Source organism: Bos taurus, chromosome 28 (genome assembly GCF_002263795.3).
Source record: "Bos taurus isolate L1 Dominette 01449 registration number 42190680 breed Hereford chromosome 28, ARS-UCD2.0, whole genome shotgun sequence".
In the NCBI taxonomy this organism is placed as follows: Eukaryota; Metazoa; Chordata; class Mammalia; order Artiodactyla; family Bovidae; genus Bos; species Bos taurus.
Genome location: NC_037355.1, coordinates 25460201 through 25582096, shown reverse-complemented (window position 1 = coordinate 25582096; position 121896 = coordinate 25460201). Strand labels below are relative to the sequence as shown.

General features: G+C 39.4%; 3 protein-coding genes, 2 long non-coding RNA genes and 2 other non-coding genes across 9 annotated transcripts; 2 read left to right on the top strand and 5 right to left on the bottom strand.

The window, feature by feature from the left end:
- Window positions 1-1016: 1016 nt before the first annotated feature.
- Window positions 1017-26435, bottom strand: SUPV3L1 (Suv3 like RNA helicase). Of its 3 annotated transcripts, none has more exons than NR_198914.1 (15): window positions 26101-26435; window positions 23289-23366; window positions 22778-22885; window positions 21568-21682; window positions 20224-20392; window positions 17874-17985; window positions 15437-15514; window positions 14092-14183; window positions 12892-13072; window positions 12244-12337; window positions 9413-9632; window positions 6249-6329; window positions 5623-5723; window positions 2490-2638; window positions 1017-1847 (listed from the first exon to the last, which is right to left on the bottom strand). NR_198914.1 is itself a non-coding variant. In NM_001435251.1 (15 exons), the coding sequence occupies exons 1-15, from the start codon at window positions 26372-26374 to the stop codon at window positions 1412-1414; spliced, it is 2364 nt and encodes a 787-aa protein (NP_001422180.1). In that variant the 5' UTR covers window positions 26375-26435; the 3' UTR covers window positions 1018-1411. The 3 variants fall into 3 exon arrangements, 2 of the variants coding, with proteins under 2 accessions (NP_001422180.1, XP_015316479.1); NM_001435251.1 differs by having other exon boundaries at window positions 1018-1847; window positions 5623-5799; XM_015460993.3 differs by lacking the exon at window positions 26101-26435 and adding an exon at window positions 25524-25722 and having other exon boundaries at window positions 1018-1847; window positions 5623-5799.
- An 81-nt stretch (window positions 26436-26516) lies between these two features.
- Window positions 26517-49403, top strand: LOC132344139 (uncharacterized). The gene is made up of 2 exons (XR_009493259.1): window positions 26517-26608; window positions 48623-49403. It is a non-coding gene; the product is annotated as an uncharacterized lncRNA (long non-coding RNA).
- On the bottom strand, window positions 30336-55621 carry VPS26A (VPS26, retromer complex component A). Its single transcript, NM_001075455.1, is given in 9 exon segments — window positions 30336-32052; window positions 34490-34632; window positions 37085-37153; window positions 39454-39560; window positions 41330-41494; window positions 42384-42540; window positions 43651-43726; window positions 49478-49627; window positions 55540-55621. Coding segments are annotated over 9 exon segments (984 nt in total). The 5' UTR covers window positions 55543-55621; the 3' UTR covers window positions 30336-31938.
- LOC132344138 (uncharacterized) lies at window positions 55418-81743 on the top strand. The gene is made up of 2 exons (XR_009493258.1): window positions 55418-55968; window positions 81531-81743. It is a non-coding gene; the product is annotated as an uncharacterized lncRNA (long non-coding RNA).
- A 9779-nt stretch (window positions 81744-91522) lies between these two features.
- Window positions 91523-107322, bottom strand: SRGN (serglycin). The gene is given in 3 exon segments (NM_001025326.2): window positions 91523-92411; window positions 97624-97771; window positions 107194-107322. Coding segments are annotated over 3 exon segments (453 nt in total). The 5' UTR covers window positions 107267-107322; the 3' UTR covers window positions 91523-92179.
- Window positions 95872-95941, bottom strand: LOC112444802 (small nucleolar RNA U2-30). The gene has a single exon (XR_003033170.1). It is a non-coding gene; the product is annotated as a small nucleolar RNA U2-30 (small nucleolar RNA).
- LOC112444803 (small nucleolar RNA U2-19) lies at window positions 96066-96145 on the bottom strand. The gene has a single exon (XR_003033171.1). It is a non-coding gene; the product is annotated as a small nucleolar RNA U2-19 (small nucleolar RNA).
- Window positions 107323-121896: the final 14574 nt, after the last annotated feature.

The window sequence follows — 121896 nt, the reverse complement described above, 5'->3', positions numbered from 1 at the left end:
ATCCATTATCCAATTCAGTTCATAGTTATCTTTTGACACCACTTAGGCAAGAAAGGGCTATGTCTGCTACGATGTAAGTCACAGTGGAAAGCAAGTTCCATAAGTTAAAGTTGCTCAAACACAAAATATTAAAAGAAACATGCCCTTCCAGGCATTTCACTACTGATTATACACAAGTAAGGGAGAAAGATAGTCAGTGCCACCTGTTCAGCTTTTATTTCTATAAAGGCAAAGGTTAGAAGAATAAAGATTGCTATCTCAATTAAATACCATCTGAACTCTGAACTATTGAAGAAAAAGTCAGAGAGAGATGACTAACTGCAAACTTGGCTATTCCTTGACCCAAATGGAACCAAATCACTTTAATCCCCAGGCTGTAATCAGCCTCAACTTAGCAGTTGCTCAAGAAATAAGTTCTTCCAATGACCTAAGAGCTCAATTCACAGCCCAGAATGAACTCAAACCTTCAGGTTCCTTTATAAAACACTTCCTATATACCAGGACTTTAATGTCATGAGATGCCATTTAACATCCCAAACAACTCTAAGTAGGCATTACTAGCCATCTTTTTTGAATGTAAGGACCAAGCCATAGAGAGGGCAAGGTCACTGAGCTGGTAGTGATGACAGAAGCTAAACCACGGTCTGTCCAACCCCAAAGCCTGTGTCTTTAAGCTCCTATTAGCTGTGTCTCCAACCAAAGCTTAAAACACTACTGGACAAGTGAAGGCCGCTATGCATCAGACTGGCCTTTGGACATGAGAAGACCCCTCATTCCACGTGATATAGCCCACCAACTACTCCCATTCGCTTTCCTTATTCTATGACTTTCTAGCATTTATCTCTGAAATCACATCTATTAATTTCACATTCATTTGTGCTTCTACTCTATTCTAGGCACCATACATATAGCTGTGAACTATACAGACAACAATATTTGCCCTCATAGAGCTGACGTTGTTTATTTGTTAACTTATTCTTATCTGTCACCATACCAAATATAATCTCCATGAGGGCATGGATATAATGTTTCATTTATTACATATTTCCAGCACAGAGAAGAGCCTCTGGTATGTGGGTACAACAGACAGCAATGTTTGCCAAAGAATTCCACCTGTGACATCCTCGCAAAGGTGTAGGGAAACTGGTCAAAACAATTCACCATGCTGATTTTATCCCCATGCAGAGTTCCTCAGAATGCATTGTCTTAGTGCTATACTACAAATGGCCATTAAACAAAGCTTTGAATAAACCTCTAAGACATGAAACAAATAGTTTAGTTATCTTTAAGAGTTCATTTTTCTTAGCCAAAAAACGCAGTAAAAGATAGCCACAATACCACAGCAGGCAGTAAATGCATGTAAAGATAAAAGGAGCTTAAAATATTTTTATTTGTAAAAATAGAAATAAAACTAATCTGAATCAGGTTCTTTCTTCTTTCTTCTTGTCCCTTTTAAGGAAGTCCCAGTTTCTAGTCTTCCTTTGCCCTGTTCGGTTTTTTGTGTCATCCACTCTCTTTCCAGCTGTTTCAGCATGTCTGCAGTGAGGAGTCCTTGCTGCACCAACCTGGAAGCAAGGGATTTCTCTTCTGCATCAGGGCCGAGGGGCTCAGCAGCTTTACTCCCCAAAGCTTTGGTGCCCCGATTCCTTCTGCTTTGGCTCTTTGCTGCACCTGACAGACGGGACTGGCTCTCTGCTGACAAGTTCTGCAAATTCAGCAGTTTGTGTGTCTCTGAAATTTTAATCAGTTTGGTGATGTTGTGTACACCATCTTGGATAATGCCATCTAGTTCTTTCTGGAGCTCTCGAACCAGGCTGGCATCTGGAAACATATCTAAAAACCGGTAGCTGGAAAGAAAAAAAACACATTACATGATAGGAAGAGTTCTTAGGGCAGTTGCTGGACTACTGTCAATGAAGTGACTAAATCTTGATACTGATTCATTCCAAATATTCTGTTCTTGCAAACTGTGTCCAGTGCCTTTGCTCAACCTTTATTTCTGCCCCCAGCTCATGTAAGGAATATGTTGTTATGAGAGTTGCTCACCACTCCTATCTTAAGTGATTCTGATCTGCTTCCCTAGTGTGACATGCCCCTCCTTTGGGAATGACTGATCTACAGCAGTCCCTCTTAAATCATGATACAGACATGAATCACCTTGAAATTTTATTAAAATGTAGAGTTTTATTAAAGCTGGAGTAGGCCCAATATTCTCTATTTTTAACAAGTTTCCAATCAATACCAATGCTTTTGGTCCAGGGACTACTATTTGCATAGGATTTAGTAGAGTTTCTCACCTACTTAACTAGAATCATAAGAACTCTTAAGTCCTTTTTGGAATGGGTATAAACCAGGCTCAGCTGCCTAAATGGACAATAAAACACCTTGCAAGTATGTGCCTAATTTGAAAGTGTAAAAGACCATCATAAAAACTTTTGATTTGTCCTATTACTTGGAAAAATGAGGCGCATAATGGAAAAATTTGGTACCTTAGCCATAGGTAAAGATCCAAGACATCGTGGACAGCTTCAAGATCCATGAGGTCTTTAATATTCTTAGGTGGAAGTAATGGCCATTTAATATATCGGCGTAACCATGAGAAGGTTAGGGGCTCATTCCTGCTATACTGTCTGGCAAACTGAGACAGAAGAAAGGAATTTGGCAAAAGAATCAGAATTCACTTTAGTCTGTGACCCCCCCCCCAAAAAAAAAGACAGCATAATAAAATGTTAACTGTGGCTGTTATCTCAATAGGCAGGCTGGTTTCTCTCCTTCTTTACACTTTTCTATATTTTAAAGAACATTTCATGCTCTTTAAAGTTTGCGTTTTGTTTTTGTCATTGAAAGGAATGATTTCCTTCTTTTTCCAAAACCAGGGCAATAAAACGCCTATGAACTAACTTTCCAGGGACTGCCTGTTAACATTTATGAACATTTTATGTTCTAAGTTCCAAGTTACAGGCAGACAGTACCCAGAGACTTCTGTCCCTTCATGTAATAGTCCTATAGCCTTAAATAGGAGCTTGTATTTTGTCAATATCATCCCTTACTATATTAAAAAGTCTTTGAGGGATTTCCCTGGCGGTCCAGAGGTTCAGACTCCATGGTTCCACTCCAAGGGTGTTGGTTTCGATCCCTGGTTGGGGAACTAAGTTCCCCTATGCCACATGGCATGGCCAAAAAAAGAAAAAGAAACTCTTTAAGCTGACTTGGTACAAGGTTGGCCATGAGTCAATCAAACTAGTAAAGAGACTCTGCCTCTTCACTAGCCGTACGGTTATAGAGTTCTGGCCAAGTCACCACTGTGATTCAACTTCTTCAATACCATATCACCACACCTTCTTGAACCCCAAGACATTCAAATCATGCTGCCTCCCAAACAACGCTAGATGCTATTATGCATCACAATATCTATAGGAGATAATAAAATTATGCAAAAACTAGCAAGCATAAGTTTACAATCTTTAGCTTCAAGGATAAGGTGATTTTTGAAAGGTTCATTTCTTAATTAGGGAAAATTATCTCTAAATATTTAACCTAAGCAAGATCAAAACTTTAGAAATGCAGGGTAGTTTTCGAATAACTGTGATTAAATGTTACAATTTTATTTGTTTCAGTCTGGTTCATTCTGCTGTTTAATACATGCCAGGTAAGAATGTCCATGAAGAATGGAAACGTGACCACGTTAACCTGCTAATAAGCTGCTGCTGCTGCTGCTAAGTCGCTTCAGTCGTGTCCGACTCTGTGCGACCCCATAGACAGCAGCCTACTAGGCTCCCCCGTCCCTGGGATTCTCCAGGCAAGAATACTGGAGTGGGTTGCCATTTCCTTCTCCAATGCATGAAAGTGAAAAGTGAAAGTGAAGTCGCTCAGTCGTGCCCGACTCTTAGCAACCCCATGGACTGGAGCCCACCAGGCTCCTCCGTCCATGGGATTTTCCAGGCAAGAGTACTGGAGTGGGGTGCCAACATGCCAAAACACAGTTCTCTTACAAAAGCAGTGGTTTACCATTTAGGCCACAAACAACTAGCGGAAGCCCAGTATGTGAGTATGGAGCTGCTGAGAGACAGAGAGGGAGAGAGACCCATCCAAGAGCCAGCCCTAAAGGAGCTCCAGGGAACAGTTCCTAAACTACTTCCTAAGGGGCATCAGAGACCATTAGCGGAATTGAGCTCTTTTATTCAGTAATAATGGAGATAAGGAAAATCTCCAGATTTCACATTTTAACCTGTAAACACAACACATAAGCAACTATTGGCGTCTAGACTCCTTACTCCTTAGTAACATGCTGCTATTTTATTAGAGAGCAGTTTGAAGGATGGTTTAAATGGGGTCAGGCCCATGGGCTCCAGTTCCATCCAGGTCAGTTCTTTGCTATGTTTTTAATATTTGGCAGCACTGCACAGCATGTGAGATCAGTTCCCCAACCAGGGATCAAATCCACACCCCTTGTACTGGCAGCACAGAGTCTTAACCACCGGACTACCAAGGAAGTCCTCGGGTCTTTTAAGTTTAAGCCTTTGTTCCATAAACTTCAATCTTATGCTAGTTAGCTCTCTCACAAACACCAGCTCTAAGAAACATATTTCTTAGGTAAATACCTGGACATGGAACACCTCTAAGACATATTCAAGGAAAAAGACAAGCTGCAGACTACTTCATTATGGCATTTATGGGAGAACACACCCACCCAACAAAAACTAGAATTTCTACTCCTATGGGTATGTAGGCAAATGTAACAGAAAAGGTCTGCAAGAATAGCTGATATCAGCTATTACAGCAAAGCTGATAACAGCACTTATGTCAGGGTGGCAGCCCAATTTAACCTTCTCTAATGTTTTAATTTTGTGCAAAAAAGTACTTGTGTATTATTTATAAAATTTTAAAATAATTTAAAACATAAACTTAGATTTGATCCAAACAAAGCTAATAAGCAGAATGTTAACAGCTATAAAAAAAGATGGCAGTGAAATGACATCAATGAATCAGGAAAAGATTTAAAGAGACGACCTCTGGGCGTAGTGGGGCAGGGAGAGCGTGCAGAGCCAACAGGGGGAGCAATGGCCCAGAGACAGCAGAGAACACGGCGAGACTGCAAGTTTAGCTTCTGCTGCCTTTGCCCACCCCTTGTTTGGGTGACTCTTGGGATCAGAAGTCAGAGATGTGTCTCTCTACCCAAATGAGTTAAAAGAAAAGGGGCTGGAACCTTGGCACCAAATTCACACAAAGAGCCATCCCTGACGGTTAACAGAACTGATACTGCTGCCGCCATTGACTCCTAAGCCCCGTCCCTTCCAGAATACATGCCCCAACACCAACAAGGAAAAAGTGTATCTACCATCAGGCAGACTCCTTTCGCTCAAAATATTATGTTTAATTATTTTTATTTTAGCTTCTGCAAAAAGGCTACCACATAAAACCAAATACAAAGCAAGAATTCTCTCCCCCCACCCCCAAAACTATCTGAAAGAACAAAAGAGTCATGTTTTATTTAAGTTCTTACACAGTGTTTCATATAAAAGGGTACACTGTCTTATTTCTTTATTCTGATTAACAAAATATTGTTTGGGGAAAATGCATCAACCCGAAACAACTCAAAATATCAAAAAGATAAAGGCTTACCTGCAACAATGAAGAACAGACGAAAGGCTGCTTCTTGTTGATAGGGGCTGTGCAGAAAACATACCTCACTCGGAGACTTAACGGAATATGCTGGATCAACTCTGCAGAAAATTTAAAATCATCCATATTGCAGACAAAATACTGCCCATCAACTTGTGAAAAGTCTACAAAAATATCCTGGGAGGGAAAAATACATTAATTACTGGACTACCTAGCTGGGCATGAATAAAGTACTCAAGTCTGTAAGAGACAATCACTTTAATACGTTAACAGACGTCTAGAAAGGCTTGCTTAATTCACTGCCTCCTCAAGCTAACAGACGTCCTTACCAGCCTTCTCAACCTGAAATACTCAGAAAATTCCTCAGGATAAAAGCCCTAAAACTTCTGAGAGAAAGTTTCCACTTTCAAGATAAACTTCATGAATAGCAACTTCACAAAAACAGACTATCCAGTCATGTTCACAAGGTTAACCAGTAATTGTCTGACACACCAACTTTTAAATGTTTTTATTTTTCCCAACAAACGACTGAACTCATGCCCCTGCATTGGGAGCACAGAGTCTTAACCATCAGGGAAATCATATACTGACTTTTTTAGAAAAGAGATTTAGGAGTTTCTACTTACAATGAGATTAGAAAGCGTTGTGTCAGGGAGATGGTAGGCAAACATTTCAATCTGTTCAGCAGTTGGATGAAGACCAGCTGCCTTGAGTAAAAGAAAAAACAACCATAAGCTTATTTTTTTTAAGCGTAAGTTTTCTTAAGTTATTTCAAGATAAAGTCCTATATTTGGGATAGGCCCTTGCCAAATGAGTTAAGGGACAAGAATTTGAGTAAAACAGAGACAAGCATCATATTTTGCCATTTATTACCAACTACCAATTAATTTTCTGCTTATATTTTACTTATATTCCTAAACTCTCTGGTGATCTGACAGCACACACAAGTATACATAGCGCTTTCCAGGGTCTCAATTCTCTCCATTGAACAAAACAAAAAAGGAAAACCCAATCACTTTAACCAGGGCAAAAAAACTGACATACATATATAGAAGAGAAAATGTCTAAACTGGAGGCCAGTTATCTCTTTACCTGAATATTCATAATGTCAAGAATTGCCCACAGTTAGAGCCAGACATCCTGGAATGTGAAGTCAGGTAGGCCTTAGAAAGCATCACTACAAACAAAGCTACTGGAGGTGATGGAATTCCAGTTGAGCTATTTCAAATCCTGAAGGATGATGCTGTGAAAATGCTGCACTCAATATGCCAGCAAATTTGAAAAACTCAGCAGTGGCCACAGGACTGGAAAACGTCAGTTTTCATTCCAATCCCAAAGAAAGGCAATGCCAAAGAATGCTCAAACTACCACACAATTGCACTCATCTCACATGCTAGTAAAGTAATGCTCAAAATTCTCCAAGCCAGGCTTCAGCAATACGTGAACTGTGAACTTCCAGATTTTCAAGCTGGTTTTAGAAAAGGCAGAGGAACCAGAGATCAAATTGCCAACATCTGCTGGATCATTGAAAAAGCAAGAGAGTTCCAGAAAGACATCTATTTCTGCTTTATTGACTATGCCAAGCCTTTGACTGTGTGGATCACAACGAACTGTGGAAAATTCTGAAAGAGATGGGAATACCAGACCACCTGACCTGCCTCTTCTGAAATCTGTGTGCAGGTCAGGAAGCAACAGTTAAAACTGGACATGGAACAACAGACTGGTTCCAAACAGGAAAAGGAGTATGTCAAGGCTGTATATTGTCACCCTGCTTATTTAACTTATATGCAGAGTACATCATGAGAAATGCTGGGCTGGAGGAAGCACAAGCTGGAATCAAGATTGCTGGGAGAAATATCAATAACCTCAGATATGCAGATGACACCACACTTATGGCAGAAAGTGAAGAGGAACTCAAAAGCCTCTTGATGAAAGTGAAAGAGGAGAGTGAAAAAGTTGGCTTAAAGCTCAACATGCAGAAAATGAAGATCATGGCATCCAGTCCCATCACTTCATGGGAAATAGACGGGGCAACAGTGGAAACAGTGTCAGACTTTATTTTTTTGGGCTCCAAAATCACTGCAAATGGTGATTGCAGCCATGAAATTAGAAGACGCTTACTCCTTGGAAGGAAAGTTATGACCAACCTAGATAGCATGTGCAAAAGCAGAGACATTACTTTGCCAACAAAGGTTCATCTAGTCAAGGCTATGGTTTTTCCAGTAGTCATGTATGGATGTGAGAGTTGGACTATAAAGAAAGCTGAGTGCCAAACAATTGGTGCTTTTGAACTGTGGTGTTGGAGAAGACTCTTGAGAGTCCCTTGGACTGCAAGGAGATTCAACCAGTCCATCCTAAAGGAGATCAGTCCTGAATATTCATTGGAAGGAATGATGCTGAAGCTGAAACTCCAATACTTTGGCCACCTGATGCAAAGAGCTGACTCATTGGAAAAGACTCTGATGCTGGGAGGGATTGGGGGCAGGAGGAGAAGGGGACGACAGAGGATGAGATGGCTGGATGGCATCACTGCCTCGATGGACATGAGTCTGAGTGAACTCCGGGTGTTGGTGATGGACAGGGAGGCCTGGCGTGCTGCAATTCATGGGGTCGCAAAGAGTCGGACACGACTGAGCGACTGAACTGAACTGAACTGAAGCATTAGAAAGAAAAAAAGAAAGAGAATGGGAAAAACAAAGAGGAAAAGAAGAGAGAGATGAATCATGGGAGGGAGGAAGAGAATAAACACAAGAAAGGAGGTACCCAGGAGGGAGATGGGGAGGTCCATTAGCAGCTGCACTCTTTTTTTTAAACATTTAAAAAAATATATTTATTTGGCCACATCAGGTCTTAATGGTAGCACATGGGATGTAGTTCCCTGACCTGGGATAGAATCTGGGCCCACTGCATTGAGTCTTAGCCATCAAACCACCAGGGAAGTCCCACAGTTATACTCTTAACAAAAGCTACAGAAATGATTCCAGCCACAGCTTTCCTCCAGGAACTTTCCCTCATGTTATCTCATTCATATACCCTTTTACCTGAGATCCCTAAAAGTAAGATAAGCCCTATTAAGTGAATTTTCCAGGCAAACTTTAAATTGTAATAGTTTGTTTAAAATACATACATGTCTGCCTCATTAACTGCACTAACCAAAATTTAACCTTGTCCTTAATGGTTCAAAGCTGTATAGCTTAATGCTGTTTTTACCCAACATGCAAAGGTTTCTTCTACTGTCAAGTTTCTGGCAATTTTCAGTCTGCTGACAAAGCTATGTGCCCACCTGAAGCAACCAGGCCCCAATCCCCACCTGTTAAATTACAGGAAGAATTAACGTAAAATCAGGTTTACTAAACTCGTTACATTATTGCTACGTTTATAAAATCTGGATCTTTCACTTGCATACCATTCTCTAACCAGGGGCTCTCTATTAGGCCTCTCAAAAGCAATAAAGCAGGGTTTTCTTTCATTTTAAATGTTTTTCTTTATTTCATTGCACCGGGTCTTAGTTAGCATGTGCGGGATCTCTTAGTTGTGGCATGTGGGATCTAGTTCCCTGACCAGGGATCGAACCCAGGCCCCCTGCACCGGGAGCATGGAGTCTTGGCCACTGGACCATCAGGGAAGTTCCGAAGCAGGGCTTTCTTGACATGATTTTCACGGCACAAAATTTTCTTTGGCTTATTTGTTTCCAGGTATCTGAGGTGAAAGTCTGGAAAGGGAGTGAAGGAAGGAAGGACTGTCCTTCACAGAGAAGAGGTAATTAATTACTATGTTAATTAAACATTACCTTTATAGGATCCACAGGCCTATTCAAAATTTCCTTTAATAAACTGAGGTCTTCTCGATTCATTGTTGTAACCTCTCCTTCTTTAAATTTTGAACTGAACCTACCAGCTCTGCCAGCAATCTGCAAGGCTTGAGAGGTGGTAATTGGTTCTATTTCTTTCTCTCCCTTTTCATTGATACTTGGCTTCATAAGGGAGTAAAAAATAATTCTTCTTATGCTCCTGAAATAGAAATAAAGATGATCTCATGAGCTGCTGTCTGAAAAGTCGTCCATCATTTGGTTCATTGTACAAAGGCTCACTCTAATTCTAGTTAGGCCTACTTGCAATATTGCCCACTGTTTACAAAGTAAGGTAAAGGGGTTTGTCAGTAATTATTTTTCTTTCCCTTAAACAGCATTTTTTACTAAAAATCATCAAATTATTCATTTAAGTGGGTGAAAAGTATAATACATAAATTATACTTCAGTAAGGCTCTAGAAAATAACTCTTTTTACAAATAAACCATACAAGGTCTTCTTAGGCTACTTTTAAATGCTGCTGCTGCTGCTAAGTCGCTTCAGTTGTGTCCGACTCTGTGCGACCCCATAGACGGCAGCCCACCAGGCTCCACTGTCCCTGGGATTCTCCAGGCAAGAACACTGGAGTGGGTTGCCATTTCCTTCTCCAATGCATGAAAGTGAAAAGTGAAAGTGAAGTCACTCAGTTGTGTCCGACTCTTAGCGACCCCATGGACTGTAGCCCACCAGCCTCCTCCGTCCATGGGATTTTCCAGGCAAGAGTACTGGAGTGGGGTGCCATTGCCTTCTCTGACTTTTAAATGCTAGCTTCTATTAATGGCTTTGAATAGCTCATCCATAAAGGTATAGCTGTTTTCATTTCCCACAGAGGAATATTTATGTTTAATATTGTTAACCCCTGAAGATAATGGCTAGCCCCACATGCCGACTGAGACACTGAAAATAAAGTGAGGTAACATAATAGGTATTAAGATATTAAGAAGAGGTGGCAAGAATACACAGAAGAACTGTACAAAAAAGATCTTCACAACCCAGATAATCATGATGGTGTGATCATCAACCTAGAGCCAGACATCCTGGAATGCGAAGTCAAGTGGGCCTTAGAAAGCATGACTATGAACAAAACTAGTGGAGGTGACAGAATTCCAGTTGAGCTATTCCAAATCCTAAAAGATGATGCTGTGAAAGTGCTGCACTCAATATGCCAGCAAATTTGGAAAACTCAGCAGTGGCCACAAGACTGGAAAACGTCAGTTTTCATTCCAATCCCAAAGAAAGGCACAGCCAAAGAATGCTCAAACTACCACACAATTGCACTCATCTCACACGCTAGTAATGCTCAAAATTCTCCAAGCCAGCCTTCAACAGTCCATGAACTGTGAACTTCCAGATGTTCAAGCTGGATTTAGAAAAGGCAGAGGAACCAGAGATCAAATTGCTGACATCCACTGGATCATTGAAAAAGCAAGAGAGTTCCAAAAACACATCTACTTCTGCTTTATTGACTATGCCAAAGCCTTGACTGTGTGGATCACAACAAACTGTGGAAAATTCTGAAAGAGATGGGAATACCAGACCACCTGACCTGCCTCCTGAAAAATGTGTATGTAGGTCAAGAAGTTAGAACTGCAGTTAGAACTGGACATGGAACACAGACTGGTTCCAAATCGGGAAAGGAGTATGTCAAGGCTGTATATTGTCACCCTGCTTATTTAACTTATATGCAGTGTACACCATGAGAAATGCCGGGCTGGAGGAAGTACAAGCTGGAATCAAGATTGCCGGAGAAATATCAATAACCTCAGATATGCAGATGACACCACACTTATGGAAGAAAGTGAAGAAGAAATAAAGAGCCTCTTGATGAAAGTGAAAGAGGAGAGTGAAAAAGTTGGCTTAAAACTGAACATTCAGAAAACTAAGATCATGGCATCTGGTCCCATCACTTCATGGCAAATAGATGGGGAAACAGTGGAAACAGTGACAGACTTTATTTTGGGGGGCTCCAAAATCACTGTAAATGGTGACTGCAGCCATGAAATTAAAAGACACTTTACTCCTTGGAAGAAAAGTTATGACCAAACTAGACAGCATATTAAAAGCAGAGACATTACTTTGCCAATAAAGGTCCATCTAGTCAAAGCAATGGATTTTCCAGTAGTCATGCATGGATGTGAGAGTTGGACTATTAGGAAAGCTGAGCACCAAAGAATTGATGCTTTTGAACTGTGGTGTTGGAGAAGACTCTTGGGAGTCCCTTGGACTGCAAGGAGATCTAACCAGCCCATCCTAAAGGAAATCAGTCCTGAATATTCATTGGAAGGACTGATGCTGAAGCTGCAACTTCAATACTTTGGCCACCTGATGCCAAGAACTGACTCATTGGAAAAGGCCCTGATGTTGTGAAAGACTGAGGGCAGGAGGAGAAGGGGATGACAGAGGATGAGATGGTTGGATGGCATCACCGACTCAATGGACATGAGTTTGAGTAAACTCTGGGAGTTGGTGATGGATAGGGAGGCCTAGCGTGCCACAGTCCATGGGGTCACAGAGTTGGACACGACTGAGCGACTGAACTGATTTGAACTGAACATAATAGGTTAGCAGTGGTAGGGAGCAGCACTTAAAAGTCCAAGTGTTATGTGATATTTTAATTTTATTCCTTTAGGTGTGAGCAAGATAAATCTAGGATCTATACTACAATACCCATTCACCTAAGCCAAAGAGTTTGGTCATTCTAATGCCATTGAGAAGTGTTTAAATTGCTATCTAACCCACTGAATATCCACGATTATTAAAAACAAATTACTTACAAATTAAGTCCCATCCCAATTGCATCTGTAGCAACCAGGATTTTGCATGGATCATCAGGATCATTAAACTTTTTTGCTTGAGCAAGTTTGGTCCCTAAAATAAGAACAGTTTATGTTAAATTAATGTTCTCTGTCTTTTAGTACATCACACTAAGTAGTATCTTGTAGTGTCTTGGAAACCCTCACCTCCAACTGTCCATTTTATGGATAAAACTCTCACTGTTTCAAACTTAAATATTATTCTCAAATAGTCACTTATCCTTTTATTTCTATTCCTCTAAATAACCTCACAAAGAGCAACACAGTCCCCTACCACACTAGCTATATCATTTCTGAGGACACTTTTAACAGATTTCTGGTAATATTTTAAGAATATTACCAGGATCATATTTTAGTGACATTTCTGTAAGAAAATCATCAGCTCAACATTTAAAATACAGTCTACTAATAACAACAATTAACAAGAGCTATAGATAATCAAAATACTTCTATCATCATAAAGATGACTAGAGAAGTATGTGCTTCATATCACAAATTATACACCAAGCAACTTAATTCAGTAGCTCACTGTGTTATCGATACGTATCTCAAAATACATGGCAAAAACAAGAGACTTCATATCCTACCATGAGGAAAGTCAATAATTACCAGGAGGGAGACTGCCATATATAACAGCTGATTCCAATCCCCGAATTTCAATCTGTCGACTCACAGAATAAATATCATTCTTGCTAAAACAGACAATGCAGTCCCCGGGCCGAAGGTTGTCTAAGGATTCTAGTGCGTGATCCAGCACAGAAATGGGGGTAAGCCTTTTATAGGTTCGAACCTATAATAAAGGACACGATAGTGTAAAATAGCATACCTAACGGAACTTCTTATGACTAAGCATTGTGAAAAACTCACAAAGCAGTCAAGTAGCTAAAAACTGCTAAAGTTAGACAAGTTCCAACATTTTCAAGAGAAAACACAGAAAAACATTTATTTTGGTATTATAAGTGTTACCATCAGTTCTCATTGGTATTTCTAAATTAGTAAAGTGTTACAGAGGATTTCATAAATTTTCAAAGCACTTTCATATATATTTGATTTGTACAGGAACTTGCTAAGTTCAGAAGGGTTATTAACTGTTACTTCCAGTTTATGAAAAAAGCAAAATAGAGTCTAATAAGTGATCAAGCCAAAAAAAAGAAAAGATCAGGTCTGACGAGGATTTTTCCAGCTGTAGCCTTTTGTGATTTGCCTAAAAACACAAAGTGAGTTAACAGCAAAACCAAGACTGAAACCCAGAATTTCTTCCACTATACTCCACTATCTCTCCTTGAAAACTGAGTACAAAACTAAAGTAATGGACCAGTTTTTAAATATTTCATTTTATTATAGAAGTCTGGTAAAGAAAGCAAAAAGTAGGAGTAAGCAGAAATGAGTTGCTTCCTATTCTAGGAATGTGAAAAAAGGATACAAACCATCTCTAGCAATTAGATATCTATCAGAGTACCCAGTATCTGACATTTGAGACTTTGAAAATTACAAACTTTTGCTGAGCCTCCAATTTCTAACATTCCAGATTTACTTAATTCTAAAGAGATCTGTTCAAATTCCAAAAGGTTCTGTCAAGAAAAGGTAAGGAATCTGCTTGGACTTTTGAAGACTTAGGGTGTGAGAACCACTCGGTCAGAACTTTAGATCATGAGGTTCAACCAACTATGCATGATCTAGTCAACTACAGGGCAATGAAGCTGATCTTTCAATTCTCACTTTGCCATCGTCTGGGGCCTATGAAGCCACTGCCTGGGTACTCTGGGTACTTGCTATGCCACCTTGAGAACAAGGCATATAATTGAGTACCTCCACATCCTCCCCAGTTGTGTACATAAGCTCGGTAACCATGTCAATTGCAGCAGATTCTCCACACAAATGGATTTCTTCAGCACAGAGTCCTGTTAAGTGCAAAATTGGGATTTTTTTTTAAATTTTAAAGATACAAAAGTAAATATGTAATACTTCACATACCCAAAATACTTTGCTTACCTACTGCTTTACAACTTTAAGAAGGGTTATCATAAATGTGATCTCTGTGATTCAACCCTGAAAACAAAAATCTTCTAGTGGGCAAAATTATCACCATTTTTACAAATCTTAGGGTTTTTAAGCTGCTGTGGCCAAGGTTTTGAGTCTACTAGATGGTGAAGCCAGTCTGAACTAGAATCTGGCATTTTGATGGTTAGCACTGAACATTAGTCCTATACTTTTCTTTTCAAATCAGGCTCCATGGAATCACTGAGGTGACTTGGGGGTGGGGGGTAGGGGCTGGTGGGTAGAAGAAACTCCAAGATCCTTACCACTTAGCATATACACTTTCATCCATTTTATATTACAGGTTTTCGTGTACACTCTTGGTTTAAAGAAAGAGTTCACCTATTTGTTTGTAAATTTGAAAACACCTGCCCTACAGCATGCTGATCAAAAATTCACTCCAAAGATCAAGCAGGAGAAATGTTCATTCATGTCCGTAGACTTTAAGAAGTCCACTTCCAGGAGCCTATCTTAAAGAAATAATAAATAAAAAGTTATGGCTACAGAGATTTTTTTATTGCATCACTAATAATAGGGAAAAATGTTCAACTCTTTAGGACAAATTACAACTGGGCTCCCACATCCACAGGCTTGACATTGCAGATTCAACCAGTGGTGGACCCCTGGTTGAATTCATGGACGCAGAACCCATCCACCTGGAAGGGATCTGAGCATCTGCAGAGGTCCAGGGACCAATATTCCACAGATACTGAAGGAAGACTATAGCACAGCTCTTCAATGGATAATATACAACATTCATATGTGGTATGAAAAAAAAGTCTATGAAAAAGCACTGAAAAAAAAAGCAAGATACAAAATTTATATATTCACAAAACACCATAAAAATGAGAAAAAAAGATTGTCAGGAAACACCAAAAGGTTACTAGTGGTTGCATAAATATGATAATATTTGAACACTTTTATTAAATGATTATGTTTTATAATATAAAAAATATAATTAAAATATTTAGAAAATTAAAACTCACACCTAGCTGACTTTTTTGTTTCATTTGTGTCAAGACAGGATCTAGCTGGCTCTATTTGGCAATGCCCAGCACATAAATGCCTCCCAGTGCAGATGTCACAAAGCACAGATTTTACAGTATTAACCACCAACCTAGCAGCGCCCTGGTCCACGCCCATCCTCTGGCTGGATCTTTAATCATCTGAATTTCATCAATCACGGCCACTTCATCTTAAAATAGAAAGTTATCGTGAGCAAGACAATCTACTTCAATAGTATTACTAACAAATCACAATATCAAAATTCAAGCTTTCAACACCACCATAATCATCATCATTACTTACTATGTGCTTCTTTGCTGGCAGGCTTGTTCTAAGCGCTTTAAAACTGCAACTCATTTAATCCTCACAATACACCCACTAAGTGTCATCATTACTTACATTTCCTTTTTTTAAAAATCTCATACTTGTATTTTTAATTAAAAAAAGAAAATTGTGGGGCGGGGGGTGGGCAACTTCCCTGGTGGTCCAGTGGCTAAAAGTCTGAGCTCCCAGAGCAGGGGCCTCAAGTTCAATCCTCGGTCAGGAAACTGGATCCCACATGCTGCACCTAACAGTTCACCTGCCACACTGAAGCTCAAAGACCCCATGTGCCACAATTAAGACCCAATGCAGCCAAATAAATGATTAAATTTTGGCAGCACCATCCGGCGTGCAGGATCTTAGTTCCTTGAACAAGGATTGAACCCATACCCTCGGCAGTGAAAGTGCGGTGTCCTAAAACACTGGACTGCCAGGGACTTCCCCTACATTTACATTTTAAAGAAGAATAAACTGAGACCCAGAGAAGTTAAATCACTCCAAAGATCAACCAGGAGAAACGTTCATTCATGTCTGTGGACTTCAAGAAGTCCACTTCCAGGAGCCCATCTTAAAGAAATAATAAAAAGTGATGGCTAAAAAGATTTTTTATTGCATCACTAATAAAAGGGAAAAATGACCAAAGTGTAATATTTTGAAACATAAAATTCAAACCCAGACCGTCTCTACTCCACTGTCTCCCAAACTGAGCATGTTCAATTGTCCTATTTTTTGCAATCTCAGAAGAAACCTGGAGAATCTGCCCAATAAGAATATATCCATACAGCAGTGAAAGCAGCTCCCAGGACCAAGGAATAGATAACCCTGCTGTAAATGAAGCACCTTAGGAACCCAGATGGGTGTTAGGAGAAGCGGAGTGGAAAGTGTAATTCCCTGAGCTATAGCTCTGCTCATTCTTTGGGGTTTTAAAGTTCATTACTATGATAAAAAAAAAAAAAGCCTCATTTTATTTTCTAATGCCAAAATGCTTCCAACCATATTATATTTTTCTTTCTAAGTCACATAAATTATATTTTAGTTCTCTTCCCAAAATACCAAAGATTTGAGAGGAACATGTTTTAAAGAAAAATTTAATATGCCCACAATGACACTGAGGAAACAAAAGAAAGCTAATTTTATACTGAAAAACCATTAGATTAAAAATTACTTAGCATATCTGAGTGTATACAAATAAGATTAGAAAAGAGGGGGGCAGAAGAGGGAATTTTGATTTATAAGTGCTATTTTAATATTTATAATGTATTACTTTTAGAATATCTTGATTTTTAAAAACTATCCATTTACTCAGAAAGTTAAGATTATTAAAATGAAAAAAGCAAGCTACTAAACAGTACATAATGTATAATCCCCATTTTAATATACACACCCCCAATGCACATGTAAGCATACGCATATGAACACAACCTAGAAAAACATACCACAGGATTAATACTTATTGATTCTGGATGGATGGAATTGGGAGATTAATATTTTTTTCTTCTCTTTGCATTTATTTTTACATTTTCTACAATGAAGGAACGATTGTCTATATAGTAAGGAAAAAGTTAATTTTCATTTTAAATGTTTTTAAAACTACCGGACTTATACAGAAGTTCATTGTGGTACTATATATAATAGTGAAAAACTTTAAAACAACCTAAATACTATTTAATAGAAGAATAAGGAATAAATACATTTAGTCATAATATGGAATATGTAACATTTTAAATGAATATATGCGATATATATATATTTGATACATATACATGTAAATAAGACTAGATCTAAATACATGTGTAGAAAAAAAAGCAAGTTGTGGAGCAATAATGCAATATGATTGTCATGTAAACATTTTAAAACACAAACTATAGTATTGATAGGTAATATATAATAGTGACGCCAAAAAAGACAGGAAAGGTATATAGCAAATATTTGACAGCAACTGGATCACAGAGGGGAGAGGAATTGAACTGTGGAGTGACACAAAGGAAAATTCATGTGTTAACATTTCAGTTCTTTTAAGAGAAAAAGGGAAAGAAAATTCAAGAGCAAACATGATGGAAAGTTTGGCATTTTTAAGTAGTAGCAGCAAATACTGGGTATTTGCTGTTACTAGTCTTTGCCTCAATTACAAATTTTTTTCACAATAAAAAACACATTCCACATGTTCATCTGTATTTTAAAATTAAAAGAAGACTGAACCATAAAGTTCTAAAATAGTAGATACATACAAGGAGTTGTAACGCTGCACATCTCGACAGTACAGGCAACATGGGCAGCCTGTTTACCATCTGGGTCTACTGAGACACGCTCTTCACCTGTTACCAAGTCACACGGCACCCCCTAGGATGACAAAAAGAAAACTGCCATTATCTCCACCTTGAAACCACAGCAAAAAGAAGATGTGGATGTTTAATAGAGTATTCCTTCTATTAAATATAGAGTATTTAATAGAGTAGGTCAGCAAGGTCCTCCAGAGAAGGGAATGGCTCCCCACTCCAGTATTCTTGCCTGGAGAATTCCAAGGATGGAGGAGCCTGGCAGGCTACATACAGTCCACGGGGTCGCAAAGGGTTGGACTCGACTGAGTGATTAATGCTTGCACTTGTTTTTCTTTTCACTTCCTTCCATTACATCAAATTTATTTGTCTAATACTTGAAACAAATATTCCCAAACCTCTAAAAAAATTTTTAGTAAAAAATAAAAGCCACTTTCATATAACCTATGTACACTTGGAACATCTCAAATCAGCTAAATTCTCAGGTAACAAAAGCAATTGAAGCACTTTTATTTTTTAAACTTTGTACTGAATTTTCTTGGTGGCACACTCGATGGGAGTCTGCCTGCCAATGCAGGGGACAAAGGTTCGATTCCTGGTCCAAGAAGATTCCACATGCCATGGAGCAACTGAGCCAGTGATCTAGGGCCCCTGAGCCCCAACTACTGAGTCTGAGCGCTGCAACTAAAGAAGCCCACATGCCTAGAGCTCATGCTCTGCAAAAAGAGCCTTCCGAACCAAGGCAATGGCACAGCTAACTAAATAAAGTCTGTATTATGTCAATAGTTCCTGTACTATTTTAGCTTATTAAAATGAAATTGTTTCTATGTTCAAGAAAAACATTATGAATAAAATTTAAGAATATAAAGCCCTCCTAATATATTTCTTTGAGAAGGACTCATATCAGTGCTATGGTACATATGTGAGTAGCCAACTACCCCAATCCACTCAGAACCGAGGGATAACTCAGGACAAAGACCATTTGGTAATAAATCTAGGAAAGTCCAGGCAAACTGGAACAGCTGGTCTCCCTAATGGCCTGAAACTAACGAGGAAACATCAGACATCCAAACTGAGGGACAGCTTACAACACGACTGACCTGTAATCTTTCCAGCTGTACCAGTTACGAAACACAAAGACTGAGGAACTGTCCCAGATTAATGGGGAAACTGGAGACATGACAATACATACAGCAGAAGTCCCTGAAGGGAATGCTGGAGGTGGCGGGGGCACAGCGGGGAGGGGAAGCGGAGTAGTGGTGGTGTTACTGAACAACTGGCAAAATTTGAGTATGGACAGTGGATTAAATAATGGCATTCTATCAATATTAAATGTCCTGCTTTACATGAATATCCTGAAGTTTTGTAAAAGAAAGTCTTCGTTTTGCAGAAATACTTCTAAGTATTTATAAACAAGAAGGTATTATATATGCAAATTATACAAATTATCCAGAACATGATGCAAACTATCTACAAAACTGGTTAATCTCACATTATAAAGTCATAATAAAACAATGAACCAAAATGTGGCCCCTTTTCTGAAATGATGCCTCAGACCACAGACCATTCAGTCCTTTTCAGGTTGGAAAGCTGGCTTCAGTCTTTGTCATTAGTTCTAGCAATTACATCAAAGGTTTAATCGTAAAAAAAAAAAGGTAAATTGAATACAACATAGCGGGTAACTCTGAGGGGGTAAAGGAGGGGTTCAGAGAGAGTTTCATCTGTATCAATAATATTTTATTTCCTGCTTTTTTTTTTTCTGGTTATGCCACACAGCTTGTGGGATCTTAGTTCTAACCAGGGGTTGAACCCAGGCCCACGGCAGTGAAAGCATGGAGTCCTAACCACAGGACCACCAGGAAATTCCCCAATATTTTATTTCTTAAAAAAATTAAAAAAATAAGTAAGTATGGCAAAATGTTAGACTCTGATGGGAGCTGGGTAGTGGACCCAAGTTATTTGAATGTTACTCCTTCATTTCTCTGTATATGTGAAATACTCTAATATTGTATTTCACTCATTCTAATACACATATTTTTTCACATTTTAGTATCTCTGAAACCAGGATATATCTTAACAATGGGTGGCATGTCAGAATTCACTTGGCAGCATCAGCTTCTTTCTCAGTTTTGCATAAAATAATAGTACATCTTACACTTGATGGCTTTAAGTTAAAGGCAATGAAATATGGCACTTTTTGTTAATAGTAAATTACTACTACACACACCCTCTCCCTTCACCCACTACACTCTACATTCCCCCAAATTAGCAAGAAAAAGAGAATATTTGGTAATATACTAACAGCAGCATTACTCTTTTCGAAGATCTCATGTGCCAGTAGTTTTAAAGGGCCACAATACACTCCAGATTTTGCTGACAAGTATTTCTGGATTGCATGATAAGTCTTTCCACTGTTTGTGGGACCTGAATGGAATATTATCTTCCGATGTATGGCTCTAGCTTCTGGGTACCTAAAACATGAGTAGAGAAACTGCTTAATTCCATTAACCTCCAAATCCTGGCAAAGGTATTAACTGAAAAAACTTCCAATGAAACATCCTCTTAACATTCACAAAATAGCAGCATCTTTGAAAACCTAAATTAAATGGTGAGTTTCATGTCCACACCAAAATGACTGCTTTCCAAGAATGGCATTTACTAACTAGAGGACAGAAAAACCCAAATGCAAATTAATTTCTTGGATATTCTTGCCATTGTACAAATTCCTTTTCCCTAAGAGTTACTTAAAATAAATTTAAACTGCTATCAGCTCCAGAGACATGTTCACATTATTTTCACATTCTCTACATATGCCCTAGAAGTAAATATTCCCAGGCTTCTGAATTTTAGCATACACAATAAAATGACTGAATCTGCTGCTTCTGGCCATGATGAATGGTACTGGACTTGACCTATCATGATAAACAACTACAAAACTGGACAAAATAGATATAGCAGCTCCCTGGGGATATGGACAAGAGGCAGTGCAGGACTATAAGCTCCAAAAGAAAGAAACACTTGAGATGAGCCCTACTGGACCCCAAGAGGCACAGGGAGGTGGAACCCAAGCAAGTTAAAATAGTCCCACTGAGCTGAGCAGTAGAGATCAAGATTAAAGCTGCTGAAGCAGCTGGAATCTGAAGGCCTGAGTGTGGAAGAGAAGAAAGGTGCAATAGAGAGGGAGCCTTGTAAGTCTGTGTGGGGGTTCCTTGGGTCCTTGGCCAATGGCTGGGCTGAACACATGCAGGGCTTAGCAGTGGAGAGCTTGCTAAGAGTTTAAGTAGAAAGTCTCAAAGAAATGGCAAAGTGCTAGGAGATGTTAGAGTTCCAGGCATGGTGGTGGTGGAGGGAACTGATTAACAGCATATTCAGTTGAGACACCAGAAAGGTCACACTTGAATTCTAAGGATAACCAAAAGACCTACTCTAGATCTGCCCTAATAAAACCTTAAACCAAGCTTGATTAGGATTTAGGAGGAGATACCAGCTAACTGCCTACCAAAACTCATCGTGTATTTTTCTAGAAAAAACAAAACAATCTAGACTATTTGATTTATCATCTAGTATACAATAAAAAATATATAGGGTTCACTAATCTCCCAAGATCAGAAACTGAAAATTTCAAATCCACAATAAAGAAACTAACCAGTTAGGTGGTATTCTTAGGTCACTGATTTTTCGTAGATCATCCTTACATTCCAACACAGGAAATATTTGTTTTGCATGTCTCAAGAAAAATGGAAATAAGTCATCCACATGAGCTGGAAAATAAAACACTGCATTAATCTGTGCAAGCTAAATGTTATTCACAACTGAACTTAATGAAAGCTTTATTCTTAGTGAGCTAAGTTAAGGGGACATTGTCAGGAAAAAAGGTAAACCCTAGAACAAGGAATGCTATCCTTTCCTGAGATCCTGCTTTGCCTTATGTTTTCTTCCTTATTTCACTTGTATTTTCTAGGAAAGCAGAAAACTTTGGCTGTCAACAACCATGTTCCACTTGTTCAATGCACCAGCGCTGATGATCAGCATTGATGAAAGTTAAATTGAAAACAAAGAACCTTGGGGTAACTCCCTGAAAGTCCAGTGCTTAGGGCCCAGTGCTCACACTGTCAGTGCCCTGGGATCTATTCCTGGTTGGGAAGGTAGGATCATGGACAGCAAAAAACAAAACAAAACAAAAAACCTGGGAATATACATTAGCAAGAAGGCTCCACGGTTACTGAAGCAAAATACAAGACCCAGATGCAAGTAGTTTTTAAACTACAGATACCACTGAGAAACAAAATGTGAAAGTGAACTGACTTCTCAGCCAGGAGTCACCACACCTTATGGCTTTGATGCGGGTGGGCTGAGTTCCATTCTGCTCTGTGTCCCGGTTCTACCTCAGTGCCTGGCCCAGGGCAATGTTCTAACAGTCAAATACATAAAAACATAACCAAAGTCAAACCGCCCTTAGGAATAAAATAATGATATTTCTACATTTTTTTCTTTTACAGCAAGAGGTCTGTCAAAGTTTGAGGGAGAAAGAAGTCAGTGGCAAAAACTGATGGAATCTGTATTGTATTAATTCTACCTTGTGTGAGAGTTCATTTCACCAAGGCCTATACTAGTGAAGAACAGATGGTGACAGATCGAGGTCCCAGTCCTCCTCCAGTCTAAGACACATAGGTGACTTAGTAACCAACCCAGGCCTGCTATAAAGCAAAAAGACCTAGAAGGCCTCCTATGAAAGCACTGAATTACTTACAGAGGATGCTAACAGGACTTATTCTAAAGCAAATAAGCTAATGAGAAAAAAACAAAAGAAATAGCAAGTATGTTCAGAGGATTTTAAAAAGTCTCTAAACACTTGCCTGCACTGAAGCAAATATCATTCAAAATAATGTGAATGTCCACATCCAGAGAATGAGACTGCATGATATAGTTTCGAAAGCTTATGAATGCTTGGTGGAAGAGACGAGCTGTGGGAAACACAAAATCAAAACAGGTAGGACTTAGTTTTCATTTTATTTTTCATTTCATTTTCATTTTCTCATTTTAAAAAGTACATACACACATCACACCTAACTCGTCGAAGTGTCTTTTTCCTTTCTTGTAGTACAGCTGGTTTGTTATGATCTGGGCTAAAACTGAAATTCTAGTACAACACGAAGGAAAGCTGAACACACAGCTGCTTTGCCATGTGTCTGGCTCACCAACTGCATACTGACGATCTCCTGCCCAGACAGAGGCAAAAGTCAGGGACGTTCTCCATATTATAACTATGAACTTATGTTCAGGCCACACAAGGTCCCACACAATAATGAAAAAGCTGTAATCTAAGCAGCAATAAGGTATCTCTAATGGAAATGGTATTAGCCTTACCATCGAGTCCGTAATCAGCACTCAGTTTCTGAATTTCTTTCCTCTTGTAAAACTTGTCTAAGACCTTCTTTACTTCATCTGGAAGAAAGATAACAAAATTGAACATACGTTTAACATTTGTCTTCTAGATAGAGAAATACCCCCAAAGTAAAAGAAATTTGGAAGTCCTAACACTCAAGGCAGTGGTCTACTGAGTGTTGCAAGAACTTGAAGGTGGGTTAGTTGATCACAAACTTTTTATGGTTTCATAGTGTCAAGAAAAAGTATAAAGTCCAACAATGCAATCAACATCCCCGTTATACTGCAGAAGTCTAAGCAAGGTGCCACAGGACTGGCATCACCCTATCCTCCACCGGGCCACTGTTAGATACACATGTTCTGTTTGGTTTACTCACAACCATTCTGCACATCTAATAGTGAGCAGCGAAAGGCTATCTTTTAGCTGAAAGATAACCAATACTGCAAGGGGCAGATCCTCATGCTTTTATGTGAATGACTAAAGGAGCCACGGATAACCTTTAGCTTGAAGATGATTTGAGGGAGAACAAATTAGTGGCATAACTAAAGTCAGTGGGAAGTGAGGGAAACAGATTTCGGTGGAATTTATACAAGAACTTCCTAATAATTAGAATAAGAAAAGGGGTTGCCTGACAAAAGTACCAGCTGTACTCAAGGAAGGCTTAGATGACTGTATTTCAAGGGTGACAGCAGAGAAATTACTATGCTGCAAAGGAGATTGAATTAGATGCCTGCTGAAATGCCACTATCAATCACTGATTTTACAGGTGAAAATACTTTAATCAACCTTAGATTGCATTAACAACTTAAAAAAAGAGAGAGGTTTAGAACATTTATTTATACAGTAACCTAAAAATACTTATTTTGTTAAATCCTCACATCAACCTATGTTATACAGTTGGGCTAGACTATCTGGCCTCCTAGGGAAACAGTTTTCCCAGCTTCCACACATCAGATTCTACTGTAGGGTAATTCCATTTTTTAAATAGCAAATGTTTAGTACAAGTGATACTAATTTACACTTATTCATCCCTTCACACTTTTCAAAGTGCTTTGCCAAACATGTTATAATGATTTTCACAATCCAGAGATACAGGCAGAGAAAATATTATTTATATTTTAGCATTTGGGAAATGGACAAAAGGTAAGTCAACTGTAAATTGTTCCAGTCAGTTAAGTGATGTATGACTATCACAAATGTGCAACATTTTCTGCTTGTAGTCAGTATACCCTTACTTGCCTAATTGTATTATGATCAACCAGAAAAAAAATGATATATACATTTACCTATATATGTGTATATATATATTGGAGAAGGCAATGGCACCCCACTCCAGTACACTTGCCTGGAAAACCCCATGGACGGAGGAGCCTGGTAGGCTGCAGTCCATGGGGTCGCTAAGAGTCGGACCCGACTGAGCGACTTCACTTTCACTTTTCACTTTCATGCATTGGAGAAGGAAATGGCAACCCACTCCAGTGTTCTTGCCTGGAGAATCCCAGGGATGGGGGAGCCTGGTGGGCTGCCGTCTATGGGGTCGCACAGAGTCGGACACGACTGAAGTGACTTAGCAGCAGTGTATATATATGATATATACATATACTTATATATGTGTGTTACAATCAACCAGAAAAATGTGTATATTTTATACATATATATTATTATATGTAACTTTCATATATATATATATACACACACACACATACATAGGCACCTACTTGTGTGACTAGAAGAGTGCTTGGAAAGTAGCACATAGTAGGTATTCAATAAGATTTGTCGAGGATAAAAACTGTACTTCATAAGGGTTTTTAGGAAGATTAAATGGGCCACATGTTTAAAACAGTACCTGTCTCTAACACTCAGTGTTAGCCAATGTTATTTTTTAGAAAAAGAAGGAACCACAGAGATATTCTAGGCAGTGGGAGTAGCATTATGTAAAAAGCCCTGGAGCACAAGTGCCCGTTTCATCAATCTGGCTGAAAGGAGGAGAGTGGTGTGCAACAAAGCTTCTCCAAGAGTTACCCAGGCCAGATCAGGCAGGGAGTGAGGACCCTTTCAAACTGGGGACAATGGAAAAGCATTAAGCAATTTTTTGCAGGGGAGCCACAGGATTAGATCTTGCCATTTGCTGATGCTAAGCGAGAGCTTTCTCTCTGGAGCCCTGGATGATCAGGGTACCTTCCACCTTTGGTAAGCTCACCCTTATTGTGTTCTACCTTGTAGCATAGTTGGTCATCCATCGGTCCTTCCTCCCACAAGGCTGTAAGTTTCTGGAGCGGAAGAGATCTGGATCTGAGTCTGGTTCCTCTTTGCAATCACCATACAGCCTAACAGTGTCTGGTTTGCGTAGGTACCCAGTCAATGACAAAAAGTCCTGAAAGAAGTCTTCCTCTGGCTTTTCACCACCCCACTCCCTTGTCCCTTCCGGGAGCAATAGTAATAAGCAGCGGGGCGGGGGTGGGGGGTGGGGGGTGGGGAGACTATACTAGAAAGTCAGTCGTGCACCCAACGGCTCAAAAAAGATGAATCGTCCCGTCACAAGGGGACTTAGATCATTCCCAGGGGAACAGTGAAAGGGAGAATGCCAGTTCAAGGGCAGCACATCAAAGGATCAATCAGACACAATCCCAAGCCTTGAGGGGCTCAAAACCAGCAAGGGAGGCAGGCACTGAGGCACAATGGCAAAGTTCGAAGGGACCTGGGTCTCCAGGGGATGGAAAAGCAGCTTCCTCCGAGAAGCGTCTCAGCCCTGCACCAGCCACCCTCGCCGCCCTCTCCAGCTCCTGCACTCACTCTTGTCCAGAGGGCGGGTTAGCTCAGCCCCGACGTCGCCATCTGCGCTAGGACCCTGAGGTTTCACAGTCAGCGGCACGAACAAGGACGTGTTTGGAGCTTTGGAGCCTCCGGAGGCAGAGGAAGAGGCGCAGGCAATAGCAGGAACGCGTCCCAGAGCCCCAGGAAAGGGCCCGGTGTGGGCGCGAAGGGCAGAGCAGACGGCTGCCCGATGGCCAGCCTGGCGCCCCGCGGGGAGCCGAGCCCACAACAGGGCACACCGCGGTAAGGACATCGAGACTGCAGGCTCCAAAGGAGGCGGGCTGGAGCAGCCTGGGGACGCGGCGGCGGACAGTGACGCGCGGCCACCGACAGTGACGCAAACCGCCAGTGCCTGAAGCTCTCAAAGACCCAGAGCAGGGGAGCTGCCCAAGAAGAGGCCCGATCAATAAGGAAAAAGCAGAGCCGGAAAATTGCTCATAAAGGGGAGTAAAAACTTCGAAGTGAAAATCAGAAAAGATACGTTCCTGTAAGTCCTTGTTTTCTTTTATCGGAGATTGGCGACAGCTTTCTTTAAAGAAAATAATCAGGCACCTTTGGGGATGTCACAGATGAGAGACGGGGGCCGGTGAAGTGTGTCACGTGATGTTAGCAAGCTGGCCCTGAACGGGTAAGTGTTCAAACCACGTGGGCAGAGCTGTGAGCTGTGTGGGTGCCACTGGTGGAGATGCGGGTGCCTAGGATGTAGCGCCAGCGTTCCTTGCGGATTGGAAACTCTGAAGAGCATTTCCCTTAAGTTCTTTGGATAATTAACTTTAGTTTCCGGATAGAGTAGTGTTAGAGAACATATCTTGATCTACCCTCAGGACCGTAGAAGTTCTATGAATTGCTAAGGAATTCTATGAGTTCTTAGGTAAACCCTTTGTATGACATGCGTGTAAATTCTTGTACTTTAATAGAAGCAGTGTACATCATCTGCTGCTATGTTACAAGCGCGTAGCAAAAATATGTCCGTACCCAGGCCAAAGTTGTTTCTTTTGCATTAGTTGGATACTGTTTCATATGAAGTTGAAACATATTAAATTCAAGGTAGGCCGTTGCATTTTCCATATCTCTTTATTATACTTAAAACATCAATGCCTTGCAACTTGAAGGAATATGTCATGTGACCTTTAATAAGTGTGTGTCAAGCAGGATTTCAGTAACAACGTTATGTGCCTTTTATTCACTGGATACTTTTTAAACATCAGGGATTCAAGTAGACAGCCTCTTGCCCTCAAAGAGATTCTGATCTGGTTTTGGTCATATGAAGGGTTAACGTTAACTAATGGAAATATTTATTATATAATATATAAGCTATGATTATATAATATATAAGCTAATTATTATATAAGCTAATGAGAGGTCAAAGAACAATTCACGTCAAAACTACAGGCCAGTTGTTAGTTATGTCATCATTTCTCAAGTCCATACCTCATAGGGTGCCAGGTGCAACTGCTGTCACAGGGCTAAAATTGTATCGTAATTGTGTCTCGAGTAGTAGTTCTCAAGCTTTAGGGGCGTTTAAGAGTCATCTGGAAATTTTGTTAAAATTGTTAGGGCCCTACTTCTGGAGTTTCTGATTCAGAATGTTTGAGGTAGTGCCTAAGATTGGAATTTATGTTTTCAGGTGGTACTGATCCTGATGGTTTGGGGACCGCACTTTGAGAACCAGTGCTCTGGGTTATCGGAGAAGGCAATGGCAACCCACTCCAGTACTCTTGCCAGGAAAATCCCATGGATGGAGGAGCCTGGTGGGCTACAGTCCATGGGGTTGCTAAGAGTCGGAGACGACTGAGCGACTTCACTTTCACTTTTCACTTTCATGCATTGGAGAAGGAGATGGCAACCCACTGCAGTGTTCTTGCCTGGAGAATCCCAGGGATGGGGGAGCCTGGTGGGCTGCCGTCTATGGGGTCGCACAGACTCGGACACAACTGAAGCGACTTAGCAGCAGCTCTGGGTTATAGTTCCTTCAGGGTAGGGCCAGGGCCAATAAAATAGCACTCAAGAAGCACTCAGGAAAATGCTGAATGTGTGTGTGAAAACAAATTAATGTGGGACAGGGAAGGGAAGTGGGAGAAATGAAGATATCTCTTGTGGTGCGGAATAAAATAAGCAAGTTCTCTCTTCTTTGCCTTTGCTGTTAACAAAACCTGGTTTATGAAGTTTCACAAAATGCATTCTAGATTTCTCCCCCTCACATCTCCCTACAAATTCTGTACTTTGACATTTCTGGCGTTTTTCTAATGTAAGGTTATCATGATCTAGATACCAAATTGTTCATCATGGAAGGGGTCTCAGAGCTTATCTGGCCCAGTTTCCCTATCTTAGGAAGGGAGCCAACTATCAAATGCATTTGTAGAACTTGTAGTGTCCACATGGTCCTGCTCTGCTGTCTTGCTTTCTCTCCAGGACCTGTAAGACTCCTAGAATCTAGTCTATTTCCTTTATTCTAAGTTGCATTAACAGTTCTTACCATAATGTTACTACATGTAGGCAGTTTTTTCTTCTAAAGGAGGCCACTTTAATTTTATAATCACTCTCTGGGAAAATAAGTGTCATCCATTTTCTCAAATATTTTAATGTGCAGATAAGCACAAAGTATAGCAAAACAAAACAGGCTGAACCCCCATGAGCTATACTAAGTCCATACAATTAAAAAGTCTTCTACAAGTGGGGTTAACAGTCTTGGAGACGTGCCTGGCATGACTTGTCAACATAACAAAGGGACATGTAACACTTTGACTTAAGATACGGAGATGGTGCCAGACAAAAATGGCCTGGAGAGTCTTAACTGAAGGGCTGGCATAAGGGAATGAATTCTCCAAGGAGTCTGGCTAACTGGAGCTGAAGGTGTTGTGTAATAAAGAATTAGAACTTTTCCTGCAATTGAGTCACTAAAAGATTTTGATCAGCGGAGTGACTTAAGAATTACGCTCACAGAAGACCTCAAGCCTAAAAAACAATGTTGTTTAAGGGTGCATATTTTCCTCACTCTGCCTTTATCTGATTTGAAACTGTAAAATGTTACATTTCAATCCAGGTGCATATAAACCTGCTGGAGAGGGCCTTTATGTATGTCCAGATTCAGCTGAATATAAAAGGAATTAAAGACTTTGCTAACTCAGAGGGTAATTAGAATATTCCAGCTACTTGATCCACATTGAAGGGATCCAGAATACATCACTGTGGCATAAAATTTTTAATAGAATGCATTTGAGTTCCTGAAATCCTGTCTGCCTAAATGCAGAGCGTCCCAGAACTCCACTGCCATTAAATCCCCTCACAGGGAGCAAACTGGAAGGATTAACTCATCACCATGAGAAACTGGCGTTAACACCTAAACGGACTTTGGTTACAGAGTGCTCCTATCTACCACCTGTTCTCCTAAGGACCCTTTATCTTTCCTAAAAGTCACCCACTTTCCCATTAGTGCTCTTTTCTCCCCACAGCTTCCCCTACTAAGTCAGTTTAAGTGTCCTTCGCCCCCATTCCCCAGCAAGATGGTAAACAACCCCCAAATTCTAACCACTCCTGGAAGTCACATTTTTGTGAACATCCTCTAACTCAATTAGAATCCTTTTCTTTTGCTAATCTATCCGTTTAATAGTAGGCTCTCAAACACAAAAGAGAGCAGAGAGAAGTTTTTCCTCCCTAGCAATTCAGAACAATGAAAACTTCACCAGTGAGAGAAATAACTAATTACATGGTTCGAACAGTGGTTCTCGATCCTGGGTGGTTTTTAAACGCTGATGTCCGAGCCCCTGAAACTCTGATTTTATTGGCCTGAATAGGATCTGGCATGATTATTTTTAAACCTCCTAAAAGTGGTTTGACCACGCAGCCAGGGTTGGGAACCACTGCATTAGATACTGTATTCTAACAGACACAATTTTTTTTCAGTTCCTTTCTAATTAACTGGCTAACTTTTTTACAGTTCACCAAATACTGTTCAAATTTTTATTTTTCAAATTGGTTATGCACGAAGTCTCAAGCAAGCTGAATAAGCATCCTATTTATGACAGTGTTTTAAGCCACCTAGTTAAAAGTAATTATAATAGATATTTAAAAGTGAAATTATTTGTAAAAACTTCTAATTATCACAATTACAGCTTCTTAAACTAGTGAGCAATTTTGTCCTCAAAGATGAATATGACAATGAGAAGATATTTCAGAATATAAATATTTTAATCATTCAAATAGCAAGCTTAATATCTGTTTCAAATTCTTTATTATACATCATGGTTGCACAATTTGAGGCTGGTTAAATACAATTGGTTTCCAATTTTTCTTTGAATATTTTCCAGATTACTACATGCAAGTGACCATGAAAATATTTGGCATTTTAAAATTTTGAAACTCTGAACAGGCACTTACATGAAGGAAAACATTTTCATTCACAGATATCCACATTTATAACCGGTGCTCCAGCACATGGAACTTTTTGCCAGTTAAGAAGTTGGTTACTAACCATTTTTCAAAGAGCCACAGTAGTAAAATAGGCTTAAAGAAATGTAATTTGGGTTACTTAGTTTACTCATAAAGTAAGGTTAACTGACAAGACTTGCACTGAAGTGTATAAAAAAATATTTGTACAAAAACCAATGAACCATAAGTGAAAGCAGTTTCATACATCAGGTTTTAGTTCCTACGCCCCGTATTTAGTGTATCTGAGATCAGACCCCATGCATAGCATAAAAACAGATGACTGCAACCTTCTTTTTTAGAGGCTCTGAACAATGCTTGAATTTAATGTTAAAAGAATTTAAACATAATGGACAAAGAAGTTTAAATTTGGGTTTGAACTAGTCAAGGTTCTGATTTAACAATGTGAAATTGTCCAGATCTGGGTAACTACATGCTTCACCAGTTCTCCTGAGTGCCCTCATCCTCGAATTTTCTCCTGAAAAGAGAATATTTGCAAGACAGTTTATATTTGCATACATGTGCTAAAAAGATTCCTTAAATCAAAAGAATTGTTTTCAAAGTATTATGGAACAATCATATAATTTTAACAAATTCTAAACTGCCAACATAGAATCCACTCCACACTGCAGAAAACATACAGTGGTACCTGTTGGATAGCAGTAGCAAAATGGTTACTTAATATGGTCCCCCCCCTCAAAAAAAAGCTGCAATGACATGCTACATAATCCCTTAGGGGAAAAATTTAATATACCACAGAAGGTTTCAAAGAGAACAAAATTCAGGAAGCCATGGAATGGTAGACTCAGATGCACCTACAGTGAAACACTCGTATGCACGTCTCAAACACATATAGAAAAACATAAATGTAGTTTTCAAAAATATTGAGATGCCGTGTTTTAAATCTTTGCAGGCTGTAAGGGCCACTCAGGTTTTCTAATTTTATTTGAATACAAATTTTTTTGCATGTAGAAAGAGCAAGAGGTAATCATTAGCATGAAAAAGGAGAAGAAAAGAATTTATAATCAACATTATGCAGAAAAAAAGCACAAGTACAAATACCAACCTACTCACATGAAAATATAATGTTTATGCTGATGTATATCTGAGTGCTTATTATCAAATCAAAGTGTGCAGTTAAAAAAACAAATAAACAAAAAAACGGCAGTTTAAGAAAGTTCCAGTGTTTCAAAGAAAGCACTTTTTAAAATGTATATACACGAAGAACAGTTATGTTGTAAAATAAATTCAGCACTGTAAGATAAAGGAAGACTATCATAGATGGAGTTTTGGCCTTTTCCCTGCCCTACACGCTGCAACCATCTTTAACCTGCCAAACCTAAATCTCAACGGATATAGGAGGTTTTTTTTCTTTTTTTTCTCCCATTCAGTTCACATTTCAGGCTGCTCAGCAGATGCCTGTGATTCTGGTGATTCAAATCGCTGGTGAAAGTTTGTTCTCTGTTTCCTCAGTTTTTCAGGAGCTTTTCTCCACAAAATGATCTCCTAGAAAACAAATGCATGATAACAAATTAACATCCTCAAATTAATATTCTTGTATTATGCCTTAAATTTTCACCACAGAAATAATGCACTTCAATTTTAACCATAACAAAACTAACTTCTTCCCTACAAAAGCTCTCTTCCTGATGGACCTACTTTCTTCCAATTCTAATAATGGGTCTCCCCTTCTGCCAAGTCTGCACCCCCAACAACATCTATGTACACCACCACTATGAATCCAAACCGAAACAAAGGTCTAGCTGCTACTGCTTTAAAGAATTCCTAAAATCTGTCTTTTAGTTTGTTTCCCCTGTCCTTACCCAAATTCAAGCCCCTGTCACTAAATACTTCAGCTTTCTGATAGATGGCTCTCCCTCCCTTGCCTGAAACCCTTTTTTAACCTGTCCTACCCATCATTGCCAGACTAGTCTAAAACACTGCTTGGATGACTCTTCAGTAGCTCTCAGTTCCTCCAGGATAAATCTCCAACCCAGTGTTCAAGGTCCTCCGCAACTTTTATCCAATTTACTAATATCACTCTTCCCTACCAAGGTCCCAGTACCCAGCCAGCCGAACTGGGTTACTCTCTGCCCTTAGAGGCACTTCAAATTAAACTTTCCCTCCATCCTCCCCTTTATATTCTTCAAATTTCTATTCCTCTGCCTGTCTTACCCTAACCAATCCTTCCTGAGAGCTCTTCTCAACTCTTTTTGAAAAACAGTAATTTATTTTTGGCCATGCTTGGTCTTTGTTGCTGTGCAGCCTTTTTCTCAAGTTTCAGTGAGCAGGTGGTGGTGGTGTAGCCGCTCAGTCGTGTCCGACTCTTGTGACCCCATGGACTGTAGCCCGCCAGGCTCCTCTGTCCGTGGGATTTTCTCCAGGCAAGAATACTGGAGTGGGTTGCCATTTCCTTCTCCAGGGGATCTTCCTGACCCAGGGATCGAACCCCAGTCTCCCATGTTGCAGGCAGATTCTTTACCAACTAAGCTAGGAGGGAAGCCCTTTCTAGTTGCTATATACAGGCTTCTCATTGTGGTGACTTCTATTGTTGCGAAGCACAGGCTATAGGGCACATGGGCTCTAGAGCACAGGCTCAATAGTTGTGGCACACAGGCTTAGTTGCTCCTCGGCATTTGGGATTTTCCCAGACCAGGGACCAAACACTGCATCGGCAGGCAGATTCTTTATCACTGAGCCACCAGGGAGGTCCATCTTCTCAATTCTTTAAATTACTTGCTCCATGAAGTCATGGCAGGCTGTTTGTTTTTTAACCAACATAGCAGAATTTAAACATCTAAATGAATGACTATGGGAGGCATATACTATTCAATAGGGTCATAATATGTAATTGATTTGAAAATTGTAAATTTCACATAATCTAATTTGAAGTTATAAATCACTTATGTTTAACTATATAGCATTATGGCAACATTAGCAAAGTAAGTTTTCTCTCTTCCAAATTGCTGTCAAACCATTATTTAAATTTTCCATTAATTATATATTTTTTTTTCCCACAAATATGCAATGTGAGAATTGTGAGGAAAAACTATGTTTAAAAAGGTGGCTTTTATATTCTTCACAGTCCTCAGCACAGAAGGCTTTCTTTTTTCCCCCTAGAATAATTTCCAATTTAGCTTTGAACACTCAACTGACATTCAAATATTTATTACTCTGATACAGAACAGAGAAGACCATTCTAATCACAGGCTTTACTCAAAATTCACCGAAAGCTTTTAATTGATTTTCAAATAAGAACAAGTTTTATGATAAATATATTTAAAAAGTAATAGTAAACATAATCTCAAAGACATTTATAAAAGGATTGTTTAATTAGGGAAAAATGGAAAACTGAAATCCATCAAGTGGATGTAGTCATGAAAAATGAAAGGAAATCTTTATTTGTTGATAAAGGAAATCTATTCAAGACACTATTGAATGAAAAAGCAAATTAAAGATCAATATGATATGATCTAAAAACAAATATGATCTAAAACATAGATATGATCTAAATCATAATATGATCTAAAAACAAATATGATCTAATATGATCATATATGAGCATAATATGATCTAAAAACAAATATACAAATTTGTCTGGAAAACTATCACAATGGTGGTGGAATTTTTTTTGACCTTTATTTTACTGTTTTTTGCCTGGTTTTTTAAAAAAACAAATACCAGATATTGTTTTTATAAAAAACAAAAGTTTCAAGAGAAAAAAAATAGAAGCCCTGCCAAATTATAGCCCATCCTGGAGTCCTGCAGAATGACTGATCACAACAGAGATCCATTCATGCCTTACTTCTGTGTCACACTTTCAGTGTTTTCACTTACGTAGAAACCCCCGCTTGCTCAGTACAATAAAGCTTAGAAAAGTGAGTGCTTTCCAGGTGCTTTTAGAACCACCACAGAACAAAATACCATGTAGGTGGCACCATACCTGCTGCTTGAAGTACCTTCTGTCTTCTTCATCAACAAGGACTAGATTCAAAAAGTACCTTACTGAAAATTTTTTGTTCACATCTCTCATTGTTGGAGTTGGGTCATATCCTGCTAAAAATAGTCTTATTGGAATTGATTCACCTGAAAGAAAAGCAATTTCTATTTAGTTCTAAAGGATGACCAAATACAGTTACATAACACCTAAAACTAAGTATTATAAAGACACTAATGCTTCGGTTCCTCCTGAGACAGGAGCGTAACAAAAACTTTAAACCAGAGTTTCTTAGTCTTGACACTACTGGCATTTTAGGCCTAATAATTCTATGTTGTGGGTAAGGTCATATACACTGTAGGAAGTTCAGGGCATTCCTGGTCTCTGCCCATAAGATGCCAGTTAACAGTCCCCAAACATGACAACCAAATATGTCTCCAGACATTGCCAAATTTCCTGTGGGGAGGAGGGGGTAAAAGTGCACCTAGTTGAGAACCACCAGCTCTAAAGTCAAATGCCTGGATTCGAATTCTAACTCCAGTCAAGTATATCCATCCTATAAAGGGTCTGTAAGGACTATATGGACTGATATATGTAAAAGCTTAAAACAGTGCCAGCAGTTAAGTTCTACTCTAGCACTTTTGTTACTTTCAAGCTTTCATGAATTTTGCCATTTCTCATCATGTGTATAAATTCTTGAATACTTATTACTAACTAGATTGCTATTTTTGGTGACTTGATAGCTTCTCTTTTCCTAAGAGTAATTATTGGCATATTCTGTTTTGAATTCTTTTTATGTAATACTTTTCTTATGTGTATCTATTTCCTTAAAGATATACAACCGAGGGCATGGAAAGGGAACCAGGGAGAAACCTCAGGTGAAACAAACATGCCGTGCTCCAGACCAATCATGGGTGCTAGCCCTAATTTATATAGGGCAGGCTGGGGGGAGGAGACAGAAAGTACAAAAAGAGGGAGCCAGATGGGTTGGGGCCACTCCTTCAGGGGTCAGCCCACCCTCATGCCTTGAGGGGTGTACTATCCTTTGTTTACCAAGTAAAACTAAGCTGTAACCAGAGGCGGGGAAAAAGGATATACAACCGATTTCTTTACATAAAAACTTGTGGCTGCTGGAATTTTACCAAGTAATGCTGCGTAACACACAAGTACACAGGCATGAGTTTCGAAGTCAGAAAGGCCCAGGCTCAAACGCCAACTCTGCAATGATTAGCTCTCAAAGGAAACCAGAATATGTCACCAAAAAATGTGCCTCTTTGACATTACAATTATTCGTGAGCTGAAGGCAATGAAGCAGCAGTGAAAGCAAAAAAGAATTCCCCTATTCTGCCTAAAGGCAGGATATCAATTATTTTATTGGCGACACCCTCTCTTTAGCCCAGGGATGGCACCAGAGGAATCTGCAAACAAGCCGACTCTGCTAGCTTCCTCCCTCATATTTACCTTCCCATAGTCTGTGCCCTTGGAAGCCTAAGCTGCTTTCCTTTTGCCCAGTTGTTTCTCTCCAAATTTACTGTTCTTTTGAAGATGCTATATAAGCTGAAATGCTAAGTCACTGCTTTGAGTTACTTTTTTGTTTTTTTTTCTCCTTCATGAGGAGAAGGCAATGGCACCCCACTCCAGTACTCTTGCCTGGAAAATCCCATGGACGGAGGAGCCTGGTAGCCTGCTCCTGAGCGACTGAGCGACTTCACTTTCACGCTCCTGCGTGATATGCACTGCATGCATTAATAAACTGTTTTTCTCTTATTAATTCTGTTAAACAATTCTAGCTGAAAATCTAAGTGGGTAGAGGTAGTTCTGCCTACCTTAAGTTTTTAACCTCTACATCTCAGTTTCAGGGATAAAATAAGGGTTGCTGCTGCTGCTGCTGCTAAGTCGCTTCAGTCGTGTCTGACTCTGTGCGACCCCATAGACGGCAGCCCACCAGGCTCCCCCGTCCCTGGGATTCTCCAGGCAAGAACACTGGAGTGGGTACTACTACCTACCTCAAAGTGTATATGGAAGGGAACTTCAGAGCGCCTGAGAGTACAATGCCTCATCAGTAGCTGGCACTCAATAAATGGTTAACTGCTTTTTGAAGTAATTACTAACAGAGTAAGAAAAGCCAAAGACATAAATTTAAAATGATAAATACTGGCTTCATTATCTTAGATACTAAAAATTATTTAGTAAGGGAGCTGCTTATTTTCTTGGGGGCTGTACAGAACTCCAAAATCCCACAGAATGAATGCTCAGCTATACTGTACCTTATGTTCAGCATGAGTAAAAAAAGATTTACAGAGAAACTCTTTTAACAGAAGACAAAATATTATAAATTCAGAACTAGGGAACAGATATACATCAATGTCTTTCCTAAATTCTAAATTTAAGCTGCATAAGAAAATTAAACCTTATTTCAAACCAGAAAGTACTACTACAGTCTCCTCAGTATTTATACAAAGATGATCTTAAAAATCATTGTAAAAATCATTTTAAGAATTCACATATTCACACTGAATAAATACTTTCAAGCTAAACTGCCATGAACACTGCTATCTGCACTCCCTATAACACAAGAGAAGCAAAAGAAAAGCTCATTACCTTTAACTGGTGCGCCATCCATTATTTCATATTTAGCGATTGTTTCTGTTTCTGTTGTGGTACTGGGTCCTAGGCAATAATGTAAATGATATTAATTTAAATATTGCTAGAATATAATTTCCAGGCTTATACCTTCTTCCTATTTTCTGACTACAATATTTTAGTCCTAACTGACTTTCCCCCTTTTGTGAAAATGTTGATCATTCTTTTCTATTTCTTGATGTACACTTATTTACCACCCAACTGAGGTCTCAGTCCCTTCTTCTCAAAGGTAATTCAGTAGACGCCTGAAGAACTGCAGGGGCTGAAGTGCTTCACTGTACACACATGAAAACCTGCATGTAATTTACAGTCCCTACTCTGTATCCTCCACTCCTCCCTATGCACAGTTCCTTCCTATGCAGATTCAGCCAACTGCAGATCATAAAGCAGCGTAAAATCTACTACTAAACAAAATCCACTGTAAGTGGACTCACGCATTTCAAACCTCATGTTATTCACAGGTCAACTGTATACAGCTCAGAAATAATAAGGAAGTCTCCAAAGACTTCCTTCCATCATTTCTAATATCTGCTAAAATAGAAACCAGGAAGGCACAGCAGTGCACTGACATGCTAGTTTTCTCTGTAACACCCAAAATGTCTTTTCTTGTTAACTTTAACAGAGATAAAATATCAAAGTGAATGCTTGACAGTTGTTTTGAAGAGTCAATGATACAAGTTTTAAAAGTACACCAAAACACATGGTAATGATCCCAATGTTGTAAAGTATATAACATGCAAAGACTAAGCTCTGTTCTGGATTATGAGTACAAATATTTCTTATTTAAAATTTTCTAGAACACCCAAACATAATTTTTATAACTAGAAAAAATGTTTAAATAACTTTTTTAAACAACAAATGGGAAACTGAAGTTTGGTTTTAATATCTTTAAATCACTTTAGCAGATAAAAAATGGAGATTAAGAAATTACAGATGTTTATGACTATCAATTACAAATTCTTAAAAAGTGGTGCCTAAAATTCTTTTTAGCAGAAAACCAGGAAAATTAAAGGGAACAAATTAAATCTATATACTAATTAAAACTAGGGGGAAAAAACAGGCAATTCCTTGGCGATCCAGTGGTTAACACTTTTCACTTCCACTGCAGGGGGCATGGGTTTGATCCCTGGTCAAGGAACTGAGATCTCAGAAGCCCCATAGTGCAGCCAAAAAAAAAGGAAAAATTAAAAAGCAGTTATGAACCAATAAATGATTTAGGGTAACTCATTAGCTATCTGGAGAAAAGTAAAGCTGGATCCATAGCTGTTTCTTGCTTACATCAGGACAAATTCCAAATCAATTAAAACTTTAAACAAAATTCCTAAACTACAATATATTACTTTAGTAGAATCAAGCACAGAAGATTATTTTTATAACCTCAATGTAAAAAAGGCCTTTCTCACTGTGGTACAAAACTCAGAATCCGTAAAAGGAAAAACTGACACAGGTGACTTACACAAACATCAAGAACTTCTACATGGTAAAAACTACCACAAGCAAGACCAATGGGAAATTTTGCTGCTCTTAATACAGAGAATGGGGTTGATTTCTCTAACATATAAAGAGTTTCTACACTTCAAAAGGAAAAGACTAAATAATCCAATAGAGATGCGGCAAAGGATACGTACGGATAGGCAGTTTATAGGAAAGAAATACAAATGGCTTTTATACACATGAAAACATACTCACCCTCACTCGAATGAGAAAAATGAACCAAAAGTACAATGGGGAGCCTTTTCCCCATGAGACCAGGAAGCTTTATAACACTGTGCTTATGAGAACACACGGAAAAAAGGCACCTTCCTACATTCATTGCTGGCAGTAATGCAAATTGGTACGGTCTATAAAGAGGACAAACTGATAGTATTAATCAAAATTACAAATGAATAAACCCTTGGAAACAGCAACTCCACTTCTCAGATTTTATTCTGCATGTAAACCAACACACGTGAAATGATATTATTAACTGGAGTGTCTCTAAAGTACACACTGCACATAACCACTTGACTAAAAGGAAGGGTGTAATAAAGAGGCACCTGCATGTGTATGAATAAATGTTTAAACGATTTTAAAACTTGTATCACCTATGAGTAGCTGGAATGCATAAATAGGACACTTTTTACTGTATAATCATTCATATTTTATTTTTAAACCATGTGAATTATCTACTCAAAAACTAATTTTTAAAAACATAAATGAGTAACTCACTGCCAGCAATATTAAATATCAAAGTTAGTATCCAAGGTAGATATTTAAGTTTAAACAGTATTTTAAGATTTTAAAATTTCAACTAAAATGAACTTCAATTCAAGAACCCTTTAACTTACCAATTCCTGTGATCTCTTTTTTAATCAGTTGTAACTCCATATGTTGGATTTTTATTCTTACTAATAAGAAGTAAATTTTTCCAACAATCACATCCTTTAAATGATACCTTTAAGGGAAAGAATATTTGTCATTTACTAAATATCAGTTTACAAAACAAAGAGTGAAATATGTCCTGAAAAGGTTTATTAGATATCTGTAGGATAATTACTATTTAAGAATACCATTCTGACTATTCATGTATTTAATGTTCCTTTTTTTCAAGAGTATTCATCATTTTACTATAAAAATTAGGAAAAAAAGTTTTACTTATCATCAATAAACCTCAGAGGGTAAACTTAGCCAGAGTAATTGTTAGTCACCTATTTAGAGGTCAACTTCATTTCTGAAGAACTTAAGCGAGGAAAATTAAGATTTTTATGCCTGAAAATGTTTGGCATATGAAGATGTTCCGAACATTAAAAACTTTATACATGTGTTTAGTGTATTACTCCAAGTGCTAGAATAGCACAGTTAAAAAATCACCTGGTCACAAAGAGACCTTCTCTAGGTTTGAATCTCAAAATAATATCCCAAGAGTTGACTAATGCAATTATGTCTCTCTGAAGGGAGACTTCCAGTGACAAGTTTTAGGTCCTAAACTAATAATTTTATCAACAATATAATTTAAGACTCTGAACACATGTGTATCACAATTTCAGTGATATAAACTGGGACATGACAAGCAATAAATATCATGTAGTGCTTCCCAATGGTTAAGAATTCACCTTGCAATCCATAGGACACAGGTTTGATCCCTGGTCTGGGAACATCTCACATGCTATGGGGCAACTAAGCCTGTGAGTCCCAGCTACTGAGGCATGCTCACCATGAAGCCCGGGCTCCACAACAAGAGAATCCACTGCAATGAGAGGCCCACACACCTCAACTAGAGAGGAGGCCCCGCCCGCAGCGACAAAGAGCCAGCACAGTCAACAACAAATAGATATCTTTTTAAAAAATTCATATACCAGAAGAGTGCACAGGAAGAAGATAAAAGAATGAACATTCATTTCTTCAACAAACAAACTTTAATGAAAAAATAAATAAAAGGGAAAACATAAAACAGATTTAAGTATCAAAAAACCAAATGTTTTTTGATTAGTGTGTTTGTTAAGTGAGTTTGCATCCACTGGATTTGAACAAATCTTGTTTGGATACCGACAGGAACAAACTTTTATAAGTCATTTAAGGAAATGAATACTGACTAGATATGTGAACATGTTAAGAAATTATTAATATTTTTAGATATATACTTTGGTGAAAGTTTAAAAAGACAATAAATAAAATAAGAGCCCATTTCTGAAAAAACACAATATATACAAATACATATACCCCCTCCCATGGAAAGCTATACAAAAGGATATTAATAGTGGTTAAGTGGTAAAGCTGAAAATACGTGGTATTTTTATTTCCCTTGACTTTTCTACATTGTCAATTTTTTTAATAATAAAAATGTATTGTTCATGTAGTCAGAAAAAAGCATTTTTGCTTATTTTAAAGAGATGACCAGCCAAAATGATGCCAAGACAGTAAGATAAACTTTCACAGATTTACAGGATTAGCTGCCTTCTGAGATGGTGAGATCCTCTATTAAAAAATGGCCAAGCGGAGTCTTACCAGGAATAGAATATGAAAGACATCCGCACCAAGTCAAATTCCTACTAAAACAAAACCAAATTCCTTCTAAAGTTTCTTTCTTTCAGTTCAGAGATTCTGATGGTCTCTTAACATCAGATTAATGTTGACTCTATCCTTTCTTTGACCAATTTACAAAGACATAAAAGGTTTATTTCTTAATTTTCCCTGACCATTTATCTGTTTGTAAAAGGTACTTACTTTGATTTATTATATTCAAATTCAATGTGTAGACAATCTTCAATGCCCACTTCCATCTTAATCGAGTTGTTGACATCAGGATAGGTAGCAAGCTGGTGAACAATAAGATCATACTCTTTTACCAAATCTGTCAGTCTTCTTACTATGGTCACTTTAAGAAAATACCTACAAAAGTCAATGGAGAGGACAAGTTAAACCTCCTGTGAGATATCTCAGTGTTTTAAATAAGCAAACTTTAGCTTTCTCCTTCCTGAAATTCCTTAGGGATCAATTTACTCCATTTGCTTCATGAAGAAATTTTCATTTTTAAATAAATGCCTTCACCATGGAAAAAATACAAAGTTCAATTTTAAGAATAGTGGACATACATTTTAGATCAATTTGGAGTACTACCATCAAGCTTATTTGAGGACATCTCTCTGGATGGATTCTTTTTTTCTTTTTTTTCTACATCACTTTTTAACCATAAACTAAATGAGATTCATTGAGAAACTAATGGATTTAGAGGGTAATTCCACTTACAAGACAAATGAAGTATCTAAGAAACTGAGGTACATACAAGGGAAGTATGTGACTAAAACTTCTCATAATGGGATCCTCTGAATCCTATAGAGGGCTCCCCAGATGGCACAGTGGTAAAGAATCTGCCTGCCAATGCAGGAGACCCAAGAGATGCAGGTTCGATCCCTGGGTCAGGAGGATCCCCTAGAGTAGGAAATGGCAACCCACTCTGGTATTCCTCCCTAGAAATTTCCATGGACAGAGGAGCCAGCAGGCTATAGTCCATGGGGTCACAAAGAGTTGCACATGACTGAGCATGCGTGCGTGCACACGCACACACACACGAACACACACACAAATCTGATAGAAGGATCTTATTACATCAGATCTGCATTAGCCAGAAAAAAAAAAAATATATATATATATATTTGACAGAATTTTCAAAATCTTAAGTCTTCCAGTCCGAAATTATAATTAGAATTTCAAGACATTCAACAGTAGTCATTACTTTCTGGTTTGTGTATCATAAACTGTAGACAAAGTCAATTCATACCTTAAGCGGACATTGGCACCGATGTAAGATTCATATGGCTTTTCAACTTGCATAAATTCAAAATCATAACTTCTGCTCTGAGTCAGTTCTCCAGGTAAGGCTAGTTCTTTCACTAGGTTTACAAATTCGTGAGTATTACTCTTGTCATTGAAAAGCTCTAAGAAATTTAAAAAAGTGAAAGACCAATTATGTTTGATATCCGTCTCATCAAAACCCAAACTTCTACTTCCAGAGCAAGTAATTTTTATCAAAAGAATTTCTTGGATTTGCCTTCATTTTAAATACCAGAGCTATGATCTGAATTCCATTATCCTATTTCACTCCACATGGGCTTAAAAAAATTCAAGTGGCATAGCAAAATAAAAATTTCTGTTATGAAAGAATTCAATCCTTTAGTGTAGTTAGGTAGGCTTTGCCCAATAAGAAGCTGTTTAAATTGCTACATTTCCAGCAATTATTTGAACTTCATCCCTTTAAGACAAAAAATGCTTTGTTGTTTTGCTTTAGTTAGGCAAATATATTACCCTGATAAAACTATACTAAGTAAAAGACTAAAATCAACTATCAGTTAATTACCATAATTTGCCCCTTAAGTATAATCTCATCCAAAATAGATATCTAAACAAACATCTACCCATTCCAATTCTGATACTTTCAAAATAGACAGTAAAACTTAGAAAGCTAGGATCTATTTTCTTTTCTCGTTCTGCATCTGCAGTACCCAAAGATTTATATAGTTTAACTCCTGCTAAAGCAAGAAATATATGTATGGAAACATACACAAGTTGATCTAAGTCAAGAAGAAATTACAACTTTCCTTTTCACAGGGAATTTTCTGTTAACAGGTGAGTCTGGCTACAGGTATAAACTAAGTTAGGAAGACAAATGGCATGAGTAATTAGCAGGTGAAGGATGAAGGTGACACTGCTAATTGTGAATAAAGCTGGTGAAAAACCTAGGCAGACGGAAATTTCAGGGAGTCAACTAATTTACTTGAATTATTTTTCAAGGCTGGTAGCTTACATAACTCCTTTCACTTTTAATAATCAGATTTCATCACAAGTAAAGGCAGCATGAGTCAAATATCATTTAATATAATTAAAAGAAACATGATTATTTAATGTTTATAACATAAATCCTTTTATTATGCAAAATCAATTCCTTCTTTCCATAAAGCTAAACTCTAATTCAATTATTTAACTGCCATATCAAACTCTCTTCAAACTCAGTTAACAACAAAAAAAAGTAATACTATTTTAAAACTCACCAATTTGACCTACAAATTCAATTCTAATTCCTTGGTGCTCTAGCCTCTTTCCAGGTTGCTTAAAGGCTAGGTTCACCTGCCAAAACATGAAATTTTAAGAAATGTTAACAATCCTTTGTGGGCCTACTAGCAGATTCCTTCCAGATGAATGTAATATATAAATACTTCAGGTGTTCATTTCTGAAGTCTGAGAAACCACCACATACCTAGATTATGATGATCTTGTACCTCCAGAGAAGGTAAAACTTACTCCTCTACAATCGCTAATGAACTTATATGTACATTTAAAGCATCTGCTTTGTTAGGAAGCAATGTTTCTTTAGAGCTGGAGAACTACAAAGAATCAATAAAAGGGAAAACTTTCGACTATTCAAATACGTTTTCTGGTCAAATAAACAATTCTATAATAGCATTTTAATATAAAGGTTATTAATAATTCCAAAAACTGACCTAAAAGATCACTTTCAGCTTTTTATAACCAACCATATATTGCTATAATTTTTGATATTAAAAGCAACAGTTATTGCCCTGAGTCTGCTATTCATCCTAAAAATAGAATGTCTAAAGATTTAAATTTTAAGTATGATATATCTTACATACTTTTGAAATAAAGTATATAATCTAAAATCCCTAAATTTGTATCTGCTAAATGGAAACCTTATTACACATTTTAATTTGACAAAATATAAAGTACACAGATATTAAAAACAAAATTTCAACCATTTAAGGATAAGCTAAAAAACAAAAAAACACATACTTCCAGGTTTGTTCTTTACTGTAAAAAATATTGGTAATGTGACTCTTAAAAGCTGTTCTTTCAAACAATGCTTCTCAATAGAAATCAAGGACCAATAAAAAGAAGTTCAAATACTTGTTTATAAACTATGTAATTAAAATATTCATACTACTATATCTTCAACATCTATAACCAGGGTGGGTTTAGTTATTCACCTTCCAAATTAATATGTCAGAAAAAGAAGTAAATAATTAAATTGGAGTATATCACATGATGGAGTATAATTAAAATAATAAGGTCAAAGAATTTTTAATGATGTGAGAAGATGTGCATGATATGTTACATGTAGGAAGCATGGTCAAACTGTATACAAGTATAATGCCAATTATATCTTTTAAACTACAGAAAATAAAAATTCTATGGGTAATTTTGTTTCCTTCTTTACACCTGTTTTTTTTTTTTTTTTTTGACAAACAGCAATTAAGTTTAACTTTAAAAAGTATATGCTACAGGAGTCCCAAGACAATTCAATGGGGAAAGAATATTCTTTTCAACAAACGGTAGTAGAACAACTCAATCTCACCATACAAAACAAAGAAACTGGATCCCTACCTCACATCACACACAAACATTAATTCAAAATGTAGCAAAGACCTAAATGTAAGAGCTACAGTTATGAAATTCTTAGAAGAAAACACAGGTGTAAATCTTCATTGTCTTGGATGGGAAACTGTTTCTCAAATGACACCAAAAGCATGAGAAGTGAAATTTTAAAAAAAGATAAATTGGACATCATCAAACAAAAAACTAGTGCTTCAAGATACCATCAAGAAAGTGAAAAGACAACTCCAGAAAATGTCTGCAAAATATTACTGATAAAGGACTTGTATCTAGACTACATAAAGAACTCTTACAACTCAATGATCAAAAGACAGACAACCCAATTAAAAATGGTCAAATGATATGAACAGACTCTTCCCCAGAGACGATATACAAACAGCAATAAGCACATGAAAAGATGCTCAGTATTACTCATCATTAAAGGAAATGCAAATCAAAACCATATGACCACTTTTCACCCACAAAAAAATAATACAGACAATAATAAGTATTGCCAAGAATGTGAAGACACTGGAACTCTCATACATTGCTGGAGAGAATATAAAATGGCACAGCTGCTCTGGAAAAGTCTGGAAGTTCCCCTAAAAGCTAACACATGACCCAGCAATTCCATTCCTAAGTCTACACTCCAGAGAAATGAAAACAGTCACACAAAAATGTATACACAAATGTACAGAAATATTCTTAATAGTCAATAAATAGAAACCCAAGTATACTTAACTGGAATGTCCTCAACTGAAGGATGAAGAAATGTACATCCACATACTAGACAGATATATACTAAAACATCATTCAGCCATAAAAAAGAATCGTGCTTTGATAAATGCTACAACATGAAAGAACTTTGAAAACATTATGCTACATGAAATGAGGCAGACACAGACAGATCCTGTATAACCACTTATAGGAAATAGAAGAAGCCCAGAACAGGCAAATTTACAGGGAAAAACAGTAGACTAGAGGTATCCATGGACTGGGAGAAAAGGGAAAAGGACAGCTATTGCTTAATGAGTACAAAGTTTCTGTTCGAGATGATGAAAAAATTTCAAAACAGTGGTGATGATTGTACAACACTGAGAATGTGATTAAGGCTACTGAATTATAAACGTTAAAAATGGTTAAAATAGCAAACTGTATTATATTTTTGACCAAAAATTTTCTTAAAAGTAATAAACCTTGAAGACATCACGCTAAGTGAAAGGAGCCGAACACAGGCCACACGTTGTATGATTCTATTTATACGGAATGTCCAGAATAGGCCAAATCCACAGAGAAAGAAAGCACATCTGTAGATTAGTGGATGCTAGGTGTCTTAGTTCACTCACGCTGCTGTAACAAAAAACCACAGACTAGGTGGCTTAAAAACAACATAAATTTACTGCTAACAGTTCTGGAAGCTGTGAAGTTCAAGATTAAAGCACCAGCAGATTTGCTGTCTGGGAGAGTTTGCTTTCTGGTTCACAGATGGCTGCCTTTTCACTATGTCCTCATATGTCAGAAGGTGCACACAAGATATCTCTGAGGACACTAATCCCATTCATGAGGGCACAGCCCTCATGACCTAATCATTTCCCAAAGCCACTCCCCCTCCCCCTCCACTCGGCCCCACCCCACCTACAAGTACATCATACTAAGGATTAAGTTTTAACACACAAATCTTACATACAAACATTTAGTATATGGTGCCAAGTGAATGACTGCTAATGTTATGGTTTCTAGGTGATGAAAACATTATGGAATGAGCTAGTGATGACACTGCACAACTCTGCAAAAGTAGTAAAAATCTCTTAACTGTATATACTCAGTAGGGTAAACTTATGTGAATTATAACTCAATAAAGCTATTTTTTTAAATAGAAATGAAAGTATATATCACAAATAAAACAATGGAATAGAACAGAGAGGCTGAAACAGACTCACACAACCTCTGGTTACTGACAGAGGTGATGCTACAATGCAGTGGTGGAATGGATGGCTTTTTCAGTACATGTCCTGGGTCAATTAGATATCCATATGGGGAAAAAAATAATAAGTAGTCTTGACTCTTATGTCATAAAGACAAAATCAATTTCAAAAAACAGAGAATCTAAATGTGAAATATAAAACTACTTAAAATTATAGGAGGAACAGGAGAATATCTTCATGACCATAAGGTAGGCAAAGATGTCTTAAATAGGATACAAAAAGCACTACCAAAAAGGAAACACAACATTTGTAGAATATATTATTATTATTATATATTATACATTATACATTTGTCCAAACCCATAGAATATACATCACCACAAGTGAACCCGTAGGTAAACTACAAACTTTGGGTGACTATAATGTGTCAATGCATGTTCATCCTTGATCAAAACTGTACCATTCTAGGCGCTGATGTCGATAATGGGAAACCTCTATACCTCCCTCTCAATTTTACGTAAATCTAAAACTACTCTTAGAAAAAAACCTGGAAAAAAAAATAGGTATACATAAAAAAAAAAAAGTATACATAGACAGCTCACATGTCAGGAATATTCTTGCTCTAGGTAGGATGTCAGGTCTTCCAGTCTCTAAGATTTTTTTTTTCTAATACATGAAGTATTCTTCCTACAATGCATAACAAAGTTTGGAAACCAATGATTTAGTCCAACCTCAACTTACAGGTGAGATCCAGAAAGTTAAATGACTGCCCAGAGCTACCTATCAAGACCGTGGTAAAGTCCAAGGCTAGATCTTCCAACCCCAGCCCAATGATCTTTTAACTATATTCAGACATTTTACAAAGCCTAGACTAGTGTGGTAAGACTTGTTTTTGGTGGTGTTATGTCTATAAATTTTGAAAATCTGAGGTTCAGTCTCTCCCTAGAAAAACTAGATTGGTATCTCTACCCCTTCTACTCAAAGTGAAGTCGCTCAGTCGTGTCCAACTCTTTGGGACCCCATGGACTGTAGCCCACCAGGCTCCTCCATCCATGGAATTTTCTAGGCAAGCATACTGGAGTGGGTTGCCATTTCCCTCTCCATGGGATCTTCCCAACCCATGGATTGAACCCAGGTCTCCTGTATTGCAGGACCCTTCATATAAGGTCTTTATATTTATGTATAAAATGTCTTTATTACTAAAGATATGGGGATATATTACAAGCAATTTGAAAAACAGAAATGAGTTAAATATCCAACAGTAGGGAAAAGGTATGCTTAATATATTACCTATACATAAACATTAATTAATGCAGAGAGACTAGGAAGAAACACATTCAAATTTTAATAGTGAGTTATTTCCATATGATGGGACTATAGATAATTATAATTATAATTATTTTATAATTATTTTATTTCCCAAACTGTTTACCATGTGTATGTATTACCTTAACGAGCAGGAGAGAAAAACTCTTAATATTTTTTTAATCATTTATATTTAGAAAAATTATTTCAAACATTTTATGATTTGATTTTATCTAGGATATTACCATTCTTCAGTATCACAAATTAATGAGTAGTAATCATATTCTGTAAGGTATAAGAATAATTCTTGGTAAGGAAAAGGGGGGAAAAGTTAAACCACAGAAGGTATCACAAATGTATCTGACCATGCATGGACACATTCTAAATGTGCTTAAATCCTCTACAGAGTATCAAGAAATGAGATCAACAGACACAACGGCAGTAGTACAGACTGATAACCTACAAAGATGAGAAAAAACTTTTAGAAAGCTGTCCATCTAGTCAAGGCTATGGTTTTTCCTGTGGTCATGTATGGATGTGAGAGTTGGACTGTGAAGAAAGCTGAGCGCCGAAGAATTGATGCTTTTGAACTGTGGTGTTGGAGAAGACTCTTGAGAATCCCTTGGACTGCAAGATCCAACCAGTCCATCCTAAAGGAGATCAGTCCTGGGTGTTCAGTGGAAGGACTGATGCTGAAGCTGAAACTCCAGTGCTTTGGCCACCTCATGAGAAGAGTTGACTCATTGGAAAAGACTCTGAGGCTGGGAAGGATTGGGGGCAGGAGGAGAAGGGGACGACAGAGGATGAGATGGCTGGGTGGCATCACCGACTCAATGGACATGAGTTTGAGTGAACTCTGGGAGTTGGTGATGGACGGGGAGGCCTGGCGTGCTGTGATTCATGGGGTCGCAAAAAGTCGGACACGACTGAGCCACTGAACTGAACTGGAGAATTATCCCCAATCTCCATAACTCAATTAAAGGAGAAACAAACTTTGAGTGGATCACAGCCCCACTGTAGAAACTGTCTTATGTTAAACAGACTCACATGGTCACAAACACAAAATTCTGCACAGTTTAATTTAGACTCTGCCCAGTAACCATTCCTGCAAGTGTTCTGTTGAATCAAAGCTTCCAGCTGACCTTCTGAAAAACATTTTCCATCTCTAATAAAATCATTCAAATTTAGATACAGCACAAGCCACTTTCATGACTAATTCTAATATTCTACAACTAGATAATTCTCCAAACAAAATATTTACCTTTCCTGAAACAGATTCTCCATCATAGAAAAGATAGTGCTTTTCTACTTTGCCATCTTCAGTTTTCATTTCCGCCATTTTCCTGGTTTCCCCATCATTAAGGACAACGTCGATCTCACAAATGGGACCAAAAAATCCTCCAAGAAAACTCTAAAATAAAAGAAAAATTCTCACAATTGTTTTGTCAGCACTACAGTTTAAAATTCAAACTTGATTACCTATAACCTGAAGTTAACCTATGAATTCAGGATGAAGTAAGAATTCATACCAAATACTGCATCAAAACTAAATAAATTTCATACAATATACATAAAGCTAATGCTGCACTGTACCCTTAAAAATTTATTGCAGATAAATTTGTTCTCTACAATAAAATAGCCCCCCCAAAACTAAAGAAATTGAAACACACTATAATTTCAATCATTTCTACAAGTAAGCACTATAATCAAATTCTAACATATACCAAAAATCTAAAAAATTAATCTTAACATCTGGATTGAAAGTTACCTTTAGTTATACATCTTTGAGGTTCTTTCATTATACTGCTATAATGAAACTCATACAATCCCAATTACTCATGAATTATTACAATGTACTACTTATGGAAAGCCTACTGCTATATAAGTCTGAACAGGATATGTTACATTGTGTAAACCCTTGAAATAAAACTGGCTCTATTTCAAGGGTTTACACAATGTAACATATCCTGTTCAGACTTATATAGCAGTAGGCTTTCCATAAGCAGTACATTGTAATATAGAACAGTCTTATGGACTCTGTGGGAGAGGGAGAGGGTGGGAAGATTTGGGAGAATGGCATTGAAACATGTATAATATCATGTATGAAACGAGTTGCCAGTCCAGGTTTGATGCACGATACTGGATGCTTGGGGCTGGTGCACTGGGATGACCCAGAGGGAGGGTATGGGGAGGGAGGAGGGTTCAGGATGGGGAACACATGTATACTTGTGGCGGATCCACTTCGATATTTGGCAAAACTAATACAATATTGTATAGTTTAAAAATAAAATAAAATTAGATTGGGTACCTAAAAAAAAAAAAAAAAAAAAAAACTGGCTCTAATAGAGGAGACTAATTAAATTTGTTAATTTTTCTAAACAAAGTGTATAAGCCTTGTTCTGTAAATCCTGAATATGACAGAAGTAAAAGAGACAAAGATCAATTGCTTATGAATGGCAAAACACATTAGCTAGAAATAATACAGAATCCATTGGCTATTCCAATGTCAAATATAGTTGTGGATTATTTTTTGCCTGCTATAAAAGATAGTTTTCTAGTCTTTTTAAAAATTTACACAGAGTTATCTCTTAAAAACATAAATCTGGGGACTTCCCTGGAGGCCCAGCGGTTAGGATGTCATGATTCCATTGTACCGGCACAGGTTCAATCCTTGGTTGGGGAACTAAGATTTGGAATGCTGTGCAGTGCAACAGAAAAAAATAAATAAATAAACCCAATCATATCCTTCAATATGCTGGTGGCAGTATAAATTGGAACAACTACTTTAGAAAATAGTTGGCATTATCTGGTACAGCTAAAGATATATACATACATCAATGATCCAGCAATTATACCCCTAGGTATCTACCCTAAACAGAAACTTACACACATAAACCAGGAGACCAATATAAGAATGTTCATAATATCATTGTTCACAACTGGCCCAATTAGGAAATAATCCAAATATTTATCAATGAGAAAATGGATACATACATTTTTATCTATATTCATACAGTGGGCAATGGAATCAATTACAGGACAGAAAACAAAGATGAATCTCACATACACGTTGAGTGAAGAGACCAGACACAAAAATACACACTGTATTATTCCGTTTACTAAAAAATCAAAAACATGATGCACATTATAGTGGTATTAGAAGTCAGGAAGTAGCTGGAAGAAAGCACTGGGGTACTATTAATGTTCTGTTTGGTTTTATCTGAGTGCTTAATACACAGGTATATTGACTTTGTGAAAGTTCATCAGGCTGTACACTTACTTGTGTACTTTTCTATAGTTAACACTTACTTTAATGAAATGCTATTTTAAACATACACATATACAATGTATTCCATAACATGGCCTATACATATCTTGCTCTATTCATCCCTCCAGCCACACCAGCCTCAAATGATCCAAGTTCTCAAATACGCCCAGTCTCCTCCTTGTCCTAGACCAAGGAATCCTAACAAAGTCATCCTTTCACTGTGACTCACCTCCACAAAGAGGCCTTCCCTAACTTCCTAATCAAAACTGAATTCTCCAAATTTGGGAAGTGCAACACCATGTAGGTTTACTTCATCATTTATTATAAAAATGTTAGTCGCTCAGTCATGTCCAACTCTGCAACCCCATGGACTGTAGCCCACCAGGCTTCTCTGTCCATGAAATTTTCCAGGCAAGCATACTGGAATGGGTTGCCATCTCCCTCTCCATGGGATCTTCCCAACCCACGGATTGAACCCAGGTCTCCTGCCTTGCAGGCAAACTCTTTACCGTCTGAGCCACCAGGGAAGCCCATTTATTTTAATCTGTGTACTTACTGAGTACCTGACTCCCCAACTGAGCTATAAACTTCATGAGGACAGAGCCCTTATCCTTTGCTCAACACTGAAGACTCAGTGGCCAGGGGCAGCACGTGGCATTTAGTAGAAGGCATTCAAACACTTGTTGATTGTTAATTCTGAGTAAAACACATACTGTCCTGATAATAAAAAATAAATGGATACATAAAAGAAATGAGCTAAAACTTGGCATGTTTGGTAAGACCCGCCCTCCCCCAGGAAATTGGCATTGATGCAGTAGTAAAGTCTAGAGCAAGGAGCTTGAGTTAAGGCTCAGTTCTGTGCTCAGGAGGAAGGGTAACAGCAAACAAGCTAACAATCCTGCTAAGGCTATGTGCATCACAGGGTGATACAACTAATATGATGGACGGAGACTGTTTTCCTAAATTCTGAGCTTGCTTCTTTGTTTTTTGGGTTTTTTTTTTTTTGGCTACACCACACTGCTTGTGGCACGTTGGTTATCAAACCTGGGCCCTTGGCAGTGAAAACACAGAGTCCCAACCACTGGACCACAAGGAAAGGATTATAATTTCAAGAAAGCAACTCAATGAATTACCAGATTAGTACCTATACTCCAAATATATAAAAAGCAAATTTTCCTTTTGACAAGATGTTTTGTCCCTTCCTAGTTAGCTTTCATACCCCCAAGTTTTAAACTCACAACTTGCTCAAAATGGTATACATTCTCCTAAGAGCTACAAATATGAGAATGTACAGCAGGTCAAAATCAGTCAGCTGGTATTTACTAATCATCAACTACCTGCAAAGCACTGATCCAGCAAAGGGGGCAGGTAGTGGGGAGCTGCTGTGAGAGAAACAATTATCAAAGAATAGATGATGTCAGTCTCAAAATTTTAATTATAAAACCGAGGCAGGAAAATAAAATTTATTTTTTTTATTCCCCCTTAATACTTCCTAGAGTTAGTTCCAGGAAAAATGAGATTTGAAAACTGTAAGAACTGTTTTACAAATGAAACAAAATATTATGGTCACTTTTTCCCACATACATAATGCTTAACATATACAACTGAACTGGGATTTGAAAGTTTATATTAAAAGATCAATAATCAAAAATAAAATGTCAAAGTTGCCACTAATTAAAATGGTATAAAACAGACTTAAAAGTACATAAACTTCACAATTAACTAACGACAATTAGTAATTGTAAACAATAAGTCTTGTTTTGACCCCATATGTAAAACTTAAAAATTGTTAGGCACTAAAAATATATAAAAACTATCTGTTGTCCTCAATCATTTTCTGCATGCACGAAGTATTTCATAAATAGTGGTTAGGACTCAGCACTTTCACTGCCAAGGGCACAGGTTTGATCCATCCCTGGTCAGGGATCTAAGATCCCACAAGCCACCTCGTGTGGCCAAAAATTAAACAAATAAAGTTTTTATTTCAAGATGTGCATCTTCTTGCACATCCTATCATTTCAAACAAAATGTTACAAAATTTAAATCTTTTAAAAATTATTCACAGTCAAATGATAATACTTCTGATTTATATAAAGAGAGAAAAATACAGAATTGTCAGAATGGTGAGGACTACAAGGCAAAGGAATAAAAGCCGTAAAGAAGGTTAGGATATATTAACACACACTTCTGCTGAAATTACAAGAGGCACTTCTGAAATCTTGAGAGAAAGACTGCCAAGATCTTTTAGAAAAGATACCTTCAAGTATGTATTCAAAATATGGGATTTTCAGGAGCAATATTAGAAATTATACAAATTAAAACTCTTAGGTAGCCTTTAAATAAAAAGATTTTTCACGTAATTTGTAACCCAGCATTGAGCATTACTATCTAGCAAAATTACAAGTGGATGTTAAAAGATGAATTTTATAGCCCTCACTGAAGAAATTTCACTACATCCTTTGGGTGTAAAGAAACGCAACTCAAGGTGAGGCAGAAGAGAAGCTCTCAAAATTTATTCACTTAGTGCATACAGGAGCAATGAAACAGCAAATTTCCATACATATATTATTACACTTGTGCCTATTTCAGTGTTTCCGAGCTTTACAATTGTATTTGTTTCACGAGTAACTTGAAAATAAAAATTGTTCTTGAAAATAATGCGTTAAAAGTAGTCATTCTAAATGTAAGCAAAAAATAGGGCCTTTTACGTTTTCTTTGCAAATTATATTCAATTAAAGAAGCCATCTCTAACCCCTGACTAGTCAAGGTCCCCCAATACTTCCTTCTTACCGCAGCTGTTTTGTTTCCACGTTAAACAAGACAAATGTTTATCTCCTTCTGGACTACAAGCTACAAGAGAGAGCAAGGGCTGATTCGGTCTTGCTCAGAGCCCCGGGGAGCGCCTAAGTATATCTGACGAAAAAAAGAGAAAAGGGCTCGAAGTTTAAGAATGAACATTTTCTGTGCTCCTTTTTTTAAATTTAAAACAACTCGATTCCTGACTTTAAAATGTATTCATCGAATGTAACTTTTTCAAAAAATAAACCTAGCTTAGTCTTTAAGCCAAAAGTCTCAAGCAGCTTACGGAACTGGGTGAGCTCTGGGAAACCAGGTACTATTAAAGGAAAGTACACAGTAGGCGCTCAACATATGCATGCTAAGTGAACCAAGTAAATGAATACTACCATAAAACGAGTCAAATGAGATCCAATCTAGAGGAAATCGCCAACACACACAAAGCTAAATGCCATCGTGCTCACGCTTGTGCTTCCCACTAATTGTGGTTAAAGTACTGATTTCCCTCCCTCCTCTGCTCCCTAGGCCACTTTAACATCCCGAAGAGATAAGTTTCCAGAATGGCTTGGTGAAGGAAATGAGAGCCAACGTTTAAACCAGTGGGCACGAAACTACTGCCTTTGACTTAAAAACGTCCTCCCCTCCAACGTCCTTTTCTTTTTCTCTCTCATTCTACAAGTGTCAACGTTAAGGCTAACCTGGGGTCAGGAAATCGCAGGGTATCACCATATGCTAGTTTAAAAAGAAAAAAAAAAGACTCAAGGAGCTTGGTAAATTCAACGTTTACCAAGCTCCTGATCAACACTGGAAGAGAGTGACCAAGTCCACCGAGTCCCGAACTGGGGGACTCTTGGGTCACCCCATCTGAAAGGAAGTGAGGCTGCCCAGGAGGAGCAGAAGGTCTGGCTACCTTGGAAGGGGAGGCGGTGGCGGGCCCGCAGAGGCGGGATCCGAGTACCCAGCCACGGCCCCCCATAGCCGATCGAAGAACGCTGGCAGAGGCTCCGACATGGCCAGGAGAACGCCTCGTCACCCGCAGGTAGTCGGGCCTCGCCGAGACCGGGAAGAAGCGGCGCAGCCCGCTCTTCCCTAGCCCCGCGGCGGCCAGACAGGCCTAATCCGGCTCCCCGCCCTGCCCGCCTACCCTCTCCTGCCGCTCCCAAGAGCCGTTCCCGCGACATCGGGCCCGCCGTTGGCCGTTCCGCCGCACGCTCCGGGACAAAGGCTGCGGGCGAGCGCGCGGGCCGCCGTGCACTCACCATTGTCAGCGCTGCCGCCGCCGCCGCGTCCCCCCCACTTCACGCCTCTTCCTTTAGGAGAACTCCTAGCCCCAGTTCCCTCCTCCCAGGCGCCCGTCACGTGACCTCAGGCCGCCGGCCGCACGTGACCCGTCCTCTCCTTTCCTGCCCTCCCCTACAGCAGGCCCGCTCTGGGCCTCTCGCCCCGCCCTACTGGCCAGACTGGCCCTCCGAGGGGAGGCCGTTTGGAGGAGGGGCCTCGTGCTCCACCCCACGGCGGAGGGGGCGGGGTCACTGAGACGGCGTCAAGGGGGCGGGGCCAGGGCGGACCAAGGCTCCCCAGGTCCTCCGCGCCCTCCTGTCATGTGACAGGCGGTTCCCTGACTGACTTTTTTTTTTGCCACACCCAGTTCCTCTTCTTGGTGGAAATTTGAGCTGCTGGGAAAGAAGGTAGAAAGAAGGTTCTTGCGGGAGGCTGTCCCTGCGGATGGGTTATGGGGCCGCGGAGTTGAAGGGTAGCTGTTACCCGAGGCCTTGTTTCGTTAGACCTTGCAAGAGACTGGCTCCCTCAATTCCGGAAAGAGGCATTCTGCCACCATTCTCGAGCTTTGCCTAACTTATATCCTCTCCCTCAGACAGCTTCTGAGTTTTGAGAATTTATTAGCTTTGTCACCTCTGACAGTCCCCACCCCCGAAAGAGTACTACATCCGTTGCTTCGAGAGATACACAGATGGCTGGTGAAGTATCAGTCTCGAGCTGTGCCGGACTCAGAACAGTTGTACCGCCCTGCCATTCCATCACGGGTAAAAAGCGTTCCTAAACAGTCCGATGATGCTGCTCGAAAGTACTTTCAGTTCAGTCGCTTAGTCGTGTCCGACTTTGCGACCCCGTGGACTGCAGCAGGGTGACAATATACAGCCTTGAGGTACTCCTTTCTTGAAGCGCGTCCTAATCATTGTAGTGGAAGTTTAGAGGACATATCCCTGAGTGGAATACTGTTTTAAGATATCAGAATTTAGTGTTGCGCTACCACAGCGCACTCTATCTATACAAGACCAAAGCAGGAAAAAAAAGAGTCTGAACCCACCGGTTTTCCCATCATAACAAAACCACGTCAAGTTTGTTAAGCAGGGTCATTAAACAAGTCTCAAATTTAAGAGGCTAGAAATTAGAATATGGTCTCTAACCACAACAGAATTAAACTAGAAATAACAAAAAGCCAGAAAATCCACAAATATTTGGAAGGTAAGCAATGTAATTCTAAACCTCTAAGTCAAAGAACACTTCAATGGGAATTTTTAAATGGTTTGAACTGGAAGATAATGAAAATACGATCTAAGAGAATTTATGCGATGCAGTAAGAGTAGTGTTTAGAGGAAGATCTGTAGCTTTACATGCATATATTTGAAAAGAAAGTTTTATAATCTAAGTTTACATCAGGAAGCTAAAAGCACATGTGGGTTAACATGTGGGTTGGGGAGCAGCAAGGGATACATGAGAATTTTGTACTTGCTGTGGGTCTAAACCTGCTCTGAAAACTATATTTTAACAAAGCCCTCACCCACTCCAGCGTTCTTGCCTGGAGAATCCCAGGGACCGCGGAGCCTGGTGGGCTGCTGTCTCTGGGGTCGAACAGAGTCGAACACGACTGAAGCGACTTAGCAGCAGCAGCAGCAGGTATATAGTCAAATGATCTTTGACAAAGGTGCGATGATGACTCATTGGGAAAAGGACAGTCTGTTCAACAAATGGTGTCAGGAAAATTGGGTATCCACATTCAAAAGAATGAACTTTAACCATTATATCATATATAAAAATTAATTCAAAATGGATTAAGGACCTAAACCTAAGACCTAAAACTGTAAAACTTCTAGGAGAAAACATAAGGGAAAATCTTCAGGACCTTGGACTTGGCAATGATTGATTTCTTGTTTATGACACAAAAAGCATGGACAACAAAAGCAAATACAGACAAATGGGGCTACATCAAACTTAAGAACTTTTATGTGGGACATCCCTGGTGGTCCAGTGGTTAGGACACTGCCCTTCCACTACAGGGGGCATGGGTTTGATCCCTGGTAGGGGAACGAAGACCCTGCATGCCATACAGCATGGTCAAAAAACAAAACAAAACCATTTGTGTATCAAATGACATAGCAGAGTGAAAAAGCAGCCTATGGATGGAGAAAATATTTGCCAATCATATGTGTGATAAGACATCCAGAATATCTGAAGAACTCCTACAACTCAGTAGCCAAAAAATCAAATAAACTGATTTAACAATGGACAAAGGACCTGACAAAACATTTCCCAAAGATGATACACTAATGTTCAACAGGCATATAAAAAGATACTCAACATCACTAATCATCAAAGAAATGCACATCAGAACCACGAAATACCACCTCACACCCATTAGGATGGCTACTGTTAAAGAAAAGAACAAATATAGATGGGGATGTAAAGAAATGAGAATCCTTGTGCACTATTGGTGAGATTGCAAAATGGTTCAGCCCTTATGGAAAACAGTAGGGTGGTTCTTCGAAAAAGTGCGAATGGAACTACCATATGATTTAGCAATACCAGTTCTGGATGTATATCCAAAAGAATTGAGAGTAGGGTATTTGCATACAAGTTGCACAGCATATATTAACATTCCTGTTCATTCATAATAGCCAAGAGATAGAAGCAACCCAAAGGTTCATGGACAGATTAATGTTAATCAGTCTTTAAAAGAAAGAAAATTTTGTCATATGCTACAACATAGATGAAACTTGAAGTCATTATGCTAAGTGAAATAAGCCAGTCACAAAAAGACAAATACTGTATGATTCTACTTTTATAAGATACCTGAAGTAGTGAAAGTCATAGAAATAGAAAGTAGGATAGCAGTTACCAGAGACTGAAGGGAGGAGAAAGGGAAATTGCCATTAAATAGGTTTTGTTGTTGTTGTTCAGTTGCTCAGTCATGTCTGAATCTTTGTGACCCTATGGACTATAGGCTTCCCTGTTATTCACTATCTCCTGGAATTTGCTCAATCATGTCCATTGAGTCAGTGATGCCATCCAACCATCTCATACTCTGTCAACCCCTTCTCCTGCCCTCAATTTTTCCCAGCATCAGGATCTTTTCCAATAAGTCAGTTCTGTGCATCCAGTGGCCAAAGTATTGGAGCTTCAGCTTCAGCACCAGTCCTTCCAATGAATATTCAGGATTGATTTCCTTTAGAATTGACTGGTTTGATCTTGCTGTCCAAAGGACTCTCAGGAGTCCTCTCTAGTGCCACAGTTTGAAACAATCAATTCTTCAGTACTCAGCCTTCTTTATGGTCCAGCTCTCACATCCATACATGATTACTGGAAAAACCGTAACTTTTAATAACTTTTTAATATGCTGTCTAGTTTTGTCATAGCTTTTCTTGCAAGGAGCAAGCATCTTTTAATTTCATGGCTTTAGTCACCACTTTCAATGATTTGGGAACCCAAGAAAATAAAGTCTGTCACTGTTTCCATTTTTTCCCCTTCTATTTGCCATGAAGTGATGGGACCAGATGCCATGATCTTAGTTTTTTGAATGTTGAAGTTTAAAGCCAGCTCTTTCACTCTCCTCTTTCACTTTCATCAAGAGGCTCTCAGTTCCTCCTCATTTTCTGCCATTAGAACAGTATCATCTGCATATCTGAGATTGTTGATATTTCTTCAAGAAATCTTGATTCCAGCTTGTGCTTCATCCAGCCTGGCATTTTGCATGATGTACTCTGCATATAAGTTAAATAAGCAGGGTGATAATATACAGTCTTGACATACTCCTTTCCCAATTTGGAACCTGTCCATTGTTCCATGTCCAGTTCTAGCTGTTGCTTCTTGACCTGCATACAGGTTTCTCAGGAGACAGGTAAAGTGGTCTGGTATTCCCATCTCTTGAAGAATTGTCCAGTTTGTTGTGATCCACACAGTCAAAGACTTTAGTGTACTCAATGAAGCAGAAGTAGATGTTTTTCTGGAATTCTGTTGCTTTTTCTATGATTCAGAGGATGTTTGCAGTTTGTTCTCTGGTTCTTCTGCCTTTTCTAGAAATTCTTGGTTAACATACTGTTGAAGCCTAGCTTGAAGGATTTTGAGCATTACCTTCCTAGCATGTGAAATGAGTGCAATTGTCTGGTAATGTGAACATTCTTTGGCATTGACTTAAAAAGACATCAAGTTATAGGTTATTAAATATTTTGGATACAAGTCCTGTATTAGATATATCAATTGCAAATATTTTATCCCAGTCTATAGCTTTACTATTTATTTTCCTAATAATGTTTTTGGATGACATGAGAATTTTGGCTTTTACATTTAGCTATGTGATCCATTTTTAATTAAACTTTGCAGATAATGTGAGGTAAGATTTTAGAGCTTCTTTTTGTCCACATGGTTCCAACACCACCTGTTGAAAATAATTTCCTTTCCCCATAAACTGCTTTGGTGCCTTTGTTAAAAATCTGTTGACTACAGGGACTTCCTTGGCAATCCTTTGGCTAAGACTTGGTGCTTCCAATGCAAGGGGAACAGGTTCAATCCCTGGTCAGGGAACTAAGATCTCACCACATGCCTCCCAGCACCTGCCCCCCAGATTTTTGAGTATGTGATTATGGATTTATTTCTGGACTTTTATTTCTGTTTTGTTGATCTATTTGTCTTTCTGCAATACCACATTGCCATGATTACTATAGATTTATAGTAAGCCTGGAAAGGTAAGGAAGGGTAGTTACTCCAAATCAGTTCTTTTTCAAGAACATTTTGGTTGTCCTAAGTTCTTTGTGTGTGTGTTAGTTGCTCAGCTGAGTCTGACTTTTTGTGATCCTATGGACTGTAGCCCACCAGGCTCTTCTGTCCATGGAATTCTCCAGGCAAGAATGCTGAAGTGGTTAGACATTCCCTTCTCCAGGGGATCTTCCTGACCCTGGGTCTCCTGCATTGTAGGCAGATTCTTTGCTGTCTGAACCACTAGGAAATACCTTGTATATAACTTTTTGAATTGTTAATTCACTTTTATTTTTCTTAAGGCTGCTGTGATTTTTGTTGGGATTGACTAAACCTTTAGCTCTATTTGATCTTCCCTGGTGGCTCAGATGGTAAAGAATCCACCTGCAATGTGGGAGACCTGGATTCGATCCCTGGGTTGGGAAGATCCCCTAAAGAAGAGAATGGCTACCCACTCCAGTATTATGGCCTGAAGAATTCCATGGACAGAGGGCCCTAGCAGGTACAGTCCACGGGGTGGCAAAGAGTTGGACACTACTGAGAAACTTTCACACTTAGCTTTATTTGAGGGAAATTGACTTCTTAACAATATTGAGCTTTGCAACCCATGAACATGATATATTTCTCTATTTAGGAAGGTCTTTAATTTTTCTCAGCAGTGCTTTATAATTTTCAGTGTAGAGCTCTTGCACATGTTTTGTTAAATTTATCCCTGAGCATTAATATTTTTATATTACAAATGGAATTTTAAATTTTCATTTTCCAGTTTTTCCATGCTTGTGTGTGTGTGTGTGTGTGTAAGAGACAGAAAGATATTCCATGTTGACTTTATAACTTGCAATCTTGTTACATTTCTTTGTTAGTTTCCTCCCTTCTCTTTTCTCTCCTCTTTTCCTGAATCTTATATTCATCATATTGGGCTTCCTGGTTGATTTTGTCATTTTCTTTCTTTTTCTTTCCTATTTTCCAAAGCCAGAAAGACAATCTCACCAAGATGGTTAGATAGCATCACGGACTCAATGAAAATGAATTTGAGCAAACTCTAGGAGGTAGTGGAGGACAGAAGAGCCTTGTGTGTCACAGTCCGTGGGGTTGCAAAGAGTCAGACATGATTTAGTGACCGAACAACAACAATGGCAACTCTGTTTGAAATAATACATGTTTATTGTTGTTTTAAGCCACTGAGTTTTGAGGCAATTTATCATACAGCAATAGATAACTAATAGATGTTATATTTTTTATTTCCAAGAGCTCTTTTTATTCTCTGACAGTCCCATTTTAATAGCATGTTGTCCTTGTGAAGATAAAGAAACAAAACATCCAGTAATCAACACATAAACATCTAAAATTGCAGATTTTTTCATAAATCACTGATGTAATTTCCGTTATATCAGATGATATATCAAGTAGCTGAATGATCATGATAATAAAGTTCCTGATTCCTATGGACCACTGATAAATCATACTATTCCATTATAAGGTGAGAAGATAACTAATGAGACGTTAGTCCACAAATAATTATTGATTTAGTGCCGTGATTCTCAAGAAAGAAAGAAAGTGAAGTCACTCAGCAGCCCCATGGACTGTAGCCTGCCAGGATCCTCTGTCCATGGGATTTTCCAGGCAAGAATACTGGAGTGGGTTGCTATTTCCTTCTCCAGGAGAGCTTTCCAACCCAGGGATTGAACCCACGTCTCCCGCATTGTAGGCAGACGCTTTACCATCTGACCCACCAGCGGTCTCAAGAGGAAAGGATAATTCTCCTCAATGGATATTTGGCAATGTTTGGAGACATTTTTAATTGTCAAGTCTGGGAGAGTGCTACTAAGATCAGAAATGCTGCTAAACATCTTAACAATGCTCAGGACAAGCCCCTACAACAAAGAAATATCATGTCCAAAATGTCAATAATGCCAAGGCTGAGAAATCCTGGGTTAGTATAAATCTAAGAAGACAAACAGAATTACGGAAGATCAATTGTATAATATTTTAAGCAATGACTTGAGTGGTAAAACAGACTACATGCTGAGGGAATAGAGACACAAAGCTTCAGCAAAATCACTCACTCCCTTCTCTTTGCTACCTTAGCGTTTTGTTTATAACTGTTAAAAATTGGGGAAAAAAGCATAATGTAATGTATTACAGTTATTTGTTTCCCCCACTGCTGCTGCTGCCGCCAAGTCGCTTCAGTCGTGTTCGACTCTGTGGGACCCCATAGACGGCAGCCCACCAGGCTCCCCCGTCCCTGGGATTCTCCAGGCAAGAACACTGGAGTGGGTTGCCATTTCCTTCTCCAATGCATGAAAGTGAAAAGTGAAAGTGAAGTCGCTCAGTTGTGTCCGACCCTCAGTGACCCCATGGACTGCAGCCCACCAGGCTCCCCTGTCCCTGGGATTCTCCAGGCAAGAACACTACATTGTGAGTAATCTTAACTGTTTATTCCTAGTATCTTGGTCCTTAGTACATTTTTGTTGATTGCATAATATGAGAAAAAGTGACTGTGAATTAGAGGGGTACAGAAAGTTCAAACTGGGAAAAAGCCCAACTCTTCCCCTTCCCTCATACTCTATAATTATGGCAAATGATTGATTTTAAAAAAAGGTAAAAGAGTAAGAATGAGAAAGAACATGGGTTATATACTATTTCCCCTATGTGCTTGAGAATAGTTACTTTTATCTATCTATCTTCTTTTGTGCCAGGCAAGACTAACATATAAACACATGTATACCTGTGGCAGATTCATTTTGATATATGGCAAAACCAATACAATATTGTAAAGTTAAAAAAAAAAAAAAAAAAAAGACTCTAAGCTCAAGGTCAAAGTCTAGCTTGGAAATTCCCTGTTAGTCTACTGGTTAGGACTGTGAGCTCTCATTCCAGAGGGCTGGAGTTCAGGAGAACTAAAATCCCACAAGCCCTGAAGGTACAGCCAAAAAAAAAAAAAAGGACAAAAGCTGTCTGGTGTGTCTTTGTTTCCCTTTGTATCTTCAGTGCCTAGCACAATACCTGGCTATGCCAGGAATCTTTAAAATAATCTTAGGAGGTAGCTGTAACACATATTCATGATTATGATTTTTAGGGGCTTTGAGCTAATCAAATCTCATACATTGCCTCATTTAATCTTCACCACAACCCTATGGGCAAATGTTGTTAACCTGTAGTACAGATCATAATAACAGCTTGTACATTTATTGATCACTCAATGACCTTGTTCTAAGCATTTTAAATACATTACTTAATTTCAACAAACCTATAATGTAGTCACTATCATCACCTTAAATTTTTTTAATTTTTTTAAATTTTATTTTATTTTTAAACTTTACAATATTGTATTGGTTTTGCCAAATATCGAAATGAATCTACCACAGGTATACATGTAAACTGAGGTACACAGAGGTTGAGTTAACTCATCTGTTGTAACTTAGTGACAGCTTTGAGCCCAGGTGATCTGATTTCAGAGGCCACACAATTGCCCTCCCTAGACAAACTAGCAAAATTAACTAACTTGCCTTAAAAGAGTGAAATTGGTACTTAAGCCAGGACTTTGAAATTCTAAAGTTCATACTTCTTTTATTAATCTAATTACTTGCCTAAACATAGACATATTCTACATTTTCTTTGTGGCAAGTTTAAGAACTTTCTCCAAAAAAAGGTCATTTTTTAATTAAAAAAAATCAACCTAGATTATCCTTTCCAAAAGTGTAAAACCTTGTACTTAACTAGAAAATGCAAAAATAGTATGTGTACTTTCTAAAACATGCCTTATTTTTCCTGCTGCATTTTTGGGGAGCCCAAAAATAGGTCTCATGACAGTAACATCCTACTGGGCGTAAAACTCTAAATTCCTGTTAAATAAATCACAGATTTATTCATGGAAAATTCAAGGTATAACTTAACAACTGTCATCAGAAGTAAGATGCTATAAAGATAATTCCTATGAGTTGGATCCTATGAAAAGCAAACCCATAAAAGAAATTTATTAGGGATTGTCCTTAGGATCAATGCCTGTGGATGATTGGAAGGAAGCAGGGTTAGACAGGCATAAACTGAGCTGCAATGGAATCACAGCAAAGCTTCGTATGACACCATAAAAAGTTCTGAAGTAGCTGTCCCTTCAGAGTTGCCCCAAGGGGAGCATGAAGTCTGAAACTTTATACTGCCACATACAGTAGTCTTTGGCTGTGAGCTGTCCTAGGAAGGGAGTATGACTATCAGCTGGCCTTCTCTGTAGCTGGGGGAATAAGTCCTCTGATTCTCAAGGGGGAATCTGGGCAACACAGTACAGCACAGTCCATCCTTGTGCCTCTCAGATCTGTTTGCTCCATATCAATTCTGGAAGCAGCTTCTTAAGGACACTGGAGATTTCTTGGGGAAACTTATGAGGGGAGGTTCAATGGAATGAACTGCAGCTGCTTCTGCTGCAGCTGGTAGCAAGATATAATTGATACTCATCAAATTTCTCCTTTGTTAGCAGTGTAGGTTTTTCTTATCCTTAGCTACTTACGTCACTAGTGGTCTAGATGGCTTAGTTGGAGGATTGATGTATACATTTAATCATGAGGATATGAGCCTCTGGTTACCATACATTTCTCAGGCCTGACTGCTAAATTTGTCCATTTACCATCAAAACTAGGTAGTTCAATTCAGTTCAGTCGCTCAGTCATGTCCTACTCTTTGCAACCCCATGAATTGCAGCATGCCAGGCCTCCCTGTCCATCACCAACTCCCGGAGTTCACCCAGACTCACGTCCATTGAGTCACTGATGCCATCCAGCCATCTCATCCTCTGTCGTCCCCTTCTCCTCCTGCCCCCAATCCCTCCCAGCATCAGAGTCTTTTCCAATGAGTCAACTCTTTGCATGAGTGGCCAAAGTACTGGAGTTTCAGACTTAGCATCATTCCTTCCAAAGAAATCCCAGGGCTGATCTCCTTCAGAATGGACTGGTTGGATCTCCCTGCAGTCCAAGGGACTCTCAAGAGTCTTCTCCAACACCACAGTTCAAAGGCATCAATTCTTCGGTGCTCAGCCTTCTTCACAGTCCAACTCTCACATCCATACATGACCACAGGAAAAACCATAGCCTTGACTAGCCGGACCTTTGTTGGCAAAGTAATGTCTCTGCTTTTGAATATGCTATCTAGGTTGGTCATCACTTTCCTTCCAAGGAGTAAGCATCTTTTAATTTCATGGCTGCAGTCACCATCTGCAGTGATTTTGGAGCCCCAAAAAATAAAGTCTGACACTGTTTCCACTGTTTCCCCATCTATTTGCCATGAAGTGATGGGACCGGATGCCATGATCTTCGTTTCCTGAATGTTGAGCTTTAAGCCAACTTTTTCATTCTCCACTTTCACCTTCATCAAGAGGCTTTTGAGTTCCTCTTCACTTTTTGCCATAAGGGTGGTGTCATCTGTGTATCTGAGGTTATTGATATTTCTCCCGGCAATCTTGATTCCAGCTTGTGTTTCTTCCAGTCCAGTGTTTCTCATGATGTACTCCAGCGTTTCTCATGATGTACTCTGCATACAAGTTAAATAAGCAGGGTGACAATATACAGCCTTGACGTACTCCTTTTCCTATTTGGAACCAGTCTGTTGTTCCATGTCCAGTTCTAACTGTTGCTTCCTGACCTGCATACAGATTTCTCAAGAGGCAGATCAGGTGGTCTGGTATTCCCATCTCTTTCAGAATTTTCCACAGTTTATTGTGACCCACACAGTCAAAGGCTTTGGCATAGTCAATAAAGCAGAAATAGATGTTTTTCTGGAACTCTCTTGCTTTTTCCATGATCCAGCGGATGTTGGCAATTTGATCTCTGGTTCCTCTGCCTTTTCTAAAACCAGCTTGAACATCAGGAAGTTCACGGTTCGCATATTGCTGAAGCCTGGCTTGGAGAATTTTGAGCATTACTTTACTAGCATGTGAGATGAGTGCAATTGTGTGGTAGTTTGAACATTCTTTGGCATTGCCTTTCTTTGGGATTGGAATTGAAAACTGAGCTTTTCCAGTCCTGTGGCCACTGCTGAGTTTTCCAAATTTGCTGGCATATTGAGTGCAGCACTTTCACAGCATCATCTTTCAGGATTTGGAATAGCTCAACTGGAATTCCATCACCTCCACTAGCTTTGTTCATAGTGATGCTTTCTAAGGCCCACTTGACTTCACATTCCAGGATGTCTGGCTCTAGGTCAGTGATCACACCATCGTGATTATCTGGGTCGTGAAGATCTTTTTTGTATAGTTCTTCTGTGTATTCTTGCCACCTCTTCTTAATATCTTCTGCTTCTGTTAGGTCCATACCATTTCTGTCCTTTATCGAGCCCATCTTTGCATGAAATGTTCCCTTGGTATCTCTGATTTTCTTGAAGAGATCTCTAGTCTTTCCCCTTCTGTTGCTTTCCTCTATTTCTTTGCATTGATCGCTGAGGAAGGCTTTCGTATCTCTTCTTGCTATTCTTTGGAATTCTGCATTCAGATGCTTGTATCTTTCCTTTTCTTGTTTGCTTTTCGCTTCTCTTCTTTTCACAGCTATTTGTAAGGCCTCCCCCAGAGAGCCATTTTGCTTTTTTGCATTTCTTTTCTATGGGAATGGTCTTGATCCCTGTCTCCTGTACAATGTCACGAACCTCATTCCATAGTTCATCAGGTACTCTATCTATCAGATCTAGGCCCTTAAATCGATTTCTCACTTCCACTGTATAATCATAAGGGATTTGATTTAATTCATACCTGAATGGTCTAGTGGTTTTCCCTACTTTCTTCAATTTCAGTCTGAATTTGGCAATAAGGAGTTCATGATCTGAGCCACAGTCAGCTCCTGGTCTTGTTTTTGCTGACTGTATAGAGCTTCTCCATCTTTGGCTGCAAAGAATATAATCAATCTGATTTTGGTGTTGACCACCTGGTGATGTCCATGTGTAGAGTCTTCTCTTGTGTTGTTGGAAGAGGGTGTTTGTTATGACCAGTGCATTTTCTTGGCAAAACTCTATCAGTCTTTGCCCTGCTTCATTCCGTATTCCAAGGCCAAATTTGCCTGTTACTCCAGGTGTTTCTTGACTTCCTACTTTTGCATTCCAGTCCCCTATAATGAAAAGGACATCTTTTTTGGGTGGTAGTTCTAAAAGGTGTTGTAGGTCTTCATAGAACCGTTCAACTTCAGCTTCTTCAGCATTACTGGTTGGGGCATAGACTTGGATTACTGTGATACTGAATGGTTTTCCATGGAAACGAACAGAGATCATTCTGTCGTTTTTGAGATTGCATCCAAGTACTGCATTTCGGACTCTTTTGTTGACCATGATGGCTACTCCATTTCTTCTGAGGGATTCCTGCCCGCAGTAGTAAATATAATGGTCATCTAATTAAATTCACCCATTCCAGTCCATTTCAGTTCGCTGATTCCTAGAATGTCGACATTCGCTCTTGCCATCTCTTGTTTGACCACTTCCAATTTGCCTTGATTCATGGACCTGACATTCCAGGTTCCTATGCAATATTGCTCTTTACAGCATTGGACCTTGCTTCTATCACCAGTCACATCCACAGCTGGGTATTATTTTTTCTTTGGCTCCATCCCTTCATTCTTTCTGGAGTTATTTCTCCACTGATCTCCAGTAGCATATTGGGCACCTACTGTCCTGGGGAGTTCCTCTTTCAGTATCCTATCATTTTGCCTTTTCATACTGTTCCTGGGGTTCTGAAAACTGGGTAAGGAAGTACTAAGAGAAGCCTGAGTAGATTTCAGTGGCTTTCAAAGATAGTCCTCCGTGTCCCTGTTGTGTAGCAGCAGCCCTCTCTCCTCTTGATGATCAGGTCCATTGCCCCCACCTAGACGATTACTTCATATTGACTGTTGAACCCTTGGCAAAAAGAGCTTAAAGTGCCCAAGTGATGACAGTCATAGCTTAAAGTTCAATAGGATTCTTACTATGTCTGTCTACTGGTAGAAACATTTCCCCAAATATATTATAACATCTAAATCTGCAAAACATAGTTGCAGGAATCGGAAGCACAAATTCCCCAAATAGGCTTGATGTTAAGTTTGTCCTATCCTACTTCCACTCCTTGGTTCCTAGAGCTATATATTCTCTACATATTAAGGATAACATAAATGTTATTGATTTAGCATGTATATTGCATCCTGGCAGTTGGTGTGCAAAACTCAGTATGTCATATCCAAGGTGGTACCCCAGCTGTGCCTTCAGTAGGTCCTTCCATCATTCTATCATGTTGGTGGCATCTAGAACCAGTGGATCCTATTTTCATGTGCCACTGGTAAATCTCTTTGCTGTAGAGTAGGTCATTTGGTCTGACACAATGTTATACATGAAATCTGTTAGTGGATCAAACATTCTGTAAGCCCTTAGATATTGATGCTGGTGAAGGCCCCAAGAGTAGCAAAAACAAATATATACCTAGAATACATATCTATTCCTATTAAAACAAATCTCTGGCATATCTGAAATGGAAGGGGCCTAAGGAGTCAACCTGCCACCAGAGTCTCCTTGAAGAATAGCTCCATATCAGCAACACAGCAGTGAGCTCTGTTGCTAGCATATGGGACATTTGGCAACATCAGTAGCTAAATTTGCCCTGGTCAGTGGGAACCCATGCGTAGCCTGCCTCTCTGCCATTATGGCTACTCCTCCATCAATTCACTGTGCTATCATTAGGGTAGCCCATTACAGAGACTGACTGATAACCACCTAAGTCATTTTATTTACCTGATTGTTTAGTGCCTCTTCTGTACTGGATGTGTTCTGATTGACATTTGACCCAAAGATTTTCACACTTGGCATCTTCTCTCTTTGACCCATTCATGTGCTGTTGCAGGACTCCTAGTCCCCAGTCGTCCAATCTTTTCTATTTTAGGCCCCTTGTTGTTGTCATTGTTCAGTTGCTAACTTGATAGGCCCCTTACAAACTTACCAAAACATTTACCACTACTCGTGAACCTGTATGTACTGTTACCTTGGACTACTTCTCTTCCTATACAGGGTAAATAACCAGGTACACCACTTGAAGCTCTATTCATTGGGAATGTTTCCCCTCACAGCTGTTTTCATCACTACTCCTAATGTGAGCAGAGCAGCTCTCCTGATGGCAGAGCAGCTGCCATCCTTTTTATTATTATTATTATTTTATTTTTTTTAATTGGAGGATAATTGCTTTACAGAATTTTGTTGTTTTCTGTAAAACCTCAACATGAATCAGCCATAGGTATACATATATCCCAACCCTTTTGAACCTCCCTCACACCTCCTGCCCCATCCCATCCCTCTAGATTGATACAGAGCCCCTGTTTGAGTTTCCTGAGCCACACAGCAAATTCCTGTTGGCGCCCAAGGTAAGAGAAACCCAAGTAGGACGGTAGGTATTGCAAGAGGGCATCAGAGGGCAAACACACTGAAACCATACTCACAGAAAACTAGTCAATCTAATCACACTAGGACCACAGCCTTGTCTAACTCAATGAAACTAAGCCATGCCTGTGGGGCAACCCAAGATGGGCGGGTCATGGGGGAGAGATTTGACAGAATGTGGTCCACTGGAGAAGGGAATGGCAAACCACTTCAGTATTCTTGCCCTGAGAACCCCATGAACAGTATGAAAAGGCAAAATGATAGGATACTGAAAGAGGAACTCCCCAGGACAGTAGGTGCCCAAAATGCTACTGGAGATCAGTGGAGAAATAACTCCAAAAAGAATGAAGGGATGGAACCAAAGCAAAAACAATACCCAGCTGTGGATGTGACTGGTGATAGAAGAAAAGTCCGATGCTGTAAAGAGCAATATTGCATAGGAACCTGGAATGTCAGGTCCATGAATCAAGGCAAATTGGAAGTGGTCAAACAAGAGATGGCAAGAGTGAATGTCGACATTCTAGGAATCAGCGAACTGAAATGGACTGGAATGGGTAAATTTAACTCAGATGACCATTATATCTACTATGAGGGCAGGAATCCCTCAGAAGAAATGGAGTGGCCATCATGGTCAACAAAAGAGTCCGAAATGCAGTACTTGGATGCAATCTCAAAAACGACAGAATGATCTCTGTTCGTTTCCAAGGAAAACCATTCAGTATCACAGTAATCCAAGTCTATGCCCCAACCAGTAATGCTGAAGAAGCTGAAGTTGAACGGTTCTATGAAGACCTACAACACCTTTTAGAACTACCACCCAAAAAAGATGTCCTTTTCATTATAGGGGACTGGAATGCAAAAGTAGGAAGTCAAGAAACACCTGGAGTAACAGGCAAATTTGGCCTTGGAATACAGAATGAATCAGGGCAAAGACTGATAGAGTTTTGCCAAGAAAATGCACTGGTCATAACAAACACCCTCTTCCAACAACACAAGAGAAGACTCTACACATGGACATCACCAGGTGGTCAACACCAAAATCAGATTGATTATATTCTTTGCAGCCAAAGATGGAGAAGCTCTATACAGTCAGCAAAAACAAGACCAGGAGCTGACTGTGGCTCAGATCATGAACTCCTTATTGCCAAATTCAGACTGAAATTGAAGAAAGTAGGGAAAACCACTAGACCATTCAGGTATGAATTAAATCAAATCCCTTATGATTATACAGTGGAAGTGAGAAATCGATTTAAGGGCCTAGATCTGATAGATAGAGTACCTGATGAACTATGGAATGAGGTTCGTGACATTGTACAGGAGACAGGGATCAAGACCATTCCCATAGAAAAGAAATGCAAAAAAGCAAAATGGCTCTCTGGGGAGGCCTTACAAATAGCTGTGAAAAGAAGAGAAGCGAAAAGCAAACAAGAAAAGGAAAGATACAAGCATCTGAATGCAGAGTACCAAAGAATAGCAAGAAGAGATAAGAAAGCCTTCCTCAGCGATCAATGCAAAGAAATAGAGGAAAGCAACAGAAGGGGAAAGACTAGAGATCTCTTCAAGAAAATCAGAGATACCAAAGGAACATTTCATGCAAAGATGAGCTCGATAAAGGACAGAAATGGTATAAACTAATACAGAAGCAGAAGATATTAAGAAGAGGTGGCAAGAATACACAGAAGAACTATACAAAAAAGATCTTCACGACCCAGATAATCACGATGGTGTGATCACTGACCTAGAGCCAGACATCCTGGAATGTGAAGTCAAGTGGGCCTTAGAAAGCATCACTACGAACAAAGCTAGTGGAGGTGATGGAATTCCAGTTGAGCTATTCCAAATCCTAAAAGATGATGCTGTGAAAGTGCTGCACTCAATATGCCAGCAAATTTGGAAAACTCAGCAGTGGCCACAGGACTGGAAAAGCTCAGTTTTCATTTCAATCCCAAAGAAAGGCAATGCCAAAGAATGTTCAAACTACCACACAATTGCACTCATCTCACATGCTAGTAAAGTAATGCTCAAAATTCTCCAAGCCAGGCTTCAGCAATATGCAAACCGTGAACTTCCTGATGTTCAAGCTGGTTTTAGAAAAGGCAGAGGAACCAGAGATCAAATTGCCAACATCCGCTGGATCATGGAAAAAGCAAGAGAGTTCCAGAAAAACATCTATTTCTGCTTTATTGACTATGCCAAAGCCTTTGACTGTGTGGGTCACAATAAACTGTGGAAAATTCTGAAAGAGATGGGAATACCAGACCACCTGATCTGCCTCTTGAGAAATCTGTATGCAGGTCAGGAAGCAACAGTTAGAACTGGACATGGAACAACAGACTGGTTCCAAATAGGAAAAGGAGTACGTCAAGGCTGTATATTGTCACCTTGCTTATTTAACTTGTATGCAGAGTACATCATGAGAAACGCTGGACAGGAAGAAACACAAGCTGGAATCAAGATTGCTGGGAGAAATATCAATAACCTCAGATATGCAGATGACACCACCCTTATGGCAGAAAGTGAAGAGGAACTCAAAAGCCTCTTGATGAAGGTGAAAGTGGAGAGTGAAAAAGTTGGCTTAAAGCTCAACATTCAGGAAACGAAGATCATGGCATCCGGTCCCACCACTTCTTGGCAAATAGATGGGGAAACAGTGGAAACAGTGTCAGACTTTATTTTTTGGGGCTCCAAAATCACTGCAGATGGTGACTGCAGCCATGAAATTAAAAGACGCTTACTCCTTGGAAGGAAAGTGATGACCAACCTAGATAGCATATTCAAAAGCAGAGATATTACTTTGCCAACAAAGGTCCGGCAAGTCAAGGCTATGGTTTTTCCTGTGGTCATGTATGGATGTGAGAGTTGGACTGTGAAGAAGGCTGAGCACCGAAGAATTGATGCTTTTGAACTGTGGTGTTGGAGAAGACTCTTGAGAGTCCCTTGGACTGCAGGGAGATCCAACCAGTCCATTCTGAAGGAGATCAGCCCTGGGATTTCTTTGGATGGAATGATGCTAAAGCTGAAACTCCAGTACTTTGGCCACCTCATGCGAAGAGTTGACTCATTGGAAAAGACTCTGATGCTGGGAGGGATTGGGGGCAGGAGGAGAAGGGGACGACAGAGGATGAGATGGCTGGATGGCATCAGTGACTCAATGGACGTGAGTCTGGGTGAACTCCGGGAGTTGGTGATGGACAGGGAGGCCTGGCATGCTTCGATTCATGGGGTCTCAAAGAGTAGGACATGACTGAGTGACTGATCTGATCTGATCTGATCTATTTTACATATGGTAATTAAGTTTTCATGTTACTCTTTCCATGCATCTTACCCTCTCCTCCCCTCTCCCCATGTCCATAAGTCTATTCTTTATGTCTGTTTCTCCACTACTGCTGCTAAGTCGCTTCAGTCATGTCCGACTCTGTGCGACCCCATAGACAGCAGCCCTCCAGGCTCCCCCATCCCTGGGATTCTCCAGGCAAGAACACTGGAGTGGGTTGCCATTTCCTTCTCCAATGCATGAAAGTGAAAAGTGAAAGTGAAGTCGCCCAGTTGTGTCCGACTCTTATCGACCCCATAGACTACAGCCTACCAGGGTCCTCTGTCCATGGGATTTTCCAGGCAAGAGTACTGGAGTGGGGTGCCATTGCCTTCTCCTGTTTCTCCACTGCTGCCCTGTAAATAAATTCTTCAATACCATTTTTCTAGATTCTGTATATATGTGTTAGAATACAGTATTTATCTTTCTCTTTCTGACTCACTTCAGTCTGTATAATAGGTTCTAGGTTGAACCACCTCATCAGAACTGCCTCAAAGGCCTTCCTTTTCATGGCTGAGTAATATTCCATTGTGTATATGTACCACAACTTCTTTATCCATTCATCTGTCAGTGGACATCTAGGTTGCTTCCATGTTCCAGCTATTGTAAATAGTGCTGCAATGAACAATGGGATACATGTGTCTTTTTCAATTTTGGTTTGCTCAGGGTATATGCCTAGGAGTGGGATTAATGGGTCATATGCTGATTTTATTCCTAGTTTTTAAAGGAATCTCCATACTGTCTTCCATAGTGGCTGTATCAATTTACATTCTCACCAAGAGTGCAAGAGTGTTTCCTTTTCTAGACACCCTCTCCAGCATTTATTATTTGTAGACTTTTTGATGATGGTCATTCTGACTGCTGTGAGGTGATATCTCATTGTAGTTTTGATTTGCATTTCTCTAATAATAATGTTGAGCATCTTTTCACGTGTTAGCCATCTGTATGTCTTCTTTGGAGAAATCTCTGTTTAGGTCTTTTTCCCACTTTTTGATTGGATGGTTTTTCTGGCATTGAGTTGTATGAGCTGCTTGTATATTTTGGAAATTAATCCTTTGTCAGTTGTTTCATTTGCTATTGTTTTCTCCCATTCTGAGGGTTGTCTTTTCACCTTGCTTATAATTCCCTTTGCTGTGCAAAAGCTTTTAAGTTTAATCAGGTCCCACTTGTTTACTTTTTTTTTAAATTTCTGTTACTTTAGGACGTGGGTCATAGAGGATCTTGCTTTGATTTTTATCATCGAGTGTTCTGCCTATGTTTTCCTCTAAGAGTTTTATAGTTTCTGGTCTTACATTTATGTCTTTTTTTTTTTTTTTTTTTTTACATTTTTTTTTACATTTACGTCTTTAATCCATTTTGAGTTTATCTTTGTGTGTGGTGTTAGGAAGTGTTCTAATTTCATTCTTTTACATGTAACTGTCCAGTTTTCCCAGCACCATTTATTGAAGAGGCTGTCTTTGCTCCGTTGTATGTTCTTGCCTCCTTTGTCAAAAATAAGGTACCCATAGGTGCATGGGTTTATTTCTTGGCTTTCTATCTTGTTCCATTGGTCTCTATTTCTGATTTTGTGCCAGTACCATACTGTCTTGATGACTGTAGCTTTGTAGTATAATCTGAAGTCAGGAAGGTTGATTCCTCCAGTTCCATTCTTCTTTCTCAAGACTGCTTTGGCTATTTGGGGTCTTTTGTGTTTCCATATGAACTGTGAAATTTTTTGTTCTAGTTTTGTGAAAAATGCCATTGGTAATTTGATAGGGATCACACTGAATCTGTAGATTGCATTTGGTAGTATAGTCATTTTCACAGTATTGATACTTCCTACCCAGGAACATGGAAGATCTCTCCATTTGTTTATGTCATCTTTGATTTCTTTCATTAGTGTGTTAAAATTTTCTGTGTACAGTTCTTTTGTCTCCTTAGGTAAATTTATTCCTAGATATTGAATTCTTTTTGTTGCAATGCTGAATAGGATTGATTCCTTAATTTCTCTTTCTGATTTTTCATTGTTAGTATATAGAAATGCAAGTGATTTCTGTGTATTGATTTTGTATCCTGCAACTTTGCTAAATTCACTGATTAGCTCTAGTAATTTTTTGATACTACCTTTAGGGTTTTCTATGTACAGTATCATGTCATCTGCAAACAGTGAGAGCTTTACTTCTTTTCTGATCTGGATTCCTTTTATTTCTTTTTCTTTTCTGATTGCTGTAGCTAGGACTTCCAGAACTATGTTGAATGATCATGGTGAAAGTGGACACCCTTGTCTTGTTCCTGATCTTAGGGGAAATGCTTTCAGTTTTTCACCATTGAGAATAATGTTTACTGTAGACTTATCATATATGGCCTTTACTATGTTGAGGTAGGTTTCTTCTATGCCCATTTTTTGAAGAGTTTTAATCATAAATGGATGCTGAATTTTGCCAAAGGCTTTTTCTGCATCTATTGAAATTATCATATGGTTTTTATCTTTCAATTTGCTAATGTAGTGTATCACATTGATTGATTTGCATATATTGAAGAATCCTTGCATTCCTGGGATAAACCCAGCTTGATCATGGTGTATGAGTTTTTTCATATGTTGCTGAATTCTGTTTGCTGAAATTTTGTTGAGGATTTTTGCATCTATGTTCATCAGTGATACTGGCCTGTAGTTTTCTTTTTCTGTGTTGTCTTTGTCTGGGTTTTGGTATCAGGGTGATGGTGACCTCATAGAATGAGTTTGGAAGTGTTCCTTCCTCTGCAATTTTTTGAAAGAGTTTTAGAAGGATAGGCATTAGCTCTTCTCTAAATGTTTGATAGAATTCTCCTGTGAAGCCATCTGGTCCTGGGCTTTTGTTTTGGGGGGAGTTTTTTTTTTTTTTTTTTAATCACAGCTTCAATTTCAGTGCTTGTAATTAGGTTGTTCATAACTTTAATTTCTTCCTGGTTCAGTCTTGGAAGATTGAACTTTTCTAAGAGTCTGTCCATTTCTTCCAGGTTATCCATTTTATTGCCATATAGTTGTTCATAGTAGTCTCATATAATCCTTTGCATTTATGCATTGTCTGTTGTAACCTCTCCTTTTTCATTTCTAATTTTGCTGATTTGATTCTTCTCTCTTTTTTTCTTGATGAGTCTGGCTAAAGGCTTGTCAACTTTGTTTATCTTCTCAAAGAACCAGCTTTTAGTTTTATTAATATTTACTATTGTTTCTTTCATTTCTTTTTCATTTATTTCTGCTCAGATCTTTATGATTTCTTTCCTTCGACTAATTTTGTGGGGGTTTTTTTTTGTTGTTGTTGTTCTTTTTCCAGTTGTTTTAGGTGTAAAGTTAGGTTGTGTATTTGATGTTTTTCTTGTTTCTTGAGGTAGGATTGTATTGCTATAAACTTCCCTCTTAGAACTGCTTTTGCTGCATCCCATAGGTTTTGAGTTGTCGTGTTTTCATTGTCATTTGTTTCTAGAAATTTTTTAATTTCCCTTTTGGTTTCTCCAGTAACTTGTTGGTTATTTAGAAACGTGTTTAATCTTCGTGTGTTTGTGTTTCTTACAGTTTTTTTCTTGTAACTGATATCTAGTCTCTTAACATTGTAGTCAGAGAAGATGCTTCAATTACAGATGAAGATGCTTCAAATACAATTTCAATTTTCTTAAATTTATGTTTGATTTGTGATCCAAGATGTGGTCTATCCTGGAGAATATTTCATATGCACTTGGGAAGAAGGTGTATTCTTCTGCATTTATATGGAATGTCCTGAAGATATCAGTGAAATCCATATCATCTAATCTATCATTTAAGACTTGTGTTTCCTTATTAATTTTCTGTTTTGATGATCTGTCCATTGGTGTGCTGCTGCTGCTGTTGCTGCTTGGAGTGTTAAAGTCTCCTACTATTATTGTGTTACTGCCAATTCCTCTTTTTATGTCTATTAGTGTTTGTCTTATGTATCGAGGTGCTCCTATGTTGGGTGCATCAGTTCAGTTCAGTCGCTCAGTCGTGTCTGACTCTTTGTGACCCCATGAATCGCAGCACGCCAGGCCTCCCTGTCCATCACCATCTCCCAGAGTTCACTCAGACTCACGTCCATCGAGTCGGTGATGCCATCCAGCCATCTCATCCTCTGTCATCCCCTTTTCCTCCCACCCGAAATCCCTCCCAGAATCAGAGTCTTTTCCAATGAGTCAACTCTTCCCATGAGGTGGCCAAAGTACTGGAGTTTCAGACTTAGCATCATTCCTTCCAAAGAAATCCCAGGGCTGATCTCCTTCAGAATGGACTGGTTGGATCTCCTTGCAGTCCAAGGGACTCTCAAGAGTCTTCTCCAACACCACAGTTCAAAAGCATCAATTCTTTAGTGCTCAGCTTTCTTCACAGTCCAACTCTCACTTCCATACATGACCACAGGAAAAACCATAGCCTTGACTTGCCGGACCTTTGTTGGCAAAGTAATGTCTCTGCTTTTGAATATGCTATCTAGGTTGGTCATAACTTTTCTTCCAAGGAGTAAGCGTCTTTTAATTTCATGGCTGCAGTCACCATGTGCAGTGATTTTGGAGCCCAGAAAAATAAAGTCTGACACTGTTTCCACTGTTTCCCCATCTATTTCCATGAAGTGATGGGACCGGATACCATGATCTTCGTTTTCTGAATGTTGAGCTTTAAGCCAACTTTTTCACTCTCCACTTTCACCTTCATCAAGAGGCTTTTGAGTTCCTCTTCACTTTCTGCCATAAGGGTGGTGTCATCTGCATATCTGAGGTTATTGATATTTCTCCCGGCAATCTTGATTCCAGCTTGTGTTTCTTCCTGTCCAGCGTTTCTCATGATGTACTCTGCATACAAGTTAAATAAGCAGGGTGACAATATACAGCCTTGACGTACTCCTTTTCCTATTTGGAACCAGTCTGTTGTTCCATGTCCAGTTCTAACTGTTGCTTTCTGACCTGCATACAGATTTCTCAAGAGGCAGGTCAGGTGGTCTGGTATTCCCATCTCTTTCAGAATTTTCCACAGTTTATTGTGACCCACACAGTCAAAGGCTTTGGCATAGTCAATAAAGCAGAAATAGATGTTTTTCTGGAACTCTCTTGCTTTTTCCATGATCCAGCGGATGTTGGCAATTTGATCTCTGGTTCCTCTGCCTTTTCTAAAACCAGCTTGAACATCAGGAAGTTCACGGTTCGCATATTGCTGAAGCCTGGCTTGGAGAATTTTGAGCATTACTTTACTAGCATGTGAGATGAGTGCAATTGTGTGGTAGTTTGAACATTCTTTGGCATTGCCTTTCTTTGGGATTGAAATGAAAACTGAGCTTTTCCAGTCCTGTGGCCACTGCTGAGTTTTCCAAATTTGCTGGCATATTGAGTGCAGCACTTTCACAGCATCATCTTTCAGGATTTGGAATAGCTCAACTGGAATTCCATCACCTCCACTAGCTTTGTTCGTAGTGATGCTTTCTAAGGCCCACTTGACTTCACATTCCAGGATGTCTGGCTCTAGGTCAGTGATCACACCATCATGATTATCTGGGTCATGAAGATCTTTTTTGTACAGTTCTTCTGTGTATTCTTGCCACCTCTTCTTAATATCTTCTGCTTCTGTTAGGTCCATACCATTTCTGTCCTTTATCGAGCCCATCTTTGCATGAAATATTCCCTTGGTATCTCTAATTTTCTTGAAGAGATCTCTAGTCTTTCCCCTTCTGTTGTTTTCCTCTATTTCTTTGCATTGATCACTGAGGAATGGTTTCGTGTCTCCTCTTGCTATTCTTTGGTACTCTGCATTCACATGCTTATATCTTTCCTTTTCTCCTTTGCTTTTTGCTTCTCTTCTTTTCACAGCTATTTGTAAGGCCTCCCCAGACAGCCATTTTGCTTTTTTGCATTTCTTTTCCATTACCGTTTTCTTAATTGTTTGGGGTTGATTTTGTAGGTCTTTTTTCTTCTCTTGTATTTCTTGGCTATATAAGTCCCTTTAACATTTGTTGTAAAGCTGGTTTGGTGGTATTGAGTTCTCTTAACTTTTGCTTGTCTGAAAATCTTTTTATTTCTCCATCACTTTTGAACGAGATCCTTGCCAGGTACAGTAATCTTGGCTGTAGATTTTTCCCTTTCAGTACTTTAAATATATCCTGCCATTTCCTCTGGCCTGCAGAGTTTCTGCTGAAAGATCAGCTGTTAAGTGAATGGGGTTTCCCTTGTATATTACTCGTTGCTTCTCCCTTGCTGATTTTAATACTCTTTCTTTGTGTTTAGTCTTTGTTAGTTTGATTGATATGTGTCTTGGTGTGTTTCTCCTTGGGTTTATCCTGTATGGGACTATTTGTACCTCTTGGATTTTATTGACTGTTTCCTTTTCCATGTTGGGGAAGTTTTCAACTATAATCTCTTCAAAAATTTTCTCATATCCTTTCTTTTTCTCTTCTTCTTCTGGGACCCCTATAATTCAAATGTTGGTGCATTTGATATTGTCCCAGAGGTCTCTGAGACTCTCCTCAGTTCTTTTCTTTCTTTTTACTATATTCTGCTCTTCTGAAGTTATTTCCACCATTTTATCTTCCAACTCGTTGATTCATTCTTCTGCTTCAGATATTCTTTTTTTTTTTTTTTCAGATATTCTTAATGATATGTTTAATTTCAGTAATTGTGTGTTTGTCTCTGTATGTTTATTTTTTAATTCTTCTATGTCTTTGTTAACTGATTCTTGCATTTCCTCCATTTTGTTTTCAAGATTTTTGATCATCTTTATTATCATTTTTCTGAATTCTTTTTCAGGTAGTTTGCCTATTTCCTCTTCATTTATTTGGACTTCTGTATTTCTAGTTTGTTCCTTCATTTGTGTAGTACTTCTCTGCCTTTTCATTATTATTTTTTTTAAAACTTATTGTGTTTGAGATCTCCTTTTCCCAGGCTTCAAGGTTGAATTCTTTCTTGTTTTTGGTTTCTGCCCTCCTAAGGTTGGTCCAGTGGTTTGTGTAAGCTTTGTAGAGGGTGAGATTTGTGCTGAGTTTTTGTTTGTTTGCTTGTTTTTCCTCTGATGGGTAAGGCTGAGTGAGGTGGTAATCCTGTCTGTTGATGGTTGTGTTTGTGTTTTTGTTTTGTTTGTTGTTTAGATGAGGCGTTCTGCATAGGGTGCTACTGGTGGTTCAGTGGTCTTGTATTTAAGTGGTTTTCTTTGTGTGAATTCTCATTATCTGATACCCCCTAGGGTTAGTTCTCTGGTAGTCTAGGGTCTTGGAGTCAGTGCTCGCACTCCAGAGTCTCAGGGCTTGATCTCTGGTCAGGAACAAAGATTCTACAAGTGGTATGATATGGCATTAAGTGAGGTTAAAACAAATATCCAAAAATGAGAAGCCAAAGATAAACCCCAGACAAATGGCAGTTACAAAATCAGGCAAATAATAATTAAAATAATGGAATGTACACATATACATATACACTCATGAGCAAAGTCAAAACAATCAACAAAAATAGAGTAGATTGACCCAGCAAACAAAAGAAATCAAAAATTATATTAACCAGTTAAGATCAAAACTAACTAAAGCACAAACTGGAAAACAAGACTAGAGCAAGGTGCCAAGTGGGGAATAAAATAATGAAAACAAAACTAACAAATATGCTGAGAGGAAAGAAAAGAAAGAATAGATATGCAAAGTTAAATTGAGGTAGATGAAGAAGATTTATATACATTAAAGATTAACTGCAAGGGGGAAAGAACAGTAGGGAAGGCAAACAAAGAGATAAATGTAGAAAAAATATAATAGGGTTTAAAAAATTAAAATTATAAAAATGAGAAAAGAAAAAAAAAATGGAAGAAGAAAGAAAAAAGGAAAAAAAAGGAAAACTCCATCAAACTACAAAAGCCCAACATAGAGGCAAAGATTTATAACTACAATAAAAAGTGTGACTGAATATACACATATACATATACACCCATAAGCAAAATCAAATCAGTCCAACAAAAATAAAGTACAATAGACTGACCTGGTGAACAAAGGAAACAAAAAATCATATCTACAAGAACAAAACTAAAGCACAAACTGGAAAACAAAACTGAAGCAAGGTGCTAATTGAGGAATAAAGCAATGAAAATAAAACTAACAAAATTTTGAGAAGAAAGGAAAGAAAGAAAAGAAAGAAAGAATAGATATGCAAAGTTAAATAGAGGTAGATAAAGAAGATTTACATACATTAAAGATTAACTGCAAGGGGAAAAGAACAGTAGGAAAGGTAAAGGAATATCATCCTCTTTTGACGTGAACCTATATAACAGCCCACTCTACCTGTGAACCCAGATTGATCTTATTCCTACTTTGTCAATTAGTCATAAAGAACACTCCCTGCCCCCGTCATATGGCCATATATATGAACTGAAGGAGAGATGTCAGTGCATCAGTGCCACCATGATATGAAGGTCTGGATACAAGCTCTTGAACTATTAATGCACTGAACTACTGTGGAATTCTGTGAGATGTCCAACCAGTCCAAGTGTCTTCAGATTATATTATGTCAGAGGGTAGAAGATTTAATATAGCCTTGAAAACAGACTAAATGACTCTTACCTGTTTCAAAATAATATAACCTGTTTCTCATTCTCCTTTTTGATAGGGATGGTAAAGAAAGCATTTGCCAGCTCAGTGCCTGCCTACCATGTACCTGAAGCTGTGTAACTCTTCTCTAGCAAAAGTACTACATCTGGCAAAGCTGCTGCAATTTAGAACTACCACTTCATTGAATTTATGATAGTCTACTGTCACCCTCCAGGATCCATCCAGTTTTTGCAAAACCCTAACTGATGAATTAAATGGAGATAAAATTGGAGACCAGTATCCCTGCATTCTTCAGTTGCTTAAAGGTGTTACCAATCTCTGACATCCCTCCCAGGAAATGATGTTTTTGATTTTTTGGTAGTTAAGGGTGGGTAGATTTAGAAGTCTCCACTTGGTCTTCTCATTAAAATCGCTCATATCACAACAGGTCAAGAAATCAATGTGGAGTCATGCTACCAATTATGCCCATTCTAATTATATATTTGGGGACTCGAAAAATGATCACTATGAGCTGGGTCAAGATTCCGTTTATTACCTGATCACCTAATGCCCTACTAACAGGGAGGCCATGATGATGTTGTGGATCTCCATGTATCAAAGTTAACTAAACCCTTTAACTGACTGGCCTTGAAATATTGGAATAATCTCCTTTCCCCAGGATACTCTCCTTTCCCAACCTGAGGTAATGGCCATCAGTTCCTTTGGGTAAGCATTAGAGGAATCAGTGCTGTAAATACTTGTCATGGTGCCACAGGGTCTTATTCCAGAGCACTTAACCTCTGTTTTAGTCAGTGGGTTCCAGGTCTGAAAACCGGCTCAGGTAAGGAAAAAACTGGTCAAAGGGATGATGTATTTTTATTGAGGCAGCCACCATAAGCCTGCTGATCATTCATCCTCGATTTTCCTGATTGAATATACTCAGCAATACCTTTGTTGGCTATCCAGCTGTGATACTGTGATTTATAGAAAGGCACTGTCTTGCTGCTCACACACTTCACTGGACCCAGGGTAGATAAGGCATGACCAGGGAAGCTGGAAGAAGACTCGAGGAGCTGTGGAGACTGCAGACATGTTTATTCTCTCTGGGCAGCAGCAGCAGTAGCAGTTGCAGCAAGTCTTCAAAGACTACTGATATACTAAGACAGACGAAAGTGGCCCTTGACCAAGTGGGCATGCAGGCCCAGTGCTACCAAGGTCAGCAATATTGTTGTTTACAGAACATAAGATATGAGGCTATGAGAGAGTGGGCCAGGAGAGCCTGACTGACTCCATGTTGTCAATTAATTTCTCCACAGAAATTTAGAGATTTGGTCTTCTTTTCACCTTGCTTATAGTTTCTTTTGCTGTGCAAAAGCTTTTAAGTTTAATCAGGTCTCACTTGTTTTCTTTTGTTTCCTAGGAGGTGGGTCATAGAGGATCTTGCTTTGATTTATGTCATCGAGTGTTCTGCCTATGTTTTCCTCTAAGAATTTTATAGTTTCTGGTCTTACATTTACGTCTTTAATCCATTTTGAGTTTATCTTTGTGTGTGGTGTTAGGAAGTGTTCTAATTTCATTCTTTTACATGTAACTGTCCAGTTTTCCCAGCACCATTTATTGAAGAGGCTGTCTTTGCTCCATTGTATGTTCTTGCCTCCTTTGTCAAAAATAAGGTACCCATAGGTGCATGGGTTTATTTCTTGGCTTTCTATCTTGTTCCATTGGTCTCTATTTCTGATTTTGTGCTAGTACCATACTGTCTTGATGACTGTAGCTTTGTAGTATAATCTGAAGTCAGGAAGGTTGATTCCTCCAGTTTCATTCTTCTTTCTCAAGACTGCTTTGACTATTTGGGGTCTTTTGTGTTTCCATATGAACTGTGAAATTTTTTGTTCTAGTTTTGTGGAAAATGCTATTGGTAATTTGATGCTGCTGCTGCTGCTGCTGAGTTGCTTCAGTCGTGTCCAACTCTGTGCGACCCCATAGACGGCAGCTCACCAGGCTCCCCCGTCTCTGGGATTCTCCAGGCAAGAACACTGGAGTGGCTTGCCATTTCCTTCTCCAAGCATGAAAGTGAAAAGTGAAAGTGAAGTCGCTTAGGTTGTCTACTTGAAAGTTATACAGTCGTGTCCGACTCCTAGCGACCCCATGGACTGCAGTCTTCTAGGCTCCTCCGTCCATGGGATTTTCCAGGCAAGAGTACTGGAGTGGGGTGCCATTGCCTTCTCCGGGTAATTTGATAGGGATCACATTGAATCTGTAGATTGCATTTGGTAGTATAGTCATTTTCACAGTATTGATTCTTTCTACCCAGGAACAAGGAAGATCTCTCCATCTGTTTATGTCATCTTTGATTTCTTTCATTAGTGTGTTATAATTTTCTGTGTATAGTTCTTTTGTCTCCTTAGCTAAATTTATTCCTAGATATTGAATTCTTTTTGTTGCAATGGTGAATGGGATTGATTCCTTAATTTCTCTTTCTGATTTTTCATTGTTAATATATAGAAATGCAAGTGACTTCTGTGTGTTCTCCCTCCTGACCTCCAGGAAAGGGAGATGGGAGAGGGGCTGAAGATTAAGTTTAATTACCAGTCATCAAGCAGGAGATGGCAAGAATGAACACTAACATTTTAGGAATCAGTGAACTAAAGTGGACAAGAATGGGTGAATTTAATTCAGATGACCACTGTATCTACTACTATGGGCAAAAATCCCTTAGAAGAAATAGAGTAACCCTCATAGTCAACAAAAGAGTTGGAAATGCAGTACTTGGGTGCAATCTCAAAACCGAGAGTAATCTCAGTTCATTTCCAAGACAGACCATTCAACATCACAGTAATCCAAGTCTGTGCCCTAACCACTAATGCTAAAGAAACTGAAGTTGAATGATTCCATGAAGACCAACAAGACCTTCTAGAACTAACATCAAAGAATAAAGATTTCCTTTTCATCACAGGGGATTGGAATGCAAAAGTAGGAAGTCAAGAGATACCTGGAGTAACAGGCAAGTTTGGCCTTGGAGTACAAAATGAAGTAGGGCAAAGGCTAAGAGAGTTTTGCTAAGAGAACACACTGGTAATAGCAAACACCTTCTTTCAACAACACAAGAGATGATTCTACACCTGGACATCACCAGATGGTCAATGCTGAAATCAGATTGTTACATTCTTTGCAGCCGAAGATGGAGAAGCTCTATATAGTCAGCAAAAACAAGACCTGGAGTTGACTGTGGCTCAGATCATGAGCTCTTTATTGTAAAATTCAGGCTTAAATTGAATAAAGTAGGGGAAACCACATACCATTCAGGTATGACCTAAATCAAATCCTTTATGATTATACAGTGAAGAAGGAAAGTAAATCGCTTAGTCGTGTCCAACTCTTTGAGACCCCATGGACTGTAGCCGGCCAGGCTCCTCTGTCTATGGGATTCTCCAGGCAAGAATACTGGAGTGGGTTGCCATTTCCTTCTCCAGGGGATCTTCCCAACCCAGGGATCAAACCCTGGTCTCCCGCATGGCAGGCAGATGCTTTAAACTCTGAGCCACCAGGAAATTCCTGATTATACAGTGGAGGTGACCAATAGATTTGAAAGATTAGATCTGGTGGAGAGAGTGCCTAAAGAACTATGGATGGAGGTTCATAATATTGTACAGGAGGCAGTGACCAAAACCATCCCCCAAAAAAGAAATGCAAGAAGACAAATTGACTGTCTGAGGAGGCCTTAAAAGTAATTGAGAAAACAGAAGCTAAAGGCAAAGGAGAAAGAGAGAGATATAACCAACTGAATGCAGAATTCCAGAGAATAGCAAGGAGAGATAAGAAGGCATTCTTAAATGAACAATGCAAAGAAGTAGAGGAAAGCAATATGAAGGGAAATACAATTTTTTGCAAGAGAATTGGAGATACCAAGGGAGCATTTCATACAAAGATGGGCACAATAAAGGACAGAAATGGCAAAGACCTAACAGTAGCAGAAGAGATTAAGAAGAGGTGGCAGAAATACACAGATATAACAAAGGTCTTAATGACCCAGATAATTATGATGGTGTGGTCACTCACCTAGAGCCAGACATGGAGTGTGAAGTCAAGTGGACCTTAGGAAGCATTATCATGAACAAAGCTAGTGGAGGTGATGGAATTCCAGCTGAGCTATTCAAAATCCTAAAAGATGATCCTACTAAAGTGCTACACGCAATATGTCAGCAAATTTGGAAAACTCAGCAGTGGTCACAGGACTGGAAAAGGTAAGTTTTCATTCCAACCCCAAAGAAAGGCAATGCCAAGTATGTTCAAACTACTGCACAATTGAACTCATTTCACACGCTAGCAAGGTAATGCTCAAAATCCTTCAAGTTAGGCTTCAACAGTATGTGAACTGAGAACTTCCAGATGTACAAGATGGATTTAGAAAAGGCAGAGGAACCAGAGATCAAATTGCAAGAGAATTCCAGAAAAACATCTGCTTCTTTTATTATGCTAAAGCCTTTGACTGTGTATCACAGCAAACTGGAAAATTCTTAAAGAGATAGGAATACCAGGCCACCTTACCTGCCACCTGAGAAGCCTGAATGCAGGTCAAGAAGAAACAGTTAGAACCAGACAGGGAACAATAGATTGGTTCAAAACTGGGAAAGGAGTACATCGAGGCTATATATTGTCACCCTGCTTATTAACGTATACGCAGAGTACATTGTCAGAGAAGGCAATGGCACCCCACTCCAGTACTCTTGCCTGGAAAATCCCATGGGCGGAGGAGCCTGGTAGGCTGCAGTCCATGGGGTCGATAAGAGTCAGACACGACTGAGCGACTTCACTTTCACTTTTCACTTTCATGCATTGGAGAAGGAAATGGCAACCCACTCCAGTGTTCTTGCCTGGAGAATCCCAGGGAGTGGGGAGCCTGGTGGGCTGCGGTGGGCTGCCGTCTATGGGGTCACACAGAGTCGGACACGACTGAAGTGACTTAGCAGCAGTAGCAGTACCAGAGTACATCATGTGACATGCTGGGCTGGATGAATCACAAGCTGGAATCAAGATTGCTGGGAGAAATATCAACAACCTCGGATATGCACATGATACCACTCTAATGGCAGAAAGCGAAGAGGAACTAAAGAGCCTCTTGATGAAGGTGACAAAGGAGAGTGAAAGATCTGGCTTAAAATTCAACCTTCAGAAAACTAAGATCATGGCATCCATTCCCATCACTTCATGGCAAATAGATGAGAGAAAAGTGGAAACAGTGACAGATTTATTTTCTTGGGCTCCAAAATCACTGCAGATGGTGACTATTGCCATGAAATTAAAAGATGCTTCTTCTTGGAAGAAAAGCTATGACAAACCTAGACAGCATATTAAAAAGCAGAGATGTCACTTTGCCAACAAAAGTTGATATAGTCAAAGCTTTGGTTTTTCCATGTATGGATGTGAGAGCTGGACCATAAAGAAGGCTGAGCACTGAAGAACTGATGCTTTTGAATTGTGGTGCTGGCAAAGACTCTTGTGAGTCCTTTGGACTGCATGGAGATCAAACCAGTCAATCCCAGAGGAAATCAACCTTGGTTATTCATTGGAAGTACTGGTGCCGAAGCTGAAGTTCAATACTTTGGCCACTTGATGCGCAGAGCCAACTCATTGGAAAAGACCCTGATGCTGGGAAAGTTTGAGGGCAGAAGGAGAGGGGGTTGGCAGAGGCTGAGACAGCTGGAAGGCACCACTGACTCAATGGACATGAGTTTGAGCAAACTCCAAGAGTCTATGAAGGACAGAGAAGCCTGGCGTGCTGCAGTTCATAGGGTCACAAAGAGTTGGATATGACTTAGCAATCAAACAACAACAACATGATTTATTTAATTAATCATACCTCTATAATGAAGGCTTCAAAAAAACCTAAAGGACAGGGTTCAGAGAACTTCCAGATTGGGGAACCAGAACCTTCTGCTTGCCACTGTGCCAGGTGTTAGGGAAATTAAAAAGGAGGAAGTCTTGTTCAGACTTCAGAGACAAGAAAGCAGAGCAAGCCTCTCATCTTGCTTCTGGCCTGCCTAGACACTGCCTGACCATGTGCCTGCTTGTGAGTGCACCAGTTGTTACCAGTAAGCCAAGTGGCACCACAGATAAGATAGGGAAGCCCCTGAAGATCTGGCCAATCTCCCAGGGTCTCAAAAAATCTCATTACTCACCAGATAAACAGCATTGTAAAAAGATTAATGTGAAACCAGAGCTGCATATTTGCTCTCAAACTGATGATGATATCAGTTTGTGGCCCTGGATTATAAAGAGCCCCCAAACTCAATTTGTAGTCTTGCCCATGGCAGGGACACACTGCCCAGGACCTCTTCCCAACTGGGACTCCAGATTGCTGTTACTCAGGACTTCCCAGTGCTATTTCAACCTGGATGTTAGTCGGCCCAGTTTGGTGATGTATGTACTGTTACTCTCCTCTGCTGTTTCTATTTATCTTTGCTTTCATGATCATATGTTGAAAATAAGTTAGACAATTCACTATTAAATATTGAAATTATGCACCTGTGTCTGATTCATGTCAATGTATGGCAATAACCACCACAATGTTGTCATTATCCTCCAATTAAAATAAATTAATTAAAAAATTTAAAAAGATAATGCTAACTTTTTAAAAAAATATATTAAAATTGTTTATTTCTGTAAAATGAGTGGTTTCTTTTGTTAATGAATCCTTCAAACCTGAAAGTTAAAACTTTCAGCAAAACACCAGGCCCTAAACTCCACAAGGTTATTTGGAAACTCATCTTGGGTATCTCTTTATCTAGCTCAAGTTATAAGCTTTTATAATAAACTGGTGGTCGAGTAAGTAAAATGTTTCTCCAAGTTTTGTAAGTTGCTTTAGCAAATTAGCTGAACCTGAGGAGGGGACCATTGGAAGCTCCAATTTATACCCCATCAGTTAGAGGCATAGGAAACAACCTAGGCATCTGAGGTGAAGAGAAGTCTTATGGGGCCGAGCCTTTACCCTGTGGAATCTGATGCTGACTCCAGGGAGACAGTGTCAGAATTGAGCTGAATTGTAAGAAACCTAGCTAATGTCAGAAACTTGCTTGTTGGTGTGGGGAAATTCCTCCCTACTACCTCACTGCTGCTGCTGCTGCTGCTAAGTCGCTTCAGTCGTGTCCGATTCTGTGCGACCCCATAGACGGCAGCCCACCAGGCTCCCCCGTCCCTGGGATTCTCCAGGCAAGAATACTGGAGTGGGTTACCATTTCCTTCTCTCTACCCCTACTGCAATGGAATTGGGTGCAGACCGTTACCAACTATCTTACCTCTGAAGATGCCACTCCATAACTTTGCCCATCAGGTTTCCCTGCTTTCCATTCTGACCTTGCTCACATGATAATCATACCATCTGGCTTCTGATGGCTGAACAGCTTCACCTGGCCTCTATTATTTTGGGATGCCCATCATTCCCACTGCTATTAGTGAGCCCAATTCTCTAACAACCTTCTACCATCAACTCTGCTCTGTAAGGGGAGAGCTACCAATGATAGTTCAGAGATGTTGTCCCTCTTGGCAGCATATTCTTCATTGCTTTGACTTTCCTACAGAACCAAGCCATTTGGTAGGTTTTTAGAGCTTACACAATCTGTCCATTCTAGCATGCTCACTTCCTTAAAATTTTGACCACTTTTCCACTGTCTGCCATAGTAGTTTTAGCATTTCTACTTAAGGTGAGCTTTTACTTTCTCCAGGCTTCTAAAGGCCCTTCTAGAGTATCTCAACACTTTCTCCCAGGGTTCTTACCAGGATGATTAAACCTGTTTCCTGGATGAGTACTTCTGTTGCAAGAATGGGGACCCTTTCAGGGCCTGAGAGTAGGCTCTTGGCTAACACTCAGAAATGAATTGTCTGAGGAGAACACATGCTGACAAAGAGACTTTATTGGCAAGGGACACCTGGGCAGAGAACAGCAGGATAAGGGAAACTAGAACTGTTCTGCCATGTGGCTCACAGTCTCAGGTTTTATGGTAATGGAGTAAGTTTCCGAGTTGTCTCTGGCCAATCATTCTGACTCAGGGTCCTTTCTGGTGCTGCACACATTACTCAGCCAAGATGGATTCTAGTGAGAAAGATCCTGGGAGATTGGTAAGACATACTGACTTGTGTCTCCTCTCCCTTTTGACCTTTCCCAAATCCTTCCAGTTGGTGGTAGCTTGTCAGTTCCACATTCCTTGCTTGGACCGCCTGTTGTTAACCACTGGTAACTCATACAAGTTAACTGTTGTTAATCACCTGTAACTCATACGAGTGTTAATACTGAGTTGCTTGAACAGGGTAGGGCAGTTTTGGTCAGTAATTCCCCTAACACTTCTGTATTGGTGAACACTTCCTTATCCAACTTTATGATTTGTCTCCATCCCTTGATCTAGCACTCTTGGAATTAAGTTGGGCTTCCCTAGTTGCTCAGAGGTAAAGAATTTGCCTGCCAATGCAGTTCAATCCCTGGGCTGGGAAGATTTCCTGAGAAGGAAATGGCAACCTACTCCAGTATTCTTGCCTGGGAAATTCCATGGACAGAGGAGCCTGATGGGCTATAGTCTATGGGATCACAAAATAGTCAGACATGACTTAGTGACCAAACAACAATAGAGTTAAGTCTCATAGACACTCTCTTGGCTTCTGAGGTGCATAACAACTAAGTTCTGTAGAACCTTCACCTTTCCTCCTTGCCAGGCCCAACACTCTCCTGTTGGTTTATAATGTAACTTTAGTTATGGATCTGTTGGCTAGGCAGGGAGGTGGGGCAGACCTTGAGGGAGAGTGCATATGGCCTTAAAGGGCATAGGCCTCTTAACCATCTTCAAGCCAGAGGAAAGAATTAATTTTTAAGGAGTGAGCCTATTCTATAAAACCAAAGGGTTTGAAGAAGTTTAGGGGTTCAAATTCTGAATGTATCGACCCAGATACATTTATACCCAGATGCCCTCATTTCTGACGTCCAGTACTTTCCAAATCAGGGTCCTGATGTTGTATAACAGACTTGGTTAGATTGGCACCTTAACATTCTTGAACTCTTCTATTCTTCTGATTATATCCTGGACCTGGGCCTCAACTTTTCCAGCCCTCCCACTGCAGAAGAGAGTTTCTTAATATGCTGCTGAGGAGACCCATTGGTTTTCACAGTTAGTCTTTAATTAATCATCCTTGATCTTTCATTAATTATCTCCAGCAAGAGCTACCTAATGCCATCATCTTTATAATTACTGCTTCTCCATATTCTCAGATGTTTCATATACTGCACCCTGGTGCACTTCCTTCCACTGCTACACCATCTCAGTTCACCATCAGTGCAAGTCTGAATAATTGCAACGCTCTCTTGTGTGTTTTCTGAACTTACAGCCAGGGATAGGGTCCTTGTTACCAGCCAAGACGGTAGGTGATCCAGCTGCAAAATCTCATTTTAGCAACTGCTTTCTCCCCATCCTAGCACCAACTTTCTCAGGTTGGAATCTCCATGGAAGAAACATTGGTATGAAAACTAGTGTGCATAAAGTTTCTAAGGGAGCTCTCTCGGGGGGACACAAGGAAGCAAGACTAAGTAAAAGAAGAAACCGAGCTACAAAGCAGTCCCAACAAAGCCTTAGCCAAATCCTCAGGGAATTCTGAATCTGTGATTTCCCTGCCAAGTTGTTCCAAGTTCAGGGGAGGAATCTGGTATCCCACATGGACCAGGCATTGGGTGAAGGCTTCTGTGGGAAGTGGTGTGGCCTTAGACAAGGTGCATCTCTTCCACAGAGGTTAAGTTCAATAAGATATCAGTTCTGAAGAGGGGCTCCGGATAGTGCAGGATCCATGACAGGCTTTTCAAAACTAGGGGGAACAGGGATGGGTACAGTATAGCCTTCAAGAAGAGGAAGTGTTTGGACAAGAATAACCCTCTTTCTATATAATGATTGTTTTCTTCATCTGCTAGTTAATAGGATTTGATTCTAGTTATAAAATGTGGTCTCACTGTAAAGTAAATTTACACTTGATGAGAATCTAGAAACATTTAAACAAAAATAATCCTTTCATGAACAAAAGAGAGCCCAGACAGCATAACCCTTTGATAATACTTCTGCTTTAATAGACTGTTTGCACATATATAGATATCCAGGGGAAAAGGTAATGCAACATGAAGTATTGAGAACACAACTGTGCTTTAATTTAGGTGTTGAGTTTCTAAATGTGGCAGCAATCACACTTCTAAGCAAGCAATGTCCACTAGCTCGCAAACACATTTGATGGTGATATTAGAACAGTAAACTTCATACTGTAAAACATGTTAAATACCTCTTCTGTACATTCATGGTATGTTGTGTCTGTGTCTTTTCACAAAAAAGAGGCATCTCTAGATTTTGTAATCAGAGTCAGCTTCATGAAGACTTAGATATGAAATAGTGCTTCTCAATTAGTTTCTCCAACTAATTTTTTTAAAAACACTATAATTTATTCTTTAAAGCAAATTTATAGATATGGAGAGTCTAGCTAATTTCATAGTGATGTTGTTGAATATGATACATAAGAAATGCAGGTATTTTCCAGGACAACAGGATAGATAAGGGAGGCTTTAAGAATCCATGAGAAAAAAAAGATGATAAAACTTACTTCCCTTTCAGATGTTTTAAGTTTTCTAAAAAGCTTTTTGTCCTCAAATTAATCATTTAACCATGGTATACAAAATACATCGCCTGGTGTGAAGATGGGAAACCCTCTCTTTTATATAGTAAAATCCTCTTCTGGTCCATCCTGCCCCAAGTCCTGGTTGTATGAGGGCACATTTCTCTTCCTAGATCTAAAGGTGTAATAAAAAGCATCGTTTTCTTCTACTGGTTGGTATTCCTGTTCTATTTCATTTAGGAAGCCACTTCCAGATTCTGCTCCAGAACCTGATCCTGAGATGTCCTCAGAAAGAGGGAAGACTTCATTCAAATTCTTGGAATTCATCAGTCTGAAGTAAGACAGAAAAAAAGAGGGAAAAAAACCATTAAAGTTTGAGACATAAAAAGATAATCATGAAACATTTTTTAAGGTAAGAAAGTAAATGTAGTGACTCAGTTGCTGAAATTAGAAGTTAAAAGTTTCCAGTTATTTAATGATTTGAAACAAAAAAATAAGTCAGCCTTTCCACATGTTTGCATACACTTAGTGTAACTAACGGAGAAGGCGATGGCACCCCACTCCAGTACTCTTGCCTGGAGAATCCCATGGATGGAGGAGCCTGGTGGGCTGCAGTCCATGGGGTCGCTAAGAATCAGACATGACTGAGCGACCTCACTTTCACTCTTCACTTTCATGCATTGGAGAAGGAAATGGCAAGCCACTCCAGTGTTCTTGCCTGGAGAATCCCAGGGACGGGGGAGCCTGGTGGGCTGCCGTCTATGGGGTCACACAGAGTCAGACACGACTGAAGCGACTTAGCATAGCATAGTGTAACTAACTCATTGCCTTTATCAGTTCCACATCTGCTCATTGCAGATGGATACAAAATGCTATCACTAACATGGCAATCCTATATTTGGAATTTCTTTCTTTTGTTTTTTAACAGAAACGTTCCCATTTTTATACTTTCTCCCACTCAATAGATAGATGATATTTTTCCTAATTTAAAATTTCTACAAAACTTCTAATAACTTCACAGTACTTCAACAAAGCTCACTCTTAGGTAATTCTTTGTAACAAGTCAAGAATTATATATACCAACATGTTAACAATTCAGTTTGTGTGTGCTCAGTCGCTCAGTTACGTCCAACTCTTTGTGACCCTGTGGACTGTAGTCCTCCAGGCTTCTCTGTTCATGAGGATTCTCCAGGCAAGAATACTCCATCAGGGGATCTTCCCAACCCAGGGATCAAACCCAGGTCTCCTGCATTGCAGGTGGATTCTCTACAGACTGAGCCACCAGGGAATCCCAGTTTAAATGTTTACCAAGTTTTAAATTCCCTCAGAATTTTTGCCAGTGTGAAGGAAAATAAAAAAGAACTTAAATTGGGAATTCCCTAGTGGTTCAGTGGTTAGGACTCCAAGCTTTCACTGCTGAGAGCTCAGGTTTGATATCTGGTCAGGTAACTTGGATCCCACATGCCAAGCAGCCAAAAAATAAAAAGAGAAAAAGAAAAAAAGTAAGTGCTTCCACCAAGCACTCTGGGTAGAAGGTAGAACCAGAAGGGGTTGAGGAGAGGAGAGGGGTGACAGTAAGCAGAGAAAGGGACAACAGCTGGAGAGGAAGCAGAATCAAAGAGAAGATTTTACCTAAAAGTAGGTGATACTAGAGAGTGTCTGCAGATTAATGCTGGCTTCAGAGGGTGGACTGCAGAATTAAAGTCCTGGAGAAGGTGCATCAGATAAGATACCCAGCACAAGGAAGGTGGCCTTCAAAGCTGCCACAGTCAGAGTCCAATCAGGAAACTTAATCTAAATATTTAAGACAGGGAATTGCTTACACATGAGATGGAAAAGAAGGAAAGCCAAATAGGGAACAGTGAGGAACTCCAGAGATGAGCAACAGCAAGAAAACACTGCTCTCCCTGGGCTAGAAGGACAGTAGACGAAGTGGTACTACCTAAGCCCAGGGACCAAGAGCACTGGTGGAAGCTGAAGTCATGTATGAGATATTAGCCTTGCCAGAGGTGCCACCAAGGCAGGAATGAGAAGAAACAGACTTCTCTCTCCCTGCCACCCATGCTGAGCAGTCTCCCTTCTGGGCATCCCATTGGCCAAACTCAGCCACAGATCTGGGAGTATGAGAAATGCAGATCACAGGGATCAGCCCTCATCCCTCCACCCAATACAGAGCAGGGATGGGGAAGGAGAAGAAATGCATCTGAGAGCAAAAGAGTCCAAGACTGACACAGAAGGAGAGGCTGTGCATCCATAGTGACAGGAGTTTCAGAACAGGAAGGAAAGTTACTGGCCGAGAAAAGGGAAGATTATACAGATGTTTAAAAAACTATTTAAAGGTTATATTCTATTTATACCTATTATAAAATATTGACCATATTCCCTGTTGTATATAATACATCTTTGTAGATTGTTTTATTCATAGTATTTTGTACCTCTTAATCCCTTGCCCCTATCTTGCCCCTCCCCACTTTCCTGTCCCCATTGGTAACCACTGGTTTGTGCTCTATATCTGTGTACCTCTTTTTTGTTATATTCATGAATTTGTTTTATTTTTTTAGATTCCACATATAAGTAATATGCAGTATTTGTCTTTCTCTGGCTTATTTCACTAAGCATAATACCCTCCAAGTCCATCCATGTTGTTACAAATGGGAAAAATATCTTGGATTTTTATGGCTGAGTAGTATTCCAATGTGTGTGTCCGTGTGTGTGTGTGTGTGTGTGTGTGTGTGTGTGTATCACATCGTCTTCATCCATTCATCTTGTTGATGGGCACTTAGGTTGCTTCCACATCTTGGCTATCGTAAATAATGCTGCTGTGAACATTGGGATACATATATCTTTTCAAATTAGTATTTTCATTTCCTTTGGACAAATATCTAAGAATGCAATTGCAGGAGTATATGGCAACTCCATTTCTAGTTTTCGGAGTTTTCTACAATGATTGCATCAATTTACATTCCCACTAACAGTGTACAGGAGTTCTCTTTTCCTACATCATCACCAACATTTGTTAATTGTGGTCTTTTCGGTGGCAGCCTTTCTGACAGGTGTGAGGTGATATTTTGTGTGGGTTTTAGTTGCGTTTCTCTGGTGATTAGTGATGTTGAGCATCTTTTCATGTGCTTGTTGCCCATTCTTCTTTGGGAAAATGTCTGTTCAGATCTTCTGCCCACTTTTCAGGTTGTTTGTTGAGTCATGTGAGCTGTTTACATATTTTAGATATTAACCCCTTATCAGTCATATCATTTGTAAATATTTTCTCCCATTTCAGTAGGTCATCTCTTTGTTTTGTCAATGGTTCCTTTGCTGTGCTAAATCTTATATTTTTAGTTAGGTCCCATTTGCTTACTTTTGCTTCTGTTTCCTTTGCCATAAGACACAGATCCAAAAAAAATATTGCTACAATTTATGTCAAAGAGTGTGGAAGATTATGGAGATTTGAGGAGGGAAGAAATAGTATAAAATAGCTGTTTTGGAGGATTTAGGTTATTCCTCTAATATTTTAGATTAAATGAATTAGTATTGAAATCCATGACTTAAAATAATGGAGGAAGTTGTAACATCAGGTTCAAACTTTGTGCTGGAGAATTAAAACAGAAGCACAGGGTTGCAGAGTTGTATTGTGAGGATGGTGATGATATAATTTCAGTGATGAAGGGGGTTGCCAGCATCCCCAAAGTGGTTACCATCCCCAGCATCCCCAGGCTTACCTGGTTTGGGCACAATGACTTATGTGGCTTTAAGAAGGGTGATTTTCTTTTATTTATTATTTTTTTCTTTAATTTAGAGCTCAGATCAAGTGTAGAAATCTTTATAGTTATAAAGGTCTGTAGTAAAACCTTTTCGTCATTGCTCAGAAATGATCAGCCTTTTATACTCACACACCTGCAGCCAATTCTCACTCACTCACCTGTAAGTCCTCAGTTATCCATTGTTAGTTTTACACACATGTACACCTTATTTTAAATTATTCTTTGCTTCTCAGAACTACAGAGATCATATGTCAGGTAGACTAGGAGATCTTCAGATGCTCAGATTTGGGTATTTTCATCATTGATCCACTTCATTTTTTTAAAAAAGATTTATTTATTGGCCGTGCTGGGTCTTTGTTGCTGTGAGTGGGCTTTCTCTACTGGCAGTGAGCAGAAAACCACTCTCTTGGGCTATTCTCTAGTTGCCGTGTGCAGGCTTCTCACTTCAGTGGCCTCTCTTATTGCAAAGCACAGGCTCTAGAGCACATGGGCTCAGTAGTTGTCGCTGACAGGCTTAGTTGCTCTGCGGCATGTGGGATCTCAGTTCCTGGACTAGGGATTGAACCCGTGTCCCCTGCATTGGCAGGAGGATTCTTACTGGACCACCAGGGAAGTCCCAGGAGAGTGATTTTCTATTTAAGCCTGAATATTAAAACTTTTATGATAATTCTTTTCATAATATATCTTTGCCACATGTAATTTTGATATTCAGTGAAATAATGGGCTCTAATACAATTTTTTGTTACTTACGAATTCCTATTGGATCCTTTTTGCAAGTATAAGGCAGGTTTTATTTGATCAAGAAGAGGTATGGCTTTCTTTTTTATGAGTGACGGGGACTTATTCTTCCTTCCCCTAATTTCTTTTTTTTTTTTTATCACTGCTATCTAAACAGAACATTTTTATTACCCCTCAAAAATTCTGTACCTAATGGCAGTCACCAGAGAAGGCAATGGCACCCCACTCCAGTACTCTTGCCTGGAAAATCCCATGGGCGGAGGAGTCTCGTGGGCTGCAGTCCATGGGGTCGCTAAGAGTCGGACACACTGAGCGACTTCACTTTCACTTTTCCCTTTCGTGCATTGGAGAAGGAAATGGCAACCCACTCCAGTATTCTTGCCTGGAGAATCCCAGGGACGGGGGAGCCTGGTGGGCTGCCGTCTATGGGGTCGCACAGAGTCAGACATGACTGAAGTGACTTAGCAGCAGTAATGGCAGTCACTCTTTATTCCTCCCTCCCCCACAGTCCTTGACAAACACTCTATTTTCTGTGGGTTTTGCCTATTTCTGTACACCTCATATAAATGGAATCATATAATATGTGGCTTTTTATGTCTGGTTCCCTTTACTTTGCATAATGTTTTCCAGATTCAGCCATGTTGCAGCATTTATCAGTACTTCTTTCTTATGGTCAAATAATATTATACTTTATGTATATGTCACATTTTGTTTATCCATTCAGGTGATAGACTTGTACTGGATTTTAATATATAATATGCTCTATTTACATTAATAAAATAATGTTCAATTATTTTCAATACCTATTGGTGAAAAGTATTCAATTTTTGTTTCTGCCACCAGAAAAAGACCTTGCGAAAGTGTGAGTCATGTATTCTTGTGCATCTCATATACCAGTAAGTACACTACAGTTTTACCCTGTACTATGCAGTGAAAACTGAACCATGGAAGCAAGAGCCTAAAGAAAACACTCTGGGCAACCCTTCTACCTCCATGCCAAGATCTCAACAGAGGTTGACAAAAGTAAAATCAAGAAAGTCCACTTACGGGGAAATGTCAGTCCTTGGAGGCGGGATTCTGCTGGATTCACCTCGAAGTATATCAAACGCTGTTCCCTTTTCTTCAATGCAGTTTGCAGAATTACTATCAGGACTGTCAGGATTGCACTGGTACCCGGCTCTCTGCACGGGAGAACCTGCCCAAACAAGGAAACCGCATGGTCAATAAGTATCTCTTACACAGCTTCTAATCACTCTTTCCCTAAGAAATTTTTAATTAAATAGATTTTAAATTTGGTAGGTAAGGTGTGGACAGGTTTTATGACCTAATATAACAGGAGCACCCACTGTTTCCCAGCCCTTTATACATAGTTTATGCTTCTCACACTACATCTGTGCAAAGTGGCCTAGAGTTTCACATTAGAATAGGCTTTGGCAGTTAGCTGCCTTTGCTACTGGTGACCTGTGAAACCTTCACTTCCCCAAGTACCCACCAGAAAACTCAGGTACTAAGAGTATCTCTTTTTAATAAGCTGGTCACAAAAATTAACTGAGAAAATGCATGTAAAGATCTTAACATAGTGCCAGGCACACAGTAAATAAACACCTAATAATATTAACTATTATTGTCTCTGTACTATTATTTCCATTTTATACAAAGGAAAACTGAGGCTGCACAGGTACTAAGCACCCAGAATTCAACCTTCTATCTGACCCCGAAGTCTGCCTCTTCTGATAGAGAGGAGTCAAATTATGTTCAGAAAGGTTAAGAAATGTACCAAATAGTCCTGAGATATTACAGAACCCTAATTCTTTGGGGCCATGTGGTATTCTTGAGAATGAAAAGCAGATTAAAAACATAACCTCTTTCTTTGGCCTCACATCTAGTCAGAGATTTCAAAAGTCGAGGCTCTTCTGTTCACCAAAGCTGGGCTTTCACAGCCTCTTTTAATTTCTACATAAAGGCTCCATATCCTGTGTTAAGAGGTTATATAGGAGATCGCTTATTAATTTACAAAATAAATTTTATTCCTCAGTTTAGCAAGGATGGAGCCCTGGTGGTGAGAAATACTTCACTACCCTGCCGAAGGATCGTCTCCTCCCCAACCTCAAGTACATATTTGATTCACACAAGTACAGCTAATCATCACCTAACATGAAGGAGCACATCTAAAACTCCTGAAAAGCAGAAAAGGAGATTTTGTTAGGGGCACCACAGACTAAAGCTACCTTGTCCTGGCCAAGCACCATCGTAACCACTTGCTCAAGTTATCTATCATACAATAGGAGGTCCTGGTAAAGAATGCAGACTAACAAGCTACCACGTGGAAGCATTTAGGAAAGGTCAAAAAGAAAGAGGAGACGACAGTCCATATGTCCTACAAACCTCCCAGAATCCTCCTCACTAGAATCCATCTTAACTGAGTGATGTGCATGCTACCAGGAAAGACCCTGAGTCAGAATAACTAGCCAGAGACAACCTGAAAACTAACCACATTACCCAAAACCTGAGACTGCGAATTACATGGAAAAGCAGTTCTCCTGGGTGCCCTACCCTGCTGCTCTCTGCCCAGGTGTCCCTTCCCAATAAAGTCTCTTGCTTTCTCAGTACATGTGTCTTCTTGGACAATTTATTTCTGAGTGTTAGACAAGAATCCACTCTTAGGCCGTGGAAGGGGTCCCACTTCCTGCAAGAGTTTGAAAGCCCAGTACATTATTGCTCTGTACAGATTGAGATGCAATTGATAACACATATTTAAGAAAACAAAATAAAATGAAGAACAGTGTTGTGGATAATCACTGCAATATTTTTTGCAGTACCAAAGACTATAAAATTAAATGTTAATGAATTAAGGTGCAGCCTACAATACTATGCAGCTATTAAAATAATGTGGCAGTTCTCTGGGTACTGATATATAATAATCTCCAAGTGTGTGTGTATACATAGTACATATATGTATATGTATGTGTGTGTGTGTGTGTACATATATATATTTTTTTGGCCATGCTATGTGACTTGCAAGAATTTAGTTCCCCGAACAGAGATTTGAACATGTCCTCAGTAGTTAAAGCATGGAGTCTTAACCACTGGACTTCGAGGGAACTCCCTGCAAGGTTAAAAAAAGTAAAGAACACTATGCATTGTGTGTTACCATTTGTGTGTGTTGTGGTTTTTTGGAATTTATTTACATACAAGCTTACATGCACAGAACACCTCTTAAAAGATACCCAACAAACTGATCATGTTAGTGGAGGGAATTGGTGGCTAGAAGAGAGTGGAAGGAAGAACACTGACTTTTCACTGCATATCCTTTTGAACTTTTAGATTCTTGAGTTATACTTATGTATTATCTTTCAAAATTAATTATTTTTATTTTTAATAGCTTTATTAAGGTGGATTTGACATTCAACAGCTGTGCATATTTAAAGTGTACAATCTAATGTTTCGACAAGTGGATACAGCACACCACAATCAAGGGTATGAACATATCCAACATCCCCCAGAGTTTTCTTGTGCCCCTCTGTGATCCTGCCCTTCTCCCTCCCTTCTCCTGACTCCCCCCAAACCCCCTCAATCATCAGTCTGCTTTCTGTCATTATAAATTAGTTTGCATTTTCTAGATTTTATGTAAATGGACTCATACAGCTACTTGTCAAAAGTTTTCCGACTTTAACTCTGGGTCTAGAGGGCTGTCTACCTTTTATAGTACTCTCTCCTAAAAGTGGAGAGTTTATTTAGATATTCCTTAAAACTTTGAAAAATGTAGCAAACAAAGAAAAAAAAATTACTCCTAATCTCATTACCCAAACCCCTAGAGACTATAAATTTTAGAGTTTTCTTTCCTTCTGGGTGTCAGTATTTCTCAGAAAGTATGCACAAGTTGTTTCCCTTCTCAACTATCAGAGGTTGAAAAGGGGAGCCTCTACCAAGGTCAAATTCACTTTATATCTAAATGGGATGGCCAAGGACTTTGTTCCTAAAAGACTGCAGACCCACAGAATTTTGCAAAATGTTCTTTCCTTATGAACCTCTATTATGTCTATTTATACTCAACTTTGTCCTAGTTAATATTTCTGATTAATTTTATAAATATAGCTTTATTAGGTTTCATTAAGATATACATATATATGGAGGGGAACATATAAAGAATTCATGATGCTGTTCAATAAAATAGGAAAACTAACTAACTAAATAACTAATCAAAACAAGAGAAAACTCTGAGATTAATTATGAGGCATTAATATGAGAGAATATTAACCAAATGGAAAAAAAGTAGTAGCTATGGAAAAGACTACATAGCATCATAGGAAAATTTATATTAAAAAATGAGTTAAAAATAGCAGAATGCCATTCTATGCATAACAGTTGTTAATACAACTACATATATAGATATGGGGGATGGGAGGAAATACACAGAAATAGCTGTAGTGGTAGGCTCTGGTGATTTTTTTCTCACTTTGTTTTCTAAATCACTGTAATAAACAATATTCTTTTAAAATATAAACAAAGCAAAGACTCTAATGTAGAAATGTTCTCCCATTGTTTTTCTTCTTTCTTTCTGTCTTGCTTTCATTTTTTTCTTTCTTTTAGGACTACTACTCTGTTGTACTCTTTCCCATATTTCCTGATTATATAGCTTACAAATTTCTGGTCTGGGACACTAGTCATCCAGAATGGCTTAGCTTTGTCACCGCTTAGAGGCTGAAGGTAAGGTTGCCAGATGACATCACAATGGCCAACCCTTACTAGCTATATAACTGTAACCTCCCTGTACCTCAGTTTCCTCACCCATAAAATGTGGACAGTAATAGATGTCATAATAAGATACAAATATTAGGTTCTTAGAACAGTACCTGGCACCATGGTCAGAGCTCTTTAAATGCTAGTTTCTGTGATGAAGAGGATGACAACGACCTATTGACCTATCTCTGATAGAGATAAACCAAATTTAAATTCCTGTCCCACCATTGAGCACCTCTCTGATTCTCAATTTCTCATCTTTGAAATGGGAATGATAGTATCCCAAAGAGTTCCTGGTAGCTCAGCTGGTAAAGAATCCACCTGCAATGCAGGAGACTCAGGTTTGATTCCTGGGTTGGGAAGATCTACTGGAGAAGGGATAGGCTACCCACACCAGTATTCTTGGGCTTCCCTGGTGGCTCAGCTGGTAAAGAAATTGCCTGAAGTGCAAGAGACCTCGGTTTTATCCCTGGGTCGGGAAGATCCCCTGGAGAAGGGAAAGGCTACCCACTCCAGTATTCTGGCCTGGAGAATTCCATGGCCTGACTGTATAGTTTATGGGGTCGCAAAGAGTCAGACAGGACTGAGCAGCTTTCATTTTCAAAGAGTTCCAGTTTAAACAAGATAGAAGTAGGTGACACATCTAGCACAAGCCTTTGTGTATGGTAGGTATTTAATACATTTTAGCTCTTTCTCCCTCTCTGATTCTTTCTTGAAGAACTTTGCCATCTAATGAATTGCTGCTTAGAAGCTTCATCATGTGAAGTCGGGTGAAAATTCAACGTCTCCTCCAGCAGAGGGCAATGTCTTCACACCCTATGCCATCTAGACCACTGCAGTCCAGTAGAAACAAGAGGAACCATCTGTACATGTATGAAATTTTCAATATTAGGACAGTCATATTTTAAAAAGTAAAAAAGAAATAAGTGACCTTAATTTTAAAACATTTTGCTTAAACCAACATATCCAACAAACAATGTAAGTTGTTAATGGATATTTTACACTTTTTTTCATACTAGGATTTTAAATCGGGTGTGCGTTTTGCACTTATACCAGGTCTGTTTGGACTTGCCACATTTAACACATTTCAAGTGCTTAGTAGCCACACAAGGCTCCTGGCCAGCATTTTGGATAGAGCAGGTCTAGACATTCTCCTCTACTGCCAATGATGACTGAGTATCACACCAACAAAGTGCCTGCATAGACAGGAAGTTAAACACAAAAGTAAAACTAATAGTTTACGAAGAAGAATCCAAGTGAAAGAGTGTATCTTTTCACTAGCTAAAAAAACACAACTTTGATAAATTAGAAAACTAAAATACAAATTCTTTCTAGAGTTTGGCATCTTAGCTTTTAAAATTTATAACAAGCCTCTTTTTTTGAGAGATAGAATGTGAAAATTCTCTTTAAGGCGAGACATTTCTTTCCAACTTTTATTATTATTAGCTGCACGGCACAGCACGTAGGATCTTAATTCCCTGACCAGGGATCGAACCCATGCCCCCTGCACTGGAAGTGTGGAGTCTTAACCACTGGACTGCCAGGGAAGTCCCCAAGAGGGATTTCCTTTTTTGGGTAATGAAAATGTTCTAAAATTGACTATAGTGATGGCTGCACATATCTGTGAATATACTAAAAAACCATTGATGTACACTTTAAATGGGTGAATTGTATGGTATATGAACTCTGTCTCAATAAAGATGTTCCAAAATTTATAAGAAATCAAAAGGAGAAGTCCATCTTCTCCAAAAAAATGTTTATCTAATTTGAGATTGGGGCTTCCCTGGTGGTTCAGCAGTAAGGAATCCTACAATGCAGGAGACACAGGTTTGATCCCTGGGTCAGAAAGATCCTCTGGAGAAGGAAATGACTACCCACTCCAGTATTCTTGCCTGGGAAATCCTATGGACAGAGGAGCCTGGCAGACTACAGTCCATGGGGTCACAAAGGATCAGACACGACTTAGCGACTAAACAACTTGAGACTGATGATTTTACTTCATTTGTTTTAATTTTAAAAAGTTTTATTGGTATTTAACATATTTAACCCGGCACACAATTCACTCTTCTAATATGTACATTTCAGTGGGGGTTTTTTTAGCATGTTCATAGGTATGTGCACAAATTTAAAACAATTTTATCATCACAGAGAAATCCTCTGTCCTTTAGCTATCCAACTCCTGTATCTTATGTGTCTCATCCCTAAGTAACCAGTAATCAATCTACTTTTTGTCTCTGTATTTTTTACCAAATTAGACATTTTATATAAATAAAACAATATGAGGTGGGTTTCTTTTTAAGTATGACTGGCCTATAACACTATATTTGTTTCAGATGCATAACATAGTGATCCTCCATTATTACACATTACAAAATGATTAACACAGACTGGGGATCTTAAATCTGCTTTAAAATAAAGAACATGGTTACAGATACCAAGTTCCTGATATATTTATTCAAGAGTGTTGGCAGGATGTGAAAATTCGACAGTTCCAACCCCGCAATGTGTGGGAGTATCTTGATTCTCTTCTGCTTGAGAGAAGTGTCTTGTGATTACCGTAATTTAAAACATAAGAGGAAACATGCTCATGGACAGAAAAATGATCTTCCTAAGAGGTCCCACTTACAGGTCTCCTAGTTAATTCTGTAGTGGATGCAAGGAAGAAGAATGTTTTTTATTTGGAATCACTTCCCTCACTGCCTACCCCTGTCCTTTCTCTCTGTGTCTCTGTCTTCATCTCATACACAGAGTCTACTAGTTCTACTTTAGCAAAACACTGTCTATGAATAAATATTACCATTTATAAAAATAAACCTCTGACACTGGGCAAATAACTTACCCCAGTAATCTCTCTGGATCTTTTTACATTGTAGTATCAATATTTCCCCAACGTCATCACAGTTTACTAATTTCCTATTCTTAATGGAGACTTGCTGCGGGTTTGTTAGAAAAACTTTAAAATTGCCATGTTAGGGGAGAAAAAAGACCATTTTCATTCATTGTTTAGTGGCATCCAAACAGACACCACTATCTAAGTTGGAGCTGCTTCCTCCTGGCCAATCAGCTCACCCTTGTGTGTTTTTTTGACAAGCTATAAAAAGTTCCAAGTTTACTTTCAATTTCTCCCTCTCTGTCCCTCAACTCAGTGGTTTTTGTAGTAAGAGCTGTAGTCAAAGCAAGGTTGTTTTAAATAAAGACAATCGCTACTCCACCTAGGAAACAGCTAAATTGCCGTAGAAAGTTAATTTGCACTTGAAATCAGGTGACCAGCTCTGCCATTAATTAGTTGTAATGGGTCTAGGGCAAGTCTCACGCATTTTTTGCAAGAGGTTGATGTAAAGAGGAAATGAGATAATGAATCTAAGATCCAGTTTTCGTCTCTATAAATTGGTATTAATTCCTCCTCACAGGGAATGTGATGACCATTTACCTGAGAATGGATGCTAAATCACTTTACAATTGAACAGCAGTGAACACTGGTGGGATCAATATTATTGTGAACTCAGAGGCAGTGTAGAGTGGACATAGGGTCTGGCAATGACCCCCTGGCTACACCTGCTCATGGATTTTCCATTTTCCTTCTTTATGGGCATCTTTGAAAAAGAGAGTTAATAAAAGAATTTGGGATTCACAGGCCTCATCAGTAATCTCCTGGAGCTCTACATTAAATTGATTAGCCATCTGTCCTCTCCAGGGTCTCCCACACCTTGCCAAACTTCCGACTCTTTGCACTTGATAGATGGACTTTTATAGCATGTTTTTATTTCAGCTTCACTTATAGTCACTGATGTGGACTGAATTGTGTCACTCCAACTCAATGTACTGAAGTGCTAACCCCTAATACCTCAGAATAGGACTGTATTTGGAGATAGGGACTTAAAAGAGATAGTTGAGATATAATGAGTTTACATGGGTGAGCCCTAATCCAGTATGGCTGTTGTCCTTATAAGAAAAGGAGATCAGGACACAGAAACACACAAAGGACCATGTGAAGACAGAGATAAGATGGCTATCTACAAGCCAAGGAGAAAATCTTCAGGATGAAACTAACCCAGCCGACACTTTGATCTTGAACTTCTAGTCTCCAGAACTGTAAGGAATAAATTCCTGTTGTTTAAGCCACCCAGCCTGTGGTACTTTGTTATGGCAGCCCTAGCAAACTAATACAGTAACCTGAGATGTTTCGTTTCAGTAAAAACAAGCCAAAAGCCTAGTGGAATTGATCATTCCGTCAAATCAATGGGTTAAGAAAAAAAAGTATTTTTAAGTGGGGAAAGAGGGCTACAGAATCATATCTGGCATCACATAGAATATTATGAAATAGAGACCTCTTCGCAGCCTTGAGTTGATGTCACGCGTGCTCGCACGCACACACACACACACACAGAGCCAGTGGGTGGGCGTCTATTTCCCTTCTTATTCAAATGTAGGCACAAACCGTTAATTCCAATACCAACTGCACTTCTCCTTTGGAAACTCCCTAGTTTTTCAGTCTATTCATTCTCATTTTTGGTTCCCTTCCCAACACAGAGCAAAACGTACCTAGTGATGGCATAAATATTAGTATTTTATAAAATTTTATAACGGTTTCTTCACTACTTTCTGGAAAATACCTATTATACAAAGAACACTTTTGTTTTTAGTTTTCCCTATTGAATCTTAGTGGGAAATGTGACATTTCTGGGAGATTTTGAAGATGTAAAGATTCATCAAGCTCTGGTCAGAGTAGACCCAACACCAACAGGTCACTCAGGTCTGTTCTACAAACACGGACTTGACTGCCTGGATCTTGTCAGAACACATTAGGGAATTATTTCATTGGCTGAAGGTTTTCCCTGAAAGATCGGAGTAAAGCCTGTTCCTTACAATCGACAATGTTTTATCCTTTAAAAAAATAAATAGATTAATGGAAAGGTTTCATCAACATTATTTGCTGGTTTTTCTTCAACAATTGTATAACAAGAAGAAAGTGATTTTATAAATTTCCAATATATAATGAATGTATCTGAGGTTATGTGTACAATTTCATTTCCACCAGAAGTAAAAACAAGACAACTAGAAGTCACCTCGAAGAAACGTATCTAGATGTGTGCATCACTGTGACTCAATATTTCCTTTACGATGCGGAGGAACTTAGTGTTTTTCTACTATAAATTCTCCCTTCTACTTATCAGGCCATGACTATAATCCCTTATTTACCAAAGGAGAAGAAACTGTGTTTTTCTTACAAACTGATCATTTTCATTTTCTTAGTCATTAAAGGTTTTTAAGTTGTTTCATTCTGACTAAACAATCCTAAAAGATAGACCTAACAAGAATTTTCCAAATATGCTGTTTCTCTGAGCAACGACACAATTACTAAAATTCTTTGGCCTTTCTTTAAAATCTGAGAGGGTATTCATTAGCTGTGTCTAAACGTAATTGAATTTTCACTTAGAACCAGGTTTTTAAAAGAGAAAATACAAGTAAATTTACTCTGATTTTAAAAATAGTATTTCCCAGTGTCAAAATAATTATAACATCACTAATTATTAAAACTTGGGATAGATGTGGGCACTTAGAGGTTAAACCATTTTCTCTATTCCTTTCTTGAACCTTTAAAAATTTGTAGGCCATTTTCACCTGACAATAAAATAATACATTTCAATCATTTTAAGAACTTACAAGGCCGTAGCTGCCTCAGAGTTTAACTTTTTTTTTTTGGTACCAAACTTAACCAACTTCACTCTAAGGAGTTCAGCTACCCCAAATTCTTTTTTTTTTTCTCGGCCTACTTTCCCATAATATACTATATTCTATGCCTTAGAGTGACTATAATCATTTGTGTGGACCCTGGGGCATACAAGATTATAAGGTGACAAGATTACTGGGTCTTACCTTGAACTGAAGATGAAAACAGGATGAAGGCAAGAGCCAGAACAAGCCTAGCGCACTGGAGGAGCACCTGCATGGTGACCAACTTGCTTCAGCTCCACCACTCACACACCAACCTCACAGCAGGGAAGTGTAGCCGGGTGCTCTCTGTCCCTTTTTGAAAAGGTTCCAAAACCTCAAACCCTGCCCAGAACACACGTCACAGTTTCCTGAACAAATAGAAAGAGATCCACATCAACCCCAGAAAGATTTAGAAAAAAAAGAAAAAGGCAGTTTCATACCCGTTATGAAACTGCAGTGAACTCTCCCCAGGTCTGCTTTCTCAAAAGTTTTGTTGTTTGACACTTGCCTGTTAGAAATTGTTTCCCACTGAAACAGTAGAATCAGCATTCAGGACACTTTGTTTTTTCTTTCTTCAGGTAACAATCTAAACACAAGTTTGCTAGCCCACTGCACAGCTGATGAGATAAGAGAGTTGGATGTTGCCTTTTCATCACTGAGGCCCTTCAAAGTAAAATATTCTTGATTTTATTTTTCATCAGGGGTAGCATAACTCACAGAGCCAAGCATAACAAGTGAAACTTCAAAGCTGAGTTCTAATCTACAAGAAAGTGTTGTTGGATTTCAGATAACTGGTTTCTTCTGATCAGATTCAGTTTCTCTCCCTGGACCAGCAGCTCTCCCTCTGCCTCAAGAATCTAGTGAGGATTTTTGATTATGAAGAACTGGGTAAAACACAGAAATGATTTTGCAGTCCTCTGCTCCTTCACACCGAACATTTCTTATGATTTGATTCCATTTATACTCTTTTTGTTTTGTTGTTTCCTCCTGGTAAAAATTTTCAACTTGACTTTCAGGTGCTCTGGCCTTGAATAAGCCAGAAATCAGAAACAAGGGGAGGCTTTCCTGTCAGTGGGCTGCTGGACCTCAGAAAACACAAAACAAAGTAAAAGAATAGCATCTCCCCCATATCCTGGGGATCATATGCTGACTGAAGCCTGAGGAACACGACGTACAGGCTCCATAATAAAGTCACATAATAACACAACAGTTTATCACACACTCTTGCCCTTGAAACACACACTCTCTCCATTTCAACATGTCTAATGTTGAAATGCATGTCTAATGCAATGCCCACTTTCCATTTTCATCCTCCCTCTGGCCTGTCCTTTGACAGGAGGGAGGAGTTTCCCTTCCCTTGTTCTTGGCTTCCTGCTGATTCCTTTACCATTTCCTGCCAAGGAGGGGCCTCAGACTAATCGCTGAGCAGCTGTGGTGCAAGTCCACAAAGGCTGCAAAGCATGCACATTTTGACCCTCCTCAGAACCAGCTGGAAATGTGTCCAGGGACAACTCCAAGTGCAGTAAACAACCCCCAGACTCTCAAATCCAGTGAGTTCCCCACCGTGGAATACTAGTTTCAGATTGAAATAACAACCCTCATCTTTGGCCCCTTTTAAGTCTATCCCCCAATTTAAAACCCTGGCACCAAAACAATAATCCCTGTCAATAGCTTAAATAAGTCCCCTTTCAGTAAGTTCTCAGATCTGATTAGAGCTTGTGCTTTAAAATGGTAATTTTGGAGCCTTTTTCCTCTTGAGTATTTTTTTTATTCTCTAGGTTTTAGTAATTTTTTTTTTTAAGTATTCACAATATTCATTAGCATTTGCCCTGTTTCTGCTACACTGACAACCAAGTTTCTTTTTCCAAATAGTCGTCCCCCGGCTTCAGTTCCCTAGTCCTCTTCAAGCTGTGCAAGAGCAGGACACATGCCTGCAGAAGCCACAAGTCCTGGGTCTGAGCTCACTGACCAGATGAGAGATGCTAGGCCACGTACTCCTTGCGTGCCCATCATTCTAGTTCTAAGGATGATGTGGGACACCAATGAGGGGCACCCATGAGAGCTCATGACTCTGAGAGTCGTGTTGGCAGTGGTCCTGTGGGTTGGGTATGGTCTTCTTGCCCAAAGTGTCCTCCGTTAGTCAAAAAGGACCCCTATCTTTCCCTAAACCTCAACCTCTACAAAAGACAAATTCCATTCCATTTAATCCTTCATTCACCAGGCAACCTTTTTTTTTTTTTTTTTAATGGAGTTCTTCTTTTTAATGTTTATTTATGTATTTATTTAATTTTGACCATGCTAGGTCTTTGTTGCTGTGAGGGCTTTTCTCTCACTGCGGCGAGCGGGGACTACTCTTTGTTGCAGCACACAAGCTTCTCATTGCAGTGGCTTCTCTTGCAGAGCACAGGCTCTCGGCAGGCGGGCTTCAGTAATTGCAGCACACAGGCTGCCCTGCGGCATGTGGCGTCTTCCCCGATAAACCTCGAACCCGAACACGTTGTCTCTTGCATTAGCAGGCAGATTCTTTACCACTGAGCCACCAGGGGAGCCCCTCACCAGGCAACCTTAAATGCACCTACTTTACTTGATTTACCTCTAAAATGAGTATCTTTATGCCTTAAGAGTCATCCTGGAACAGTTCCTTGTTGTCTTAAAGTGTAACTAACCCCCACCCCATTCCAGAGCAATACAAACACTATCTTTCACTAGCTATTGGTATCTGGGTGGTCTTTGGAAAAGGGGAGTCTGGAGCACTTGAACTTTCCTAGCATCACAACTCAGCAGAACACTTGTTACAACAAAGTGATGCTGTTTTAAGACAAATTGAGGTTGTCAGAGGAGATACTGAAGGCAGCACAAAAGTGTCCCAAGGGACAGCTCCAGGGCTCAGTTCTTTTCAAAAACTCCAAGTTAAAGATTCTGCCACTCAGCAGCCTCTGGGACTTTCTTGGCTCTTCACTTGAGAAGGTCTTGACTCTGAACTGGGCACTCCCGCCACCCAAGAAAACAGGAAATAGATACTGTAGCAAATCTGCATTATGTTTCTGGAGGATAAAAGAGTGATTTTTCATGAACTTTTGATTTCTAGAACTGGAAGAGACCTTAGAAATCACCTACCTCACCCACTCAGATGGGAAAAGCACAAGTCCAGAAAGGTTATGTGACTTGCAGCTGGTCACACAGCTGGCAAGTGTCAATACCAGGTCAGAACTCAGATTTCCTACTTCATAGTCCAGTGACAGAGGATGAACAAGGAAGCAACAAGATTAAGATCTGTAATCATCAGAAGTCTTCCTTTTAGTCTTCTTTTTAGAGGTATGTACTGAAATGTTCCTGTTTAGAATGATAAAATGACTGGGATTTGTTTCTAAATAATCCAGTTTGAGGAGAGGGGATAAGAGAGGTGTATCAGTGGGCGGATGATTGCTTTTGAAGATGAGCAATGGGAAAAGTGGGGGCTCATTATACTAGTCTCCCTACCGTAAAATGTTTTTAGAATTTCCATAATAAAACACCTTTTAAAAAATCAACCTTTTAAAAAGGTGTCTTTATCTTTTTGGAATCCACATAAATAAGAAAACATCTCCTGAGTAAAAATAGGGCTTTGCAGAAAAAAAAAATTCTTTTCTTTAAAAAGCATATTTTTATTCTTAGATCTCCGTCATCCTTTGAATTTCCCATTCTTTCAGTTCTACTCTCATTCTCCCCTCCCCTCCCTTCAGTGCATGGGGAGACTGTAGCTAAGACAGAAAAGTATCTGGATGCTTCTGGTACAACAGGAGCAGCTCATTGTGTCCTCAGACCTCTCACCAAGTATCTGTGGATGGACATCCACAGGATGAGTGCCCTCAGAGAGGGCACAGGCATCTCCAGCAGCTCTTTTCCTTGATCCTTCCTTCTCATCATTGACACCACATATCCAGCTTCCCAGGAGCAGGTGCCCCCTTGTTGAAGGTTTCCACAATCCTACTCCAGAAGCTGCCCTAGGTGTTGCCAAGTATAAAAGCTTTGGAACTTGGCTGTTTTAATCTTGAACTGGGAATAAGGGAGGGAAAGGCTCTCCTGCCCCCCAGGGTTTGGTCTATAATTTGACAAGAAGAAAAACAAATGGTACCGATGGACCTATTTGCAGGGTAGGAATAGAGATGCAGACGTAGAGAATGGACTTATGCACACAGCAGAGGAAGGAGAGGGTGGGATGAATGGACTGAGAGAGTAACACTGCCACATATACATTACCATGTGTAACATAGCGAGCTAGTGGGAAGTTGCTGTACAACACAGGGAGCTCAGCTTGGTGCTGTGATGACCTAGAGGAGTGGGATGCGGGGTGGAGTGGGAGGGAGTCTCAAGAGGCAGGAGATGTATGTATACTTATGGCTGATGCATGTCGTTGTACAGCAGAAACTAACACAACATTGTAAAGCGATTGTCCTCCAATTAAAAAAGCAGAAAAACAAAGGGACAGAGGGTAGGTAGGAAATCGCCATAACTTCTGCTCAACTTTGCTATGAATCTAAAACCGCCCTAAAAAATACATTCTATTTTTAAAAAGAGGCATAAAAGAACTTCTCAAATACTAACTAGAGTCTAGTAGAATATGATGTTCCAATTCCAAAATTACAGGGCTTTGAAGAACCGAAAGTTGCAGTGGCACTTGTTGAATATTGTTGATATAAATAACCAGGAACAGGGGGATGTGTTACTTTTCTTGGGAATATTTTCACAGGGATCAAAAATATGGGAAACAAATCTCTTAGAAAATATTTCAGATGTGAGGGAATGGGAATGGACACATGATTAGGGGGAATAAGACCCTTTGAAAATGAATCAAGAAAGAAGGTCTTTATTTGACTTAAGTCTTATGTTTTCCCAAGACATACTATCAATACTATTCTAAATTATTTTTATATCTTTGTTAAATTATATTTCCTTGTTAGAAATTAATAAATGCCTACTATGGAAAAGTGGGCGGCTGAGGGATGGCAAAAGGGGCTCACAGGAAAGTACAAATCCCTTATCACCTTCCATCCAGAGTACCTCTTCTATGTCCTGCCTTTGGCAATTCAAAGTAGCATACACCACTTTCTTGCTCACTGGGGTCCTGCTTATCTCCTCTTATGGCTTTTATTTTGCACCTTAACCTGTGGCACTACCTGGCTTCACAAGTGTCTCCAGACCTAACATGTCTCCAGAACTAACTTGATTCCAGTCAATTCTATCACCAATCTATCAATTCACCACCTGAATGCTCTGAGCTAACAAACTATCCAAGTTCCCAAGTTCAGTGATAATATTTTCTAGGCTTCACAACCCAACCTCACTCCTACTCCCCAAAATACACAGATACTGAAGTTCCACTCACTCACCTGCAATTATATTTAAGGTTATTGGTCACTAAGGAAGAGAGAAATTCTTGCCCCTTAATTTGTAACCACAGGACATAAACCAGATCTTCAACGGCCTGTTGATTTCAATCCTCTTGAGGCTGACCACATTTGCCGATAATGTTACTACATTTTAGTTGGTTATTTTTTTCCCAAACTCTAGGCTCATTTTTTTTGTTTTTTGCAGGAGTTGGGGTGGGGAGCTTGTTTTTGTTACAAACATGAAAATGAACAAAATCTCTTAGTTAAATGCTTTTTAGAAGCTTCACCATTTGGTCACAGTTACTACATTGAGATAAATAAAGGTTTTCGTCATGGGAAACCTTAACTTTTAATCCCCACTAAAGAATGAAAAGAAACTGCCTACCCTCCATCCAAAGAGACAGAATCTACTGCTGGAATAGTTGCTCTTCTGACCTCAACACTATGCGCTGCATTTAATGACCTTTATTTGATGACATACATGCCCAAGTAGACCGAACTTCTAGATGAGGTTACCATGTTTCTGTATTTTCCCATAAGGCAATGAATGAATGGATAAATGAATGAAATCTGTATTGAATACTTCTATTTTGTTGTATATGCTAGTCTTGTCTTCACATCTTGATTATTCCAGGGATATAGTTTTGACTGGTGTAGAATATAATTGGAGAAGGCAATGGCACCCCACTCCAGTATTCTTGCCTGGAAAATCCCATGGACGGAGGAGCCTGGTAGGCTGCAGACCATGGGGTCTCGAAGAGTCGGACACGACTGAGCGACTTCACTTTCACTTTTCCCTTTCGTGCATTGGAGAAGGAAATGGCAACCCACTCCAATGTTCTTGCCTGGAGAATCCCAGGGACGGGGGAGCCTGGTGGGCCGCCGTCTATGGGGTCTCACAGAGTCGGACACGACTGAAGCGACTTAGCAGCAGCAGCAGCAGCAGAATATAATGGGCTCAAATAACTATTGCTTACCAAAAAGTTAACAGTGGTGTTTTCTAGACAGCAGGATGACAAATGTTTCTTCTTTATCCTTTGGAGACTATGCCAAATTTTGTAGAATAAAATTATGGATCATCTTAGTAATCAAGGAAAACACAATAAAAATATTTTGGTCGTTGACAAAAGTTAACTTAAAACAAACCAACACTTTTAGTGGCAAGCATTCTTTGGATAACCTCCCTTGAGACACAGTGAGACTAAAGAAGTTGAGTCAGAGATCAGCTTTCAGGAACTGCCTGATAAAAGTAATTTTCCTCAAGGCAATGTTGCTGGGAATACCATGCACTAAGTCGCTTCAGTCACATCCAACTCTTTGAGACACTATGGACTGTAACCCCCAGGGTCCTCTGTCCATGGGATTCTCCAGGCAAGAATACTGGAGTGGGTAGCCATTTCCTTCTGCAGTGGATCTCCCCAACCCAGGGATCAAACTCACATCTCTTATGTCTCCTGCATTGGCAGGCAGGTTCTATACCGCTAGTGCCACCTGGGAGGCCCCAGGAACACCACAGACAGGGAAAGTAGCGGTCAGGGAGGCTGAGGGGAAAGAACATTTGTGAGTTAGGTAAATAGTCCAATACCATCACAGATGAAACAAGAAGAGTTTCTTTTCGGATTTTAGAATATCCACAGAGATAATAATGCTACCAGCTCATGGGGGTGGGGGCTTCCCTGGTGGCTCAGTGGTAAAGAATCTGCGTGCAATGCAGGAGACACAGGGTTAGATCCCTGGGTCAGGAAGATCCCCTGGAGAAGGAAATGACAACCCACTCCAGTATTCTTGCCTGGGACAAGAATCCCATGGACAGAGAAACCTGGAGGGTTACAGTCCATGGGGTCTCAAAAGAGCTGGACATGACTTAGCAACTAAACAGCAACAACATGGGGGTGGAAATGAGGTCTCTTTCACTCTTTCCAAGGACTTGGAAATAGGAAAATGAGACCCTCTTCAAATAATGAATTGGAGGAAAGATGTACAAATTTACCCTAAAACAACAGAATGAAGAAAAGGACAGATAAAGAGAGAAATCACATTAGCCTTTGCCAAAGCACATCCTACTCTAAAGACCAAACTGAAATCTCCTTGAATGGAATCAAAGAGCATTTCCCCAGGGGAAAAGGGGTGGTCTCTCCTTCTTCTGGGCTGCTAGGAATGGATGAGTAGGTCAAGTTTGCAAAATTCCTATTTTAAGGGATATAGTTTTAAATTCAGATTCATGCACCTAAAAAAAATATAAACCCAAGGTTGCTCAGAATGTTAGTGTCTGCTCTCATTCTCATAGCTGCTGTCTTTTGGCTAATGAGGTTCCCACTAGAGCTAAGTGACTTGTGCTAGAAGGGCTCATTAAAGAGCAGGACACTGCAGAATTAGCTCTGCAAGGCTTTCCTATCACTGCTCACTTTCCTACAATGCTACTTCCCAGAGCTTCCAAACAGAACCCAAAAAGACATTCTACTTACCATCTTTATCTCTATCTCAACTGCCTTAGTCTCAGGTGATACTCAATGAAGGTATTATCCCAACATTTGCATTTTAATAGAGGATGATAACCATTAATAAACTTATTTTAGATTTTAATCCTCAAGACAAGCAGAGGCGGAGGATGGGGTTAGTGGGGTGGGATAGACCGTTTGGGGCAAGCAAGAGCTTGCTCAATCTATCTCTGTTCAAAACCACACTGTTGGACTTGTAGGGCTTGCATCAAGAACTTCCTTGTTCCATATGACCAGGAGACCCCCTCTTCCCAGAGGCCATAAAGGTTATCATCGTAGTGATTGGGACAAAGTCAGGACACAGCATGACTAACCCACCCAAGCTCCCTGCCCAGAACCATCCTCTTGTCATTTAGAACTGTAGTGTCCATCAGGGTAGCCACATGTGGCTATTAAGTACTTGAAATGTGACTAGTCTCAATTGAGATGTTCTCTATTTGTAAAGTATACATTGGATTTCAAAGATATAGTAAGAAGAAATGAATATAAAATCTCATTAATAATTTCTCTATGTATTTGTATTATATGTCAAAATACTATTTTAGATATATTAGGTTAAAATATATTATTAAAATTAATTTCACCTATTTCATTTTACTTTTTAAATGTGACTACCAGAAAAGTTGAAATCAAATACGGTGGCCTGAATTTGTGGATTGCTCTGTGCTTCAATTAGACAGTTTTGGCTTAGAAAAATGGAGGCTCTTTTAAGATTAAAAAACATACTGGTTAGAAAGAAGAGAGGCACAGAGAACTATATTCAATATCATGTGATAAACCACAATGGAAAATATTATTTTAAAAAGCAATATATATATCTAGCTGAATTACTTTGCTGTACAGCAGTAATTAACACAACTATAAATCAAGTATATTTCAATTAAAAGTAAATATTTCTATAACAAAAAATTAAGAAAAATAAAGACAGAGAGAGATGCATGACCTGCAAGTGTGCTTGTACTGAAAATGGCCCTAAATAGGTACTTCTCAATGAAAAACACTCATTGGTCAGGAGGAATCCACATAACCCAAAGAAAAAACACCCACTGCTGACTTTTTCATTAGGACATATGTACAATTGGATTTCATTGTTTAATTCACTTGATGATCATAACTGTACTGTACAGTAGCATCGTTTTTACATCTATTATACAGACGAGGAAACTGAGGCACAGAGAGGTATAAATGCATGTGGGATTTGACTTTTGGCAGTCAGACTTCAGATGCTGACTTGTAGCTGTTCTGCAAACCCTCACATAAGCTCTCCTTCCTGGGTGTAGTTTCTGGGGGTACTTTTCTTTGTTAGTCTTGTTTCCCCAGCAGGCCCACCTCAACTATGCCCTGACACTACAGTAACAAACACCAGTCTGACACGGATAGGGAAAGCCCCTACCCTCAGGACTCTGAATCCTGGAGTTAGGGCAAACCCAAGAACCTGAAAATACGGTGCTCTCAAACTCCACTTAGCAACTCAGTAGGTTGTGAGAACACAGTTTTGCATTTCTGGACCCTGCAGCCTAAAGGCTAGGAAGTTTTGCCGGGTTTTCAATTTGTCAGAAACCGTTTTTTTCACCTTACATAATACTTTTCAAACTTTTCCAAACTGACAGTTGGCTGCTTGCAAATATTCTGAAGCTCAGCTAAGGAAATATTCTCAGGGAGCAGCCCAGAGGCCCTCAGAGCCCAGTTCCCACAAAGGGATGACAGTTAAATGCTGGTGAGAGGAAGCCTTTTGCCTCTGTCACCTCGTTTTTTTTTCTCCTGACCAAAAGCCATATTCTTGCCTTTGGTTTCCTCAGAAACCACTGAAGTTAGATAGTTTTGCTTTTAAAAAGGCTCAAAAATAAGAATAATTTTCTTACTATTGCTGGAAAGATGCCGCAATTGCCATCTTATTTGTAACTTTGTTCTAATTATTGTAACTATTATTGTTATTACTATTATTATTATTATAAAGTGCACTCAGGGGATTGGTGGGGAGTGGGGAGTGGGCAGATGTTCCCTGTCTTCTTTGATAGACCTGGTAGCCGAGGCCCAGGGAGCATGTAATGCAGTCAAGGCCATGGCCTATTGTGTAAGAGCCTGGATAGAAGTTAATTTAGCTTGGGCCAGAGGTTCGGGCAAAGCCTGGTTCCCTGGGTCAGATAAATCATCCTCCCAACAGGGCAGCCACAGAGCAATTAGCATAGGCATGCATGGCCTCCTGCCTCCTTCCCCTGGCCTCTTCTCAGATTCCTTATCTTTCGGGTAGCCACTTCCTGATGTTTGTATTGGATTTTTTCTTTGAGACTTTAGCTATTTCCACTGCCTGAAATGCTGGATTCCCAGACACCCTCAAGGCTAAATCCCTTCCCTTTTTCAAGTCTTCTTGAAAGACCTTCTTATAAGGCCCTGCTTCCCATCTAATGGCTTCCCCGGAGATGGTGGTGGTTTAGTTGCTAAGTCTTGTCTGACTCTTTGCGACCCCACGGACTGGGGCTCCCAGGCTCTTCTGGCCATGGGATTTTACACCCAAGAATACTGGAGTGGGTTGCCATTTCCAAAGGATCTTCCCGACCCACGGATTGAACCCTCATCTCCTGCATTGCAGGAAGATTCTTCACTCTGAGTCAGCAGGGAAGCCGGGAATCCCTGGTGGATCAGCGGTAAAGAATCTTTCTGCAATGCAGGAGATGAGGGCTTGATCTGTGGGTCGGGAAGATCCCCTGGAGTAGGAAATGGCAATCCACTCCAGTATTCTTGCTGGAAAATCCCTTGACAGAGGAACTGGATGGACTACAGTCCATGGGGTCACAAAGAGACAGATGATGATCTTGTGCTTCCTATCCAACACTGCAGCCTCCCAGCCCCCTTCCTTTTCTTTTTTTCTATAGCATTTATCAACTAATTGTCTTCCTTCTCCTCTAAAATATAAGCTCCATGAGAACAGCGGTTTTTGTTCATTGATGTTGCTCAAGGGTGCAGAAGAACCCGTGGTCACAGTAGGTGCTCAGTAAACACTGGGTAAAACGGAAATTGTTCAAAGCTGTTCTTGATGCTCACCAGTTCAGCCAGTAAGAACTTCAGGGCAAGCTCTGTGTCCCTGCCACAGGCCCACAAGTGCAGTGCCCAGCACATAGACAAGCCCTTGTGATCAATGTAAATTCTAATCTGCATAAAAATGTCAGGAGAGGAGGTCTTATGGATAACTTTTTTTTTTTTTTACTACTTCTTTTCACTTTTATTTCCTGTCTGGAATATGAAAATAACAAATCAAGCTAAAACAAAACTCTGAAAACCCCATGTGCTCTCTGGGTGTGACCCTCATTGTCTCTGCATGTAACCAGTGGAAGGAGAGAGCCTGTAAACTCCAAACACTGTTCTCAGGGCAGGGGACAGGAAACCAGGCCAGTGGAAAGAAGCCAAGTCCTTCTTCCTCAGAGAGATTTTGAGACATCATAAGACTATTTTCAAGCATGAGAAAGAACATGTTGATGGGCAATTTTCCATCCCTACAGGTGACAGAGCAAGAGAAAAATGCCCATTTCTGACTATAAGAGCATTCAAATGAGATTTAGAGAATACTTGCCTTAGAAGGATTTGAAATATCAGCAGAATATAATCAGGGCAAATTCGAGATGCCTAACTCCGGAGTAAAAAAACTTCTGATTAAAAAAAAAGTAAAGACCTCCCTGGCAGGCCAGCAGTTAAGACTCTGCCCTTCCACTGCAGAGGGCACAGGTTCAATCCCTGTCTGGGGAACTAGGATCCCCCATGCTGTGCAAGGCAGCCAGAAAGAAAGAAAGAGAGAACATTAAAAAAAAAAAGCAAACAGGTAAAATTCTTACATTCATATGACAAAGTTGATGTTCCTTTTCCCAATTCTGGATTCTAAACATTAGGGTCATATTGTGGCAAGAAAATGGTATGGTTGGGAGCTGAGGCTTAGACTGAGACTGCTTGGGTTTAAACCTGACACATCCTAGCTATGATGCTGGGCAAGCTGTTTAACAAGTTATGCCTCAGTTTTTCTACCTTTTAAATGGGGTAATAATTGCATCAACCTCTGAGGATCAGACAAGTGCATTCGCCTTCCTGTGAAGATCTGGCACCTTTCAATAAAGAACAAAATCAGGCAGGCCCTCAGTCAGTGCCCAGTAAGTAGGCTCTCTTACCATATGGGCATGGTGAATTTAGTAGTCCTTAAAGGTAGAGATGGAAAACTGAAATAGGGACCACAGGGCAATCTTAATGGAGACAGAAGCTGCAAGGAGACACACTACATCTGGGAACTGGAGGGTGGTAAACTTGGGGGTTGGAGGCTATGAGAGGGTGGACAATTGGGAACTCTAGAAGGTAAAAAAGCAGGAGCAAAAGCTTCCTGACAATCTCATTCACCATTGCAATGAAAAGAGTAAAATACTTAGGAATAAATTTACCTAAAGAAACAAAAGACCTATATATAGAAAACTATAAAACACTGATGAAAGAAATCATAGATGACACAAATAGATAGAGAAATATACATGTTCATGGATCAGAAGAATCAATATAGTGAAAATGAGTATACTACCCAAAGCAATCTATAGATTCAACCCTACCAAGCTACAATGGTATTTTTCACAGAACTAGAAAAAATAATTTCACAATCTGTATGGAAATACAATAAACCTTGAATAGCCAAAGCAATCTTGAGAAAGAAGAATGGAACTGGAGGAATCCACCTGTCTGACTTCAGACTATACTACAAAGCTATGGTCATCAAGACAGTATGCTACTGGCACAAAGAAAGAAATATAGATCAATGGAACAAAACAGAAAGCCCAGAGATAAATCCACGCATCTATAGACATCTTATCTTTGACAAAGGAGGCAAAAATATACAATGGAGAAAAGATAACCTCTTTAACAAGTGGTTCTGGGAAAACTGGTCAACCACCTACAAAAGAATGAAACTAGAACATTTTCTAACACCATACACAAAAATAAACTCAAAATGGATTAAAGATCTAAACGTAAGACCAGAAACTATAAAACTCCTAGAGGAAAACATAGGCAGAACACTCTCTGACATAAATCACAGAAAGATCCTCTATGACCCACCTCCAAGAATAATGGAAATAAAAGCAAAAATAAACAAATAGGACCTAATTAAACTTAAAAGCTTTTGTGCAGTGAAGGAAACTATAAGCAAGGTGAAAATACAGCCTTCAGAATGGGAGAAAATAATAGCAAATGAAGCAACTGACAAAGAATTGATCTCAAAAATATACAAGCAGGTAATGCAGCTCCCCAATCAAAAAATGGGCCAAAGAACTAAACAGACATTTCTCCAAAGAAGACATACAGATCAGTAACAAACACATGAAAAGATGCTCAATATCACTCATTATCAGAGAAATGCAAATCAAAACCACAATGAAGTACCATCTCACGCCAGTCAAAATGGCTGCTATCAAAAAGTCTACAAACAATAAATGCTGGAGAGGGTGTGGAGAAAAGGAAACCCTCTTACACTATTGATGGGTATGCAAACTAGTACAGCCACCATGGAGAACAGTGTGGAGATTCCTTAAAAAACTGGAAATAGAACTGCCATATGACCCAGCAATCCCACTGCTGGGCATACACACCAAGGAAACCAGAATTGAAAGAGACACATGTACCCCAATGTTCATCACAGCACTGTTTACAATAGCTAGGACATGGAAACAACCTAGATGTCCACTGGCAGACAAATGGATAAGAAAGTTGTGGTATATATACACAATGGAATATTACTCAGCTATTACAAGGAACACATTTGAGTCAGTTCTAATGAGGTGGATGAAACTGGAGCCTATTACACAGAGTAAGTAAGTCAGAAAGAAAAACACCAATACAGTATATTAATGTATATATATGGAATTCAGAAAGATGGTAACAACAACCCTATATGTGAGATAGCAAAAGAGACACAGATATAAAGGAGACTTTTGGACTCTGTGGGAGAAGGCAAAGGTGGTATGATTTGAGAGAATAGCACTGAAACATGAATATTACCATATGTGAAATAGACGAACATTCTAAGTTTGATGCATGAAACAGGGCACTCAAAGCCAGTGCACTGGAACAATCCAGAGGGATGGAATGGAGAGGAAGGTGGGGGAGGGGTTCGGGACAGGGGGACACATGTACACCCATGGCTGATTCATGTCAATGTATGGCAAAAACCACCACAATATTGTAAGGTAATTAGCCTCCAATTATAATAAGTAAATTAATTTAAAAAAATTTTTAAAGCTTCCTGAGCAATTGTTAAGTTGTTTTCTAAAATCTTGGGTGAGGAGGAACCTACTAGGTGCCAGGCAGGGTGTGGGTGTGAAATCTGACCTCCACACAACTCTGCCAGGTTGACCGGACCAGTTCAAGCTGGCTGGTAAAGGGAAAGAGCCAGGATGGACTGAGGCGTCTGTCCATCTCTGTTCGTGTTGCTGCTGCTGCTGCTAAGTCGCTTCAGTTGTGTCCGACTCTGTGCAACCCCATAGATGGCAGCCCACCAGGCTCCCCCGTCCCTGGGATTCTCCAGGCAAGAACACTGGAGTGGGTTGCCATTTCCTTCTCCAATGCATGGAAGTGGAAAGTGAAAGTGAAGTCACTCAGGCGTGTCCAACTCCTAGCGATCGCATAGACTGCAGCCCACCAGGCTCCTCCATCCATGGGATTTGCCAGGCAAGAGTACTGTAGTGGTTTGCCATTGCCTTCTCCACTCTGTTCATGCAGCCACACATGATTACAATAATCATCACCCTTGTAAAAGATGAGCAGGCTTTGTTCTAAGCACTTTTCACATATCAACACATTTAATCCTGTCACAGTCCACTGAGGATGGTAGTAGTAAGGAAGCTGAGGATAGAATTTGATCAGCTGAGGCCAAGGTCCAAAAGTATAGAGCAGAGGGGACCTCCCCAGCACAGGGCAGGCCTCCAGAGTTGAGGCTGAGGTGGGCTCCCAGAGGGCTGACCCTAGAGGAGAGCCCA

Excerpts from the sequence above, each read along its gene's own strand:
- SUPV3L1 (NM_001435251.1), bottom strand. The coding sequence starts at position 26,374 with ATGTCCTTACCGCGGTGTGCCCTGTTGTGGGCTCGGCTCCCCGCGGGG. Across the intron at positions 21,683-22,777 it reads TGATATTTGCTTCAGTGCAG|CTCATGTGGATGACTTATTT; the intron begins GCAAGTGTTTAG and ends TTTATTTTCCAG. Across the intron at positions 20,393-21,567 it reads CTAAGAATACCACCTAACTG|GTACCCAGAAGCTAGAGCCA; the intron begins GTTAGTTTCTTT and ends CTCATGTTTTAG.